Source organism: Dermochelys coriacea, chromosome 4 (genome assembly GCF_009764565.3).
Source record: "Dermochelys coriacea isolate rDerCor1 chromosome 4, rDerCor1.pri.v4, whole genome shotgun sequence".
NCBI lineage: Eukaryota > Metazoa > Chordata > Testudines > Dermochelyidae > Dermochelys > Dermochelys coriacea.
Window position 1 is genome coordinate 132536534 of NC_050071.1, and position 128813 is coordinate 132665346.

The 128813-nt window shown below is 42.8% G+C and overlaps 2 protein-coding genes across 4 annotated transcripts; one reads left to right on the forward strand and one right to left on the reverse strand.

Moving 5' to 3' along the window:
* The first annotated feature begins 23329 nt into the window (after positions 1-23329).
* On the forward strand, positions 23330-43563 carry LOC119855100 (octopamine receptor-like). Its single transcript, XM_038400546.2, has 4 exons — positions 23330-23604; positions 27958-28254; positions 38715-38891; positions 41413-43563. Exons 2-4 carry the CDS (start codon positions 27977-27979, stop codon positions 42089-42091), a joined length of 1134 nt encoding a protein of 377 aa, XP_038256474.2. The 5' UTR covers positions 23330-23604; positions 27958-27976; the 3' UTR covers positions 42092-43563.
* Positions 43564-44425: 862 nt separating this feature from the next.
* On the reverse strand, positions 44426-121387 carry EIF2AK3 (eukaryotic translation initiation factor 2 alpha kinase 3). Of its 3 annotated transcripts, XM_043512725.1 has the most exons (18): positions 121006-121387; positions 110516-110645; positions 80135-80329; positions 78020-78150; positions 72994-73228; positions 72546-72708; positions 66861-66998; positions 66161-66283; positions 65349-65569; positions 64864-64976; positions 62723-62845; positions 58268-58417; positions 56705-57482; positions 50960-51127; positions 50011-50112; positions 46798-46860; positions 46120-46221; positions 45480-45612 (listed from the first exon to the last, which is right to left on the reverse strand). In XM_043512725.1, exons 1-17 carry the CDS (start codon positions 121281-121283, stop codon positions 46138-46140), a joined length of 3195 nt encoding a protein of 1064 aa, XP_043368660.1. In that variant the 5' UTR covers positions 121284-121387; the 3' UTR covers positions 45480-45612; positions 46120-46137. The 3 variants fall into 3 exon arrangements, with proteins under 3 accessions (XP_038256046.1, XP_043368660.1, XP_043368661.1); XM_038400118.2 differs by lacking the exon at positions 46120-46221 and having other exon boundaries at positions 44426-45612; positions 121006-121386; XM_043512726.1 differs by lacking the exon at positions 45480-45612 and having other exon boundaries at positions 46156-46242.
* Positions 121388-128813: the final 7426 nt, after the last annotated feature.

Here is a 128813-nt window from a genome sequence, read left to right on the forward strand (position 1 = left end):
ACCTGATGATCTGACCCTTAGAAGGCAAAATTCTACTGTTAGATATATGCAGCAATCCATCCTAAACAACCTTAAATGCTTTATAATAATGTTACTGAGGTAATTAATAAGACACTATAGAAAACAACTGTCAATCTAATAGCCGGTTAGTTTGCCTGGTTAGTGGTTTCTTCCAGCCACAGTAATAGCCTTAGGGTATGTCTACACTACGAAATTAGGTCGAATTTATAGAAGTCGGTTTTGTAGAAAGCGTTTTTATACAGTCGAGTGTGTGTGTCCCCACACAAATGCTCTAAGTGCATGTAGTCAGCGGACTGTGTCCACAGTACCGAGGCAACAGTCGACTTCTGGAGCTTTGCAATGTGGGTAGCTATCCCACAGTTCCTGCAGTCTCTACCGCCCATTTGAATTCTGGGTAGAAATCACAGTGCCTGATGGGGCTAAACAGACAGCTGCAGCGGCACAGGAGCTAGCAAACAAAGCTGTAAACAGGGGAGTTTGAGTGGGAGTTTGTATTGTGGTGCTTGTTTGGGGTTTGCTTTTGCTGGGGGGGTGGTCTTCTTGGTGTCACTTGTGTATCCCAGATTAACAGCACTTAGGTGGGAAGGCAATGACAGATACAGAGGCAGCTGTGGGAGTGACTCCTGTAGTGGAAGACACATTGAGGATGACTGGATGTGGAAGCTGTGGTATGTACATGATCCTGGAGGGGGGACCCGGTAAGAGTTTTTTCTGCATGAAATGCCGTCTGATAGAGCTGATGGAGGAAAAGATCCGAGGTTTGGAGATGCAGGTGGAAAGTCTGGTTGAGTTTAGGAAGGGGTTTGAGCAGATGATGGAGCAAAGATATGAGGTATCTGAAGGGAAAAGCTCAGACTCACAGATGGAAGCAGGGCTGGGGAATTTTGAGGGGAGACTGGGTGAGGGAAGTGGTCAGTGGAAGCATGTGACTAAAAGAACCAGGCAGAGGAAAAGACGGGCTAGTGAAGGAGAAATAGAGCTTAGGAACAGGTTTGCAGAGTTGGAAAACGAAGAAGGGGCTCAGCAGGTACTTGTTGAAGGTGGAAGGGTAAGGAAGAAGAGAAGAGAGGCTAATCCTATAGGAAAAGCGGAAGAGTCAAGGGAGACTACACCAAATATGAGCCCCAGGAGGATACAGGATGGGTTGAAGAGGATTATAAGGGAGAATAGGAATGGAAAGAACTTGCAGCCAGAGGGAATAGGGGAGAGACTGGAGAATAGCACTGTCACCAGGAAAAGGCAGGTCTATGTGATCGGGGACTCTTTATTGAGAAGAATAGACAGGCCTGTAACTAGAGCTGATCCAGAGAAAAGAAGGGTGTGCTGTCTTCAGGGTGCTAAGATATGGGATGTCGACCTGAGGTTGAAAAGGATCCTAAAGGGAGCGGGAAAGAATCCCCTAATTATCCTTCATGTTGGGACAAATGATACGGCTAGATTCTTGCTGGAAAGTATTAAGGGAGACTATACTAGGCTGGGGAAGACGCTTAAGGAAATTGAGGCTCAGGTGATCTTTAGTGGGATCCTTCCTGTTCCTAGAGAAGGGCAACAAAGGTGTGACAAGATTATGACTGTCAACAGATGGCTTAGGCAGTGGTGCTATAAGGAGGGCTTTGGGATGTATGGCCACTGGGAGGCATTCATGGACAGAGGACAGTTCTCTCGGGATGGGCTTCATCTGAGTAGGGAAGGAAATAGACTTCTAGGATCAAGGCTGGCACAACTGATAAAGAGAGCTTTAAACTAGGAATTAGGGGGAGATGGTTGGGAGATGTCCAGGTAATCTCCACGCCAGATTTTAGCATTGAGAGGGAAGAAGACGAAGTAAGAAAGGATACAGCCGTGGGTAGGAGAATGTATATAAGGAGCGAGGGCGGTGTGGATACTAGTCTAATAGGTTATACTGGCTGTAGAATGACTACAAATGTAGAATGACTGTAGAAACGGTACAAAATGTGAGCGAGGCCAAACAGCAAAAATTAAGATGTTTGTTCACCAATGCGAGGAGCCTAGGTAACAAAATGGAGGAACTAGAGCTACTGGTGCAGGAAGTGAAACCAGATATTATAAGGATAACAGAAACATGGTGGAATAGTAGTCATGACTGGACTACAGGTATTGAAGGGTATGTGCTGTTTAGGAAAGACAGAAACAAAGGTAAAGGTGGTGGAGTAGCATTGTATATCAATGATGAGGTAGAATGTAAAGAAATAAGAAGCGATGCAATGGATAAGACAGAGTCCGTCTGGGCAAAAATTACATTGGGGAAGATAACTAGTAAAGCCTCTCCTACGATAGTGCTTGGGGTGTGCTATAGACCTCCAGGATCTAATTTGGATATGGATAGAGCCCTTTTTAGTGTTTTTAATAAAGTAAATACCAATGGAACTTCGTGATCATGGGAGACTTTAACTTCCCAGATATAGACTGGAGGACCAGTGCTAGTAATAATAATAGGGCTCAGATTTTCCTAGATGCGATAGCTGATGGATTCCTTCATCAAGTAGTTGCTGAACTGACTAGAGGGGATGCCATTTGAGATTTAATTTAGGAGAGTAGCGAGGACCTCATAGAAGAAATGGTTGTAGGGGACAATCTTGGCTCAAGTGATCATGAGCTAATTCAGTTCAAACTAAATGGAAGGATTAACAAAAATAAATCTGCAACTAGGGTTTTTGATTTCAAAAGGGCTGACTTTCAAAAATTAAGGAAATTAGTTAGGGAGGTGGATTGGACTGAAGAACTTATGGATCTAAAGGTAGAGGAGGCCTGGGATTACTTTAAATCAAAGCTGCAGAAGCTATCGGAAGCCTGTATCCCAAGAAAGGGGAAAAAATTCATAGGACGGAGTTGTAGACCAAGCTGGATGAGCAAGCATCTTAGAGAGGTGATTAAGAAGAAGCAGAAAGCATACAGGGAGTGGAAGATGGGAGGGATCAGCAAGGAAAGCTACCTAATTGAGGTCAGAACATATAGGGATAAAGTGAGACAGGCTAAAAGTCGAGTAGAGTTGGACCTTGCAAAGGGAATTAAAACCAATAGTAAAAGGTTCTATAGCCATATAAATAAGAAGAAAACTAAGAAAGAAGAAGTGGGGCCGCTTAACACTGAGGATGGAGTGGAGGTTAAAGATAATCTAGGCATGGCCCAATACAACAAATACTAAACAAATACTTTGCCTCAGTCTTTAATAAGGCTAAAGAGGATATTAGGGATAATGGTAGCATGACAAATGGGAATGAGGATATGGAGGCAGATATTACCATATCTGAGGTAGAAGCAAAACTGAAACAGCTTAATGGGACTAAATCGGGGGGCCCAGATAATCTTCATCCAAGAATATTAAAGGAATTGGCATCTGAAATTGCCCATTAGCAAGAATTTTTAATGAATCTGTAAACTCAGGAGTAGTACCGAATGATTGGAGAATTGCTAATATAGTTCCTATTTTTAAGAAAGGAAAAAAAAGTGATCCGGGTAACTACAGGCCAGTTAGTTTGACATCTGTAGTATGCAAGGTCCTGGAAAAAATTTTGAAGGAGAAATTAGTTAAGGACATTGAAGTCAATGGTAAATGGGACAAAATACAACATGGTTTTATGAAAGGTAGATCGTGCCAAACCAACCTAATCTCCTTTTTTGAAAAAGTAACAGATTTTTTAGATAAAGGAAATGCAGTGAATCTAATTTACCTAGATTTCAGTAAGGCATTTGATACTGTGCCACATGGGGAATTATTGGTTAAATTGGAGAAGATAGGGATCAATATGAACATCAAAAGGTGGATAAGGAATTGGTTAAAGGGGAGACTGCAACGGGTCCTACTGAAAGGTGAACTGTCAGGTTGGAGGGAGGTTACCAGTGGAGTTCCTCAGGGATCGGTTTTGGGACCAATCTTATTTAATCTTTTTATTACTGACCTTGGCACAAAAAGTGGGAGTGTGCTAATAAAGTTTGCAGATGATACAAAGCTGGGAGGTATTGCCAATTCAGAGAAGGATCGGGATATTATACAAGAGGATCTGGATGACCTTGTAAATTGCAGTAAAAGTAATAGGATGAAATTTAATAGTGAGAAGTGTAAGGCTATGCATATAGGGATTAATAACAAGAATTTTAGTTATAAGTTGGGGACGCATCAATTAGAAGTAACGGAAGAGGAGAAGGACCTTGGAGTATTGGTTGATCATAGGTTGACTATGAGCTGCCAATGTGATATGGCTGTGAAAAAAGCTAATGCGGTTTTGGGATGCATCAGGAGAGGCATTTCCAGTAGGGATAAGGAGGTTTTAGTACCATTATACAAGGCACTGGTGAGACCTCACCTAGAATACTGTGTGCAGTTCTGGTCTCCCATGTTTAAAAAGGATGAATTCAAACTGGAGCTGGTACGGAGAAGGGCTACTAGGATGATCCGAGGAATGGAAAACTTGTCTTATGAAAGGAGACTTAAGGAGCTTGGCTTGTTTAGCCTAACTAAAAGAAGGTTGAGGGGAGATATGATTGCTCTCTATAAATATATCAGAGGGATAAATACAGGAGAGGGAGAGGAATTATTTCAGCTCAGCACCAATGTGGACACAAGAACAAATGGGTATAAACTGGCCACCAGGAAGTTTAGACTTGAAATCAGACGAAGGTTTTTAACCATCAGAGGAGTGAAGTTTTGGAATAGCCTTCCAAGGGAAGCAGTGGGGGCAAAAGATCTATCTGGTTTTAAGATTCTACTTGATAAGTTTATGGAGGAGATGGTATGATGGGATAATGGGATTTTGGTAAGTAATTGATCTTTAAATATTCAGGGTAAATAGGACTAATCCCCTGAGATGGGATATTAGATGGATGGGATCTGAGTTACCCAGGAAAGAATTTTCTGTAGTATCTGGCTGGTGAATCTTCTGTAGTATCTGGCTGGTGATAGACAGCCCCCCAATCTGAAGCAAATACTCAGCAGCAACCACACACCACACAACAGAACCACCAACCCAGGAACCTATCCTTGCAACAAAGCCCGTTGCCAACTCTGTCCACATATCTATTCAGGGGACACCATCATAGGGCCTAATCGCATCAGCCACACTATCAGAAGCTTGTTCACCTGCGCATCTACCAATGTGATATATGCCATCATGTGCCAGCAATGCCCCTCTGCCATGTACATTGGTCAAACTGGACAGTCTCTACGTAAAGATGAATGTACACAAATCAAACGTCAAGAATTATAACATTCAAAAACCAGTTGGAGAACACATCAATCTTTCTGGTCACTCGATTACAGACCTAAGAGTGGCTATCCTTCAACAAAAAAGCTTCAAAAACAGACTCCAACGAGAGACTGCTGAATTGGAATTAATTTGCAAACTGGATACAATTAACTTAGGCTTGAATAGAGACTGGGAATGGATGAGTCATTACACAAAGTAAAACTATTTCCCCATGTTATTTCTCCCCCCCACCCCCCCACCCCCCACTGTTCCTCAGATATTCTTGTTAACTGCTGGAAATAGCCTACCTTGCTTGTCACCATGACAGGTTTTCCTCCTTTCCCCCCCTGCTGCTGGTGATGGCTTATCTTAAGTGATCACTCTCCTTACAGTGTGTATGATAAACCCATTGTTTCATGTTCTCTGTGTGTGTATATCAATCTCCCCTCTGTTTTTTCCACCAAATGCATCCGATGAAGTGAGCTGTAGCTCACGAAAGCTTATGCTCTAATAAATTTGTTAGTCTCTAAGGTGCCACAAGTACTCCTTTTCTTTTTGCGAATACAGACTGACACAGCTGCTACTCTGAAACCTGTCATTATACAGAGAGATAAAGAACGGATGTTGTTTGAACGCCAGCAAACATACACTGCAATGCTTTGTTCTACAATGATTCCCGAGTACATGCTACTAGCCTGGAGTGGTAAAGTGTCCTACCATGGTGGATGGAATAAGGCTGCCCTCCCCAGAAACCTTTTGCAAAGGCTTTGGGAGTACATCCAGGAGAGCCACGAATGCCAGGGCAAATTAATCATTAAACATGCTGGCTTTTAAACCTTGTATAGTATTTTAAAAGGTACACTCACCAGAGGTCCCTTCTCCGCCTGGTGGGTCCGGGAGGCAGGCTTGGGTGGGTTCGGGGGGTACTGGCTCCAGGTCCAGGTTGAGAAACAGTTCCTGGCTGTCAGGAAAACCGATTTCTCTGCTTGTTTGCTGTGAGCTATCTACAGTCTCCTCATCATCGTCTTCCTCGTCCCCAAAACCTGCTTCCAAGTTGCTTCCATCTCCATTGAAGGAGTCAAACAACACAGCTGGGGTAGTGGTGGCTGAACCCCCTAAAATGGCATGCAGCTCATCATAGAAGCGGCATGTTTGGGGCTCTGACCCAGAGCGGCTGTTCACCTCTCTGGTTTTCTGGCAGGCTTGCCTCAGCTCCTCAAGTTTCAGACGTCACTGCTTTGGGTCCCTGTTATGGCCTCTGTCCTTCATGCCCTGGGAGATTTTCACAAATGTTTTGGCATTTCAAAAACTGGAACGTAGTTCTGATAGCACGGATTCCTCTCCCCATACAGCGAACAGATCCCGTACCTCCCGTTCGGTCCATGCTGGAGCTCTTTTGCGATTCTGGGACTTATCATGGTCACCTCTGCTGATGAGCTCTGCATGGTCACCTCTGCTGATGAGCTCTGCATGGTCACCTGCAGCTTGCCACACTGGCCAAACAGGAAATTGAAATTCAAAAGTTCGCGGGCCTTTTCCTGCCTACCTGGTCAGTGCCTCTGAGTTGAGAGTGCTGTCCAGAGCGGTCACAATGGAGCACTCTGGGATAGCTTCCGGAGGCCAATACCATCTAATTGCAGCCACAGTACCCCAAATTCGACCCAGCAAAACCAATTTCAGCGCTAATCCCCTTGTCAGGAGTGGAGTAAGGAAATTGATTTTAAGAGCCCTTTAAGTCGAAAAAAAGGGCTTCGTCATGTGGATGGGTGCAGGGTTACATCAATTTAACACTGCTAAATTCAACTTCAACGCCCAGTGTAGACCAGGGCTTAGTTATAATCTGTTGCTTTTTTTCCTCCCTATGCTTTCAGGCTATGAAAGCATATTCAGTAGTTCTGTTTTAGCTAGTAATGCCACCAGCCTTGTTGTATGTTTAATTCTTTCAAGAATGACCGTGTCAACCATTTTTTCTATGATGCTTATATCTGGATACTGCTCAACACACACATCAAATGACAGCTACTTGTATGGTTTTTGTATATATATAGGAACACCACTGTGTCTGTAGGAGTTCCCTAAGATGTGCCAAGAGTACTGGTTACTATCTTACATCAACATTTTCCTCTCCCAGCTGCACGGAGTTTCTTAATTTGCACAAAACTCATGTATGCTGTACCTGTTTCACGGGTGGCATTCCCTCTGATATCAGATGTTTTGTTTGTGGAACAAATGCAGAATAAGGCATAAAAATGCACAGAGCACTAAACAGATGAGGATTTTGCTCTTTTTCTGAATGTCAATAAAACGTTAAATTTGGGGGCAGCCGTGTTGTACTGTGATCCTTTGAGATTCCCCACACTAAGCAAAGTTAGGCCAGGGTAGCACATAGGAGATCTTGAATGTGCTAGAGAATTTGGATGTGGCTTGACAGTGGCACTCCCCCCTCTAAATCAACATTGAACCTATTATCAGGATCCCAGCCAGGGCAGTCATGGCCAAGGGTGAGAGCAGGGGCAAACCTGAGGCTAGGAGTAGCCAAAGTGTTCATAGCCAGGGTCAATATCAAGGGTCCAAATCAGAGTCAGGTTTCAGGGTCTGAATCAGGAGGAGAAGTCCAGGAATTCAAATGCAAGGAGTAGGACGGGTTGTAACAGCTACAGAAAATCCACACTTTCCCAAACACTTCTTGGCATGCCCCTTGGTTTCATGTAGGGCAGGGTGCCAATTAGGAGCCATGGCACTGCTGTCTGTCCAACCCTTGAGGTGGAATGTCCCCGGGGCTGTGTCCACAGCAGGTTATGGGAGGTGGAGTGGAAGCTAGCTGCAACTGCTGCTGTGTGGCAGCCTGGTGACATCAGCTGCCTGGGAACTCTAAGGTCTGGGTTTTAGACCTGCGGAGCCTTATCCCAATGCCTTGATATGATGCCAGGGGACACTGAGGTTCTGACTGCTAATCTTCCATAAACGTCTCATGACACTTATTGTATGAATCCTGGTGTTAACTCGAGTGCCCTGAGCGAATTTCAGATTAGGGTTTTTCTCCCTGCAGTTCTGATTGTATATGGTATTTCCCTGCATATCCTGAAGTAAACTGTTGTAGGTGATGTTAAACATCGGATGCACTTACCCAAAATGTAGCTCCACTAATCTCTGTGGTCTTCTCCTACTTCAGAGCAGGACACTGAGGAGCCTGATTTTCATCTGAGTCTCAGTCTGGCTTCTATTTTGTTTTCCACCTGCAAATAGTTGTGCTTCTATTTGTGTGCTGGCATTGAGTTGCCTGTGCAAATAGGTGGTTAGATGGCTAACGACCATTACTGTCAGTACCCTGAGAGTATGCATATGTAGGTGCAGTTATTTGGAGGTTCAAAATTGCTCCCACAAAAACAGAGGTCATTACTGAAAATCAGACCCTAAGTGTGCACAGTCAGTTAAACATGTCATTGCAGAATGCAGAGGGAAAACATCTGACAGGGAAAATATACTCTGGTGACTGAAGGTGGAGGAGAAAATAGTGTTAATCACAAATACTAAAGGCGTCATAACACAGATATCACTTCATTATAAGTGGAGTTGGTCGCACCACCTACCATTAAGGTTTCTCAACACTTCCCATTGTAAGACCCTGTTTTCAGTTGCTTATAACTTTGGTAAACTTCAATCCTCTGGGCTGAAGTTTTCCAAGCTGGGTGTCTGTCTGAGATTAAATTTTTTGGAAAATTTCAGCCAAAATAGTCCACCCATTTCTGAAAATGATGCAAAGGAAAAATGTTCTAAAATGTTTTTCAATATTAAAAAAATTGGCAACTTTTTCTTTGGCATTTCCTAACTGTTGAGTACTTGACTTTGCCAACTTCAGATAGTTATTTTAAGCTTAGTGTTTTTGTGTGTGTATAATGTTGTATATATTTAAACAGAATACTAAGTATGTCAAATCTCAGCAGGTTTCACATCTCAAAGAAATCTAATTTTTAGTCCTGATGAATAACATTACATTGTTTGAACAGAAACTGAGTGATGTTGCAAATAGACATGAGCTGACAGGATACAGCATCTTAGAACAAAATATGTTTCTTCCTTTTGTAACAGAGCAAAAAATAATGTAATCAGTAAGTGTATCTTTTGTGGATTCCAGTCAGAAGCTCTGCTTACTACCCAGCTCTCCTCAGATTTTAATAGGCCTCTATCTCAGGACAGGTATGAGTGGAACTGCTGTCTCTCATTTCTTCCCTCTTATTCTTCTTCTGCTGCCACCCTGTGAATAGCTTAGTGTTAAGAGATGGGATAGTAACGTCAGAGGCAATTCACCACCTGAGGAATAAAAGAGAAAAGCTGGGAGAAACTTATTGGAAACACAAAACAGCCGCTGGCCAGGGGATGAGTGGGCTCTGCTGCAAAATGACCACCTAAGGCCTGCAGCTACTTGTCTCTCCTGGATTTAATGGATCAGTTTAGTAGAAGAGCACACTGGAAAAGGCTCCTATAAGAAGGTTAATACGCAGTAAAGAGTCCATTAGTAATCAGGCAGTTCCAGAGAAAGTATTACCCAGGGAATGACATTCACTGGCAAATTAGACATTGTAGTGAGGGGAGGGGAGTATTTCTTTTTCTTTTAAATTTGTTGCTTTTCAATTTCATTCTTCTTACCTCATGAGACTGAGTCAATGGGAGCACCCAATTTACTATCACTGTGCTATTCATTATTCTGTATACCTCAGCCAGATCCCTGTGGTGAATGGTGATGCAGAACTACGAAGCACTGTTATTACTCTAAGCATTGTGCACGTCAGTGTGAGAGTCTGTCTAGATTATGCTAGTCCAGAGCAAATCACAGCTATAGCACAACCATCATACTATCCTGAAACCAGACTGAAAAGTCTCCACATAGGTGCCACAAGTACTCTTCTTTTTTCGGATACGGACTAACATGGCTGCTACTCTGAAACCACACAGGACTGTATGTTGCCATTAAGACTTCAGTACCATGGACAGGTAATTGAGCACGTTACCAGACAGAATAAAGTTCGAAGGGTGTTATAGCCTTGATCCAGCAAAGCACTTAATCATAGATCTCAATGGGACTACTCACATGGTTAAAATTAAGCCTGAGTGCTATGTTGGATATGAGCCTATATTATTAGCAGCAACAATCTGAATGGTAATGTATTGGTACTAATAGAATTTAATTGCCTGGTTTTTAACTGTCCCTGTGTCATATAGGTCTTGGAAATGAGACCGGGGAGGAAAAAGATATAAAATATAGAAAGGCTCTGATAGTTATATGAGGCAAACTAGCTATTATTTAAATATCAAGTATTTGTTGCTTCTGTACCTTGATTTGAGTTTCTGTTTTATTGATGGCTCCATGTTTAGAGTTAAGAGCTTGTTTTAGGCCATTTTAAGAAGTTAATTCCTTAAATGAATTTCAGTACAATGGGCTAAAGTTTGTTTGCCTTAGTCACACATTTAGTCTCATTTCATTCAGTGGGACTACCTGCATGAGTATGGAGGTCAAGATTTGGCCAGATGAAGTCAACTAAAGGAGAGGGAAGTATGATCTACTGGCCAGAGCACAGAACTGGGAGCCAGGAACTTCTGAGTACTAATTCTGGATCTGACAAATGATCTCCAATATTCTACTGTTGTCTAGGAAATAGTTTGTAACCTTCTGCAAAAGTGGGTGTTTTAGTGTCCTTCTAGTAGCTGGTCCACACTGACAATAACAAATACTCTTGTAGCTCAAGTGGTAGAGGTCTATGCTGGGGGTGGTAAGGTCTGCAGATAAGCCATGCGAGAGGACCTTATGGTTGGATGTGAACCTGTTTTTCCAGTTTTCTTTTTTCAAAAAACATACAGTTATTTCATTCACGCAATGAGAAAGCATCCTTAAAAACAGATTTCTGGTTCAACGCATTATAACCTTCACTTATGGGGCAATAAGCAACCAGTTACAAGTATTCCATATTTTGGTCATTTGTCACACATTTTAATTACTGGTGTCAAATGCAGGTTTGAAGACTGAGAGAGGCACTGGGTCCAACAAACAGTTAAGCAATAGCAAAGATGGTATAGTAAGTCTGGCGTCCTTTATTTTCTGGCAGTACGCAAAGCTGCTGCTTCCTGAGACTGAGTATAAAGGTTGCCACGCAGTCCAGCAAACAAATTATTATAGCAGCTGATTCTCTAGGGGTGAGAAAAGCATGAGTCAGATGGAGTGCAATCTGCTAAGATTATGAGATGCTTTACCGCTCAGTGTTATGCAAGCAGCAAAAGGGAACATTAAATATTTCAAACAATGGGCTTGCAGAGACAGGCAGGATCAAAAAGGACATTGAGATTTCTGATTTCAGATGAGGGTTTTATCTAATGGCCAAAGGGCTCTCCCTAGCAGGAGCCTTCTGGGAAATCTCTTTTGAGAGCCCAGTGACAGATTGCGTGTGTTTAGCTTTTTAATGGAAATAACAACGTAGTGCTTGAGAATGGTGCTGAATTTTTACAGGTCAGTCACGGGACAGGCAGCCACAGGGTAAACTGTGCCACAGGAGCCCACTGTGGTGCCTCAGTCCTGACTTGCCTCTAGCTGTATGTCTACACAAGAGGTAGGGGTGTGATTCCCAGCTCCCATACATATACTTGGACTAGCTGTCATCAAGCTAGCACAAGTATAAACTGCAGTGTAGCCTCATTAGCACAGGTGGCAGCAAGCAACAGCACAGACTAACCGCCCTGAGTATAAACCTGTCTGAAACTGGTGGGTATATTGACACTTCCTCAGGGTGCCCAGGACTGTGAGTCACCTGGTTACCCACCTGCCTTCGTCAAGAGAGAGATTTGCTGGTGCTAAACTGAGTGTCGGCTCCCTGACACCTCCAGTCTGCTACCCACCCAAACGATCTCCTCAGGGCTATACTAGCCCTTATTTTACCTTGTAGGTCTAATAATAGCTGACCTCCCTGCCCCAAACCCCCTTTGAAGTGTTCTGCTTTAGTGTCCAGCCCCTTCTCTTCTGGACACTCACAGAAGCACCAGGTTTTCTGTCCCTCCCCCCTCGTCCTCCCCGCCCCCCGCCAGGGACAGCGTACACACCATTTTGAATGGTTCAACCCAAGATCAACTCTTTGTATAATACCACAGCACTGAGTTACATTTATAGTGAAAACAATCATATGTTTATTATCAAAGGTTATGATTTAAGAGCTAACGAGTAAGGATAATGGAAACAGAAAGGTTACATATAAAATATTTCATAACATGCTGTCTAGAGATTAAATTTAACAGGCTAATCTCCTGTCTGAGGAAGTTTATCTCATCCCAATGTGCTTTTCAGTGTTTCCAACCAGGGAAAGTTGGGATCCCTTTTTCACGAATTTAATCGCATTGTTCAATTTCATCCTCAGGTGCAGAATAAAGGGGTGTCTTTTTGCCTTCCCCTTTTATTTCCCAAAGTTCATTGTTTTCCCCCAGAGAAAGGGCAACCTTCTGTGGTTTGTTCTCAGATGTGCTCCTTTCCTGTTGATTCAGGGGCTATGTAAATGGGGCTTCCACTATGTTGGCTTACAATACTACATTTACATTTCAGCAGAGCTAGACCTCTTACCACTTGTCTGAAAGAAACCTGTTTTTTTCTTTGGTGCCAGACTTTAAAAACATATTTTCAGTACCTATACACAACTACTTAAATGTCATCCATACCTACAGTTCTGAGGATGAGTATGACACAAGTTTTCATTAGACACCTCACAAGACATCATTTATGGATGAATACCATGCAAGTGGTGTGTTAGATGTAGTGAGTTTGTCAGGCCTGTTTGGAGTTACTGTTACACAACAGTGAACCCTTTGACAGCTGGCACTAAGGGGCTCTTCGCATCACAGTATGTAGTTGGCACGGCTAAGCTGGGCCTCCACTGGCACCACTCATGGCTACTTATACTCATGCTAGCTTGATGTGTACGCAAGCTGGGAGTCCTGCCCCTGGCTCATAGTGCAGATAGATCCTAAGGGTATGGGTCACTGTCATTGTGTGGTTTAGTGCATTGCCCATCCCCTATTGTCCACAATAAAACCCCTGAAGCATGTTTCTCACATTGAGTAGAGGATGAGCAGCCCTAAATGTCTGAGTGGGGGGGTAACTAAACACCTAAGGCCTCTGTAACCATGCCGGTTTGCAGCGTGGACAGTGTTAAGGAGCTTGGATCTGGACTCGATTCTCAGTAGTTCTCTACTTCCGTTCCAGCAAAGCACTGAACTCTTTTCTTCCTGACCCCAACTTGATCTTTAAAGGTCCCTGTCCCCCATATGCATCCGGAGTAGCATGCTGCACTGACCACCTCCAAACAGCTTCCTGCTACACACTTTTTTTTTCACAGCAATACCCGCTTGCCATGGAGGAATTTCTGAGAGCAGCCAATTGGCCCACAGACCATATCTGGGTGTTTATCAACATCTGGGCAGAGAACACTGGGACGTGTCATTCCACATTCTTTATGAAAATATGCTTATGATATGAATATGACATAACTGAGATATACATTATGCAAGATGGCTCATGTGAGATATCATGGGAAAAGTTATGATTTACTGAATGCAATTATCCAATGTGTATGCCTGTATCATTTCTGTATCTGAAGTTAGGAATATTGACTATGTATCTGTATTTCAACTATGCTACTTTGAGTGACGCCCACTGCTAACACAACAGGTACAACAATGGAAAAGCCAGACAGGGTGGATGGCCCATCAGCGAGGACAATAGACTGAAAAGCTTGGCCTTCCTGTGGATGCTCCATACTGCCACTGACTTATGGTCGCTGTAATCCTACAGAGTCAGGTGGTCTTGTCACATGATACTAATTAGCTGGGACTTCTTGTAACTTTCCACTGTAAGGGGAGCGGGGTCAAGTTTGGAAAACAAAGGATTCCTGCCTTATGTAAATCCTATTTAAGGATGGGGAGTAAGGCAAACAGCACTCCTCCTCTCCATGGCCTGTCTGCCCAAGAAGAAGGAGTGCAAAAGGGAAGGCAAGGGGGGAGTCCAGACTGAGACAGGGGTCCAGTCTGAAAAGGAATATAACTGGAACTCTGAACCACAGAAACTTTGCAAACTGCCTGCAACAATATCTAGGGTGAGAAATACTATTTGTAACCAAATTCTTTAGAGAAACTAGCTTAGTTTGCATGTTTGATTTCATTTGCTTAGTAATCTGCTTTGTTCTCTTTGTTACCCCTTTTACCACTTAAAATCTGCCTTTTATAGTTAATACAATTTGTTTTGTTTATTATTAGACCCAGTTTCTGTAATTTTAAACTAGGGGAAGGGGTAAGAAGTGTGCAAACCTCCCTCCACATTGAGGGAGGGGGAAAATTTCATAATATATCTTTGGGTCTGCACTCTGAGGGAGGTGGACATTTGACAGCTGGAGCAAGTCCCTGAAGCTGAGTCTTCCCAGAGCTGATCTGCAGCTGGGTGTGGCCCTGCCTGTGTGTGTGTTAGAGGAGGTTTTAAGAGCCTGGCTCAGCAAGACAGGTTAAAGGGGGCCCATGCTGGCAGAACAGGTAGACTCAGTGGTATCTCAGCACATCAGGTGGCTTCCCAATGGGTCCAACCCCTTACAAACACCACTGTGATGACTCTGGGCAATGGAAGTAAGAGGAAAATCTGACACTTTCCTACTTCCATCTCCCAGAGTCATCACCATACTCCATTATTGGAGCAGTAGGAATATTCATATTTCCAGTGATATTTCAGAGAGGCTGATGTGGGCGGGCAACCACCATGCAGCGAAGCAGTTCAGGGAATGAAGGAAGCATCTGAAGTTCCTACACAGGAGGTCCAGGGCTCCAGCAATCGGTCTGGCAGGGGATATTGTATGTCACCCTTCTATAAGGAACTGGATCAGGTGCTGTCCAACACCCTTGTATTGAACCTGAAGTGGTTCATGATGTCCTTGTAAAAGCAACAGTATTTGCAGTATTTTCACTCCTCTCTGCACTGTCATAGAATCATAGAATCATAGAATATCAGGGTTGGAAGGGACCCCAGAAGGTCATCTAGTCCAACCCCCTGCTCAAAGCAGGACCAAGTCCCAGTTAAATCATCCCAGCCAGGGCTTTGTCAAGCCTGACCTTAAAAACCTCTAAGGAAGGAGATTCTACCACCTCCCTAGGTAACGCATTCCAGTGTTTCACCACCCTCTTAGTGAAAAAGTTTTTCCTAATATCCAATCTAAACCTCCCCCATTGCAACTTGAGACCATTACTCCTCGTTCTGTCATCTGCTACCATTGAGAACAGTCTAGAGCCATCCTCTTTGAAACCCCCTTTCAGGTAGTTGAAAGCAGCTATCAAATCCCCCCTCATTCTTCTCTTCTGCAGACTAAACAATCCCAGCTCCCTCAGCCTCTCCTCATAAGTCATGTGCTCTAGACCCCTAATCATTTTTGTTGCCCTTCGTTGTACTCTTTCCAATTTATCCACATCCTTCCTGTAGTGTGGGGCCCAAAACTGGACACAGTACTCCAGATGAGGCCTCACCAGTGTCGAATAGAGGGGAACGATCACGTCCCTCGATCTGCTCGCTATGCCCCTACTTATACATCCCAAAATGCCATTGGCCTTCTTGGCAACAAGGGCACACTGCTGACTCATATCCAGCTTCTCGTCCACTGTCACCCCTAGGTCCTTTTCCGCAGAACTGCTGCCGAGCCATTCGGTCCCTAGTCTGTAGCGGTGCATTGGATTCTTCCATCCTAAGTGCAGGACCCTGCATTTATCCTTATTGAACCTCATTAGATTTCTTTTGGCCCAATCCTCCAATTTGTCTAGGTCCTTCTGTATCCTATCCCTCCCCTCCAGCGTATCTACCACTCCTCCCAGTTTAGTATCATCCGCAAATTTGCTGAGAGTGCAATCCACACCATCCTCCAGATCATTTATGAAGATATTGAACAAAACGGGCCCCAGGACCGACCCCTGGGGCACTCCACTTGACACCGGCTGCCAACTAGACATGGAGCCATTGATCACTACCCGTTGAGCCCGACAATCTAGCCAGCTTTCTACCCACCTTATAGTGCATTCATCCAGCCCATACTTCCTTAACTTGCTGACAAGAATGCTGTGGGAGACCGTGTCAAAAGCTTTGCTAAAGTCAAGAAACAATACATCCACTGCTTTCCCTTCATCCACAGAACCAGTAATCTCATCATAAAAGGCGATTAGATTAGTCAGGCATGACCTTCCCTTGGTGAATCCATGCTGACTGTTCCTGATCACTTTCCTCTCCTCTAAGTGCTTCAGGATTGATTCTTTGAGGACCTGCTCCATGATTTTTCCAGGGACTGAGGTGAGGCTGACCGGCCTGTAGTTCCCAGGATCCTCCTTCTTCCCTTTTTTAAAGATGGGCACTACATTAGCCTTTTTCCAGTCATCCGGGACTTCCCCCGTTCGCCACGAGTTTTCAAAGATAATGGCCAAGGGCTCTGCAATCACAGCCGCCAATTCCTTCAGCACTCTCGGATGCAATTCGTCCCTGTAGAGATCCATGCAGCAAACCCTGGCCGGAGCAGGGGAGTGAAACAGTCCCTTCCCCCTGACTTAGAACAGCAGTCCAGAGTCTCTTTGAAGTTGCCTGAACTAAAAGCTTCAGGTGCTGAGCTTTCTCCCTGTAACTTTCCCAAAGAAAGACTATCTCCACACTTTGCTCTGTCCCAGCTGAGACCCCTGCTGGCTGAGCCTGGTGTGTGGTGAGGTTCAGTGTCCAGTTTTGTGGACACTGAAAATCAAAAGCATGGGTTGCTGCATGGGGGATTTTCAAGGAAAGCTAACGCTGTGTCTTTCTCCATCCCTCTCCTGAAGTTTGGCAGGCACAGGGGGTGCAGGGCATTCTGGATCAGCCAGGGTGTTGTGTGTGCTGGAGTCACAGTTTGGGATTCCTTTCCCCATCATAGCAGGGAATATAGGCTATTTCCATGTTTGTGTGATCCCAGTCCTCCAAGCATATTTCAGCAAATGTATCATGCAGTAGAAACTCCAGCTAGTTCTTGAGATTCACCAACAGTAGAAATCTACTTGGGCTACCATCATAGCTTACCAAACCCCCATTTGGAAATATGTAGAGGGGTGATCATTAGCAGAAACATCTCTCTGGATCCCAGCACAGTACTGGAAAGCCACCTGCCTTTTCCATTTTGGTACTTTGAAAACTGCAATGTTCTCTAGATGTTGGCCAGGCTTTAAAGGAACAAAATAGAAAGTGGCAACGTGGCCCTTAGAACTAATTTCCCTACTTCACTACAAACCCTTCAGAAGTTACTAACATTGAAAATTCATAAAATCCCTTGATACAGTAGTAAGATTTTTAATAGTTAAAAACAGTAATAATTTTCTCTCACCATTATTTGTGTCTGCTGCTTCCTTGTGGGAATGTAAAAGGTGGTTGAGAACAAAGACTGTGGAAACAAATTATATACCTGGAATGCTCAACAGAATCAACATTATGGCCTTCTCCAGCAAAATCATGTTATGCGGGAGGATTTCTCAGCTATTTCCCAAGGACTAAAATATAATAATTTTTCTCTTTGAATTAGCAGGACCTACAGCTCCCAACAGCAAGCCCATTCCAACAGGAGGGCTGAAGCAGAACCCCAGAGAGGTGGGCATGGGCAGGAATTGGAGCAGGACTATAGAAGACCTGCCTGCTGAGACCAGAGAAGAGGAGCCAGAAGCACTTGGATTTCTTCTGGGCAAGACAGGACCATTTCCTTGTCCAGGAGAAGACTGGCTGGCTGATTTTTGGAGGAGGAAAGGCATAATAAGTAACGGGCGCATTCTCTTAATGGAGTGATTAGTAAGGCTGGTGGCTAACAGAGTACAGCATCCATCTGTTGCCAAAGCCCCAGTTCCAAGCTATCAAGTGCCTTCTCATGCTCCTCTACCACTGGCTGCCACTATGGAACAAGTACGTCCTCCTACAGAAACCCCTCTGACTGGAAAGGAGGACAATGCTGTGTCTGGAATCCAGGAACAGCAGCTTGTACCAGTCCCCAAAACTCCTTGGAGGAGATGTACCTGCATTTCCCCAAGAGACTTTTTCACCCAGTTTTCACCCCTTCTGAGGAAGAAGAGAAGGGGAAGGGGACCAAAGGCAATAAATGGTGGGTGGTGTTCATTGTGCTCAAGTCATTTTTACAAAATACATTGTTCTGTTTTGCACGATATTGCAATGAATATGTTTTCTAATAATTTTACTTTTGCAGTTTTGTTACTGCTTTATACATTGCCCCTATTTACTGTAATTCAAAGGTGTTTTCCTCTGACAATAAAGAACAATCTGCTATCTCTTAGTATTAAAGTTTACAATTTGTCTGTTTCCCCTCTCATGAGTATGACCTTCCTTGTTGTTTGGGCCCAGCATATGGACAGTAAAAGGTGGAATCAATGTCTTTCTTTGTTAATGTGTTTATTGACCATCTAGACAAAACAAGAGAGCGAGCGAGCAGTGAGCGTATAAACAATACAGCTGCTAGCATCAACAGCAGCTAACCAACACCAACCCAATAACACAAAGTGGTTGCCCAGCAATAATTGCCTTATTTAATGTGTGCACTCTGACACGTGGGGATGGTTAGCAAACATCATTAACAGCAACTCAAAATGGAACAAAACAATCATAATGCTACGTAGGTCCCTAAATATTTCCTCTCATTTAGACGTACAGCAGGCACAAGAAAAGGATGGTAGGGCATCCCATGGCATAAGCAAAAGGCTGCTATCATCTTCTCTCTTCCTGCTGTGCCATGATGCGTGCACATATGGTGTCCCTAATTTCCTTTGCCTACTGAGACCCAAGACCTGTATGCATATATTTTGGATCTGGCTGCCTGGTAAACAGTTCTCAAACCAGATCTGTCCTGAGCTCACTCGGGACAGAAACACTCTGCTCTGTGCTCACAAATGTTGTGGAGCATGCAGCATGGCACTATTATTATAACTGATCTTTTCACATTAGCATCGAAACATATCTGTAAGCATCTCCAATGAGCTTTCAGCTTACCAAAGGCTCATTCCATGACCATTCTGCGGCTACTTAGTTTGAACATGAAATTCCTTTTCAACAGGGTCATTATCGCATGGCAGAGGTGTAAAACCTTTGAGTGCCCTGCTAAAGAGCCGGCTCCCCGCTGTTTCCACGTAGGGTGGCCGGGTGTATGGGCCCGGACCCTTAGCAGGGAGCCCAGCTGCAGGCTCTAATGAGGGCAGGCTCAGGGTGATCTGCTGAGCCTAGTGGAACCAGCTGGGTTGATGGCTGGGAAGGCATATAAACCCAGGGAAGATCTCAGGAAGGGGGCGAGTGAGGCAGGAAGATAGGAGGGTTGAGGCTCTGTCTCTGCAGGCTGACACAAGCCTCAAAGACCAGAGGACTCAGTGAGGGGTCGGAGCAGGGACAGGCATTGGGGGAATTTGGACTGTACAGCCACTGTAAATAAAAGAACACAGGTGAAGCACCTGCAAGAGGCTTCTGAGACCCTTTGTTTGGCCAGCCCAAGCACAGGGCACAGCGACAAGGAGAAGGAAACTTGTGCCACCCTGTGACAGTCATAGACAACAGGGTATGGTTTCATAAGCCAAGTCATGAACAGGTATGCAAGGTCCCCCAAAATAACAGTTGGTGCAGATACACTATACAGGACAATTTTGTTTTTGGGGAATAAAGTCCCCATTTCCATTTTAATTTACAATCCTGATCTCCTCAGCACACTTGTGTCATGAACCTTACCAGTGCACCCCAATTCAGTGTTCATAAATCTGCCTCTGTGGTCCACAAGACCTTTCGGAACAATGGAATACAGTAGAACCTCAGAGTTATGAACACCTCAGGAATGGAGGTTGTTCATAACACTGAAATATTCATCACTCTGAATGAAATGTTATGGTTGTTCTTTCAGATGTTTACAACTGAACATTGACCTAATACAGCTTTGCAACTTTACTGTGCAGAAGAAAAATGCTACTTTTAACCATCTTAATTTAAATTAAATAAGCACAGAAACAGTTTCCTTACTTTGTCAAATCTTTTTTTAAACTTTCCCTGTACTTTTTTAGCCATTTATATTTAACACAGTTCTGTACTGTATTTTTTATTTTTATTTTTTTTGTCTCTGCTGTTGTCTGATTGCATACTTCCAGTTCCAAATGCGGTGTTTGGTTGACCGGTCAGTTCATAACTCTGGTGTTCGTAACTCTGAGGTTCTACTGTAGTACCCTTTTCTGTTCACATATTCACTTGCCCCTTATGGTGGGGCAAACTACTGGGACATGAGTTCCATCAATGGCCCTGAGCAGTTTGGAAACCCATGTCTCTCAAAACTAGCTATTTTTCTGGAAATGTTACTTACACCACCCACCCATAGGTTAACCGCAATGTTATTTGCCTCTCAAACCATGACTACTACAGTGGACATTCCACCCCCAGATTGGTTGGACATGGACCTATAGCTGTCCGAGATAGCTAATGCCACAGGGCAATACCAACCCACTTCTCAAAAGGTCTGGCTCCCTTGAATCGAGTGTTCTGGTGCTCAAGGGTTAGTGCAAGCTCCTCACACACCTCCTGGAAGGTCCTGTTTCTCATGAGTAAGGCTATGATTCAGTCATGGGTATTTTTAGTAAAAGTCATAGACAGGTTATGGACAATAAACAAAAATTCATGAACTGTGACCTGTCTGTTACTTATACAAAAAATACCTGTGATTAAATCTTGGGAGATAGGTGCTGGGGAAACGGGGGGATGAAGGGGGCTGCTGCTGGGGTGGGGGAACCCAGGGCCAATGGCACCAGTTGCTTGGGGCTGTGGACTGTGGCTGCTCTGGCTGGCCACCCAGGGACCACTGCCAGGGCCAGCGGACCGTGGTTACTCCAGCCAGTCGGCCGGGAACTGCTGCATGGAGCCACAGACTGTGGCTGCTCTGGCTGGCTCAGTACTGCTGCCGGGCGTCACCAGATCAGTGGCTGGTCTGGCTGTCCCTGGGGCCACTCCAACAGTGGAGATTGTGGAATCTCCATCACTGAAGATCTTTAAGAGCAGGTTAGATAAACACCTGTCAGGGAGGGTTTAGATAATACTTAGTCCTGCCATGAGAGCAGGGGACTGGAGTAGATGACCTCTCGAAGTGCCTTCCAGTCCTATGATTCTATGATTCCCTGGGGCTGGCCAGTGACTGACAGGGGCCAGGGAATGGATGGGGGAAGGAGGATTCCCTGGGGCTGGCCAGTGACTGACAGGGGCCAGGGAATGGATGGGGGCAGGGGGATTCCCTGGGGCTGATCAGTTACTGACAGGGGCCAGGGAATGGATGGGGGCAGGGGGATTCCCTGGGGCTGCTCAGTGACTGACAGGGGCCAGGGAATGGATGGGGGCAGGAGGATTCCCTGGGGCTGCTCAGTGTCTGGCCTGGGGGCAGGGAATGGATGGGGGCAGGGGGATTCCCTGGGGCTGCTCAGTGTCTGGCCTGGGGGCAGGGAATGGATGGGGGCAGGGGGATTCCCTGGGGGTGCTCAGTGACTGACAGGGGCCAGGGAATGGATGGGGGAAGTGGGATTCCCTGGGGCTGGTCAGTGACTGACAGGGGCCAAGGAATGGATGGGGGCAGGGGGATTCCCTGGGGCTGCTCAGTGACTGACAGGGGCCAGGGAATGGATGGGGGCAGGGGGATTCCCTGGGGCTGCTCAGTGTCTGGCCTGGGGGCAGGGAATGGATGAGGGCAGGGGGTTTCCCTGGGGCTGCTCAGTGTCTGGCCTGGGGGCAGGGAATGGATAGGGGCAGGGGGATTCCCTGGGGCTGCTCAGTGTCTGGCCTGGGGGCAGGGAATGGATGGGGGCAGGGGGATTCCCTGGGGCTGCTCAGTGTCTGGCCTGGGGGCAGGGAATGGATGGGGGCAGGGGGATTCCCTGGGGCTGCTCAGTGTCTGGCCTGGGAGCAGGGAATGGATGGGGGCAGGGGGATTCCCTGGGGCTGCTCAGTGTCTGGCCTGGGGGCAGGGAATGGATGGGTGTAGGGGGATTCCCTGGGGCTGCTCAGTGACTGACAGGGGCCAGGGAATGGATGGGGGCAGGGGGATTCCCTGGGGCTTCTCAGTGACTGAGGGGGCCAGGGAATGGATGGGGGCAGGGGGATTCCCTGGGGCTGCTCAGTGTCTGGCCTGGGGGCAGGGAATGGATGGGGGCAGGGGGATTCCCTGGGGGTGCTCAGTGACTGACAGGGGCCAGGGAATGGATGGGGGAAGTGGGATTCCCTGGGGCTGGTCAGTGACTGACAGGGGCCAAGGAATGGATGGGGGCAGGGGGATTCCCTGGGGCTGCTCAGTGTCTGGCCTGGGGGCAGGGAATGGATGAGGGCAGGGGGATTCCCTGGGGCTGCTCAGTGTCTGGCCTGGGGGCAGGGAATGGATGGGGGTAGGGGGATTCCCTGGGGCTGCTCAGTGTCTGGCCTGGGGGCAGGGAATGGATGGGGGCAGGGGGATTCCCTGGGGCTGCTCAGTGCCTGGCCTGGGGGCAGGGAATGGATGGGGGCAGGGGGATTCCCTGGGGCTGCTCAGTGTCTGGCCTGGGGGCAGGGAATGGATGGGGGCAGGGGGATTCCCTGGGGCTGCTCAGTGCCTGGCCTGGGGGCAGGGAATGGATGGGGGCAGGGGGATTCCCTGGGGCTGCTCAGTGCCTGGCCTGGGGGCAGAGAATGGATGGGGGCAGGGGGATTCCCTGGGGCTGCTCTGTGACTGACAGGGGCCGGGGAATGGGGGCGGGGGGGGGAATTCCCTGGGGCTGGCCAGTGAGTAACTGCAAGGGGCTGAGAGCTATTGCTGGGGACACTGACGGGGACCAGGGTACTACAGACTGGATGGGGCTGGGGAGAGAATTCCCTGGCTTCCCGGCCACGAAGCAATCCCTGTTTATTGCAAGCACAGAAGCCAGTTGCAGTGGCCTCCCCCACGGGAGCACACTGAGCAGCGAAGGGCAAGAAGCCCCAGCCCAGCCGGCGGCCGGAGACCGAAGCGTTTGGTGCTTTGGAGAAGAGGCGCCCCCGGGTGGCCTTAGATGTTAATGCTGCTACTTGGAGCAGGTGGGTGGGCGAGTCTCGCATCCTCTCCGTTTCTGCAGCCAGCCCGGGATGTGTAGGCAGAGCAGGTGCATTTTTAAAAGTAGGGTCTGCTGAATCGGAGCCTAAGAGCTGTCCAGGACTGTGTGTGCCCCTGTGCTGCAGAAGGGAGGCACCCCCTGGACGCACACTCACTGATGGAGAAGGAGATGCTGCTGTTCCACCGGGCACACTCTCTTGGAAACCACACTGAAATAACTTCAAGCCAGGAGACTTAGGGAAGGAAAGGTGAGTGCACATGCACTGACTCCCTTCATTGCCCGCTGTGTTTCACCAGTCACTGGCATTGCATTTCCTCTGTGTCTCGTGTTCTGATATATGTCTATCCATCCATTCATTCACTGAACCATTTTTTCCCCCCAAATCCAATTGCATCAACTGGGATAACACATTTTACATTAACCTAAACACTTTATTTGGCGTGACATGAGGAGGAACAAGGAATTTATCATCTAGCAGTGTCAATACTGCCTGGTTATTTGTGGTTTTAATTATATAGCATCTAGAAGCTGGATTACTACTGTTATTTTTGAAAACTTGGAAGGTGAAATGGGGGTGGGGGAGAAAGGATGTTAGAAAAGGGCAAAGTAGATTTTTTTCTCCAGTCTAAAAGGTACCCTAGTTACCAAAAGCCAGCTACACATGGTTAGTTCCACTGTGTTTTATGTAGCAGAGGTATTAATTAGCAGCCAATTTACAGTTAGTACAAAGTTCAGTATGGAGAGAATACAGAATGTGATATACACATAGATGTGTGTGTGTGTGTGTGTGTGTGTGTGTGTAGTACATATGTACCCAAGCACACATATTGAAAATGCATATAGAAGTGCCTGTTTCTTATGCATTTATTTTAACTACACAGATGTGTTCACCCAGATAAAACATATGTGCACACTGTGCAACTACAGTCATCCAAGCAAAAATATAACATGGACACAGCAGTATAGTTAACAATAAATGTCTGAAATTTAGCCTCTTGCATTTGAAGGTGTACATTAGAATATGCATATTTCTACCTTAGGCTCTGGATTTGTAACCCATTTTATTGGCACAGACATATTTCAGTGAATGAGATGTCCTGGGAGCTGGTTCTGTCTGAACATATTAAGTATAAAATGCCCCATGCTTCATGGACATGAAAAGTGTGCTGCTGATAGAAGATTGTCAGTTTTTTTCCCCACAAAAGAAAAAATATGGATTATGTGGGAAGCAAGCAAGCGAACAAGAGCTGGGAGTTGTGCTAAGTACTGATAGCAAGGAAGGCACTGATAATGGGGAGAATGTAAGGGGGGGCGTTGTGGGAAACCAGCTCCCAGGAAGTTTCACGTGCTGAAATACATCTGTGTCAATAAAGTGGATTCTAAATCAAGAGCCAAAAGCAGGACTATGCATATGCTAATTTACACCTTCACGTTCCAGTTGCTAAATTTCAGAGCTTAACCTGCCCGGGGTATTGTATGAAGGATGTTTGAATGCCTGTGTGAACAGGGAATGTTTGGCTGTGTGTGTGAAGAGTCACACATGACCCCCTGCTAGACTAGAAGCTGAAGGCTGTGCTATCTATGGAAAAGTAATTTTCCCATGAGGTCTTGGATTTTGACGTACGAGTTCAGTTAACCTTCAGCTCCTCCTAGACTATTAAGAACTGAAGAGCATGAAACTGGAAAGAACATCCACTCTTATAGTTGCCATAAGAACTGAAAAATTGACTTAAATCTCAACGCTACGGTTATTTGAAGGTTCTTAATTCCTCAGAGAGACTCTTCCAGTAGCTATCAGTACATACACTGGCACAAGTTCCTTGTGACTTGCACTGACTGTCACTTGATTTGCAGGTGAGCTTTAAAGCATTGGCTTGAAATGAAAAAAGCCATAAATGGATGGAGTCTTGGCTATCCAAGGGACTGTCTTGCTTGCCTGGCATGTGATACTGTGACAGCAGTAATCGCATGAGGCAGTCAAGCTAACAGCCTCCTAGATTGATAGAGAGAGTGCTTGGGACAGGGCATTCTTAGTGTAGGAGCCTAGGTTTTCAAGAGTAATTAGTGATTGTGGGTGCAAAATTTGAGACATCTTAAAAGAGGCTCATTTTCACAAAGTGCCCTTCATTTGCCCTTTTAAAAATCAAGCCCCTTTGAAGTGTCTCAAACTGGACACCTACAGTCAATAATCACTTTAGAAAATATGGCTCCAGGATCTGGAAGTTGCTTTCCTGTGTGGGTTTGCCAGAGCATCAAAAGACCTAGACTTTGGAGTGTTTGATGGGAGGTATCCTGGGGCGGGCGTCAGGAAGGAATTGACTTTGCTTTGTGGCTGGAGAGTTGTTCTGGCAGGTGGGTGAGGAAGCATTTCTGAGGCTAACCTTGATATTTTGCAGATGGGTTACTACCTTGGCTGGTGTTAGGAGGGCTTCATTTTGATTTAATGTATCACATTTTAGCATGTGTCTAGTGTGACATGCCAGGGTATAATCCAGACTAATGAGCAGCTGTGTCACCCCTGCCCTGCAACTTGGGTGCCTTACTATGCCTTGCTACAGTAGCTCCCAGCTGTGCCACTCACAAACAACCTCCAGTGTGCAAGTCACACCCTGAGTGTCTGTGTGTAACTGCAGCCTGCCAGCCACACCTAGTCACAGTCTGGCTCTCACCAGCCTCGGTTATACTTCAGGGTGATCCCAAAACACCCTCAGCACTGAACTTCCCTCCAGAAATGTCTGTCTTGTACTGCTCAGCCCTCTCTTAGACAATACAAAATATTGTAAATCAATTTATTCCTTAAACGGAATAATATGCCATCTTATTATCTCAAATAGTTATTCGGGCACTTCAGTATAAATAGACCAGATTAGAAAAAAACAGTAAAACAGGTTTGTTAACTACAAAAAGAGATTTTGAGTACAAATAATGAGGCATAAAAGTCAGAAATGGTTATAAGAAAAATAAAGATAAGATGTTTACTATTACCTAACTTAACAAACTATCAGATTCAAGCAAAGTTTCTCATCACATGATTTCAGCATCTTACTGAGCAAACCCTGTAAGTCAGGACCTGTACACCAGAGTCCAACGAATGCTTCCTTGGTCACTTCAGGTGCAGTGAATGTGATGGGAAGGAGGGGGGACTTTGGGTATTTGTCGCTCTTTTTTATAGTTTCAGCCCCCCTCTTGAAAAACATTTCCAGCTGGGCACTAGGACATAAAGTGTCTATGTGGAAGGATGTTCCCTGATGGCTTTTTCCTCACCTGATTGAGCTTTCTTTTTTTCCCTTCCTGCTTGATGACTCTCTTTACTGGTTATATGCAAATTAAGCAGAGCACACATTCCTTTATTTAGAAGAGACCTGTTTGCCAACCTCAGTTTGATCAGGGCTGTGGGGTTTGGAACATGTATTAATAACTTCATGCAGTGAAATCTTATTATGTCACATGGAATGTTGCCTCATTTATTTTATCAGGACAATATTGACCAGCAAATTATGAGTTTTCAAATGATACTTACAAGACACGCCTTGTACAAAAATTATTACAATAGTGTGGAGGGGGTGAACCCAGGGGTGTAGTCTGTCACACCTAGAGATTCTCCAATAGCTTGGGAGGTTGGGTTTGGCTAGTTGGGTTTATGGAACTGAATTCTAGCTGCTGTAACATATGTATGCTATTAGCTTGTGACTTCAGTGTCAGCTATGGATCAGCAGTACGTTTCTACTCTTCAAATTTGTGTGCACTAACACTTCAACATGGAAATGGAGCAATTCAACATTATCAAACTGAAAAAATTTGATGTCTCCAAAATCAAAATTTGTGGGAATTTCCATTCTGTGGTAAATTTCAAAATTTCAGTTTTTCATTCTGATTCAGAATAAAAATAAATGCCAAAATGTCAGAAATTTCCCCCAAATGGAAATTCCATTTTCCAACTCTCTAGCCATGAATATATATTACACCACCATTCTGATCACTACTGGGAGTCAAACTAGGGAACCTCTAGAGATAAGAGCATAAGCCTCTCTAGCTTGACCTCAAGGACCAAATTCCATGACTAGGAGCTGTAACAGACCCATATCATCAGAGGATCGGGCACAGAGGGGGCACATAGAACATACTGAACAATGCGTTACGTATGTATCCAGCCTAAGCAAAAAAATCTTCTCATCCACCTTGACAATGACCAAGATGATAATGAGAAAATATTTTACTTGCCCATCAAATCAGATTACTCACCCCAGGTGAGTGGGATTTAGCAAGGCTGCTTTAATTCTAGATTCCCATTGCTTCTTTTTCCAGTGCTCAGTGCTTTTTCCCTGTATCAAGCTTCACCTAATTTTGTTCTTTTCATTCACAGGAAGGCTTTTAATTTTCATGATGCCTTTCAGCCAGTGTGGCACATATATAATAGTATCATTGGGATTACAAGCTCCCCCCAGTGAATCAGTAACAATGACACAGCGAGGGCAGATTGCTCAGGAGGGTGTGTAGGACTTTTTAAGTGAATGAGACATAATTATAGTTTTCATCTTTTTTTCCATAGACCTGGAATTAATTTGCTTCAAAGCCTGTGTTTTTTTCTTCTCTGCTTCAGGTCTGAACACAGGGGGAAGATGCTGATGGACAAAAATACATCGTCGCTCTCCAACATCTCCTCCACTGCCCTGTCCTGGGTAAGAGGAGATGGCAACTGGACAGGGGCAGGAATGGGTCCCCGGGAGGTGGCTGTTGGACTGATACTAACCTTCATAGACTTGATCACTCTGTTTGGGAATACAGTGGTTTTTATCTGCCCTGTGGTGGAGAAGAGGCTGCGTACCGCAACTTACATGTTTATTATGTCCTTAGCCATGGCAGATCTCCTCGTTGCTTGTCTGGTCATGCCATTTAGGTAAGAACCGCTTGTAAGGTAAGACCTGCTAGTAAGACACTTGTTTGATGGCATTCAGTAGCGCTTAGCTCAGTGGCTACTATGTAGAAGGCAAGTCTAATAGTCTAGTAGATGGTGCATAGGAAACAGGACGCCTGGGCTCAAGTCCCAGCACTGCTACAAACTCACCATAGGTCAATCACTTCACCTCCCTGTATCTCAGTTTCTCTACCTGTAAAAGGGGAATAATGATGCATATACTCAGGGTATGTCTACACTGCAGCTAGAAGCCTGCTTCCCAGCCTGAGTAGATAGACCTATGCTAACTCTGCTTGAGGTAGTGCACTAAAACCAACAGTGTAGCTGTGGGTAGCACTAGCAGCAACTTGAGCCAGCTGCCTGAATATATACCCACAGGGTCCAGACAGGTTTGCTCTCAGCTAGCTTGTAGTGTAGATGTGCTCTCCCTCCCTCAGAGACTAGTCTGGCATTCCTTGTGAGCCTACGAAAACCACTGGAGGCAATGGGAGTTTTGTGGGCTCAAGGAATACAAGATCAGGCCCTCGGTTAGTTCCAGTCTTCAATTTAATAATTATGTTTCCATTAAGATAATATCTTGGATCAGATTGTTCTCTCATTTACACTTATGGAAACCAGGGGCAACTCCACTGAAGTCAATGGAGTTAAACCAGAATAAAACCAGAATGAGAAAAAATCTGAGCTCATATATTCAGAAAAATGTCCTACCTGTGTAGCACATAACACTTGTATTATTAACCTGACATATTTTTAAAGATTAGATTATTCATCCTATTTTTATCCTAGTAATACCCTCTTTAATATTTCTTCTAGCCCAGTCCAAACACGAGTGGAGGAGGGGAGTGGTGTTCTTGCAAAATAAATGTTTTACCTACATAAACAGGACAGAACAATTGCTATCATTTTCAGCTGTCTGGATCTGCTTGTGTTTTATAAATTGAAGCCTAAAAAATTTGTTTTGTTTAAAGCTGTCTGCATTGAGAAGGAAAAAATGACCAGGATGGTTTTCCTTTATTATTGTACTCTGACTGCACTTTCACTGGTGAAAACAAATTCACGGCTCTAATGATTGACATGAGGCTAAAAAGACTAAGGAGGGATTAGACCAATCGCTTTAGACCCTTTAGGCCAGATTCACCACTATGCTCTGACTGCATTGCTCTCGTCTGGTGATGCAAAATGGCCATAAACCCAGTTTAACCAGCTGGTTAAACAGAGTTGCATCTGCTTTCAGACATCAGCAATGCAAAGCATCCAAAGTCTACAAATGAATTTGGCCCTTTTATTTAAATTTAAACCCTGATGTGTAAGAATTAAGACAAAAATGTTAAAATAACGTGGGGAATGGATTTCCCAGCAAGGAGAGAGTTAACAGTTTGAGCGGAAACCTATTAAATAGTCTCAGAGGAAAACAAAAATGGTGTTAGAAGAGAGTTAAAGTTATCCTTTCCAACCACTTTAATAGACTGTCATAGTTTCAAACTCAGGAAAATCTCAGTTCAGTTCCCAACTAGAGCTGCTTGAAATATTTTCTATATACTGTTTAATCATAGCTGAGATGTTTAACAGAGATGCATCAGTTGGTACAAAACTTTCATCAGGAAGATTTTTGGGCACGGGTGAAGAGTGAGTGTGATTCTATACCTGGGAAGGTTTCAGAGTAGCAGCCGTGTTAGTTTGTATTCGCAAAAAGAAAAGGAGTACTTGTGGCACCTTAGAGACTAACAAATTTATTTGAGCATAAGCTTTCATGAGCTACAGCTCACTTCATCGGATGCATTTGGTGGGAAAAAAAAGCAAAAAAAAAAAAAGAAATTTTTTTTTTCCACCAAATGCATCCGATGAAGTGAGCTGTAGCTCATGAAAGCTTATGCTCTAATAAATTTGTTAGTCTCTAAGGTGCCACAAGTACTCCTTTTCTTTATACCTGGGAAGTTAGCATACCTGAAATGGGAGATGGGAGACCAATGGTCAACTTCCTGCTCTAACTGTTGTAGCGTGCTCTAGGCTGAAAACCTGTGCTCTCAATCAGGCAGAAGAGAGACATGAACCCGTGGTTCCCGCATCCCAGGCAAATAACAGGATCCACAGGCTTCTGTTTTCATGCAAATGTTCAACAGTTTGGGTTTCCTTCCAAAGCAGAACATAATCAAATTTCAAACCCTTGAATATTGCCACAAAATGCAACGGTCATCCTCCGGTCAGCTGTTATTCCAGCCTCATCGTTGACGCCACCCTTCTATCTCCTCCCACTCTCACCTGTTGCTACACAAACTTACATTTTCTTTGTTGGGTGTATGAATTCCAACAGCTCCAGCTTTGGGTGCATGATGAAATAACCCACTCCCTTCCTTCAGGCCCATGGGAAGTCATTGGGAATGTTGGCAGTGACTTCACTGGGAGTAAGGTTAGAGACTCTGCATCATTTACATTGGGGACCTCATTATGTGCTGTGGCGGGGGTAGGGGGAGCGTGTCAGAGCCCATGTTTGGTATACAGGCTCTGTACTGAAAAGGGCCCCCCAGATTTGTCAGCAGGCAGTTCCTCGTAGGTGGAGGCTGGCCAGGTGCACATGGCTAGTACATGACTCAGGATCAAGCCAAAATGGAACAAGAACAGGAGGTGAGGGGAAAGTGGGATCATGATTTGCTGCCCGGCCTGAGAGGCAGGTTGGGTGGTGTCAGGCCGTAGCTGGCAGTTACATACTTGCTGCAGTGCGAGGAGGCTGCCAAGCTGGGCCTACACACCTGATGGCTCCCTCCACAGCAGGGACTGGCTGTGATGAGTGCTCTGCTGTTGCAAGCTCCTCCTAGCAGTGGGAACACAAGTTAACTGAGGAACCCCTATGGGCAGAGCTGAGCTGGTGCTTTCCTCAAGGTGACCATGACAAAAGGAGCCATGTTAACGCCAGCTGGCTGGAGCAGGGAAAGCAGTGTCACAAATAAAGGATAACTAATAACCGTAACCAACAGGGGTGTGCTTCCAGCAGTCTGTCTGCCAACCCCCATTTCCTCAGGCTTGTTGGTACCTCCATGTCCCTGTTGAAGCCTAGAGTGGAGAATCTGCTACCTCTGCCAGTTTAGTCTCCCTCTCTCAAGACTCCGCACTGGAAGTGGAGGGCACTGCCTCCCCCTATCTTCTGCTTGTGCTGAGGGCCTTTCTCCAGCAAGTCTTCCTGCCAGTTTGCCGTAGGGACAAGTCACCAGGGCTGGAAGTGGAACCTGGGTCTCCCATGGTGGCGGGTTAACAAGCCCCACCTCCCCCCACAGATACCTGAGGCTCCTTGCTCCCACCCAACTGACATGTTCTTCCTCTTAATCTAGCCCTTCCTCTCCAGCGGATTTTCTTCCTCTCATTCTAGGCATGACCCTTAAACACACTGTGGTTCTCTGGAGTTCCCACGTTCTTCCTGTGGCCACGGAGATCCCCTCCTGGACCTTCAGAGAACTAAGAGCTCTCCCTGCAAGAGCTTCCCACTTACCCAACTACCCACATGTCCCCTCTGCCATCCACCTACTGACACAGCCTTCCTGGTTAGGGTGAGAGGAAGTGCTAGAGCCAGCACTGCGGACTGGGGGAGCATTTCCCAAGCAAAATGCTCACCTCCCCGAACTGGGAGGGAGCATCCCTCAGCAGCAGTGGGAGAGGCTTTCTTCCCAGTAAAGGAGGAGTGGAGAATTTGATGCCACATTTCCTTGTGGGTCAGCAGCAGAGCTGAGGGGATGGGGTGATTCTTACCTCCAAGGAAATGGAGGTAACAAAAAAGGCTGAGGAAACTGGTGCTCAGCAAAGAGTAATCTGTCTATGCTTATGTCTTGTAGGGAAGAGGAGCAGAGCTTGTAGGCTGAGAAAACAACAAAGAAAAAACGGGAGGTGGGGGTTGTTGGTAGATGGCATTTCAAGAGGGGAAGTATTTCCATGACAACCAATGACTTAATTATACAGTTAGAGAGAAAATAACCCATTAAGGAGAGAGACACCATATTTATCAGAAAAACTATGAGGGGACCCACATGTAGCCTGCTAAGCAAGGGTGCCATTTTAAGCACCGCAGGGGTCCAGCAGTAAGATCTTTATGTCATGGGACCACAGAATTACTGCGAGCCTCGGGGAGCTGCAAGTACTCTGACATAGCACATCAAAGTGCTGCAGATAATAGGCATCACTGTTGTCAGTTAGCACAGAATCCAGCAGCTTTTGCCTCCAAAATCCCATTTCAGCTAATAGAAAAGGAGTACTTGTGGCACCTTAGAGACTAACAAATTTATTAGAGCATAAGCTTTCGTGAGCTACAGCTCACTTCATCGGATGCATTCGATGAAGTGAGCTGTAGCTCACGAAAGCTTATGCTCTAATAAATTTGTTAGTCTCTAACGTGCCACAAGTACTCCTTTTCTTTTTGCGAATACAGACTAACACGGCTGCTACTCTGAAACATTTCAGCTAATAGAGACTCTCCATTAGCTCTCCGCAGTAGAAGGGCTCTTGTACTATGCAAGCCAGCCACTAGAGGGAGAAGGAGTCAGCGCAACACTTCTACCTGGAAAAGGAGAAGATGAAAACAAACATCAGGCCGAAAAATGTGCTTCTGAGTGGAGGAGCTGATACATGACCGGAGGGTTCAAATCTGTTGTTTTAGCATTGAGCAATATTACCCCTGTATTGTTAGCTGATGCTTTACGGTGCTCAAATACCACGGTGAGTTGAGTCATAGATGGAGCTTGATGGACATTTTGATTAAAGGCAACGAGCACTCCAAGCATGGTAAAATAAAATGCTCCAGTTTATCATTCTAAATGTGGTGCAGTCTGGAGGGTTTCAGTTGTTTGCCACTGACCCTGATGGGTTCCCATTGAAAGTCTTAGTATTGTGCAAGGCTAAACAATTGAGCCTGGTCTTGTATCACCAGCCAAGCAGGGTGGGGTGATGACTCCCCCTTGCCCACATGGGCCGTCACCACAGCATGTTACCTCCTGGCAGTTAATTTCTACACCAAGTTCATAGAGCATATGTTCAATATAAATACATTATTCCTCAAATATTACCTGTACATTCATCTCACAATGATTGTGAAGCTTGACAGGTTGTGAGCTTTCTTGTAGATCCTCACATGCTACTCTTTATGGATAAATATCCTGTAAGACATGTGTTTTGTGTAGTGACTTTGTCAGGTCTGAGGTGAGAGTAGCTTGCAAAGAACAGGGGAACCTTTGCCAAAGAGTCTCTGTGTCACAGACTCCCAGATTGGGGAAGTTCTCAGTATGCACTTAGCTCAGGTACTATGGACATCACATATGGGGACTTAAAGGTTATAGAGACCCCCTATTAAGCTGCATGACATCTTTAGGGCAGAACCAAGACAGCCATAGACTAGCTAGCTGGCTAGCATATGCCACAAGTACAATAGGAGTGGATTTAGGTTCACAACTTCCCAGCACGGCTGTTTCAGCTTTTACGCTGAATTGCAGCAGATCAGATGTGCTGCACTGTTTTGTTCATTAACACATGCCAAAAAGAACAAGCCTATGTGATTCAATGGAAGGAACATTCAGTCCTTCCTTTGCCAGTTTTAGTGAAAGAAAAGTTATAGTTTAGTTATAGAGACAAAGGGACCCTCATACAATGCTTCACTTGATTTCAGATTAGTAATGCAGCAAGAAGGTAAAAAAAAGTATGGTTCTTATGTTGAAATTTCTCTGATTTTTTCAGGATCTATATTTTCCAAGCATTACAAAATAGTACTAAATATCTCCACTAAGAAGGTATCAGGTCAGCTGGCAGTGTGTTCTCAGATTGGCATCTATACTATGCCTCAAACTCTTTGGCCTTCCCACTGTGCTCTGCTAACTAAGACCCCCGTTGCTCCAAAGACTTACACAGGTGATTAATTGTACACACTCTGAGTAGTTGCATCAGCTTCAGTGGTTGACTAGAGCTGCTCGCAGTGCCTAGAGTTAAGTATGTGCATAAGTCTTTGCCGTATTGGGGCTTAAAAGACAGGTTCTGCCATCTAGTACCTTGTTTCACAAATTCTCCTACTGAAATCAATGAAGCTACTTGTGAAGTAAGGTACTACTCTGTGAGCAAAGTTGGCAATCAGCCCCTAATTCCTCTCTCCACATCCACTAGTGCCTACTAGGACTGACTAGAAAGTGGAATTTCTATTCTGTGGGAAATTCTGAGATTTCAACATTTGTTTTTGTTTCAAATCAGATTGAAAAGACCAAATTTCTCAGGGAATGAAAATTCCAAAATATTCCAATTTAAAATAATCAAAATGTTCTGTTTTAATAAGGTAAAATCTTTCATTCTGATAATGTGGAAACATTATAATAAATATAGATAAATATATAAAATGTACAAGTTAAACAAAATGAATTCAAATGATAGTAAAAATGAAGCATTTTATCTTAATGGAGCGAAACGTTTCAACATTATCAAAAGGATTCGTTTTGACTTTTTTCCCGATCAGAAATGTTGTCAAAATTGACATGTTCCAGTAAAACATTTCAATTTCAACAAAATTGCATTTTTAGGAGGGAAAATTGTTATGTTGAAAAATGTTCAACCAGCACTAGCATCTACCCGTCTGGATGCTTCTCCTCTTGTTAATCGGAACATTTCAGGGAATGTTAACAACATATGTGTAGTATAGAGACTGGATACTCTCAATCTCATATTATTCCTTCATTAATGGCACCTAAGATTTGGTGCTCAGTAGTGAATAGACAGGCTGTGCTCATGTCACTGAGGATATCATCATAACACCCTTTATTCTTTAGAAAAAAGTGAAATTAGAGAGAAACAATAATTGGGTCAGCTAATCCATCACCCTGCCAGTACAGGATTGTTCCTGAGACCCTGAGCTCTTTGTCCAGTTTAAGCATCTCAAGAGAGGGGGCTTTATAGCACTTCTCATAAGCTTGGGGTTTGTCACGGTGTCTTTAGCCAAAATGTCATCTCCCCAACTCTTGTGTGGTTTGTATGGCGCTTGTCTGCTGTCCTCCTTCCCAGACGTGGCTAGATCTCAGGGGTGATGTATAGGTGTACTTTGGCATGAAGCACACTTGATTTCTTTTAAAAACTCCGTCTTGCCACGTCACTTAATTTTAAGCCCATTGTATGAGCCTAAATGCACCTATTTTAAATCAGAATGGTTCTTCCTGTGTAAAAAGCTAGAGGAGATTATTGGTGTCTAGAGAATGTGCACATTATCCAGTCTGCTGAAAGGACAGCCGACTGGTTGGGGCACTCTGTTTGCCTGTGGGAGCTGCAGGTTCTAATCCCTACTCCGATACAAAGTAGAACATATCCAGCAGGAAAGACCTGAGGTTGAGAGCACACCCTCAGGAGTTGGGCCCCTGGGGCAAGGTAGGCAGGGGAAGGCCTAGTTCAAAAATCCTGCTTCAGGGCCACCAGGGAACTGGCTTGCACTAGGGTTCTGAGCAGGTCATTAGTGGTGGGGAGGCACCAGCACGCAAGCAGCTTTGCGAATACTGATTGGCAGCAGCTCAGAGAATCAGGAGCTAAGTGGCAGCTGACTAGTGATTTTGAGAATGTCACCAGAACAATGGATTCAGGCCCCCAATACCTTTGTGAATCCATCCCATCATCTGTAAAAAGGGGATAACAGCCCTTCCCTACCTCGCAGGGATGTTGTGAGGATAAATGTTATACCCTGTGAGATGCTCAAATACTACTGTAATGGGGCCATATAAGACAACACACAGAGCTCCTCCTAACTCCTCAGATAAATGTTTGTACAACATCCCCTATAACAAGGCTTTCGTACTGACTGGGGCCTCTAGCTTGTACCGTAGCACAGATGCTAATACATTGAGTGCCATTACCATTCTGAAGAGGCAGAACAATTGTAACCTGTAAAAGTAGTTTTAATTAATACTAATTAAATTAATTAAACCAAACCCAAGCATTTAAAAAGAGCATTCTATATAGATTGTATTCCTTTCCTCTTTCTAGCCAGCAGAGCTGAAAGAACTCCAATAGGGTTAGAGCAACTGCTGTGGTTTCAGTGGTAAGAGACTACGAAGCTATATAGTTGCAGGGAAGGAGACGGGAATTAATTCTCACAAAGGCAGTGAATTGTTCACTGTGTCACATAACATAAGTCCAATAGAAAGTTATTGCAGGAGAAGTCAAGGACTTATATAAAGCTGGTAAAAGTAGGAAGAAACAAATTGCAGCCAGGTAAATGCTATAGCAACGCAGACTATGCAGCCCGTTGTACTCCTGCCTCAAGCTTCCTGACTGGTTACTCATTTGTTACGGGTTTCAGAGTGGGAGCCGTGTTAGTCTGTATCAGCAAAAAGAACGAAGAATACTTGTGGCACCGTAGAGACTAACAAATTTATTTGAGCATAAGCTTTCGTGGGCTAAAACCCACTTCATCGGATGCATGCAGTGGAAAATACAGTAGGAAGATATATATATGTACTGTGATGGGTCAAGGCCAGATGGCTATAGAAAAGTAGTGGGAGATAGATATATTAGCTCCAGGCTAAACAAATCCCTGGTACCAGGATAATTGAAATGGCAGCTGCTCCAGGTCAATTAAGACACCTGGGGCCAATTAAGAACTTTCCAGAAGGCAGGGAGAAGGCTAGGTTGATTGGGACACCTGAAGCCAATCAGGGGCTGGCTGAAACTAGTTAAAAGCCTCCCAGTTAGTCAGGTGGGTGTGCATGTCAGGAGCTGTGGGAAGAAGTTGCGTGGTTGGAGAGGCTGAGTAGTACACACCATATCAGGCACAAGGAAGGAGGCCCTGAGGTAAGGGTGAAGCGGACTTGAGGAAGTGAGGGCTGCTGTGGGGGAAGTAGCCCATGTCATGTTTCTAAAAGGTCAGCTACCATAGCTAATACTATTAGGGTCCCTGGGCTGGAGCCCAGAGTAGAGGGTGGGCCCAGGCTCCCCCCGCCCTTTGCCCCCTGATTAATCACTGAGACTGGGAGACAACAGAGACTGTGCAAGGAAGGATAACTTCTCACCTCCCTCGCTGGCTTATGATGAAAATGGCTCAGTAGACTGTGATCCTTGTCTCTAGAGAAAGAAGGGTTATGTGGAGGGTCACAGTGAGCCTCTGAGGCTAGCGAAATCCACCAGGAAACACGGGACCCACGGAGGCAAGGACAGAGCTTTGTCACAATACACACACACAACATGAAAAAATGGGTGTTGCCATACACAGTATAATGAGAGTGATCAGTTAAGGTGATCACTCTCCTTTATAGTGTGTATGGCAACACCCATTTTTTCATGTTCTCTCTCTCTCTCTCTCTCTATCTCTCTCTCTCTCTGTATGTGTATATCTTCCTACTGTATGTTTCTCTGCATGCATCTGATAAAGTGGGTTTTAGCCCACGGAAGCTTATGCTCAAATAAATGTTAGTTTCTAAGGTGCCACAAGTACTCCTCGTTCATTTGTTATGGTTTCTCTGACTTTGTTGGTAATATTTTGGTGCAGGTGAGTGATTTTCACTGGCTTACTTGCCTCAGTGAGGCATTTATAGGCTAAACAACATGAGAACTGGAGTTCTCATATGAATCCCATTATCCAGAAGCTAAAATGTATGAATCTGAAGTAGCAGACCAGATGGGAAGTACCAAAGCTGGTTGAACACTGGAGGAGGGAAGCTATTCCAAGCCCAGGAATTGAAATATCATGAGATGACTATGCAGTTCAATTTTATTAAATCACATATGACATTTGTCTTTGTCAAATACAAAAAGAAAAACAGTCTAAAACAGCACCATCCAGCTAATACATCAAAATGTCAATTAGAACCTAATATAAACTCTCTTCTTCAGCACAGTGCAAAAAGGGCAAATAATTGCCACCAAATTGATTACTGATGGTGGCTGAGAAAAAACTTAAGACTTTATCTTTTGGGATGGTGATAATTTTTTTTAAATACAAAATAGGCAAAATCCAGCATGCTGAAAAATTCTACAATGCAAAAGATGAGGTTGATCTTCCAGTGCTCCAATATGAGCTGTTGTGAAGATTAGCTCTCTTGTTTTGGTTCCGTAAGTGTCTTCTTGTGGCACGGAAAAAGCCTGTGACAAACATAACCATACATGAAAATAAAAATAAATTAGAGATGATCTGCACTAAAACTGCATCCATGCCAAGGGATTCCATTAAAACAGTGTTCCAGCTTGTAGCATAAGTGGGACCTTAACTATGTCCCATATCAGGCTAAAGTCTTGGGCATCAAACTTGGGGATTACTCCAATTTGCCTCCTAACAAAATTTCAATGCATCTCAATAGCAGTCACTATATTTTCACTAATCTTGCCAACAGGGTATGGCATAAACTTGGGTCTTGGGTAAATAGGCTTCTACATAGCAGAAAAATAATCACTCTTCAATTGTAACAATATACTGTGCTCTCTCTCTCTCTCTCTCTCTCACCATCCCACAGCATAATTTATGAGGTGACAGGGATGTGGCTTTTTGGGAAGCTGTTCTGTAAAGTGTGGATTTCTTTTGATGTCATGTTCTGCACGGCGTCCATTGTCACATTGTGCTTTATCAGTCTGGATAGATATTGCTCCGTGGTGACCCCCTATCATTATTCAATGAGGATGTCACGTCAAAGGCGAGTATACTTCTCAAAAGATTGTGGAGATGGAGGGAGATTTTAGGATCTGTCAGATGTTCCAGCATCAGTTCCAATTCCAGGGTTTAACAACTATCATAAAAGATCCCCGGAGGGCTAATTTGGACAGATTGCCATCTCTGCTTTTATACCTCAAATTCAAATGGGAGCTAAGAACTGCACCCATTAAAAAAGAATAATTTAAAATCAAGAATTGAGAGGAAGAATTATCCAGTGGGCTAGCAAGGGATTTGGAAAAGCCTGACTTCATTTCCTGCTCTGCCACAGACTTCCTGCGTGACCTTGGGCAAGTCACTTAGTCTCTGTGTTGCAGTTCCCCCATCTATAAAATGGAGATCATAGCATTGCCCTGCCTCACAGATGTGTGTTGTGATGCTAAATAGAGAGTGTGAGGCAGTAAAATTCTCTAGTAATGGAGATCATACACGTACCTAGACAGAGGTAATCAAGTCTCATATTCTAAAATAGTATCTATGTAATAAGATCCCAGGATTGTCACTCTGAAGCCTAAAATGTCTGTACAGTGTGAAGTGATGGAAACAGCTACAAGCATGGCTGAGAGCTCTTTTTGTTTAGAATAGCACCAGGTTCAGTCACACTGGGGGGTCACTGTCCATCGCTGTCCAATTTTTAAGTTCTCAGCCATTTTGATTTTATGAAGTACACCCAGTGGTACTTTATGAACTGGATTAGTTGGCCCAAATGCCACACCTGTGTGACAGGACAGGCTTTTGGCTACTAGTTTATTTATATTTAACTCCCCATAGTGCTAATTTTTGAGTCCCCCAAATCCTTCAGAGTTTTTACTCCGATGTGGAACACACCCTTACTATGGGCCATGACAGTTCCAGGTGAGCCATTTGCAGCCACCACCCAAAATCTGATCTATATTTGATAAGCAGCCCTTTGCACCATTTAAAGAACCCCATGGCTGACCTGGCCTGCATGCACTTCTATGAATGCCCCTTTTGAATTAGGAACATGTTGCAAAATTATTTGGCTAGTAATGAGTTTTAGGCAGAGCTACAGATTTGATACATACCTGAAGGCACAAGGGAGTCAGTGTGCCCACCTACATGTTACAGGAAGTAGTGATGCCCGGGAAAATGTAGGTAGTGGAACCCTCCAAAAAAAACAACATAAGAAGGGCCATAATGGACCATTGGGCTGACCCAGTAAGCCCAATGTCCGGTCTTCTGACAGTGGCCAGTGCCAGACATTTCAGAGGGAATGAACAGAACAGGGCAATTTAGAGTGATCCATCCCCCATCATGCAGTCCCTGTGTCTGGCAATCACAGGTTTAGGGACACCTGGAGCATGAAGTTCCCATCCCTGACATCTTGGAGGATAGGTCCATCAATGGCTATTAGGCATGAAATTATCTAAGTCTTCTTTGAACTCAGTTATACTTTTGGTCTTCACAACATCCCCTGACAATGAGTTCCACAGGTTAACTGTGCATTTTGTGAGGAAGTACTTCCTTATGTATGTTGTAGACCTACTATCTATAAATTTCATTGGGTGACCCCTGGTTCTGGTGTTATGTGAGAGTAAATAATACTACTTTATTCACTTTCTCCAATTCAGTCACAATTTTGTAGGCCTCTGTCATATCCCCCTTTTAATCATCTTTTCCAAATTAAACTGTCCAATCTTTTTAAATCTCTCCTCATATGGAAGCTGTTCCATTCCTCTAATCATTTTCATGGCCCTGCTCCGTACCTTTTGCAATTCTAACATGTCTTTTCTGAGATGGGATGGATGAGAACTGGATGCAGTATTCAAGGTGTGGGCAGGGCATGTCATGGATTTATCCTCACCATCCTAACCCAGGAGTTCCAGTGGTGAGGGCAGGTTTAAGCTCCTACCAGTGTTCCATAGGAAACCTACAGGAGAGGGCTGCTGAGTGCTGGGACACTTTAGGTAAGTGTGACTTTCCGCATGTCCTAGCCTTGCCCTCTGCAGCCAGCAATCTAGTTGCATCACTCTCTAGCAGGATAAGAACTCTAATAGCATGGCTGCATGTGTCCATTTTTAAAAAATCATAAATCTAGATGGGAAATTAGGGAGTTGCCCTGAGGGTCCTGCTAAACTGGGTGTCTAAGCGTTGCAAAGTTTGGGCACCATGTCTTAGAAGCGTAAAATGATGATCACCTCCTGACCCTACAACTGGTTGGAAAATTTCAAATGTGTCAATATTCTAACAGAAAAGAAAATATTCCCTGAAACGTTTCCCGCTATTTTTCCAACCAGTTCTACGGGTCCCTGACACACAGACTGGCCTAAATCTAAGCCTAATCCAAATAACCCAGACTTTGGAAATGTTCAAATTTGGACCCAAACAGTGCATCTCAGTCTATTCTGTACTTACCTCTTCAGAAGCATTGACTAATCTCCACAACACACCTGTGGAGTATCATTAGTGTCAGCTGTTTTCAAGAAAGATCTCAGAATAACTTGTACTCCCAAGTTTTTACCCTCCTGATCTTCTATTTGCAGGTGCATCATAATGACCTGTATGGTCTGGGTATACTCCTCCCTCATTTCCTTCCTACCAGTCATGCAAGGCTGGAATGAGATACCTGGTGTAGATTTTGATGCTGGCAAAGAGTGTATCTTTGTCACCAACTGGACTTTTGCCATCGTAGCTTCTGCCCTGGCATTTTTTGTCCCCTTCATGATTATGTGCAGCATGTATTTCTTCATCTACCGAGCATCGCGACTCAAGGCCACTCGCATCATGTCTCAGTCCCTTGAAATTCACTACCATCCCAACAGCAAGAGGCAGAATAACCTGCAGCTGGAAAACAAAGCCACTCGGACAATTAGCATCATCATCTCAGTCTTCATATTGTGCTGGTTACCATACTTTGTTCTGAATATATGGCTAGCTGCCAAAGGTACCAATTCCACCAGCGCAGTCCTGGTTGATGCCTTCAAGATCATAACTTGGTTAGGTTATTGCAATTCTACTATCAATCCCATGCTCTACGCCTTTCTGAATCGGGACTTCCAACGGGCTCTGAAGAAGCTGTTCACGTGCAGGCGCAGGTCTCAGGTGGGTATTGGAGAAGATATGGTTTCAATAGCGACCTTTTCCAAGACTGCTCAAGACCCAGAATACAGCATTAAAGCCCCAATGCCTACTGGAGCACTGAAGAGCAAGCACAAACAATAAAGTTCTGGGTTACTTGCAGGATGTGACAGATGCAGAGTGTATAGGGACTGGTGTGTATTTTTTGGGGGGGGGTGTCTATTAATTGAATTTTTTTGGGAAGAGATTGGATGCAAGATTACAAAGGCATTTTTATTTTGGCTGTAATCTGTGTGAAACGTGAGCAACAGGATGATGCCATATTGTCCTTTCATCTTCCTTTGTGCTGTGAACAAAATTAGTAGCACTTTCTGAAAGAACAGCAAAGGACCTTGATCTTGCAGCTGAGTTGTCATAACCAATTGACTAAAAAAAATTATGCTATATATAAATAGCAGAAAAGTTTCATGTGAATGATTCAGTCTTTACGTTGAAAAAGTAGCCATGAAAAATGAATTGTGCTCACTAAGCGTCTTTTAGCCTGGGTGTTATCTACAACTGAGTATATGTGTGCTCTCTCAGGGCAATTCAATACAGCCCTGGTCCTGCAAAGGCTCATGTTACAAGCTCAACATTACTTGCACATTTTCAATCGGACTACTTGTGAATAAAGTTCATCATGCACAGAGATGTTGGTAGGCTCTAGCCTATGAATGAAATTCACTCATGTGCAGAGAGCCAGCACAAGACCCAGCCACCAACGACCTCAGCGGTGTCTAGGGCTTGTGCTGGCTCTCTGCACCATGGTAGATCCCACCCCAATTTGCTTCAGAAATAAGTGTATAGTTGCAAAGCTTATAAACTTTCCAAACCAAGTCTGAGAGATTGAAAATAAGTGATTCATCAACAGCAAGTGCAGACAGATAGGAGAGGTGTTCATGTACATAAATTGTGTGTCCCAGACCTTTGGAAGGCTGCCCAACCAAATATGACTGTTGGCTGAAACAAATATGGAGACCTTTATCATTCTATAGAACTTATAGAGCCCCTGTTGTCCAAGATGTTATAAGTGATTTACAATGGTCTAAAAAAACTGCACAGGACACTGGATTGGCAGGTAAGAGATGCAAGAATCACTTATCCTACCACTACAATGCCACAGAAACCTCTGGCATGGAGTTCAGCAGCTGCTTAACAGTACAACATTAACAGCTGTAGAAGGAAGTGTGGGGGGGGATTCATCCAAGTTTTGAATGTGACCAGACATTGTATAACAAAACCTCCCTGCTGATGAGGTGAAGCATACTGGGGCTCAGGGGTGGCTGAGAGAAACTTTCCCTGTGCCCAGTCAGTCTGACAGTGAAGCTGGGAAAAATCTTTCAAGGAAGGCGGCACATGTGATCCCTCCTGTTTTGATTCTGCTATAGTCTGGCTCCAGAATACCCTGAATCTGATTGAATTTTTCTGCACAGCAGCCTCTTCAAGGCAATCTGGCAACCCGCCATTCAGAACATTTCCACTGCCTGGAAGCCACAAAGAAGGATCTTTTATGGTACGACTACACTGCAATTAAACACCCACAGCTGGCTTTGTCAGCTGACTCAGGCTCCCGGGGCTTGGACAACGGGGCTGTTTAACTGTGGGGTAGATGCTCAGGCTGGAGCCTAGGCTCTGAGACCCTCCCTGCTTGTGAGGTCCCAGAGCCTGGGCTCCAGCCCAAGCCCGAATGTCTATACCATAATTTTACAGTCCTGCAGCCCAAGCCCAACGAGACCGAGTCAGTTGGCGTGGGCCAGTTGCAAATGTTTAATTGCAGTGAAGACATATCCTTAGAGCCTTCTCTTACCATGACATAAAATTTCACTTCAGTCAGATGCTGCGGTCAATTGGATTCAGTGACAGACCTTTGACACTCCTCTGGTCTATAGTACACCAACCTGACTCACTCATAGGTCCTAACTAGAGGCGCATTTTGTGGAATAGGGAGGGGGTTAGAGAGACGGAAAAAGTCCTCATCAAGGACTAAGACTTCAAAAGATATCAGACAAATCTGTGAGTTACTGGAGTGCAGAACAAAAGCATTAACACAAAAAAAAATTATTAAAATTATTTCTCTCCCCCAACAAGAAAGCTAAAAACATTTTCTTCAAACTTCCCCAATACACTCATCTCTAGACTAACACCAGTCTTCAGAAATTTCAGGACAAAGGTTAATTCTCCTAAGAGAAAGTCTCAGCATCCGTCTCCTTCTCATGTGGCCCCTCCATCAACTGGCATTTTAGCACAGCTGAAAGTCCCACCTCAGTCTTATAAGTTAGTAAGAATCAAACTTGTCACAGTGCAAACAATAAAACTGAACTTGGCACAAAAGTAAAGTAAGTTGGAGGACTGGCTTTTCTATCCCCTTCAGCCCATGTAAACCTGCCATCTGGGTTGCTTATTGTGTATAGTTTTTGTTTTAAAAGAAAAGCAACTATAAAGCTTTAAATAAAAAACTTTATTAAATCATTTAGACTTGAAAGAAGTCACAATAATTAATGCACTCCACAACTGTAGTAAGTGCATTCTGTACACCACCAACCCAAACGGATTGATTCTGCATTTTATAAATAAAAATGAACATATTTACAATGAACAATAAAAGCTTTGTATTAGGCAGTTAAATTAGCAGATTACACAAATGTCTACAGTTGATTTAGAAAAGTACAAATCTACAGTATTACATAACATACTTATGACTTAATTAGGTTTAAAAATTCCAGAATTTCAAAATTTTGATATATGCTTAATTTCTTACCATGGCTCTTCATATCAGTATCTATAACCCTTTTTTTGGGGGGGAGGGGACGGGACAAAAACCTCCTTTTGCTCTCTACAGGCTTGTTAGTACAAAGCACATCCCCTAAAATCTAGTATGGTGTGGAAATACAATCCACCAGTTCTTCTAAAGATAGGCTATGAATAGTGACCATATGTACACCTGTGATACTTTTACTTTAAAAATAGTGCAGATTCCCAGTTTACCCACCAGGGACAAAAATGGAGTCATGATTTTTCAAAGTTTCGAGATCACCTTCATTTCTCCAGAGAGCAAGTGATCAGGGAATATAGTCATCAGGTTTAGAGACTAATTTATTCTATAAAAATACAGTATTTTAATTCTATTTACATATTACAGATCTCTCCAGTTTCCCCAGACAGCTAACATTTACAGTATCCAAACAAATGGAAGCAGTGTGCTGGACCAATCAACCTATGAGGATCAAGGCAGAAAGAGTAATGGAATGCAAAAAGTTTAGTTATTGGCTTGCATCGGGTCATCTAACAATAGTGAACAAGATTAACGGAGCTCCATCCAACCTGTTTTCTACATAACATGAGAAATAGAGAACAACTGTTTCAGAGATCAACATTATGTGCCAGAGGTTCCGGCCTGCTGAATAATCACTTTGAGATATGTTGAGTGTACTCAGGATAATTGTGCCCAATTATTTGCTTGGTTGTCTTGAATGCTTAATTCCAGAGGAACTCATTGTCCGTGACCTCTGCCTAAGCAGTGATTTTGCTGGGAGTTCTAAGTCTTCAAATAAAGGGTTTTCTATGATGTCTTCTGCCTCTGGTCTTTCAGTGGGACTTGGAGAGAGCATGTGCTTTACCATAGTGTACTAGAAGAAAACAAATGATGTGCTATGTGACATTTCAGACAGCAAAACTATTTTCAAATGGCTTTGGTATTTAATGTTCGATCTTTACTTTTAGATGAATGAACAACTAGAAGACACCCCAAAATATTTTTCTAGCAATTTATTCATTAATCTTTTGGCACAGTGGTTGGGAGTATATAAAAGGCCTGAAATCTGGATGCACAGTGGCATCAGATTGACCCTTATGTCTAAAGGATTAAAGGCCCACTTGTCTAGTCAAATCTGGCCCAAGATCTTTTAATAAAGCAAACGGGGAAGACTAATAATTGCACATTTACAAACTCTACAAATCTTGGGCCAAGTTTCTCTTAAGCATGCACTCAATCCTTAGATTTAAAGAACTACTGATAGCTAGTCTTAAAGGGAAACTCCAATGTGTCAAAGCATAATATAAGTAGATACACATTAAATACATATTTTAAATAGTTAAAACTAAATATTTACTGTACCTTCAGAGAAATAACGCACCTTTAATCTCACTTCAGCTCAGTACTCACAGCAGACCACACCTGTACAAGTCAGGCTGAAGAGGTAGCCTGAGAAGGAGGCTGATCTAGTCTGAGTACAGGGCTAAAGCAGCCAGAAAAAAAACTGGAAATGAGAGAGACTCAATTTCTCATGAAGGGTTTTTTCAAATTAGGACCCTCCTCCTCTGAAGTTATCCTACTACTTTAGAGGGACAGATTTGACAACCCAAAATATGGCATGTCATGCCCCATGATATATTTTTGCTTACACAATTTTCCCCTTAACAAGATTCAACTCTTATAGTTGGTTCCCAAGGGTGTGTGAGAGAATTCATCTGCAGCCCCAGTTTCACTTATCTAGGACTGTTTCCTGCATTATGAATATGGATTTAAAACAGGAGGATGGAATGGATGAGAAAAGAGATTACGTAATGCTCCTACATTAGCAAAACCAGATATTTTCAACTCATAGCAATTAGACTAGGTGGGGCAAAAGGTATCAGTGTACAGGTTATAGCAGTGTGATTTAAAAATGACTATTCCTTATTTCAGAGGCACAGTAAAGTACCTGAAATAGGAATTTGGTTTAAAAACAGAACAGCTAAGACTACTTCTCTTGTCTTTGCCACCTGGCATTCCAGTTACTTTGTAATATAGAACCAAGATCAAACATATTTACCTCCTGTGCATATTTTTGAGTAAACAATGGTGGAAACTTTAAACTTCGTACTTCAGTCAACGTCTGTAACAATGTTAAAAAGGGTCATTAAACATCTTGCCCATTTAATTATTGTTCTCAAACTTAAGATACTAACTTACAAATACTAACGAAATGCACTACACAAACAAATCATTCCTGAACAATACTTTTAATACTGCTGATGAACAAGAGAAAAATGGTAGTGTTTATTAAGACTTATGTGATTGGTTAGAATTACTATGCACTTAAATAAACATGCAAGTCATTGCTTCCCATGGGACAGAGTTTGCACTCAGAGACATGACAGATGAGTTCTGGGTTTCTAACGCTAAGAAACCCAGCCACTTCCCCATAGTAATACTTTTCTGGTCCAGCCGAGTACTCTCAACAGAGCAGTATTATAGACAGTGTACTGCTAGGGACACTTGGAATTGTCTGCATTACACCTAGGACAACCAAGGTTAAGGTCACTGGCTACAGATCTTAGAAAGCCACATGGATATTCATATCTACTTCATACTTCGGGACTAATGAACAGATTGATTACAAGTTTTATAATTCATTAGAAACTTTAGTTGCCTTTGTACAACATAACCTATCTCCATTACAGTCCCTGTTCACTTCATACCAAAGGCGTCGGCTCCTTCTAGTGGAAACATTTTCTCCAGTCAACTATAGTTACAAATTACTATGCTGCTGTCACTAATAACGAATTTAAATGCCCTAATTTCCAGTACTAACCCATGACCCATTTGAGCTTGCCTCAGAAACAGGAGATGCTTTGCATTTGACTTTGTTAAAAAAGGGCCCCTTTTGCAGCAATCTGAACACAAAATCTGAAGCTTAACGTCAGTCAAATATTATTATGCAGGAACTGAGAAGTCTAAATCCCTGATGAGTCATAGTGCTGGGTGGCGACGGCCGTTCTAACACGGCCAGGAAAAATAGTTTCATGGGAAAAGGGCACTGAAATCTGGGGATTAAGCAGGATGTCATCTGAAGAATCCTGCTCTCTTTGTAGGACTAAACAGATCAGCATTTGATGTTCTAATTTAGCAGTAATTTGCACTGCCACAGCCCCACATCTGCCTGAGCCCTGCGGCTTTGGTCTGAGGAAGGGGCAGAAGTGACTCTCATGCTCTGAGTCCTAAGTGCTCCGTTCCTTGTCTGTTGCCCAGGTTTTATTGGGGGTAAGGCACTACTGTCTAGCTAACAGGTCAGGGAGAGGGCTCTTATTTTTAGCTACTAGTGCTCAATCATGGGTAGTTCAAAGAGCCAATTGAACAGCCCTTTCTTACCAGCATGACAGGCGAGTGGGAGACAGCTAATGGGGGAGGAAGTGAGCACAGGATTAGCTAAAATGCCACCTTGAGTAGGATTAGCTAAAGTCAAGGGTCTCTCTCTCTCTCTCTCTCTCTCACACACACACACACACACAAGGGTCTCTCTCACACACACACACACGGGTCTCTCTCTCTCTCTCACACACACACACACACACACACACACACACACACACACACAAATAAAACACTAAAGAAAATACAGTGAAAACAAAAACAAGGGAGAGTTCGCTTCTGGTTAGCCATAGAATCATGGGGCTTGTCCATACAGCCACTCATTGCATGTCAAGTCGGGGTGTAAATCTACAGCACCCCAGCCTGCTGTGCACTCAGTATACATGTGAATTCTGCTACCACGCACTAACAGTTCTTTGATCTACTCCTGATGCACTGCAGATTTACACCCTGGCTTTCCATGAATGAAATCGCTGTACAGACAAGCTCCTGGAGGTAGTACTCTGGATGCAGTGCAATTTAAAGTCCTGTTCCCTTGACTGACAGGTTTGCTTCTGCATCCATGGCAAAAAGTGAAGAGACAATGATCTTACTCATTTTATGGGCTTCTTGCCTGAAAATGAGAAGGAAAAGTGTTTTTGGGGGAATGTGTCCCAGTAAATTTAATGTTACAATTTTCTGTTTCTGGAAAAGCAGAATTAGAAATGGTTTTGGCAACAAGTGACTCAAGTTAAGCAATTACCCTTGCTCTCCTGGGGGCATGTTCATATAGATTATAAAACTCCACAGGTATTAGGACTCCTTACCCAGTGGAGTGCTATACTGCAATAGGAGACAGGTTTCAGAGTGATAGGCATGTTAGTCTGTATCAGAAAAAAGAACGATGAGTACTTGTGGCACCGTAGAGACTAACAAATTTATTTCAGCATAAACTTTCGTGGGTTAAAACCCACTTTATCAGATGTATGCAGTGGAAAATACAGCAGGAAGATACGTGCGCGCGCGCTTTCAGGTCAGACTTATGTTCAGTGGCAGGCCTGTGAGACAAAATTTGAACTATGTCAAAACAGTCCACTTCACAAAGAATTTAAATCCACCATTCATGTCAATAACTAACCTTGGTGGAAACAACCACTTGTTCTCTCCTACACAGACCATTATTCACCAAGGGCAGGCAAGGCTCCTTCCCTGGCCCTCATTCCTCTGCTGTGAATGAATTCTCAAAGAGCAAGGAAGGAGCTATATGCATTTTTCTAAATCAGATTTTCCTAACAGGACACTGTTAAGTGGGAATTATGATACAACAGACTGTAGCAGGAATAACAAGTAACCTCTCCCCAATTCATGGCTAATGTAACACGTGAATAATGTAAGTCACCCAATTGCTAGAGAAGTAGGCAAGGCTGCTTTAAGGTCAGAAGTCTGTTCTGACTGGATGGACTTCAAAAGCAGGGAAAAGCAGCAGAAACCTTCCCTGGGTGTTGGGGAGGAGAAGAAAGGAGAGAGAGTGGGCGGGGTGAAAGGAAGAAGGTGACATAGAAAATGGATCCAAGAATTGGGGTTCAACCCAAAAGCTGTAATGTGAACTCTGGTTTCTGGTAAATTCTAGTTCTATAGCTTCCCTTAGATGGCTTTAGAAATGAAGAAATTATAGCCTCATAATTAAGTTGCCCATATTTGCTCTACTGTACAAGTTCTGCATACTGCTCCACGTCACTCTGCGTGGAGGTTGACACAGAAACACTTCTTTATTACACTGCAGCCAATTCTGTCATGTCTTACTGCTATATCATAATAACCTCATACAAATATTTGGTAAGCCACTTTCATACAGTACATTATACACAGAAATGTTGGAATTGAGAATAGTATTTTTGCACAAGAGCATACCTACCCTAACCCGCTCCATCTGAGTATTAAAGGGGTAAAGCAGCTCAAACAGAATCAGTCCCAAAGAGAAGATATCCACTTTGTGTGAATACGTGTTCCCATAAATCTGGAAAATGCAAAATCAGGTTCATGTTACTTGCAGTGTTTTGATGGTATTAGTGCATCTGAAATCACTATGGAACACACAAAACCCCGTTTAGTTCAACACACACAATCAGTTCTGTACAGGGCTGAAGAGGGTGATTCATCAGGCACTCTATTCAAGTATTCAGATTTTATCTGAATAGAGGAGAACAGTAATGGTCTCTCCTTAGGAGAATAATTGAACAAGTTTTACAAGTAATGTTTTAAAAGTAACACTGAAAATGACAATATCAGATTTCAGCTCATACTGAAATTTTACTTTTATGGGCACAGCATAAGAACCTGAACAGAACTCTGATCATATCAAGTTACAATCCTCCAAACTAAAAAACAGATCAAGGTCCTGCTTCCTGGGAATCTGCTATATATTACCAGGAATAAGGTCATTATTCCTTCAATTCCTAGGATGGATTTTCAGTGGGGCCTCAACATGGCTTCCATGTGCACTCACCCAATTTTGCATATGCACTTTTCCAGCACCAACACCTGCATGTGCAGTTGGACTTAAGCTTTTTTTTTTTTTTTTTTGTGTGAACTCCATCACATGGGTTCACATAAGTCAGTGCTGGAAAGATGTGTGTACAGGCATGTATGTACACAAGTGGATGTCGAACTCCAGTTCTTGATAACCCCAATATCCGAATATACACAATCACAGCATGAAGTTGATCCTGATCACTTAATACTTGTCTGGTAGGCAGAAATAAATTAAATAAACTTTAAAAAGACATTGCATCTTTTCACATCTTTTTTCAAGAAGAGAATTAAATTCATTCATGACACTGCATCGTGCAAGAGAAAAACCTCACCTGTTCTGGACTCATGTAAAGTTTGGTCCCAACTTGTCCCGTGTGTCTGGCATAAGCTGGCATTGGAGTAAGAACAGATTCTTCCTCCTCATCTTGGTCCATAGCAGTTACCAGGCCAAAGTCCCCAACCTTTACTATGTCATCCATTGTGAAAAATATATTGGAAGGCTGGAAAAACAATCAGATGAGAGATAAAAAGAATTACGAACATGAAACAAAAGCCTTTACCTCCCTATCTACAGCAATTCATTCAGGCAGACTATATTAAAGGTCAACTGCAAAATAAAGATCAATTTACTTAACTGAGAATCCCAGTTACTCTGGCAAAGAGCATTCAACATTAACTGAAATCTCACTTTCTTTAAAACCCTTTAACTGACAGTGGTTTGCTACTGCCTCCCTATAGAGGATTGAACACACTTTACAAATATCTATCGTCAACATCTCTGAGGGAAACACTCCTGGAATAAGAGTGGGGGCAACTAAAGGTGCATCTACATGGCACACTTCTTTCAGCAGCACGTAATATGCCTACATAGGACGCCCCCAGCAGGGGTATAAACAGCAGTGTAGACGGTGAAGCACTGCTTAGACGAGTAAAGACACGCCTGAAGTCTGTGGGTACGTACCTGGGATTATACCAAATATGGTCTCTACTCGCCCAAGCAGTGTCTCCCTGTCTATATTGCTCTTTTTAGCAGTGCAGTCTCCTTCTGCCTCCCTGCTGCTGGAGCCTTTCCCCGCCACAGGGAAATATTCTGGAAGTGGGGAAAAGGCTCCGGCAGGAGCAAGGCAGCAGGGAACTGCCAGAGACTTTTCCTGCTGCCTCCTCCCTGCCAGAGCCTTTCACTGACATGTAGCTACATGCCACAGTGTGGACACAGCCTGTTTTTCACAGCAGCATGTAGCTTGACATACCCTAAACACTGTCTACATTGGTATGCAGTGTAGACATAGCCTGAGTCACAGAGAGGTTCCTGATTCCCCTTTGATCACCTGGCTGGGTTGGGAATTAAGTCACAAATCAGTGGCTGGGTCAGGAATGGACATCTGTAGTGCTGACTCCCAATCCCCTGATCTGACCTGTAGACCACACTCCCTTCTGAGTAGTTTTGACCCAGACTGCAACAACACTCTTAATTACAACATTACAAACATAATGGAAAGCTGAGAATTAAGTCCTACTTTCCTACAGATATTATGCTGATTTAACTGCTGGAAAGCCAGACAAGCATATCCACAATGGAACAAAAAGATAATTCCTGATTTAAAATCTAATATTTTTATGGTTTATGAACGTAGTAGTGAACTAGTCTCAGCTTTGCCTCAGTCCCAGCTTACTAACTGCCAGAAAACACAAATCACTAGCAATAGCTACTTCAGAATTATATAGAAATGGAATGATCTACAAAGATCAGCTCAGGAGTGCTTTACAGCTTCTGACCCATAACGGTGTGTGTATATACACACAATGCTGCACACAGAGAAGATCATCTATATAACAATGGTTATTTCTAAATAATGTACTGCGAGTCTCTATTCTGTTTGGTCAGTGCCCTCAGAACTTCCTACTGACATGCCCACAACAGACATGGTTGCCTACCCTCCCACTACCCCAGGTACTAAACACATGAAAGGAGTTATTTTAGTGGAGAAAGGGTGGACTTTAAGAAGGGGCCAGAAGAAGCAGGGATGGACAAGACATTAGGAATGGAGCTAGGTGAAGAGATGGCTAGAGGGAGTTGAGGAAGTCTACTCCCCTCAGAATTCATCACCAGAGCACAGGGAGGTGCACGGCTGAGAGGACACAGGACACGTTGATTGTCCATTAACTGTGGAGCAGGGAACAAAACTTCCTTGGCAGAGCTGGCGCTGTGGAATGCTTTTCCACAAGAGTAAACAATGGTTACAAACCTGACCACCATCATCTCCAAAGCACACCTCACTACCTTGGCTTTTCCACCATTGCCACCTGCCCATGGTGTGGGGGAGAGGGATGAGTGAGCAAAAAAAAAAAAAAAAAAAAAAAAAAAAAAAGTCTGTTGACTTGTGTGTCAAAAGCGTAGATAGCTCTGAGATGAACAAGGTATAAATCTACGGACAGGGAGTGCCTTGTTAATTCAGTAATAATCACTCCCGGGGCTGGTGAACTCAGCTTCAGGGTTTGTTTCCTACAATAATTTCCTAAAACGAATACCTTGGCCTTGAGAGTTTTAGTGAAGGATAATTACCACTTTGTAAATGCAGAACATCCTCAAATTATCTGTAAAGGTATTTATATGGCCCTCATCACCAGTGTATGAACACCTCTCAACTGAAATGAATAAAAACTCTCCCTTCCCCAACCTTCTCTTCCTGTAGGTGAGTTATCAAAATATGTATTTCAAACTGTAGCATGGAACTAGTTTTCTGGGAACAGATTCCTCCACTAGTGATTTAGATACCATAGCCTCAGGTAGTCTCCAGTTTACTGACATGTAGGTAGTTGAAGACAAGATTACACTTCCTCCTCCAAGACAATAAAAAGGAAGAAAGTGTTATGGATAGGGAGGGATTCTAAAAAGAAGGGGAATTGGACCCTTAAGAACAGTTTTTTTTCCCCCAATCCTCTCTCCCTTTACCTAGCCTTGCCTATAGCTTCAAGCAATCAAGGAGATCTGGAACTATCAAATATTGCAAATGGCAGCAAAAACAAGCCAATGAGTAAACAAGGAAGAATGACTTCCTGAGAGGAAAAAAATCAAGCAGTAGACTCTCTGATGTAAGGTAACAGGTCAAAGGGAAACTTTAGAGGGATGTGGCAATCACTCAGACTCTCAGAAAACTTTTCTAGAGCATTTTTTGAACAAGATGAAGTTCTCAGTAGTATGATTTTTTTCATGTCAGCAATGGAGCAAACTGCCTTTCTGGAAAACTACTGCCTGGTTAGGGAACTCTGCCTGCAATGTTTCCCAGCCACTGAGACCTTTTGTCTTTTGGTGTCATTCTGGGATTATGATGTTTTTCAAGCTCATTCTGGCATTATAATGAAAACGACAGTTTTATTTTCACGTGGCTCATTCCCTTCCAATGAAATCGAAGTGTGACATTTCTCATTGGTTGAGGGAATAGCATACATTCCTTTTACCTTGAAATGAGGCCAGCTCTGATCAGTGAGAGCCTTTAATACCTGTATTTATAATGAACAATCCTGGAACTACACAGTTAACCAAGTGTGGTTACTTACTAAAATGGTATGAACAACCTCTTATTATGTTGGACAAACCACAGAATTAGGTAAAGATTTGTTCCAGTAAATTTCAAGAACCACAGAAAGGTGAATAAACTAGCTTGTTGATTCTAGCAAGAAAACTCATAAGCTTCTCTCGTAAAACAGCATCCAAGTATCGTAGCGGCAAGATACAGATTTTAGACACTTTTTTGGGACACTGAATAAAGAATGTTGTTAATTCAAGGGAATACCCTGAATGCAGCTTATACTAAGCAAGAATTTAGAAATGGGAGAGATTTAGAATATCTTATCCACCTCCTTGCCAGTGTCTATAAAACTTTTAGGAGGCCCCGGCAAGATTCTAACTCACAACTGCTGGTTTAGAAGAGCAGAGCTCTAACTCAAGATCTACAGGAAAGACAGTTACCTGTTCTATAACTGGTGTTCTTTGAGATGTGTTGCTCATATCCATTCAATGACCTGCCCTCCTTCCCCACTGTCGGAGTTTCTGGCAAGAAGGAACTGAGGGTGGGGGGAGCCGGCAGTGCCCCTTATACTGTGTCATACGTGTGCCACTCCAGAGGGCACCAGAGCCAATCCCCTATGGATATCTCTGAGGGAAAAACTTCCGGCACCAGTGCATGTGGTGAGCACACACACCTACAATGAAATGGACATGAGCAAGCATGCAAAGAAGAACCTCAGTACCCTTGTATTGGAGAACCAGTTTAAGCCACTGAGCCCAATGAAAGGCTCTAAGAAAGCTATAAGATACCTATAGTAGTATTATTACTATTGTGTTTTAATAACTCCCCCCCCCACGTGGGGCAAGGTACCAATATGTTTACAATTAAAGTATCTGAAAATTATCCTTCTGTTCTGTTTCTCGGGGATTAAAATTTCTGATTCTGGCTTCAAAAATCAATAGTAAAAAGTTTGCTGGTCCCAAAAATATTTGGGCTGGTTCCAAATGTTTCTAACTCTGGCATATGTTTGCTGTTGTAACTGATTTTGAACTCTGTAAATGTTGGTAGTTGCACAAACCTTAAAATTCTTTGTACCTGTGATGGCTGCCTTCCCCAGCACAGTCTGACTGTGTGTTGCAGTCAATGTCAAACAGTTACTGTTTCCACATTTGAGGAGTTATAACATTTCACATAAGTGGGGAAAAACTGTGGACTTTATTTTGTTCTTCCAAGTTCAATATTTACTCCAATTAATTGGGCAATGACAGCTCCTCAACCAAACAGGACCTACCTCTGATGTCAGCAACAGCATGGAACTCAGTTTCTCAGAATTCATTGGGAGAAGCAGCAACAGTGAAGTACAAATAGTATATAAGTTTTGATATTCATCAGTAAATACTGATGGTGCACAACAGTGATTCTAATGCTAGAAGTTCTAGAGCTAGCAGCCACTAAAGTCAGGTCAGAATTTAAGTAAAGGGGGAAAAAGGTACAATGACAATCAGAATGATACTATTTTAATTTAAGACCTCAATATCTCAAACCATCAGAATTAGAAACAAACACTACAACAGCTTCCCCACGGCGAACAGCATTCACTTCTAGTCCTGATGTTTTAATAGATATCTGACATTAAAAAGACATTACAACCCTCAGATCAGTTGTACTGGGGTTTTGGCATTGGTCCAAGAATTCAACTGCGAGTAGTTTAATTTTCAATTCTGGAGTTACAGTACTTTTTACCTTTTAACTTTGAATTGTAGAACTGATTTCAAAATGGAAACTAACTATGCCCTCTAGCTCAACAACCACCTAAGGTGCATGCTACCAAAAAGTAACTCCACTGGAAACAGAGTGAACTAAAGGATGTCATAATGAATACAGCTTAACTGTGCCTGGTAGGAATAATCCTATAGTTGGGAAATCTTCATAGGCATAATTAATGGTAATATTTACCGCACCTGGACAAGTATATTTCCAAAGCACTGTACAAACATTAACTAACCCTCATAACACCCTGTCGAGGTAGGAAATGCTATCTACTACCTCAACAGGGAAAAAAACACAGGGCTTGGCTTTACTGAAGGCTTAGTCTGAGGTATAACTCATGTGCTACCCCTAACTATCCCATACACACACAAAAACTCAAGCTAGATTAAAGTGGTGCTTTAAACTTGAGCTAATTGGCCCATCTGGGGGTGTGGGTTGAAGCTCAAGAGGTGCTGAAGCTCAAGCTAATAATGCAGTGGGGACTCAGCTACTCCATGCTGTTAATACACTCTGTGCTACCCACGCATTGTTTTGCAGTGTGACTGTTCTCACTTGAGCCAGGTTAAGTCAAGAGGATGTAACTGGAATGCACATAACTTGTGCTAACACTGTGGCAAAGACAAGGCTACAGAAGGGGAGAGAGAAAGGACACCTGCCCAAGAACACACAGTGAGTTAGAGACACAACTCGGTTTACAATTCAGGAGCTCCAGTCTTCTAGTGATGCACACTGTTCACTAGATCATGCTGGACAGTCAAAGGGCTAAGATCTGGATAGTGTTCCTTTATCAATACAAACCTTGAGGTCCCTATGCATTAGTCCTTTACTATGAAGAAACTGAACTGCCTCAGCTATCTGCAGGAATATCTGCAGACACTCTGCTCTTTCCCTCTCCTCTATCATGCATCTTCTGTTCATCCAGTCTTTGAGGTTTTCCTTCCTGCACAGCTGCATCTGGATATAGAGGTATACTTTTGGCGAGGTGGGTTTGACTTTTTCTGCAGTATTTTTAGAAAGGTCCAGACTTAAACTTGTTGGTCTTGGTGGAGAAACAGACAGAGAGCTTCCTGAAGGAGATTTCCTATTCTCAAATCCTTTTGCACTTGTTGCTTTTTCCTTACAATGGCAGTAGTCATGTGAAGCATCACTTCTGTTACCTTCCTTACTGGAAGTGTTATCACAGCCAGAATCCTCAAATACAATGGAGGAAGAGGTCCTCTCCCTCAGCCGTACACCAGGCACAGCTGGAGGACAAAGTTCAATGGAGTGGCCTGGATCAGTCTCATCAACAGTACTGTCCTCTATATCACAGTCTGTAAGGACACTGTCCTGCAGGTTTAACATCAGATCTGCTGACTGGTTCAAGTCCCGGTTGTCAGTGGCAGAGAACTCCACTGGAGAAAGTTGGCTCTCTGATGAATCGGACTGGCCACAAGCTATCCCCACAGAGAAAGACTTAATGTTCTGTGGTGATGTAGCAATAATTTCAATGTGCTCCTTTGTAGAGAATGGCTCTGTTCTAATTTTGAATGATGGAACTTCCATTGGACTGGGAGAACTGAGTGGCCAATCAGTACTAAAAAAAAGGAAAGTCAGATTAATACTACGGAATTGGGTTTAATCCTAAATGCATTGTCTGCAGATAATACGGATCATTTAAGGGGATCTAGTAAGATCTCTATTAGCTTTGCTAGTGGAAAGTAAATGTCAGTTATAAATTAGAAAACACAAGCAGAGTTATTAACAATCAGGATCCTTCATTATTTATATTTCTTACTGACAGCATTGTTTTTCCCTCTATACTCGTAATACACTATGAAGTCCCTATTAATCAAAAATCCTGAAACGCACTAAATGAAAATATAGAGGTCATATAATGAAACAGAAAAGTTTAGCAGGCAGTATCTCAGTGTTCATTGTGCGTAATTATGCTTTTATTGTAGCACAGAAGGGGTTAAATTGGTAGAATACCCCTTGAAATGGTGATTAAAAGATGCTTTTGTATGCAGTTTGGAAACTGAAGCCATGGTTGTAAAGTTTAAAATTATATTGTAGCAAAAGAAGAAACTTCTAATCACAAAAAGGCCCAAGTGCAAAAGTCAAGTGAAGTGCTTTAGGATCTCCCATATGCACAAAACAGAATTTGATTAAAAGGCTAGAGGACACAGGCTAAGAAAAACATTTTAAATGAGACGCAACATATTTGTACATTGCTAATTAAGTCCATCAACTTTAGTTTAAAAGTTTATAACCTTGTCTATACTGGCTGGTCTCTGTATATTTCTTGAATAGATCATCAGCCTTCCCATCCCATCACTAAACACAGTATCGCTTTCAAAAGATTCAGAAATGGTATATTACCTTTCGTCTTTTATCCACAGTTCATCCATTTTTTCCTGCCATCTCTCAGGTGGTGCTTCCAGCCATGCATTGAAATATCGAACAATACCTGGGTGCTCAAGTTTAGCTAATGCTTTAACTTCACGCATCACCTTTTCACGAGCCAATTCCCTAGGATTAAACAAAAAATATCACATAAAGCAGCAGTCTTACTCAGGCATTTCTGAAGAGGATTTAAGCACTGAAATTTAGCCAAAGGTAGACTAGTATGAGTTGGTCTATTGGTATTACTCTGCACAGATCTGAGGAAGATCCATCTTAAATTCCTCAGCCTCTCTCCCTGCAGTTAAGAGTGCTAAAGATACCGCAAGTTCAGTAGTTATGAGCACACCCACTCAGAGATCTCTTTTTCAATTAAGAAGGAGCAACATAAAAGGAGAGACTTTTCATCTCATTCTAGTCTCAGTCATTCTCTAGAGGTGGGGAAAGGGTTAGAAGGAATATGACTCAGGTATGTAGAGGATCCTTAGATACACAAAAGCAAAAAACTAAACAAAGCAAATTAAGGTTTTGCAGGATAAAATTAAATTCATTTTATGTCAAACTACTCCAGCACCAAGGACTTTAAACTGTAACATACAGAAGTGTTTGCGTTTAGAGTCATTGTCCCACTTAACTCCCACAGGAACAGCAGAAAAATACAACCTTTAATTACAGTAAAGAATCTAGAAAATTAGTTATGATGCATAATACTTTAAGTAGCATTTATAGAGCATCATTCACGGAAAGAGCTTTACACGAGAGTAAAGTTTATCCAGGTTTTACAGATGGGGAAAACACTGCAAATAGGGAATAGAACTCAGGCCTATGATTCCCTGATCAGTGTTCTAGTTACTGGGCCAAATGCAAAATCTCTTTAGAAGACTAACTAAATAAAGTCAAATCACAATTGTTTCATTCAACAGCTAGCTGTAGGACAGGGTAAAATTCAGATACAGTACTTGCACAGTTTTCTGAACAAAACCTTAAGTGAGTTATTTTCACTCGTAGGTTAACATATTTATGAAGAAAACAGATTTAATTGCTTAGCCCGCTCTCCCTTCCAGTGGGGCTGCTTCTGTTCTAGGCCTGGTATAGACTGCAATGTTAGCTGATGTAAATTGACTTATTTGAGCATGCATCTTACTTTCAAATTGGTCTCCCACCAATGTAAGTGACCTGTTATAGTAGATGCAGTAAAACCACTTCCCTGAATGGCATGGAGCCATGGCCAACCTGCCTATGTCGACACAGTGCAAGTGTATACACCGCATGACCTGTGTTGAGCCTAACAGTTCTCCAGTTGCTGTCCCATAATGCCCTGAAAGAGCAACTGCTAAGATCACAATGGTAAACGTGACTGCCCAGGGATCAGATATCGGAAGCCCCCTTTAAAACTCCCCACATATATTTGAAATGACTTTTCTGATAGCCCACTTTGGCAAGCACACTCTGAAGCTCTCCCCTGTTGTGTGCAACTGCCCAACCAACCATGCCAACTACACACACTAGACGTGCTCCTGCCTGGAGTAACAAGAGGTACTGGATCTCCTGAGCCTGTGGGGAGAAGAGGCTGTATCTACCAAAAGCTTCCACAGGGGATGCAGCCAAAGGCTTACAACAGGGATCAGCAGCAGTGCTGCAGGAAAGCAAAGGACCGTGCCAGGCGTCCTACAAAGCCAGGGAGTACAATGATCAATGTGCGCTGAGCTGCAGACCTGCCATTTTTACAGTGAGCTGCATGCCATACTCATCAGAATCCTCACCTTGCAGACCACCACGGATACCTCAGAGGAACCTGAGACGGATACCCTGGCCATGAATAGTAAGGAGGAAGAGTGCAGGGGGATGGGAGAGACTGGGCAGGGGGCTCCAGCTATGCCACGAGTCAGGACCTATTTGAGACTCCACCACAGTCTAGCCAGTCCATCAGGCGAGTGCAGATGAGCATGACAATGGGGAAGAGAACGCAGGTAAATATGTGCATGCGTTTTTCCTTATAACGTTTACATTAAAGATAGTACCTGGCCCTTCCCCAAGTTAAGACACAGACATCGACTTGTCATTGGTTTTACTCGTATGAGAGGAGGTAGAGGTACAACAAAGAGTTTGAGTTGGCACCCGCTTTTCATTCCCCTGTTGGGTTAGACAGGGGTGGGGAGGCCAGGCAGAGCACTCTGTTTATGTACACAGGGATGTCTCTAATTCATAGGTTCAGGAAAACACCCATATTTATAAATGTACAGAAAGCACTATGTAATTCTTAGCAGCACCCAAAGCTCCAGGTTGAGAACAGTCCAGCAGAGAATACAACTGTGTCTGACCATTAAAGTGCTCTTTCAAAGCCTCCCTCAACCGCACAGCTCCAGTCAGGTTCTTTTAGTGGCCTTTCGTCTGGCTGCTCAAAATCAGTGCACAGCCACTCCATCTCAACTCTCCACCTTGGAAACAGTTTTCCTCCCTTTTCCTCACAAATATTATGCAGGACACAGCAGGCAGCTATAAAATCATAACCAGCGGGATATTTTTCTCACCGAGATCCAAACTAGCAAGTAAACACTGCCAGCGTCTCTTCCATCTACCAAAAAGGACATTGAGTGATTCTATACCTGCTGAGCCAGTAGTTAAATCTTTCCTTGGTGCTGGTGAGCTGGCCAGCGTACGGCTTCTTGAGCCAGGTGAGCAAGGTGTTGGTTGGGTTCCCCAGGATCACTACTGGCACTTCAAAATCTCTAAAGGTCTTAAAGCATCCCTTGTGATCCACCAACAGAAAACCACAGAACCACCACAGAAAAGCAACCCTTTGTGTTGATGTACTCTGGGGGAAGGTGGGCTGGCGCCCAACTAGGGATATATGTGCTATCACCCCACCACAGTTTGTGAACCCCACTGCTGCAAATCCATCCACTAGGTCCTGCACATTGCTCAGAGTCACAGTGATGCGCAGTAGGAGACGATTAATGACCCTGCACACTTGCATAACAACCCCACTCATTGTGAGTTTTCCCAACTCCAAGATGGTAGCACTGACTGGTAGCAATCCAGTATTGCAAGTGTTCAGTGTGTGACTGCCACCTGCTTCTCCATGGTCAACGCAGCTCTCATTCTGGTGTCCGTGTTCTCAAGGGTGGAGGCCTGCTCAGCACACAGATCCAGGAATGTGGCCTTTTGCATCCAGAAGTTTTGCAGCCACTGCTCATTGTGCCAACCCTAGATTTTGATGCAATCCCCTCAGTCTGTGCTTGTTTCTCAGGCCCAGAAGTGGAACTTCAATATCTGCAGCTGCTCCATGAACTCTATCAACAACCTTGAGTTGTTTTTCACTATTTCCCATAGCAAATCATCCTTGAAGAAATCCTCACATCCCCCATTGTTGCAAAACTTCCTGAAGATGTGCAAATACAGGAGAACTGTGTCTCCTGTATTTGAAAGTTTCAAGAGAATAATACAGAGCTCTGCAGGCTCCAGGCTTCTGTTAGAGATTACAGACCCCAAACAGTGCTGCAGGGAATATTTTTTTTAAAAGGCATGAAAATTATGATAAGGATGACATTATGGGATGCAGAAAGCTGCATGCTGGGAACTTGACTGTTTCCTCCAGAGATCCCTGGGTGAGTCATCACTATCTCACAAAACAATGCAAAAATGTCTCAAAAGGCATTGCGCCAGATTGCAGAGCATGGCACATGGGGATACCTACCCGTGATGCATAGCACGTTACATCGACACAAGCACTCCTGGTGAGCATGAGCAGCACCGCTGCGAGCAGCCAAGTATGCATGCGCCTGAGTGACATACAAACTTTGGCAGCTGTACGCCAAACATAAGTTGCATCGATCACAGTTTGTAGTGTAGACATAAGCCCTAATTCGAGATTTCCAGAAGCAGAGTCTCTCATCTCACACTAAAAGGAAGTGCTGCAAGCTCTGGGTAAGGCAAATTCAGAAGCTTGGCTTGACCACCTAAGGCTGAAAGAAAGGCAAGGGTTGTGGAACTAGAAAATGGAAAGGTTGGATAGAACAAAGTGGGAGAGTGAGGAAGAAAAGAGAAGGAAAAGGTGAAGCAAAAGAGGTAGGAATGGAGAGGGAAAAGCAAATTAATAGTGCTGCAAATAATAAGAGGTCCAGTTTCCATTCCTCGTGGAACCTAAGAGAATTCCTACTCAGCACTGGCATCTTTTTGAGCATCCCATTGCAAAATTATGCCCTGTCAGCGCTTCACACAAGGTGTTTAAAAGGGGCCACCACTGTGCTGTGGTTAAGTTTGTCAACCGTCAGACACCAGGAAAACCTCAAAATTATAAAAAAAAAAGTGTATCACTCATCCTAACCTACTGACGCTAGGGTATCAGTTCAATAGCAAATAATTAACTGCAAGACTGCACCCCAATAAGGCAATAAATTGTCTTTTCTAAATATAAATAAGCTCATTCAGTACCTATTAGGTAGACGGATCCTTTTGATAGCATAGTTGCAGTCATCTACTTTGTTTCTGGCTTCAAAAACAACTCCAAATCCTCCTCGACCCATACACTGAATTGGTTCAAAATCTGTTAAATACCTGGACAAAAAATTTTACAAATTATTAACATTTTGAATCTCAATTATTTCTGTCTACACTACGACCTGCTGTGGGCTCTTGGGCAAGTCATTTCACCTCTCTGTTTCTCCATTTCCCCGTCACATTTCACCTTATCTATTTAGATTGTAAATACTTTAGGGATAGGGGACTATTTTATTATGTGCTTGTACAGTGCCTAGCACAATCCTAATGTCACCTGCAGCCTGTAGGTGAGACTGTAATATAAATTATACAAACTTTACACAATAAGGCATGTATGCTTAATATAAAGATTATGGACATTTAAAGGTGTGTCTTCACAATAAAAAAAAAATAAAAAAAACCAAAAACAACAAGGTGTTCTTAATCCATGTTCGCTAACCCAGGTTACAACAGCAGTCAAGAAACGTAAACTCATCTTTTAACCTGGGGTAGCCGCTCAAATTCAATTCTAAGATCTCCTATAACGGGGTGGGAAAAATTTTGGCCCGAGGCCCACATCTGGGTATGGAAGTTGTATGGCGGGCCATGAATGCTCACGAAATAGGGGGTTGGAGTGCATGGGGGGGGTGAGGGTTCTGGGCTGTGGATGATCGGTTGGGGGTGCAGGAGAGTGCTTCGGGCTGGGACCGAGGGGTTCGGAGGGCAGGAGGGGGATCAGGGCCTGGGCAGGGGGTTGGGACACAGGAGGGGGTTAGGGGTGCAGACTCTGGTTGGCGCTTACCTCAAGCAGCTCCCAGAAGTTGCATGTCCTCCCTCCAGTTCCTACGAGGAGGTGCGGACAGGCAGCTCTGCGTGCTGCCCCGTCCACAGCCACTGCCCCTGCAGCGCCCACTGGCTGTGGCTGCCGGCCAATGGGAGCTGCAGGGACAGTGTGTGGAGCCCCCAGCTGCCCCTATGCATAGGAGGAGGAGGGGGCACATGCCGCTGCTTCTGGGAGCTGCGTGAAGCCTCGGCATGCGCAAAGCGGGGCAAGCCCTGGACCCCGCCCGCTGGCTGGAGCTCAAGGGCCGGATTAAAAATGTCTGAACGGCCGGATGCGGCCCCCAGGCTGTAGTTTGCCCACCTCTGCCTTATAAGCTTTAACTTGAGCTGCTAACCCAAGTTAAAAGCCCCATTGTTGTCTTCTCTGATACTTTAATCCAAGTTAGCAACACTTTTTTAGTTTTGGAGTGAAGACTTATCCTTAGTTTAAGTTTTCATCCCAATAAACATAGCTTCACCACCCTGTCATATAACCAAGGTGGTATTTTTCATTTTTAACTCCTACAGACTAGTCTTCTCAAGGGCAGCCCATTTCCTCAAAACCTCATTTGCTGCAGGTCCTCCTCAAACTATCCATTTTTTTATGCCATTTTTCCTAAAAGCATCTCCTTTTAGATACAATCAATCCTTTTACTCACATTCCCTCCTTTCCTCCATGCCTCATATTCTTTTAAACACTTCAATTCCTACCTTTACTAAGTTATGACTGAACTGGAAGTATTCCAGTAATATAATCTCTTATTTCCCTTTCTCTATATTTTCTCCAATCTGCAGATGACATGATCCCATATGCATCCCCTTTCCAAAAACCCCTCCTCATGTCAACAGCAGAATTGCTTATAGCATTAAATACTCTCTCCCCTTCTTCCACATATGAAGTGTCATCTTCAGTTCTCCCCCAACTTTATACACAAACATAGCAATAAACACTGAGGATCAAGGGTTATTTTATCACTCCACATGACAACAGATAACATTAGTTCAACTAACACATGCAACTGGTCATATGATCTCCCAAAGATTATTTAGAGTGATCTTATCTGCAGTCTGACTGATAATGTAGCGATAAGGCCTTAGAGTAGTAGTTGTATTAGTTATCAATTTTCATGTGTAACAGAAAAATTAAAGTAGTTAAGAATAACCAAGCTTTTAAAGTAGTTAAGAATCACTAGCCTGCTTTTCTAGATAGAACTAGTTCTCAAACTAAGACACATTATGTATTTTGTTCAATTGAGGATACTTTGATCTCTCACCTTGACACATATCCAGAGCACTTAATGTCATTCCAGCTGTTATCTTTAACCTCTCCACTAACCGACTCATATTTACTGTCAGTCGGACACTGTGTTTCAGATTCCTTCCGCTGCTGACAAGGATCACAGAAAACACAAAAAAAATCCTTTACAACACTAAATAAAGTTGAAACTAGTTGATATTGTCAAATTAGGAGATGAAATCATTTCAATATAAAGATTTCCAAAGATTACCAAAACAGGTAAAGCAATGTAATTTACTTTCTGCAGCTGCTAAGTAAATCCCACATAGCAGCCAACCGCTTTCAAAATCATTCAAAATCAAAACATGTTTTCATTCCCACAATTTCTTTAATAATTTAAGATCTGTCAACTACTTAAACTTGCACATGTAAGTCTGGAAACCAACAGAAAAAACCTTGAATAGGATTTTAACACTTTTTGAACTGATTTGATTAAGCAACAGGATCACACAAGATACTTACTCTGTTGTGAGGATGGGGATGGAAGAGTTTGCGGACGATGTAAGTTGTTGCTACAATGCAGAATAAGATGGTGCCAACTATTTCTTTCCACCAATGCAAAAGCAGAACTGGATCCTTTTTGCGGATATTCTTGTAGTTCATATTGTCAACAAACCTAACAGTGATTTGGGTGCTGCGTTTGTTCCTCTCTCTTTTATAGTATGGTAAATAGTAACCATTGTCTTTGTTTAAAAAATAAATAAATAAAAAAAATTTAAAAAATGTAAGTTTGTTTATTCCAACTTATCAAGCAGTTCTATTTTGGACAAATGTGTCTGTCCTTACAGATGTGAAATACTACACCAGAAGTTGATCTTTCAAGAGATGTGGCTACTTACAAAAACCAGCACTGTTTGCTTCCTAAACAATGGCTAAACTGTAAGAGATTTTTGTAATACTGATCAAATTTAAGCTATCAGACTTCTATACAAGTTCAATTATCCAAGGTCAAATTCCACAGCAAGCAGGGTCTCTCCCACAGAGTTAATAAACTTCAGAAGCATACGTGCTTAAAGACTTCAGTGCATGACATTTTTCACATACAAAACTTTATACTCCAACATCAAACCTCCAAAGACATAACCAACATTTAGACAAGAGAGTTTTCTGGTTTACATAGTAAATCAAGTTGCTATCATACTTAACATTTAAGAGTAATCTAATGCATTTACTGAGCTTTACTGGTAAACACTGTCCCAAGTTCTGAACAGTGTGCTTCAAGTGGCAATAGTTACCAGTTAATGAACAAAAAACCCATCACTGTTACCACATACCATATGGATACTGCAGAACTGAAAGGGCTCCGTTACTGTACTCTTCATGAGAAAACTTGTCATTGCTGAGACATTTATCAAATTCATCAGACCCCACCAACACAGGAGTCCTGGACGGAGAATCTAGGCAGAGACAGGAAATTCTTTTTTAAAAGCTAAGAGTGTTATAACAACCCACTACACTCCCACCATTTCCTGACTAAACCTCATTCCATGACAATTCCCATTGTTCAGCAATAGAAAAGATAAATACTTTAAAGAACTGACTGATTTTCATGCAAGTAAAATGTTAAGGATGAAATCAATCTTTAAAAAAGCCACCACTTCACACAAAAAACCCAACCAAACACCCCCACCAAACCCACCATCAGTTCTTAAACAAGTCAAGTAAGTGCCATTCATGTCACTATAATCATTTATTTCTTTTCTGATAGGACCAGAACGCCTATTTGATTTACAGGCAGTGGAAGGTTTGATTATTAAAAGGAGTCTGTCAATCACTATGAGAAATCAAAGGCAGTTCACCTTCAACACAAAGATTAAAAATTAAAGCACAGAACGGAATCAGTTTCCAAAGGAGAATACAATCTTCCACTTAGAGACATCAGACTAATTCTGCAGCTAATGGAAGTCACAAGAATTATCTTGTCACATTCTGCTTTGAAAAAGACAATTTGCAAAACTCTGGATCGTCACTTACGAATTAAAGGTTTCCACTTGATTGTGGGCAGTGGGATAATTGCATTGTCGTTTCTGGATTCCAGAGCCTTTGGGTTGGTTGGGAACTTCTCAGAAATTCTGACCGACGACTGAAGGTAAAGCTGGCCTCTGTACATTCCTGAGTAATAAACCAGAGAGCATATTTGACTTCAGATTTAGTTCTCTCCCACCCCCCAGCACAAAATTGCACAACTAGGAACACGGTTGCAAGACTCCTAGTGTTTCAAGAGAAAATGAAGGATTTAAGATGAACTTTTTACATACTGCACAATTGACTCTTCTCTTCAGAATCAGAGAGGAATGTTTTAGCCATTTACTGCTCATTCCTTACTCTCCACACCAAGAGAGGCTGGGAGTCATGCAGAGCCAATGACCAGAGTGCCAGTGGGGATGAGGGTTCCTTTTAAATATACTCCTGGGAGAATTCTGTACCAAAAAATTAAAAATGCTGCAAAATTTATTTGTCAAAACAACATAATGTAATCATGCCAGTTTCAATTATTTTGGTAATTTATTTCAAAAGTATCTGTCAGCAAGTTTGTCTGTAACAATACAGACCAAAAAAAGATTCTGGTAATTCTTTTTGACAAATAAATTCCTTACTAGGCATATTAGTACAGAACTTTGAGTAATTAATTTAAATGACAATACAGAACTGTATTGCCTGAACCCATCAGAAGCTGTGCAAAGGCTTGGGGGAGTCGGGGTAACAGAGGAGCTGAGGGAGAGGGAAGGAGCCTGGAGTGAACCTGGAGGGTTGTTAGGTGTGGGTGGGAGAAGCATGGAACGTTTTTTTTTTTATTTTTTTTTTTGTATTTTTGGGGAGTGGAGGGAGATTGTTAGGGAGTTCAGAAGCCTCCCCCATGCAGACCCTTGCTGACCCCAAGCCTCTCCCATTCAGTCAGGCACATCTGCCCCTCTCCCAGCATCCCACATCCTCATGTGTCTACGCAGCCTCCTTCCCCATCCTCGTGTTCCTGCAGCCTTCCTCCTCGTCCCCCATGTGGCTTTGCATCCCCACTCTCATTCAGCTCCGGGCTCAATGCTGTCACCCCACCAGCTTCTGAGCCCGCCCCCAGTCTGTCCCCCTCCCACCCTCACTAGCCATTCTGAACCCCAGTCTGTAACCCCCCACAGCAGCCCTGTGTGCCCCACTCTGTCTGTCCTAACCTGGCTTTGCAGGCAGGGTGCTGTAATGAACTTCTACTCCTGCGGGAATTCAACACTAATGTGAATGCACAGAATCCGCCCCCCAGAAGATACGTTCTGCTCCACAAGTGCTGTAGTCTGCCTTTTGCCCACCAGAGGCCGCTGTGACACCAGAACAGCCAACAGCATGAACACAGCTGACTGTTCCGGTGCCACAGCAGCATCTGGTGGGCAAAACGTGGAACTGCAGCACTTCTTGGGCAGAATGTATTTTATGCAGAAAAAATAAAATTCTTTGTGACACATGAAGTCTGTGCCTGCGCAGTGGCGCAGAATTCCCCTGGGAGTACAAGTAGATGAAAAATTTCAGAGGGTCCCCACCCACACTAAAAACAAATATCATACACTTAACCCCTCAGAGAGGGTGCAATCAACACTGTATTGTCAGGAGCATGCTGACTTTTGTTTTTGCAGAGGTGTGTGTGTTTGAGAGGGTACTCTGCCAGTTTTTGGGGAGGAGGCTATTTTCAGCATATTTATACACTTCTTTCATATTCTAGACTAACAAATTCATTGGAGCATAAGCTTTCGTGAGTTACAGCTCACTTCAACGAAAGCTTATGCTCTAATAAATCTGTTAGTCTCTAAGGTGCCACAAGTACTCCTTTTCTTTTTGCGAATACAGACTAACACGGCTGCTACTCTGAAACCTTTCATATTCTAGTTATTGAATGTGTTTCTATCATTCATCTCCTTACTATTTTAATAATGATTCAATTGTTATGAACTACATAATTACATTCTCCTGAATTACAGTTGTGACAAAGTTCCTCCTCTACCTTGGTGGGTCTTGCGCTTATTGGCAGATTTGCTCGCCTCGGAGATTCACGGCAGCCCTCAGTTTGGCCGTTTTTGTGAACCCACAGTCCAGGTCAACTTCTCCTGTGTCTGACCAGGAGTTGGGAGGTTTGGGGGGAACCCGGGCCCGCCCTCTACTCCGGGTTCCAGCCCAGGGCCCTGTGAAATGCAGCTATCTAGAATGCCTCCTGGAACAGTTGTGCGACAGCTACAACTCCCTGGGCTACTTCCCCATGGCCTCCTCCCAACACCTTCTTTATCCTCACCCTAGGACCTTCTTCCTGGTGTCTGATAATGCTTGTACTCCTCAGTCCTCCAACAGTCCGCAATCTCACTCTCAGCTCCTAGTGCCTCTTGCTCCCAGCTCCTTACACGCATCACAAACTGAAGTGAGCTCCTTTTTAAAGCCAGGTGACCTGATTACCCTGCCTTAATTGATTCTAGCAGCTTCTTGATTAGCTGCAGGTGTTCTAATCAGCCTGTGTCTTGTTTCCAGAAGGTTCCTGATTGTTCTGGAACCTTCCCTGTTACCTTACCCAGGGAAAAGGGACCTACTTAACCTGGGGCTAACATATCTGCCTTCTATCACTCTCCTGTAGCCATCTGGTTCGACCCTGTCACACAGTATATTAAAATCATTGCAGTCATCTAAAAGCTGTCTTCACTAATGTCCCAGTTTAAAAATGATACGTCTCATTGTAGCTTTCTGAATGAAACTGTCAGCAATCTTATTTACATGTAGGTTCCCTGGTATTGTTTTGATGCATGTTAAAGACAGCTACATTATTCAGTTGCATCTGTCCCATTGATGACTGGAGATAATTTTAAAGTCTTCTGAAGCTGGAGAATGAATTCAGGATGATTTAGGCACAGTGAGAAGGATTCTTATGAATTTGGAGTCCTCTGCAAACATAGTGCTTCTAAAGTACTGCAAATGACTCCAGGATCTCTTTCTTGATGGGTAACAGCTAATTTAGGCACCATCATTTTGTATGTATAGTTGGGATTATATTTTGCTAAATGTATTACTTTATGTTTAACATTGCATTTCATCTGCCATTTTGTTGCCAAGTCACCCAGTTCTGTGAGACCCCTTTGTAATTCTTTGCGGTCTGTTTGGGACTTAACTATCTTGAGTAATTTTTGTATCATTTGCAAACTTTGCCACCTCAGTGTTTATCTGTTTTTGCAGATAATTTGTTAATATGCTGAACAGCACTCGTCCCAGACCAGTACAAGCCCCTCAGGGGACACCACTGTTTACTTCTTTCCGTTCTGAAAATGGACTATTTATTCCTACCTTTTGTTTCCTAACTTAACTGGAGTGCCTGGCAACACTTTCACGATCATCTAACAATCCTTAATTCAATTTAATTACAAGCCTTCTATCTTAATCACCCTGCCTCTGATTATAAACTAACTCCCTACCCCAGGGGCAGAAGTTATTCGCAGCACAGAAATCAGATTCTATGCTCAAGCTCTGACTCCTGGGTGCTAAACACCCTCTATTTTTTTTCCCCGTGGGTGCTTGGGCCCCGGAGCACCCACCGAGTCGGAGCCTATCCTTGGGAGAAAAATTTGTATCTACAGATGGGGAGTCAGGCCATCATTACAACTAAGCATTATTTAATGTGGAACAGCATAGCGTCCATCGCCGCAGCACCATTATTAATCTAACAGGTGCAGAAGAAGGGTGGGTATCCCCGCCATTTCCTATTCCCCACCCAGAAGAACTTTGGTAGAGCTACTCAAATGAAGAGCATAAGCAGCAATTGGTAGAATGATGAAAAGGACTCCTTACCCTAAATCAAGGGACAGTGCAAAATTCCAGACCCTGGAAGTAGTCCAAGAAGTTTGAGGAATTTTTTGGTATTTGTGAATCAAGCAGCTTGATGAAGGAACCAGAAATCCATACTAGCAAGTGTTAAGTAACAGAATATAGACTTTACAGTTTGTGCTGTTTTGAAGAGAAAGTGTTTGAAAATAGGTTTCTTCATATGCATGGTAACTAGCCTAGATGAATTTTAAAAATATGTTCACTGTTCTCTTCATTCTAAAACTCAGGCCATCAGAACTGCCCTTTAATTGTTCTGGACTCTCTGAGTTACTAATCAACTACACATACTTTCCCTTTTAGAAATATTCATCATGCTATTCACTTTTTGTCCAAGAGCCAGCAACACAAGCTGACAAAGCCCTAGCAATAACACTAATAAGAACATTGCTGTTACCTGTTAAAATGGGGGGGAGGGGCTGGGGGTGGGAAGAATGCAAAATCATAGTCCTCCTCAGATTTATATTTGTCTTTTTTGTAGATATTGCAAGATGACATGGTAGTTAAAATGCCATTGGCTTGTCTATGGAAATGTTCTCACTATAGACTACCATTAGAACAGTAATACTGGTGTTATCCCTTCTGAGAAAAGAGAAGGAAAATAAAAGGTCTAACATGAACAGCCTCAGGAGGCCACACTTCATTTACCTAGAGTGAAATCAGTGGTAAGAAATGTAATAGTGCTAAGGAGAAGGAAAGCTCATGGCACAATACTCAAGGCTATTACAAATCATATCAAATAAATTCTGACCACTGGATGCGACTTAATTTACAGAAATTTCAGCTAAAATTTCATATATGGTAACTAAGTCTCAGCAGTCAGTGCAGAAAAAAAATCTTAACGTGATAAAACCAATGGTCTGAAAGAAGAGAAGTCTGTATCAGGCAATAAAACTGTCTCCCATTAACTAAATCCCAGTTTAAAAAAGCTTTAGAACTCTATTAGTCCAAAAATACCAAGACTATACATAAGCCCACATTTCAGAGTCAAAATGCATTTTATAGGTGAATAGATTTAAATAAATGAATAAATAAATAAAAACAACTACCCTGTAGTCATTTGGTCAAAATGATCAGATGAGTTATTCATGTGACCACTGGGGGCATAATGCAGCTTGTAGTTAGAACAGGGTGAATACAGCAACTCCTTCAACCACAAGTTTTTCTCAAAGTTTTAACCACGTTTGATATGATTGTGTTCATGCCCTTTGGTGTTCAGTTTCCATGAATGTGCTAGCCAAAGGGATTATTGACAAGGATGTTGTGCTGAAGCTGCATCAAGTTTTACACAAAAAGCACAGAATATTCATGGAATACACATTTCAGATTTGTAACAGTATTTTTGCCCTGGAAACCAAATTAATCCAGTCAGGGTAAAAAAGGTAGCTTCTTGGAAAGTTCATAGGGCAGGGATTCAATTATCCAATCAAAATAAGGGGGCAGGTGACAAGAAAGGCATAACAAGAATCAACAGCTGGAAGTTAAATGCAGAAAATTTGAACTTTGAAATAAGGCACACATTTACAACAATGATGGTAATGAACCACTGGAACAAACTACCAGTCTCCTGAAGTCTTCAGATCAAGACTGGATGCCTTTCTGGACAATATTCTTTAGTCAAACACAAGCTATTGGGCTCAACACAGAAATAACTGGGTGAAGTTATCTGGCCTGTATTATACAGTGGGTCAGACTTGATGATCTAATAGTCCGTTCTGGCCTTGAACTTTGAACCTATAACTTGAAACCACTTGGTTTACTGAGGTTTTTAGAAGGCTGAGAGAAAGATAATGCTCAACAGAAGTCATCTTCTAAACATCTCACCTAAATAGACACTAGACTCTGTGGCTCCTCTGGCAGCTTCCACAAGATCCTCTTCATCTTCTAGGACCTCACTGTTAGCGGTGTAACTTGTATCATCAAAAAGACTGATAGGAAAGACTTTCCCATCTCTAACCAGCCAAGCAGAAGCAATTGGAGTGCAAAACTGAAGAGTAAGGAAGGAAAGGGCAATTTAAAATAACTTCATAGATTTACCAGAGATTTGTTCTAAATAACTCTTTTGCTTGAAAATCCCTGGTTCAGTTCATAGCAGCTCAATAGCTCAAAATATAGAATTTCTATACAAAATACACAGGGAGATATACATTTTTTTCACCTCAGCAGATGTGCACTAAATCAAAATGCATGACATTCTCCTGTAATGCTGCAGAACTTCAGTTTCCATAACATTTAATACTTTCGCATTTCCAGTACCTGATATTCCCATTACCTGATATTCCCATTCCAGATGTCCTCCCTGCTTATTAAAAGCCATAACCTTCCAGTCAGCTACTGAGACCTTTATCACCATATCCTTCATCACAGCCTCCTGCTCCTCCACATCCGAAATGATTTTAGACTCTTCTTTGTTTATACTTGATTTAAAATTGCTCTCAATAAATCCCACACTAGTTTCGACGTCTGGGACATAGCGCAGTTCAAAGTGACCAACACTAAAATTCCACCTTGAAATTAAAAAGAAAAAAGGTTTCTAGAAAAGAGGTTTAAAAGAAAACCCCAGCCACCCATCTTAGAAATCTGTAAATTAAACTTGATATGACATTTCACTAGCATCTCTGCAGTAAATTCAGTAATCATCTAACTAGCTTAACTAAACTGCACCTCTAGAGGGAGTGTTAACACACTTAATTGTGCTATTTCCAGAATGCAAGACACAAAACAAGCGTACAGTTTTTTCAACCAAAGATGACTTATTATGAGTTGAGAAGTTGAAGTAATTAAAGAGACATCAAAGTCTGATGGGGGAGGGAGGAAGGGGAGGCAAGCATTAAGGACTATATCAGTCAGTTAAATAACAGTGTAGCTGTTTACCCAGGAAGACCTTAACAAATACATTAGAATTTAAGAAACGGTACTTTAAAATAAACTCTTTAAGCATATAGCAGCTTTTCTTAAATATTAAGCAATTTACAACTTGTGAAATTTTATGCTGGTTGTAGAGATGAAATTCTGGGGACAAAGAAAGCTACGACTGCAATTTATTGATAAGGACATCAGTATAACTAGAATTGCTCATCCCCTAATCTAACCTATCTAGAAATTAGGCTGATTTTTTTGTAGACAGACTATATCAGCAATGTGGATTGAAATAGTTCTGTATCCTGGATGCCAGAGATCCATTAGCTTTATGGTACATATAAACAAAAAGCAGAAATATTGAGAACTATTATCATGAACGGAAAGACTGTGCAGAACAATGCTAGAACTGTCAAGACACTCATAGTTTGGATAACAGTTCACATTGAACGACAAAGGGGCGAAATATTTATTCATAAGTAACAATTGGTTTGGGTGCCCAAAGATATATAGGACCATATTGTAAACTTACCAGGACCCACAGACTGCAAATTTAAAATGCATATATTTATCTATGAAATATGTTCAACTTTTATTTTTTTCTGCTGAAATTTATACAATAAAAGCTGCTATTCTGGGCCAAAATCAAAGCTACCATATAAAATGCTCCCTACAATGTTGCCAGGGAAAGAACTGCTTTTGATCCCTCACTTACACATAGAGGGACCTAGATGAATCAGATGTCACAATGACTCCGGGGAGCAATGAAAGAGAAAATGTGGCAGCTGCCTTACACTTTAGCACTATCCCTATTCTGGTCAATGCTAATCACAAAAAAGCCAGAAAATCCCGCTTCCAAATCAGAGTTATGGGGTTGCAAAACTGCTCAGATTCAGAATGGGGTCTCTATTGCCAGAGCCTAGAACTGCTAATTGTCTGAGCACGCTGCAAAGTCCATTCCCCACTTCAGGCTTTTGAGGTAGAGTTGGACTTTGGGCATAGAGGGGGTGTTATTATCCTCAAATTAGCTGGTGGATATTTACTGTCTCGACAGTATAAAGAACTGGTCATCTCCTATATTTTGTACTGTGTATTTTAACTGTATGGAATAGGTGACTATAGAAGTTTTTTTAAGTTTAAATATAGAAAGTGTAGGTGAGGAGGGTGGACAGCCATTTTTGACTTGATTCTGATCAACGGGGAGGAATTGGTAGAGAATCTGAAGGTGTAAGTGATCAAGAAGTGATGGATTTCATGATTCTAAGGAAAGGAAGGAGAGAAAGTACCAGAATAAGGACAATGGACTTCAAAGAAAGCAGTCCTGAACAAAGAGAACTGGTACATAAGGTCCGATGGGAAGGAAACCTAAGGGAAAGAGAGGTTTCAGAGTAGCAGCCATGTTAGTCTGTATTCGCAAAAAGAAAAGGAGTACTTGTGGCACCTTAGAGACTAACAAATTTATTAGAGCATAAGCTTTCGTGAGCTACAGCTCACTTCATCGGATGAAAGAGAGTTCATGAGAGCTCACAGTTTCTGAAAGCAACAGTATTAGAGGCACAACTACAAACTATACTGAAGTGAAGGAAAGATAGGAACAATATTAAGAGGCCAAGATGGCTCCATCAGGAACTCTTTAATGACCTGAAAAATCAAAGAATCCTATAAAATGTGAAAATATGGACAAATTGCTCAGAGGAGTACAAAAGAATAGCACAAGTAAGTAGGGACAAAATCAGAAAGGCTAAGGCATAAAATGAGTTACATCTAGCAAGGGACATAAAAGATAACAAGAGGGTCAATAAATATATTAGGAGCAAGAGAAAGATGAAGGAAAGTGTAGGTTCTCTACTTAATGAGGAAGAAAAACTAATGAATGATGACATCAAGAAAGCTAAGGTGTTTAATGCCTGTTGGCTTCATTCTTCACTAAAAATGTTAATTGTGACCAGATGCTTAATGCAATATTAACAAAAAGGGAGAAGGAACACAAGCCAAAATAGGGAAAGAACAGGTTAAAAAATATTTAGATAATTTAGATGTACTCAAGAAGGTGGGACCTGATGAAAGTCATTCTAGGGCAGTGGTTTTCAAACTGTGGGTCGCGACGCAGTAATGTAAGCACTAAGTCGTGGAAGCTCCGGTCAGCACCACCAACCGGGCCATTAAAAGTCCGTTGGTGGTGCTGCCCGGTTACAGCAGGCTAGTCCCTACCTGTTCTGACATGTGCTGCACCCTGGAAGCGGCCAGCAGCAGGTCCGGCTCCTAGGTGTGGGGACGGGGCAGGGCTCTGTGCACTGCCCCCACCTCAAGTACCAACTCCGCATTCCCATTGGCCGGGAAGGGTTCCTGCGGGCGAGAGCCGTGCTGAGCCACTTGCACACCTCCACCTAGGAGCCAGACCTGCTGCTGGCCGCTTCAGTGGAGCAGCGCAGTCTGCAGTGCCAGTACAGGCAGGAAGCCTGCCTTAGCACTCCTGCCGCACCGCTGCCCCATTCACTGCCCCAGCCCTGAGCACCCCCAAAACCCGGAGCCCCCTCCTGCACCCCAAACCCCTCATCCCCAGAGCCTGCACCCCCAGACCGGAGCCCTGACCTGCTCCTGCACCACAAGCTCCTGCCCCAGACCTGAGCCCCCCGCAACCCAGAGCCCACTCCTGTACCCCAAACCCTTCACCACCAGCCCTACCTCAGAGCCTGCACCCTCAGCCCAGAGCCCTGACTCCCTCCTGCATCCCAAGCCCCTGCCTCAGCCCTGAGTCCCTCCAAATCCAGAGCCCCCTCCCACACCCCAAACCCCTCATCCCCAGCTCCGTCGGGTGCACAACTAGTTGAAATATCATTCTCAAAAAGTTATTGATGGTTTGCTTTCCAACTGGGAGGGCATATCAAGTGGGGTGCTGCACTATTCAGTTTTTCATTATTAACGTGGATAATTGAGTAAAGAGTAAGCTTATAAAATCTGTAGATAACACCAAACTAGGAGGGGTTGCAAGCACTTTGGAGGACAAGATCAGAATTCAGTGTGATCTCGACAAATTGGTGAACTGATCTGAATTCAACAAGATGATATTCAATGAAGCAACATGCAAAGTACTTCACTTACGAAGTTAAAAATCTACGCGTCTATGACACATGATTCCATATAAAATAATTTTATGATCCCATATAAAATAAGTGTATTGGCATGGCTGCATTAACAATTATTGTGCACTATTCTGGTCTCCATGGCTTTGTAAGAAGTACAGAGAAGCTGTAATAGGCTGTAAGTGATCAGCCAAAATAAAGGGATTTAAGAACAGGGTTTAAAGGACTAAAGGAATAACTGTTATTTTAAAAAGAGTTACATTGAAAATGACAAATGTAAACATTGAGTATAAAAATATACAAAAGGTTATTAAGATAAAGAGTTGGGTAAAAGAACACTGAAAAATAGCAATAAAACAAGAAGCGACTTGCTTACGTTGGAAAAGGACACATTTCAATACGTATACTCAGAAATACTTGTAATAGTTAGGATGAGCAGAGTGGCAATGTTTCCATAGTGTGGCATCTTTCGCAAACTCATTAGATGTATTCAAGTCCAAGGCAAAGTCATTCCCATTTGATATAGGAAGAGTAGACTAAATGTCCAGCTCCTTTCTTACTTCATCATCTATGACACAACTGGAGACTAAGGTTAGAGAAACGAGTACTTGTGGCACCTTAGAGACTAACAAATTTATTAGAGCATAAGCTTTCGTGAGTAATCTAGCTAGAAATGCGTTAGATTTCCTTTTGCTTAATGGCTGGTAAAATAAGCTGTGCTGAATGGAATGTATATTCCTGTTTTTGTGTCTTTTGTAACTTAAGATTTTGCCTAGAGGGATTCTCTATGTTTTGAATCTGGATTACCCAGTAAGGTATTTACCATCCTGATTTTACAGAGGTGATTCTTTTACCTTTTCTTTAATTAAAATTCTTCTTTTAAGAATCTGATTGCTTTTTCATTGTTCTTAAGATCCAAGCGTTTGGGTCTGTGGTCACCTGTACAAATTGTTGAGGATTTTTATCAAGCCTTCCCCAGGAAAGGGGGTGTAGGGCTGGGGGGATATTTTGGGGGAAGATGTCTCCAAGTGGGCTCTCCCCCTGTTCTTTGTTTAACATGCTTGGTGGTGGCAGCATACGGTTCAAAGACAAGGCAAAGTTTGTACCTTGGGGAAGTTTTTAACCTAAGCTGGTAAAAATAAGTTTAGGGGGTCTTTCATGCAGGTCCCCATATCTGTACCCTAGAGTTCAGAGTGGAGAAGGAACCTTGATACCCATAAATTCCCAATTCAATAGGGGTAAAAGCATGTCAAATCCTGAAGCAGTAAGAATTAAAAGATGCATGTTTGTTCCCACTAACTACTGTCACACTGTCTTAAGAATAGCTCTAAGACTACAAACTGTACTCATACATACTTCTCATTACCGCTACGTGGCCCAACAGCACGGACTGTTTTCTGGGTTCGATGCAGGAGAAGAATATCTTCTTGTTCTGTTTCATCATCATCCCAGCGGCGACAGCCTATAGCTGAACATATGTACTTCACCTAAGGGAGAAGAAAAGAAATTCACGTAAGCTTGGAACATGTAACACTAATTCAAACTAGGTAGCTCAATGACGACATTCAAGTCAACAAATCTTTGGAGAATTTTTCAGCTCCTTACGAGCAAAATGATTTAGAGACATAGGCCAACATTTAAAAAAAGTACTAGTCATTTTGGGATTCTTAGTTTTTGGGTGGCCAATCTGATTCAGCCTGAGACACCTTAAAAAGGCCTTGTTTTTAGATGATGGGTACTCAGAGAGCTGCGATTTTCAGAAAGTGCTAATAAGTCTCTGACTGGGGACCTAAGAATCACTAGTTGCTTTTGGAAGTCTTGGTCTTAAATTCTTAGCAAATTCTTATGTAACTTATACAGAAGTCACAACTCCACCATGATCAATACTTCTCCATTTCTCCCATCATACCATGACATAAATAGAAAGATTCAGAAAACCCCTTCCATAAGACTCCAGAGCCCAATTCTGATGTCACACCACTTTCACATTAAATGTAGCTCCAATGACTTCAAACCAGCTACTCCTGATTTATACCAGTGTAACGGATCAAGTGTTGAGACAACAATTTTCTGTCTACAGAATAGGTAACACTCCTTCAGTACCGCCTAGTCAGCCTGGAGAGTGATTAAGAGTATCACAATCTACCTGCTGCAGTAGTGCACTGACTTCAGCATTCCTAATCCTAGGGGAGCTAGACTGGAATTATTTTCCTAATTCAGATCTTCCAAGTGGGCAATTTTATTTAGGACAGTGGGTGGAAATCTCCCCTCTAGGAAACCTTAATCCCTTCTTCAGTACCATCCTGCAAAATGCTATAAGTCACTCTAACTCTGTGGCCAAGGAAGGCTGGGCACTGTTTCCTGTTCAGAGCAACTCCGCTGCTCTGAATTCTAGCTAGAAGTCAAAGTAGAACCCGAAAAGCTCCTTCCTCTCCGAGGAGGCGGCAAACATCATCTTCAGCATATACAGTCTAACTGTCAACCAGAAATTCAAAGAGAACCCATGCACTCCTCTATTGCTGCAGTCCCGGGTCTTCAATATCACTATCTTTAGCGACTGCTGTATACCATTCTCCGAAGGTGAACTACATTCAGCCTGCTGCACTAAAGCACCTGGTGGATTCAAAGAGAGCTGGCCAAAAAAGGGGAAAAAAAACAAAACCTAGTTTATTGAAAACTTTTCACAAAATGTAGAAGGTTCAGTTCAAAATAGAACCACTATTTTTTTCAATTCTCCATCCAGCTTTTTCACCTCACAAGAAGACACTCTCAAGATTGCTTTTAGCTAAAATTTGGTTTTTGCTAAGCAAACTTTAGGTAATCATTTGACCAATATTTAATCAAAATTCTGAAGACATAGAAAGGCACACCTTTTTTCCATAAAAAAATATTTCAACAATGCGGACAATTTTCTGTGCATTTTTTTAAAAAGTTGCTTTTTGATAAATAAAATAAAATATCTTCTGTAGCAGCCAGTGGGTAGTTCTACTAGTTATCTTATATGACTTTAGAAAATGTAAATAATAGTTCTTACAACAAGTACTAAAATAAACTTGCCAGAAATAAGCACATCTGGCCAGATATTGACGTGTCTCTCTCTCTCACACCCCACTACACCCCCACACACCCTTGTTTTTCAGCTTGCTCTAAATTGTTTAGATTTTCTATTCGGTAATCGAAAAAAACAGACTAAAATTCATGTACCATCTAATTCTTTCTTGAAAATTTGGGAGGCTGAATGACAGAGTATCCATCAAGGATAAGTTTATTCCAAACCCAGCCACCAGCTGGACTTGTTGACCAAAGAAGTTGCAAAGCTAATCAAATCTTGTGTGTGCCACGCAGTTTTACACTAGAATTAGATCTCAAATTCTAAACCCTCTTGTCCCCGCACCTCCAATTCCATTTTTAGAAACAGTTCTCAAAAATACATACACAAACACACCAACTTTCCCACTGTCAAATGTTTACCTTCCCCGAGTGTGAGCTCAGCCCATATGTGGTCAGGGACTTTCCCCCAACCAAAACCACGTCATCTCCAAATTTGTAGGACGACTCTAGCAGCGATTCAACTGTGAAAGGAACAGCTTCCATGCTCTCTCGATCACGATCCCACTGGAAAAGATCTCCATCCAAGGAAGGAATGATCATCTTATTCCCAAATACCTAAAAGCAATAAATAAAATTGAGTACAGAACACACACACATACACACACACACACCCACACACGCAATGCCAGAGAGCCAGAAATATTTTTTGGAGAGTCAAGTATGGTGTTAGATGATAGCATACCTTAAATTTTTTTCAAACTATCAAAAAGGCAATCAAGCAGTCAGAAATAAATTTAACTGAGCGTTTGCTTGTACATTTAGACCAAAACCAAAAACTGTTAAACTTGCCCTGTTCAGTTTCTAACAGGAAAAAAAAATGGTTAGTGCTTTGTGCCAGGTTTTAAGTGATTGCTAAATGTATAATAATAAAGTTCAGTTAGTTGATGGGATAGCGTTCATCTAGTTTGTGTAATATATGATGCTAAGGGAAAGCAATGATGATATTTCTATCAGAGGGTGAACAGCCATTACTACATGCATTTTGTGATGCTTTCAAAACAGAGTGATGTTATATTATAGGTTTCAGAGTAGAAACCGTATTAGTCTGTATTCGCAAAAAAGAAAAGGAGTACCTTAGAGACTAACAAATTTATTTGAGCGTAAGCTTTCATGAGCTACAGCTCACTTCATTGGATGCATTTGGTGGAAAAAACAGAGGAGAGATTTATATACACACACAGAGAGAACATGAAACAATGGGTTTATCATACACACTGTAAGGAGAGTGATCACTTAAGATGAGCTATTACCAGCAGGAAGGGGGGGGGAGGAGGAGGAAAACCTTTTGTGGTGATAATCAAGGTGGGCCATTTCCAGCAGTTAACAAGAACGTCTGAGGAACAGTGGGGGGTGGGGTGGGGGGAGAAATAACATGGGGAAATAGTTTTACTTTATGTAATGACTCATCCACTCCCACTCTATTCAAGCCTAAGTTAATTGTATCCAGTTTGCAAATTAATTCCAATTCAGCAGTCTCTCGTTGGAGTCTGTTTTTGAAGCTTTTTTGTTGAAGTATAGCCACTCTTAGGTCTGTGATCGAGTGACCAGAGAGATTGAAGTGTTCTCCAACTGGTTTTTGAATGTTATAATTCTTGACGTCTGATTTGTGTCCATTCATTCTTTTACGTAGAGACTGTCCAGTTTGGCCAATGTACATGGCAGAGGGGCATTGCTGGCACATGATGGCATATATCACATTGGTAGATGCGCAGGTGAACGAGCCTCTGATAGTGTGGCTGATGTGATTAGGCCCTATGATGGTATCCCCTGAATAGATATGTGGACAGAGTTGGCAACGGGCTTTGTTGCAAGGATAGGTTCCTGGGTTAGTGGTTCTGTTGTGTGGTGTGTGGTTGCTGGTGAGTATTTGCTTCAGGTTGGGGGGCTGTCTGTAAGCAAGACCTCCCTCCTGTAAGCCTTTCTCCCAAGGTCTGTGAGACTGATGGGTCGTCCTTCAGGAGAGGTTGTAGATCCTTGATGATGCATTGGAGAGGTTTTAGATGGGGGCTGAAGGTGATGGCTAGTGGCGTTCTGTTATTTTCTTTGTTGGACCTGTCTTGTAGTAGGTGACTTTTGGGTACTCTTCTGGCTCTGTCAATCTGTTTCTTCACTTCAGCAGGTGGGTATTGTAGTTGTAGTAATGCGTGATAGAGATCTTGTAGGTGTTTGTCTCTGTCTGAGGGGTTGGAGCAAATGTGGTTATATTGTAGAGCTTGGCTGTAGACAATGGATCATGTGGTGTGATCTGGATGAAAGCTAGAGGCATGTAGGTAGGAATAGCGGTCAGTAGGTTTCCGATATAGGGTGGTGTTTATGTGTCCATCGCTTATTAGCACTGTAGTGTACAGGAAGTGGATCTCTTGTGTGGACTGGTCCAGGCTGAGATTGATGGTGGGATGGAAATTGTTGAAATCATGGTGGAATTCCTCAAGGGCTTCTTTTCCATGGGTCCAGATGATGAAGATGTCATCAATGTAGTGCAAGTAGAGTAGGGGCATTAGAGGACGAGAGCTGAGGAAGCGTTGTTCTAAGGCAGCCATAAAAATGTTGGCATACTGTGGGGTCATGTGGGTACCCATCGCAGTGCCGCTGATTTGAAGGTATACATTGTCCCCAGATGTGAAATAGTTATGGGTAAGGACAAAGCCACAAAGTTCAGCCACCAGGTTAGCTGTGACATTATTGGGGATACTGTTCCTGATGGCTTGCAGTCCATCTTTGTGTGGAATGTTGGTATAGAGGGCTTCTACATCCATAGTGGCCAGGATGGTGTTTTTAGTAAGATCACCGATGGACTGTAGTTTCCTCAGGAAGTCAGTGGTGTCTCGAAGATAGCTGGGAGTGCTGGTAACACAGGGCCTGAGGAGGGAGTCTACATAGCTTACAGTGTCCTTACAGAGACCTTACAGTGTGTATGATAAAACCCATTGTTTCATGTTCTCTCTGTGTGTATATAAATCTCCCGAATGCAACCGATGAAGTGAGCTGTAGCTCACGAAAGCTTATGCTCAAATAAATTTGTTAGTCTCTAAGGTGCCACAAGTACTCCTTTTCTTTTTTGTTATATTATAGATATCACATTGCCTTTGCCCTCTGGTCTTTTAAGAGCCAATTGGCAGATACCTATGAACCCCACCTTTCCTTGCAGTATGGTTAGGAGACTGAATCCCATGAAAGGGAAAATTGTGAAGTAATATGGGAACCCTCTCTAATTTACACCATTGTGCCTTCATATTTATTGAGCTCCAGAAAGTACATTATCCTATACACCAGTCACAGCAATGTTTAGGCTCAGCAGGGTTAAATTCAGAGTTTGGGGTTTATTTCTGAATTTCTTGCTTCCTACACCTGTAGGTCTAACCCCTCCCCCTGGAAACACACCACCATCACACACAATACATACTTTTACAAATATTGAACATTGTTCAACTAAATTTAAAGTATTTCATTTTCAGCATACAGCAGATCAAATAATCCTCAAAGGAGTAGAGAATTCAGTTTCCAGTACATTTAGATTTTCATGGAGATCATAGGTCAGAAGTATGAGTCATTATCAATGAGTACTTGGGGACTTATTAACAATCTTAACATCCTAATAGATCTCAACTAATTCTATGGAGCCGCAATGGCTCTGCTGTGCCAAGAATAGCTGGAAACTAATCTGCAAATTTTAACTCTTCAGTATGTGGATTAACGTGACAAACCTTAATGCTATTTCAGAATCAATGTCTCTTTTGTCAATGCCCAACAACATAATCTCATTGAATTCACATACTATGAAGTGCAAGTGCAAGGAAAACATCTGGCATACTAGATTAGTGATCTTCCAACAGAGCCAAGGAAGACCATACTTTACATTCCATATTTCCAAGCAGATAAAACATTTTACAGAATAAATCTAACAAACCCAGCATTTTCTATAGTCTCACTGTGCTTTAATTATTTTTCTTCATTTATATCTGGGTCCACAGTTAAAATTCTAGCATGACCAGAACTTACGAAATTTAACCAAAGTGAAATTCACAGTAGGTTTTCCCGTTCATGAGCAGCACAGCAATTAAGTGATCACACTGATAAAGCAAGTCCTAAACAAAAAACACCTCATTTGAGAGTTTAGGTCTTTAGAACTGAGCAAACCAGCGAAGCTTTACTTTGTGTCTCAACCCCCATGCATCTAGAGACCCTCCAGTTAGGAAAACAATATTTAAAAAAAAAAAAAAAAAAAAAAAAGCAGAACTTTGCCCAAACCTAGACGCTGTAGTTCATGAGATCTTTCCTGGGCATAGTTATTTACTAAAAACATTTAATTAGCAGAGGTAATTAAAATAAAGTCCTGCTACTATACGAGATACACTACAAAGCAGAGTAAGACATGTTCCCAAATTCAAGAGTTTATAATATAAAACAGAAAAGACAAACATGGGATATCCAGTCAAGTATGGAGGAGCGAGATGCATGAAAAATATTGCATTTTGATTTGCTGCTGGTAAATAATTAAAAAACCCAATATGGTAACTAAAGCAAGAAAACAAGTACTTATACAATATAAATCTATAGCAACATGTGGTTAAGTAAAGTAATCAGAGAATTCACAGTTGAAAGTTGCTATTTAAAATCATTAAAGAAGATTGCTCTCATGAAATACAGACAAAGATTTTGCAAGGTATCTTTCTCAAAATAAGACTAACAGAAGATCACATGCTTTCAGGAATCAAAGTTGTATCTTGAACAAAATTTGAGCAAATTTTAAAAGTTAGATTTTTGCGTAGTATTGAAGAGTAGTAGTATTGAAGAGTTAAGAATTACATACAACATCTGCAGATAGCTGCAGCGGCACAGGAGCTAGCAAACAGAGCTGTAAACAGGGGAGTTGAGTGGGAGTTCTGTTGGAGGAGAAGGTATTTGTACTTGGTTTTGTATTTTTAGTATGTGTGTGTAGAGGCTTGTAGGGGCTTTGTGCTGGGAGAGAAGCTGAGCCCTGACTAGGGGGTGGGGCTTCTGACTAGAGGTCCTATAAAGGTAGCCAGCCAGTCAGACAGTGGCACAGGAGCTAGCAAACAGAGCTGTAAACAGGGGAGTTTGAGTGGGAGTTTCTATTGTAGTGCTTGTTTGGGGTTTGCTTTTGCTGGGGGGGGGGTCTTTTTGGTGTGACTTGTGTTTCCCAGATTAACAGGATGTAGGTGGGAAGGCGATGACAGATATGGAGGCAGCTGTGGGAGTGACTCCTGTAGTGGAAGACACATTGAGGATGACTGGATGTGGAAGCTGCGGTATGTACATGATCCTGGAGGGGGGACCCGGTAAGAGTTTTTTCTGCATGAAATGCCGTCTGAAAGAGCTGATGGAGGAAAAGATCTGAGGTTTGGAGATGCAGGTGGAAAGTCTGGTTGAGTTTAGGAAGGGGTTTGAGCAGATGATGGAGCAAAGACATGAGGTATCTGACGGGAAAAGCTCAGACTCACAGATGGAAGCAGGGCTAGGGAATTTTGACGGGAGACTGGGTGAGGAAAGTGGTCAGTGGAAGCATGTGACTAAAAGGACCAGGCAGAGGAAAAGACAGGCTAGTGAAGGAGAAATAGAGCTTAGGAACAGGTTTGCAGAGTTGGAAAATGAAGAAGGGGCTCAGCAGGTACTTGTTGAAGGTGGAAGGGTAAAGGAAGAAGAGAAGAGAGGCTAGTCCTATAGGAAAAGTGGAAGAGTCAAGGGAGACTACACCAAATATGAGCCCCAGGAGGATACAGGATGGGTTGAAGAGGATTATAAGGGAAAATAGGAATGGAAAGAACTTGCAGTCAGAGAGAACAGGGGAGAGACTGGAGAATAGCACCGTCACCAGGAAAAGGCAGGTCTATGTGATAGGGGACTCTTTATTGAGAAGAATAGACAGGCCTGTAACTAGAGCTGATCCAGAGAATAGAAGGGTGTGCTGTCTTCCGGGTGATAAGATACGGGATGTCGACCTGAGGTTGAAAAGGATCCTAAAGGGAGCGGGAAAGAATCCCCTAATTATCCTTCATGTTGGGACAAATGATACGGCTAGATTCTTGCTGGAAAGTATTAAGGGAGACTATGCTAGGCTGGGGAAGACGCTTAAGGAAATTGAGGCTCAGGTGATCTTTAGTGGGATCCTTCCTGTTCCTAGAGAAGGGCAACAAAGGTGTGACAAGATTATGACTGTCAACAGATGGCTTAGGCAGTGGTGCTATAAGGAGGGCTTTGGGATGTATGGCAACTGGGAGGCATTCACAGACAGAGGACAGTTCTCTCGGGATGGACTTCATCTGAGTAGGGAAGGAAATAGACTTCTAGGATCAAGGCTGGCACAACTGATAAAGAGAGCTTTAAACTAGGAATTAGGAGGAGATGGTTGGGAGATGTCCAGGTAATCTCCACGCCAGATTTTAGCATTGAGACGGAAGAAGACGAAGTAAGAAAGGATACAGCCGTGGGTAGGAGAATGTATATAAGGAGTGAGGGCGGTGTGGATACTAGTCTAATAGGTTATACTGGCTGTAGAATGACTGTGCCTAATAGGGTACAAAATGTGAGCGAGGCCAAACAGCAAAAATTAAGATGTTTGTTCACCAATGTGAGGAGCCTAGGTAACAAAATGGAGGAACTAGAGCTACTGGTGCAGGAAGTGAAACCAGATATTATAAGGATAACAGAAACATGGTGGAATAGTAGTCATGACTGGACTACAGGTATTGAAGGGTATGTGCTGTTTAGGAAAGACAGAAACAAAGGTAAAGGTGGTGGAGTAGCATTGTATATCAATGATGAGATAGAATGTAAAGAAATAAGAAGAGATGCAATGGATAAGACAGAGTCCATCTGGGCAAAAATTACACTGGGGAAGATAACTAGTAAAGCCTCTCCTACAATAGTGCTTGGGGTGTGCTATAGACCTCCGGGATCTAATTTGGATATGGATAGAGCCCTTTTTAATGTTTTTAATAAAGTAAATACTAATGGAAACTGCGTGTTCATGGGAGACTTTAACTTCCCAGATATAGACTGGAGGACTAGTGCTAGTAATAATAATAGCGCTCAGATTTTCCTAGATGCGATAGCTGATGGATTCCTTCATCAAGTAGTTGCTGAACCGACTAGAGGGGATGCCATTTTAGATTTAATATTGGTGAGTAGTGAGGACCTCAGAAGAAATGGTTGTAGGGAACAATCTTGGCTCAAGTGATCATGAGCTAATTCAGTTCAAACTGAACGGAAGGATTAACAAAAATCTGCTACTAGAGTTTTTGATTTCAAAAGGGCTGATTTTCAAAAAATTAAGGAAATTAGTTAGGGAAGTGCATTGGACTGAAGAACTTATGGATCTAAAGGTAGAGGAGGCCTGGAATTACTTTAAATCAAATCCGCAGAAGCTATCGGAAGCCTGTATCCCAAGAAAGGGGAAAAAATTCATAGGACGGAGTTGTAGACCAAGCTGGATGAGCAAGCATCTTAGAGAGGTGATTAAGAAGAAGCAGAAAGCATACAGGGAGTGGAAGATGGGAGGGATCAGCAAGGAAAGCTATCTAATTGAGGTCAGAATATGTAGAGATAAAGTGAGACAGGCTAAAAGTCGAGTAGAGTTGGACCTTGCAAAGGGAATTAAAACCAATAGTAAAAGGTTCGATAGCCATATAAATAAGAAGAAAACTAAGAAAAAAGAAGTGGGGCCGCTAAACACTGAGGATGGAGTGGAGGTTAAAGATAATCTAGGCATGGCCCAATATCTAAACAAAAACTTTGCCTCAGTCTTTAATAAGGCTAAAGAGGATCTTAGGGATAATGGTAGCATGACAAATGGGAATGAGGATATGGAGGTAGATATTACTATATCTGAGGTAGAAGCAAAACTGAAACAGCTTAATGGGACTAAATCGGGGGGCCCAGATAATCTTCATCCAAGAATATTAAAGGAATTGGCACCTGAAATTGCAAGCCCATTAGCAAGAATTTTTAATGAATCTGTAAACTCAGGAGTAGTACCGAATGATTGGAGACTTGCTAATATAGTTCCTATTTTTAAGAAAGGAAAAAAAAGTGATCCAGGTAACTACAGGCCAGTTAGTTTGACATCTGTAGTATGCAAGGTCCTGGAAAAAATTTAAAAGGAGAAATTAGTTAAGGACATTGAAGTCAATGGTAAATGGGACAAAATACAACATGGTTTTACAAAAGGTAGATCGTGCCAAACCAACCTAATCTCCTTTTTTGAAAAAGTAACAGATTTTTTAGATAAAGGAAATGCAGTGGATCTAATTTACCTAGATTTCAGTAAGGCATTTGATACCGTGCCACATGGGGAATTATTAGTTAAATTGGAGAAGATGGGGATCAATATGAACATCAAAAGGTGGATAAGGAATTGGTTAAAGGGGAGACTGCAACGGGTCCTTCTGAAAGGCGAATTGTCAGGCTGGAGGGAGGTTACCAGTGGAGTTCCTCAGGGATCGGTTTTGGGACCAATCTTATTTAATCTTTTTATTACTGACCTTGGCACAAAAAGTGGGAGTGTGCTAATAAAGTTTGCAGATGATACAAAGCTGGGAGGTATTGCCAATTCGGAGAAGGATCGGGATATTATACAGGAAGATCTGGATTACCTTGTAAACTGGAGTAATAGCAATAGGATGAAATTTAATAGTGAGAAGTGTAAGGTTATGCATTTAGGGATTAATAACAAGAATTTTAGTTACAAGTTGGGGACGCATCAATTAGAAGTAACGGAAGAGGAGAAGGACCTTGGAGTATTGGTTGATCATAGGATGACTATGAGCTGCCAATGTGATATGGCTGTGAAAAAAGCTAATGCGGTTTTGGGATGCATCAGGAGAGGCATTTCCAGTAGGGATAAGGAGGTTTTAGTACCATTATACAAGGCACTGGTGAGACCTCACCGAGAATACTGTGTGCAGTTCTGGTCTCCCATGTTTAAAAAGGATGAATTCAGACTGGAGCTGGTACAGAGAAGGGCTACTAGGATGATCCGAGGAATGGAAAACTTGTCTTATGAAAGGAGACTTAACGAGCTTGGCTTGTTTAGCCTAACTAAAAGAAGGTTGAGGGGAGATATGATTGCTCTCTATAAATATATCAGAGGGATAAATACAGGAGAGGGAGAGGAATTATTTCAACTCAGCACCAATGTGGACACAAGAACAAATGGGTATAAACTGGCCACCAGGAAGTTTAGACTTGAAATTAGACGAAGGTTTCTAACCATTAGAGTGGTGAAGTTTTGGAATAGCCTTCCAAGGGAAGCAGTGGGGGCAAAAGATCTATCTGGTTTTAAGATTCTACTCGGTAAGTTTATGGAGGAGATGGTATGATGGGATAATGTGATTTTTGGTAAGTAATTGATCTTTAAATATTCAGGGTAAATTGGACTAATCCCCTGAGATGGGATATTAGATGGATGGGATCTGAGTTACCCAGGAAAGAATTTTCTGTAGTATCTGGCTGATGAATCTTGCCCATATGCTCAGGGTTTAGCTGATCGCCATATTTGGGGTCGGGAAGGAATTTTCCTCCAGGGCAGATTGGAGAGGCCCTGGAGGTTTTTCGCCTTCCACTGTAGTATGGGTGACTTGAGGGAGGCTTCTCTGCTCCTTGAAGTCTTTAAACCATGATTTGAGGACTTCAATAGCTCAGACATAGGTGAGGTTTTTCGTAGGAGAGGGTAGGTGAGATTCTGTGGCCTGCGCTGTGCAGGAGGTCTGACTAGATGATCAGAATGGTCCTTTCTGACCTTAGTATCTATGAATCTATCTGTTTCATAGCATAAGTTTGTTCATTGATATTTACAATGTGGTAATTTTTTGGTGAAGGAGTCTGAACTATTATTTGATGGCATAAAGCCTTCCAAATGTACAGTTTATAAGAATGGAGTAAATCACGTGGCCCATCACTACTTGAGAATTTATGACATTGTACTTTCATCCATCCAACTAATTACAGTACTGAAGAGTTCTCTTGGGTTGGTGTTACTCTCTCTTTTGCACATGTAGACTTGAATATTAAGGCATTTAAACCACTTTTTCCCAGAAAGTACAAGTCTCGGGACATTGATAAAGAGCAGGTGTGAGACTGTAAGGTCTGGTCAGCAGGTGCCTGAAAAAAAAAAAAAAATCAGTTGGCCAGACTGTGGAGCAATTATGCTGGTGAGATCTTACTCATGCACTTACAGTCAGTGGGACTGCTCATCTGAGTAAGTGCTCAACAGCACGTTTGTCCTTATGTATATTTACATCGGTATGAAATAGTTCATGATATAACAAATATGAAGACTGAATGACAGATACTATGTTATGTTGCAAGCTCTCCTTTTTAATCAGTTATTCAACAGAACTAATGCTGAAATAGCTTCTGTACTACCATTTCAACTAACCTGAGAGACCAAAACAGATTTACAGTACTACACCATCTGTTTAACAGAAGTAAATTGCAATATAGAAGGACACTTGTCTTGTTTGTTTTTTTCAGTGTATTTATACTCAGGAGTTCTGAACCAGGTTTGAAAGAAAGCTTTCAAATTTCTCTCAGTTTATAATACCTTCAGTTTAGTAAAATATACATATATGAGAGAGAGAAGAAAGAAAATTTAAGCCATTTTACTTGCAAGGTCTCTACAAAGACAAAGAATTAGTACCAGAACTCATAAGAGTTATCTGAATTGTTACCCAGTATAACTGAGGAAACAGAAAGGGACTATTCCTTGAGAGCAACAAAAATCAGCATCGGCATGCAACTCAGGTAAAGAAATGACATCACCCTCTATCTCAAAAGCATTACCTCACCTCCTAATCCAAGGAGTGAGTCACATAAGCAGTCAGCTGCAAATCTCTTGGCAAAGCAAATGTAGGTTACCATGATGCACTTACGCATTCCTCTGATCTGTCAATGTAAATAGCTATTTGTTCAGCTCCACTGGCCAGCAATATGGCACATAATTGTTAAGTGGCATGTCTTTCAGAAGTAACACTTTAAATACACACACTTCTGACTACAGAGTTCAAATGAGAGTTTTTAAGTTGAAATTCATACATTGGCTGGCAGTATCATACCAAGCAGCCAATTGGAATCAGACTCTGAACAATCACCAAGCAGGCTGGTGAGGTAATGCAATTTCTAAAAGCCTTAACAAAAGCAAAAAGGCGTAACAAGAAATGGCACATGCTACCACGGAATTCATTGTCTAGACTGTTGACTGGAAAGGAAGGCATCACATGTGAGATTCCAGTACAGGTTGGAACAGGAAAGGGGTAAAGCTACCATTTCATTTTAGAAAGGGGCTCAAATGAATAGACTTAAAAGGAATTTAAAGTGCTAAAGCTTCCATAAATTATTTAATAGAAAAAATAATGCTACATTTCATTCTATGACGAAAGTCCTGTTGTAGAAAGCAAGTATTAGGACATGTTCATGTGCAAACACTAGAGCTGTGTGAAATCTGGTGCCAGAAAAATGTCAAGTTTTCCTGTTTCAGAGTTGCTGAACTTCCATAGGATACCAAAAATATGGAAGACATTTAAAGTAAAATGTCTTAATTAGGGTAATTTTGACTATTGCACACCAATTTTTTTTAAATTTCAGCATACTTTGTTGTGATCAGTAACAACTCCTAGGAGTTCCAGCTCCTGATTGGCTGAGCTTAACCCCCTATGGTCAATAATGTTAAAAATGCTGTATGATTCTCTATGGTTGTTAGAGACAAGGTGGATGAGGTAATATCCTTCATTGGACCAACTTCTGCTAGTGAAAGAGACAAGGAACAGGTCTACACTACAGATTTATACTGGCATAACTACATCGCTCAGGGATGTGAAAAATCCACACCCTGATGTAGTTATACTGACCTAACCCCCAGAGTACACAGCGCTATGTCGGCAGGAGAGTTTACCTGTCAACATAGCTACTGCCTCTCACAGAGGTGGATGAACTACTCTCCTGTCAATGTAGGAGCATCTTCACTTAAGACAATGGTCCCCAAACTTCTCATGTCATTTACCTCTCTCTGCGCCCCACCCCTCCTGGAGCCGGGGCTACAAGCCAGGGGGTGGGGGTGTGGACAGAGGTCTAGGGGCCGAGGTTGGGGCCACAGCTGGGGGCAGATCTGGGGCTGGGAGAAGAGCTGCGGCCAGGGACTGAGGCTCGGAGCGGGGCCAGGAGTGGAGCTGCAGCTGGGGGCCGAGAATGGAGCTGTGGTTGGGAGCCAGGGCAGGGGGAAGCTTCGGCTGGGTGGCACTCCCTCCTCACCCCCCGCAGGGGCTGGCCTGGGCTCTGCCACACCCCCTGAATGTTCCTCCCTGCCCCCTAGTAGGGTGTGTCCCACAGTTTGGGGACCCCGACAAGTGCTGTGGCTGTGCTAATGCAGCATTTTAAGGGTAGATTTTGAGCTTACACAGAGCTCTTCTTCAGGTCTGGGAAAGGTAAAGCAGAGTGTCACAGCTATATACAAGATGGAACACAAGGAGTTAACACATGCTGTAAGAGACCATTCAAAGTGAAGTGGGCAAACACTTAGATTCATAGATACTAAGGTCAGAAGGGACCATTCTGATCATCTAGTCCGACCTCCTGCACAGCGCAGGCCACAGAATCTCACCCACCCACTCCTATGAAAAACCTCACCCATGTCTGAGCTATTGAAGTCCTTAAATCATGGTTCAAAGACTTCAAGGAGCAGAGAAGCCTCCCTCAAGTCAACCATGCCCCATGCTACAGAGGAAGGCGAAAAACCTCCAGAGCCTCTCCAATCTGCCCTGGAGGAAAATTCCTTCCCGACCCCAAATATGGCAATCAGCTAAACCCTGAGCATATGGGCAAGATTCACCAGCCAGATACCCAGGAAAGAATTTTCTATAGTAACTCAGATCCCATCCATCTAATATCCCATCTCAGGGGATGTGGCCTATTTACCCTGAATATTTAAAGATCAATTACTTACCAAAATCCCATTATCCCATCATACCATCTCCTCCATAAACTTATCGAGTAGAATCTTAAAATCAGATAGATCTTTTGCCCCCACTGCTTCCCTTGGAAGGCTATTCCAAAACTTCACTCCTCTGATGGTTAAAAACCTTCATCTGATTTCAAGTCTAAACTTCCTGGTGGCCAATTTATACCCATTTGTTCTTGTGTCCACATTGGTGCTGAGCTGAAATAATTCCTCTCCCTCTCCTGTATTTATCCCTCTGATATATTTATAGAGAGCAATCATATCTCCCCTCAACCTTCTTTTAGTTGGGCTAAACAAGCCAAGCTCCTTAAGTCTCCTTTCATAAGACAAGTTTTCCATTCCTCGGATCATCCTAGTAGCCCTTCTCTGTACCTGCTCCAGTTTGAATTCATCCTTTTTAAACATGGGAGACCAGAACTGCACACAGTATTCTAGGTGAGGTCTCACCAGTGCCTTGTATAACGGTACTAAAACCTCCTTATCCCTACTGGAAATGCCTCTCCTGATGCATCCCAAAACCGCATTAGCTTTTTTCACAGCCATATCACATTGGCAGCTCATAGTCATCCTATGATCAACCAATACTCCAAGGTCCTTCTCCTCTTCCGTTACTTCTAATTGATGCGTCCCCAACTTATAGCTAAAATTCTTGTTATTAATCCCTAAATGCATAACCTTACACTTCTCACTATTAAATTTCATCCTATTACTATTACTCCAGTTTACAAGGTCATCCAGATCCTCCTGTATAATATCCCGATCCTGCTCCGAATTGGCAATACCTCCCAGCTTTGTATCATCTGCAAACTTTATTAGCACACTCCCACTTTTTGTGCCAAGGTCAGTAATAAAAAGATTAAATAAGATTGGTCCCAAAACCGATCCCTGAGGAACTCCACTGGTAACCTCCCTCCAACCTGACAGTTCGCCTTTCAGTAGGACCCGTTGCAGTCTCCCCTTTAACCAATTCCTTATGCACCTTTTGATGTTCATATTGATCCCCATCTTCTCCAATTTAACTAATAATTCCCCATGTGGCACGGTATCAAATGCCTTACTGAAATCTAGGTAAATTAGATCCACTGCATTTCCTTTATCTAAAAAATCTGTTACTTTTTCAAAAAAGGAGATTAGGTTGGTTTGGCACGATCTACCTTTTGTAAAACCATGTTGTATTTTGTCCCATTTACCATTGACTTCAATGTCCTTAACTAATTTCTCCTTCAAAATTTTTTCCAGGACCTTGCATACTAAAGATGTCAAACTAACTGGCCTGTAGTTACCTGGATCACTTTTTTTTCCTTTCTTAAAAATAGGAACTATATTAGCAATTCTCCAATCATTCGGTACTATTCCTGAGTTTACAGATTCATTAAAAATTCTTGCTAATGGGCTTGCAATTTCAGGTGCCAATTCCTTTAATATTCTTGGATGAAGATTATCTGGGCCTCCGATTTAGTCCCATTAAGCTGTTTCAGTTTCGCTTCTACCTCTGATATGGTAATATCTACCTCTATATCCTCCTTCCCATTTGTCATGCTACCATTATCTCCAAGATCCTCTTTAGCCTTATTAAAGACTGAGGCAAAGTATTTGTTTAGATATTGGGCCATGCCTAGATTATCTTTAACCTCCACTCCATCCTCAGTGTTAAGCGGCCCCACTTCTTCTTTCTTAGTTTTTTAGTTTTCTAGGAAAATCTGAGCCCTATTATTATCACTAGCACTGGTCCTCCAGTCTATATCTGGGAAGTTAAAGTCTCCCATGATCATGCAGTTTCCATTAGTATTTACTTTATTAAAAACATTAAAAAGGGCTTTATCCATATCCAAATTAGATCCCGGAGGTCTATAGCATACCCCAAGCACTATCATAGGAGAGGCTTTACTAGTTTTCTTCCCCAATGTAATTTTTGCCCAGACAGACTCTCTTATCCATTGCATCGCTTCTTATTTCTTTACATTCTACCTCATCATTGATATACAATGCTACTCCACCCCCTTTACCTTTGTTTCTGTCTTTCCTAAAGAGCACATACCCTTCAATACCTGTAGTCCAGTCATGACTACTATTCCACCATGTTTTTGTTATCCCTATAATATCTGGTTTCACTTCCTGCACCAGTAGCTCTAGTTCCTCCATTTTGTTACCTAGACTCCTCGCATTGGTGTATAAACATCTTAATTTTTGCTGTTTGGCCTCGCTCACATTTTGTACCCTATTAGGCACAGTCATTCTACATCCAGTATAACCTATTAGACTAGTATCCACACCGCCCTCACTCCTTATATACATTCTCCTACCCACGGCTGTATCCATTCTTACTTCATCTTCTTCCCTCTCAATGCTAAAATCTGGCGTGGAGATTTTCTGGACATCTCCCATCCATCTCCCCCCAATTCCTAGTTTAAAGCTCTCTTTATCAGTTGTGCCAGCCTCGATCCTAGAAGTCTATTTCCTTCCCTACTCAGATGAAGTCCATCCCGAGAGAATTATACTTCTGCACTCACTTCTGCAGTCATAGGAAAAAGGAGGGTTAGTGGGTTATCACTTTCCTTACAGTGTGTATGATAACACCCACTGTTTCACGTTCTCTATGTATATAAATCTCCCCACTGTATTTCTCACTGAATGCATCCGATGAAGTGAGCTGTAGCTCACGAAAGCTTATGCTCAAATAAATTTGTTAGTCTCTAAGATGCCACAAGTCCTCCTTTTCTTTTTGCGAATACAGACTAAGAGAGCTGCTACTCTGAAACCAGATTGTTATAATGAGCCATATATTCAGCATCTTTATTCAATCCATGATTTTTAGTGCCAAGCAAAGCTATGAATTTAAGATCCCAGGCTCATGTTGTGCAGGTTTCTTTTGAAATCAAGGACTGAGAGGTCAGATATGGAGTGACTGCTTTGTGAAAAATATTCACCCATAGGTGACAGGACGTTTTTGGCTTATCATTTCTCAGAGATTTCATTCAGGCACAAACAATGGAAGATATCAAATTTTCTCTATGGCTGAGTCTACAGTAGGGTTTTCTAGCAAAAAGTTTCCCACATTTACTAACAATGGATCAGTTTCACTAGTGACAGAACTAGCATCGATAAAAACTCCATTGGCTACAGAAGCCTTATTACCATGTCTCAACTAGTTCAGAACAGTTCCAAATATCATTTGAGCCATGAACAGTAGCCACCATTTTCTACATTAGCATTAACCCTGCTGTCTACATGGGACTTTTGTTGAAAAAAGCCCATAAGGAAGGTAGTGTAGCTACACCTTCCACAGAATTATCATCATCAGAACACTCATTCTAAGTGGTCTGCCTTTTTATTTACATTCATATAGTGTACTGACACTCTCTTCAGTGAAACCAGAACCGTAAAACACTGCATTACCCCTCTGCCTCAGCAAGAAGCAGCTTTGCTGCTGCTAAACTGCTCTCTGACTCTTGAGGCTGTCTGCCTTTCCAACAAACTCTTTGAGACTACCAGTCAAAACCTTGCCTTGCAGGTAATTATCAGCAAACCAGTTTCTGAACTCCCCAGAGATGTCTCTCTGCAGCGTCCAATCCCACTCACTGGACACACACAGAAGTTTGCCCCCTCCAGAGAGATAGCGTACACACCAGCTAGTTAGGACAGTGAACAAGTCACTCTATACTTCAATAGGACAGCACAGATTATTCTTAGAGTTACTATAAACTAAGTATATTGATAAAGAACAGATTTAAACAAGAGTGATATTAAACAAGAGAAAAAGAAGGTATGGTTACAAACAAAAACAATACATACTTTCTAGTGACTAAAATTTAACGTTAGCAAGCTACAATCTTTTCCTAAGCAGCTTTCTCACATCAGGGTACCAAAATCCTAGCCCTCCGGGCCAGAGTATCCACCATTCACAGGCTCAGAGGTTGCTGTTCCTTATGGCCCCTAAGCAACAGATAACCAGAATGTGTTTTTTACTCCCCCTTATATTTTCATAACTTCGTTGTCTTTGTCTCAAGAGCCAGGAAGACTTTCTTGTGGTGCAGATTCTCGCCCTCAGCTGTTAGCTGGATTGCTTTGTTTACCTTATATGTAAATGTACTTTCATTGTCCTCTGCCTGCAATCAAGCCAGACAGACAGGTAATTCCACATTCCTTTGCCTAGGGCAGACTTGGTTTGTGCATTGCCTTCAAAATAAATTTCCAGCACACCTACATAATTCTTTATACACAACACGTACATACATCATCCAATGACCAATGCATCACCAGATTACATAGGATACCTGACAAGATACTTTTGGGATATCTATTTTGATAACAGTGTGTTGGGGTTAGTGAGTGTGATATGGCCTGATATGAGTTACAGTATAGTGGGCATTGAGGGCTCTTCCTGTACCACTACTATATACCTTCTAGCGTTTTGAGGCCTACTTCATAATGGGCCCGACACTGCAAAGTGTTGAGCAAGTCCTGGAAGTGCTCAGCACTTTGCAGGACTAAGTCCAATCAGAAGTTCAGGTCTATCCTGACATTCATTTGCTGCATGCTATTTTCTGCACATGTGCCAAGTGCATTCTCTGTGAATGTATCTGTACTAGGGACAAATTTCCCACTGAGTGGAGTTGATTACACCACAATTGTTTCATATTTTCACACATTAAGAACGTTGCATCAAATATCTTCCTGCCTCCTATAAAATGTACAAGGCCAATCAGGAAATAGGGATCAAGGTATTCTCAGTACACTTTGCCTTCTTTATTATCAAACCATTAGGTCACCTTGCACCTGATAGATTCTATTTATTTTTAAAAAGAGGACAACTGGCTGACAACAGACAAGACAAAGGTTATGCTAATGAGGCAGAACAAATATTTTAAAGATGTTTTCAGGCAGACTTTGTACATACAACATGCATAGCTGATTGACAGGCAGATATGGAATTTAGGTGTCACTGTGCCAGTGGTTCTCAAACTTTTATACTGGTGACCCCTTTCACATACCAAGCCTATGAGTGCGACCCCCTTTGTAAATGGAAAAACACTTTTTAATATATTTAACACCATTATAAAATGCTAGAGGCAAAGCAGGGTTTGGGTTGGAGGCTGACTGCTCGCAACCCCCCATGTAATAACCTTGCAACCCCCTCAGGGGTCCCAACCCCCAGTTTGAGAATCCGTGCACTATGCACTGCTCTTGACGCTGAAGGTACAATGTTTTAGATTGTTATATGCCCCATATTATCTAGGAAGTCTCCCCTTTCCTGTCAGAAGCAGGTTTTGTGATACAAGTTCCTTAGCATCATAGGAGTCTTCATTATACACGTTTTCCATCAGAAATGCCTCCAAAACCCCCAAGATAAGTTGTAATCAATTCCCAGTATTTCCCTAGAAATTGACTCAAAAGCAGCAATGCGAAATGGATGTGCTTCTTAATACAGCACAGGTACATGTACAAGAATCTGCAGAAGCCATCAATAAGATGACTTGCACTTTAAGATCTTAATGCGGTATAAAGTACCAACATAAGTACTGGATCAGCTTTCAGCCCATCTGGTTATTTCTCAATTTCAAGTTGATTCAGGGCAGGTGCAGGGACTTAAGTTGTAGTACCTAAACGTGTAGTTTTCCTTCTCCAACTGTCAAAACACCCTGTAGTTATTTTCAAAAATGTTTATTTCCTCTCTGTTTGGAGCCATTAATGTCTATTTCCATGCACCCTCTAGTATGGGAGAGATCAGTGCCCAGGATTTTTTTATTTTAAACTGCTATTTTATGTACAGTGTCCTTGGATGATGTATGTTTTAGAAAGAAAAATAAGATATAGGACCCGTTCTGACGACCCAGATCTTTACTTTGCAAACAACCCTGCAAAATAATAATAATAATAATCAAATCAAGCAACAATATAACCAGAACTCAACATTTCTGTGCTCCCAAATACAGATCTGCATGTGACATCAGTAGAACAAAACACCGAGGTAGTGATATTTTGGTTTTATAGACCAGCTTCTTTTGTGCCAAAGAGAGGTGGTTGATTGGCTGCTTCTGTTTTTCCCCTTAGCCAGATTGTATTTTTAATTATCTGTCAATAATGCTTAGAACCTAACACAGGCATTCTTATGCTTATGGGCTGAAAGCAAAATAAATGATAAGTGTGCAAAAACCAAGCTGATTTGTTGTGTTTTGAGTGTCTGAGCTCCAACAACTATGACAGAGACTACTGTTCTAATTTCAGAGCTCTCATAATGCTAATAAAGGATATTTAACAACAAATATGAAGGGATCTTTCTGTGTGGAATGGTGAGAGTTGATCAAATGTAGTATCTGTAAAACTTGACAACATCTCTTCACATACAAGGTGAAGCACAGGTTCTGTCATACACAAATTATGAGACATTATATACCAACTAAGGCTAGAAGTCTGTAAATAGAGAACAAACATTCTTCTCTAGAAAAAAAGAATTTTTGAAACATTCCTATACAGAGTTTATTGGATTCAGCCTCCCAATAGGAGTTGTGGGGGGCAAACAATTTTAAGAGAGCTCGACAAATCTGAGTGCAGTTGTATGACAGGGTTGCTTGTGATGGTAGGGCAGGGTTTGGCAGGCTTGGGTTTCACCTCCAGTTTATGTCTTATATTTTTAAAAACACATATTTCAGGGTCTGTCCCACCCTTCCCAATGTATTCTTTGGTGTGTATGGGGGGGAAGGAGTTTGGTCTCCTTTCTCTGATGCTGCAGAGATGGCCATGACTGGAGATGGGACACTGAATGGGGTGGGCCAGTGTTCTCTGGTGGCACTGAGCGTTCTCTCTCAGGTGGTTGGCTAGCTGGATCTTGCTCACATGTTCAGGATCTAACTGATCACGATATGCAGAGTCAGGAAGGAATTTTCCCCAGATCAGATTAGCAATGACTGGGAGCAGGTTTCAACTTGCTCTGCAGCATAGGCTTCAGGCCACCTACCAGGATTAGCTGGAGATATATGTAAATATATATATATATATATAAATATATATCACTTGATCTTTTCCCTGCCATTGCAGGGGCCTCGAGCACTGGTGCAAATTGGTCTCTCCTATTCTCTGCCTGTGGGACATAGTAGTATAGACTCCTGGGGACTGTAATAATTTTGATTGTTGGGTTTAGGGTGCAGGTGCTGGATGGTGTTAGTGGCCTGTGACATACAGGAAGTAAGACTGGATGATCTGGCCTTAAACTCTATGACTCTAATCATTAAACTGGAAAAACTAGCTGACTCCACTTCTCTTAAGTTATGTATTTTGATGTAGGAATAAAATACACTTCTGCCTTGGGCTTAGTGACAAAAAATGACTGATTCTGAAGCATAGTAACCTATGTTCTAATTCTCCAAGGCTGTATCACCAATTATTCTACTACCTACAGTGATGGTACACTAAGAGCTAACCTTTGCCAAACATATGGAACAAAATGGAACCTTGATTATCCAAAATGAAACTTTTAATTGGATAGAGATCAGATAATATGGACAAAGATCAATTTAAGACAACTCCTTAAATGCTCACTCGTAGAGAGCTTAAACAGTAGTTCTACCCCCAAAATAGGCTTATCAAAAAAATAACATTAAGGGTTTCCATATTCTTCAAGATCCATTGGTTTCCATAACTAGTTTGGAAGAAGAGAGGGTCCCTACCCAACTGTTAACCCCAAAAAATGGACTCCATGCATCTTGCTCCGTTCTTTTCATGCATCACCAGTAAGAGGTTCCACAGTCCATCTCTACATTATACCCATGGAATCCAACTTTCTTCAGATTACTCTCTGTGACACCTGGGCAAACCCAATGGCTTTCTCCCTCCTCTAACTCCAACTTCTCAGTTTCAGTAGTCTTAGGCACGATCCCCAACCACAGCGTGTAAACAGAAGAAGTCAGAAAACGGCAAGAATTCAAGTTGTCAGGGACGTCACATTAAGCTCTGCAGACTGCGTATGGCAATGTTATCACCTCTACCACTACCACCTCATGCATCAATTGTTAATAACTGCCACTTAGGGTGCAAAACCAATACACTAAATTAGGTATGCCCAAATATAATTACCCAGAAAGTTCTTCTTAATCCACCTATATTTTAAGGCAACTGATCTCCCCTTCCTAAGACCTGAATGCAAAAACAGGATTTATGGTTGTAATAATATTATTCCACAAAATTCCAGGACATCTGTTTACAATATAATTTTTTCAGGGTTATTCTTCATTTGTTGGGGTATACGGTCTCTATACGCCGTTGGACAACACATACCTGAGACCAGAGGAAGTAACCCTTGCCTCTCTATCTGGCAAAATCAGAACCAAGATCACAGCACGCCCTTCTGCAACAAGGCCTCCAGAGTGCAAGCAGATTCCACAGTGTCAAGTAAAAAGAAAAGGAGTACTTATGGCACCTTAGAGACTAACAAATTTATTTGAGCATAAGCTTTCGTGAGCTACAGCTCATCCATCGGATGCATTCGGTGGAGAATACAGTGGAGAGATTTATGTAAATTTATATAAATAAATGTGCGTATATAAATCTCCCCACTATATTTTCCACCGAATGCATCCGATGAAGTGAGCTGTAGCTCACAAAAGCTTATGCTCAAATAAATTTGTTAGTCTCTAAGGTGCCACAAGTACTCCTTCTCTTTTTGCGAATACAGACTAATTTATATAATCTCCCCACTGTATTTTCCACCAAATGCATCCGATGAAGTGAGCTGTAGCTCACGAAAGCTTATGCTCAGATAAATTTGTTAGTCTCCCCACTGTATTTTCCACCAAATGCATCCGATGAAGTGAGCTGTAGCTCACAAAAGCTTATGCTCAAATAAATTTGTTAGTCTCTAAGGTGCCACAAGTACTCCTTTTCTTTTTTACAAGTGTATCACCTCACTGGGTCATATTCAATTTGTCAATTGTTATACACTCCACCAGGTCCTTTTCCGCAGAACTACTGCTTAATCCATCAGTTATTCCCCATTTTGTAGCTGTGCTTTTGATTTTTCCTTCCCAAAAATGTCGCACTTTGCACTTATCTTTATTGAATTTCATCCGTTGATTTCAGATCAATTCTCCAATTTGTCAAGGTCATTTTGAATTATAATCCTGTCTCCAAAGTGCTTGCAACCTCTTCCAGCTTGGTTTCATCAGCAAATTTTATAAGCAAAGACTCCAGTCCATTATCCAAGTTGTTAATGAAAATATTGAATGGTATCGGATCCAGACCTGACCCATGCAGGAACCTCTTCAAGTATGGTCTTTCAACCAGTTACACACCCATCTTTTAGTAATTTCATCTAGGCATGATTTCCCTAGTTTGCTTATGAGAATGTCACATGGGATTGTGTCAAAAGGCTTACTAAAATCAGTATATCACGTCTACTGTTTTCCCCCATCTACTAGACTAGTAACCATGTCAAACAGGGAAATTAGGTTGGTTTATATTATTTAATCTTGATATATCTTTGTTGACTATTCCTTATTACCCTATTATCCTCTAGGTCAGTGGTTTTCAGACTGGGGTTCTTGAGAAAAATCCTGTAATGGTGGACAATGCATTTTGTTTAGTAAGACTTGGCAATCGTAGATCTATTATGACCCTATCTCAGATGCGGGTATGCAGTAGACTACATTTGGAAAGGGGTACACAGCCCAAAAAGTTTGAAAACCACTGTTCTAGGTGCTTACACACTGTTTAATAATTTGTTGCAGTACCTTTTCAGGTATTAAAGTTGATGTTTTAAGTTTAAGGATCTACACTGGGACGAAATTAAACAATTTATTAAGGCAATTTAGTTTTCCTTTGTCCAGAATGCTTTAAAAAAAACAAACTTCCTCACTCAGGGGGCTGCAGAACTATGTTAGTTTCAGACTTTTGCACCAGATACTAGTAACTGCTCCTCTCCGTACTCTACCTTGACATAGTAAACATGAGAATCAGCCAGGCAAAAGTCACATTTGAAAGTGATCTATCAAATAAGCACAAAGAGCAGTTCCTTATTTTTAATACACAACAGTTTTATAAGGTTCATATAATCCTTTCAAGGGCAGTTTCACACCTGACATTTCATGCAAGAAGTTTTAGATTAATATAGTATATAGCTTGCTTAGCTATTGGCACGCATACTATTGCAAAGTGTAATACACATACAGTATTATCTTCTAGATTAAGCTACTCTAATCATCTTCTATCAAAGGAGTCTCAGAAGAGAAACAATGAAAAAACCAAGAACTAACTGTGAAAAGATGATCAGAAAGTGTTTATTTAAAAGTAACAGTTTATTAGGAGATTACCTTCTTTGGGGACAGAGAGAGAAAAAACTTTCAGAGTGAAATCTCAGTCCCATTAAAGTCAATGGAAGTTTTAACAACATCTTCATTGGGACCAGCATTTTACCCAAGGAATTTTTAGAATCAAAGTAATTGATTGAAAAGGAGAGGCTTATATTAATTTCAGTGGGAACTACACAAGTCTTTAAATCACTGGTGTCCTTAAATGTCTCGCTGTGTTACCTATTTGGGGCATTTAGCACTAACTGCCATTCTCTGAAACTAGAAATTAAAGTTTTGGTTTAAAAAAAAAATGTTACGTACCACCTTTAAACTCTGAAAGTCCTATATTTGCAAGGTATATGTCACAACCTTAAAGGTCTCTAAAAAGTAAAATGAAGAGTTTTACCCACCAAGACCCCATTTAGGATTTTCTATTTCTTCAGCAGTTGTTGACATTACTGATATTTTGGGGAGAGATTTATGATCCTCCCTGTATCGTAGCTGTCAGTAAATGTTCTTAATTCAGCAAAAGAAATACAAAAGTCTGATAATCTATTCTGGCAGGTAAGCAACAGAATTAAATCATTTTTAAGTAGGATATTTTGAAGTACCCGATGGTATACTGAATTAATTTCTAGTTCTGGAAAGGAATTAAATGTTGGACCTTAAAAATCATGACACCTATCATCATGTCTTCCAAGCACAAACTTTGTGCTATTTTAGCTGTTAAAATCATATCAGGATTGGAAAGGGGACAAGATACAAGATGGTAAGTAAGCCAATTTTTAAGGCCTGGGGCATCTTAACTCATTAGTTGTTTTGTTGTGGAATACTGATTTCATAAAAACTTCAGGTTTCAGAGTAGCAGCCATGTTAGTCTGTATTCGCAAAAAGAAAAGGAGTACTTGTGGCACCTTAGAGACTAACAAATTTATTTGAGCATAAGCTTTCGTGAGTGAGCTGTAGCTCACGAAAGCTTATGCTCAAATAAATTTGTTAGTCTCTAAGGTGCCACAAGTACTCCTTTTCTTTTTTCATAAAACTTCAGAAGTTCCACAGATGCAATTAAAGTGCAGCAGCTCTGTTGACAGTAGTCAGCACATACAGCTCATCTGGAGCAATAAAATTCAGATAGACAATTAATACTTTAGGTATCTGGCATTTGAAGTCAATAAGAACCCGTCACAGTTTCAAGGTTAACTGCACCTTTGACCCCCTGCCCCCACCTCCTACCACTTGGTCTTCCTTAAGGGTACACATATCTCTCTACCTCCAGATTGGGGGTTTAGGCTTTCAGTCCCTCTGCATCTCACAGTGATTTCCCTAGCGTGCGGGGGGGGGGAAGGGGGGGAGCCTAGCACCTGCGATTAACCTGTCTCCAGGCGCTACAACAGCATATACCAGTTACCAGCCAGCCTTCACATAGCAAAATACATTTATTCTTAAGGTAAAAACTTTACAGAGAAAACAATACAAAACAAAATTTAAACACTAACCATACCAGAAGTCATGCATCAGTCTTACGAGGCCCTAGTAGGCCAAAAGTCTTTGCAACCCTTCCATGAGGGTTGGGTGGCTCTTTTGGACAGAACGTACTGTACATTTGATGGATCAGAAAAAAGGCCCCGTGTCAACTCAAACCTAGCCTCTTTATGCCAGAAGTCCTCACTTTGTCTGCTGGTCTCTGGAAAACCCAGTTTGAACTAGTATATGCAAACCTCCCTGGGGGTGATACCTCTCTGGAGGCGTTAACAACCTGAGTGATTCACCTTAAACACCCTCTACTGTTTTTAATTCCTGGAGAAGCTGTGGTGACCTTCCCACCCAGAGCTGCTTACAATCCCTGGCACACAGTGATATATCACCTTTCATAAATTTAATACAATATGGTCCCCAAAGATATTGCACATGGCAGAAATATCTGTCATGCAATCAACCTACAAGATTTACCAGCCAGATACCCAGGAAAGAATTATCTGAGTTACTACAGAAAATTCTTTCCTGGGTATCTGGCTGGTGAATCTTGCCCATATGCTCAGGGTTTAGCTAATCGCCATATTTGGGGTTGGGAACGAATTTTCCTCCAGGGCAGATTGGAAGAGGCCCTGGAGGTTTTTCGCCTTTCTCTGTAGCATGGGGCACAGGTCACTTGCTGGAGGATTCTCTGCTCCTTGCAGTCTTTAAATCACGATTTGAGGACTTGAATAGATTATAATGGTCCCTTCTGATCTTAATATCTATGAAACATCTGGATTTACCGGCAAAACAGGCTAAAGAATGAATATTAGTAGATCACTTCTTCAAAGGACCACCTAGAAACAAAACATTTTACTGGATAGCAGTAAAAAATGAGAGAGAACCTATCTTACTCATAAGTAGAATGAGTGTTTAGTGCTCTCTGAAATCTCGCTGCTCCTTCCACTCTGATCTGAAACGATTTACAATAAGAATCCCACTTATGCCTTCTTTTTTTTTTTTTTTGAGAACTTCTTTAAAATGTAGAGAGACCTAAAAAAGACTGTTTCTCTTTAAAATTAAATGGTTTGGTTCTGTTTTTTTATCATAGAAATATCAAGAATATCAACGCTTGTGTTCCTTTATTTTGCTGGGAGACTTGAGGTATATCTCAGAGGATGCATATTGCTAGCTCTCACAGCTTAACTAGAAAGGCAGAGCTGAGTTTTAACAAAGACTATCTTGCTCCAAAGTGTTCACCATTTAAATCAAACAGCAAAAACACAAATTCAAGTTCAAAAAGTCTGAACAACAATGATTTGCCCTCTTAGGCTATCTGTACCCTACATCACTTACACCAGTGCAGCTGCTCTGATGCAGCCACACCACTGTAGCACTTCTGGTGAAGATGCTCTAAGCCAGAGGTGGGCAAACACGGCTGGGCTCCTGGCCGGGGAGGCTAGCCTGTGGTCCCTCCCCTGATGTTCCCCCTCCCCCACAGTCATGCCACCACGTGGGCAGCACTCTGGGCAGTGAGGCTGCCAGACATGCTGCTCTGAGCAGCATGGTAAAGGGGCCGGGGGGTTGGATAAGGGGCAGGGGGTGCTGGGGGGCGGTCAGGGGATGGGGAACAGGGGACAGTTGGATAGGGCAGAGGTTTGGGGTGGGGGGCAGGGGACGGGAGGTTTAGATGGGGGTTGGGTCCCAGGGGGCAGTTAGGGGCAGGGGTCCCGGGAGGGAGCAGGCAGGGGACAGGGAGCCAGGGGGCAGTCAGGGGGTGGGAGGTTCTGGGGGGGTGGATAGGTGTCGGGGGCCAGGCTGTTTGGGAACATGTGCACAGCCTTCCCCACCTGGCCCTCCATACAGTTTTGCACCCCAATGTGGCCCTTGGGCCAAAAAGTTTGCCCAACCCTGCTCTAAGCCAATGGGAGAAAGCTCCCCTGTCAACTTAGCTACTGCCTCTTGCAGAGTAAGGGAAGTTATGTCGGCCAGAGAAGCTCTCCCACCAACACAGCACCATCTACAACTGGTGCTGAGGTTGGTATAACTTATGTCGCTCAGAGGCATGGATTGTTCACCCCAAGTGACGCAAGTCATACTGAAGTGATTTATAATGTAGTCATAGCCTTAGCTGCTCAACTTTCATTCCTTGACTCTTGCGATATCAAAATTGCATTAATCATCTAGTTTCTAAGAGTATGACAAGTGACGAAGCCCTGAACTTGCGTAAAAACAAGGAGAATTTCCCCCCCCTAAACCCTTTAAGCCTCCTTTATTATAGTGGTATGACAGCACTATTACAGTTCAGATTACGTCACAGCTTCTACTTAAACCTTTACTTAGTTGGATTCATATGAAATTTGGTGTGCCTTGGATGGTGCTGTATAGAGTTAGCTACTCAAATCTGAAGTCAGTTGAGCTAGGGAACATGGAGATACAAGTCCTGAAAAACAGCCATTTCTTAAAAGGTTTCTGGGAGTGTTGCACAGAGCTAGAAGTAAGTCTACTGATGCAATGCAAGTCAAAATGGTCTCAAGGTAGTGTATGGCACCCACTAAATCTTTGGGGGACCCAAACTGATAATGGTAAAGAAAACGTACATTTTTTACAGTGTGCATGGCCAATACAGAAAAACAGCTAAAGGAGTTCCATTCCCACCATTTTATATGCTTTAAAGCTCAATTCTTGCAAGTGTTCTAAAATAAAAACAATTACTCCTACTGCTTTGAAATTTGATGTGCCTCATGGATGATCCAGATTTGGGGTCATTTGGCCAAGGGAATCCTGAGTTATAGGACCCCCGATAAAAATCAGTTTCCTTCTGCTGCCTTGTACTGCTATACTGAGAGATACTAATGACTGGATGACTCATATACCTTGTTGGGACTGATGGCTGTGAACTCACCCTTCAGTTGACCTACACCATGGTAAAGTTAATCACAAGTCCTACGTAAGTTAAAAAGGGTTTTGACTGTGTGGCCTGAGGTTGCAACAATTTGAGAGTCATAAGTGGTAATTTATTTGGGGGAAGGAGGAGATGTAATCAAAACTCTTTGGGGGAAAAAATAGACATGTGAATGCTTCCTGGAAGGGGTTTCGGGCCACAGAGAGGGGAATAAATGGGGATGGAGGTTGGGGAGGAGCAAGGGGTTGGGGGCTCAGGTGAGGGAGGCTTGGGGGAGTGGAGGGGTGGGACAGTAGGAAGGGGAAGGGGGATGTGGGGATGAGTTGCAGGGGGAACTGGGGAGAATAGAAGGGCAGGGACATCTTTCAGTCCCACATTCTCCCTTCCCGTGTGTATGCACAGATCTGGGAGGACTCTTGCCCCTCTAGGTGGATCTAAGCCCCCCTTACTGCCCTCTCATGATCTACGATATGGAGGGCCTTGCCTTTTTGGATGGTGTCTGAGCCACTCTCGCTGCTCCCATCTACAGGGGTTAGATCCCCCACCTATCCCCCTCATGAAAACCAGGTTCTGGGACAGCTTGCCCTTTTGGGACAGTCTGACATCCTTGTCCCTGCCTTCCACGTGAGTCAGAATCTGGGCAAGTCCTGCCTCTCTGGGTGACTAGTTAAGAATGGGTATACTTCATGTATACCACAGTCTCCAAAGCACTCTGAGGGGGATGAGAACACCCCCTGAGATGAATGGAGCAGTTCACATATCTCAGGGCTATTGTTTCCAGTTGTATTTCTCCTTGAGGTGGTCTTATTAAGAGCTTGTCTACATTTACAATGCTGCGACACTTCAGTGAAGACACTACCTATGCCAACAGGAGATCTTCTCCTGTCGTCGTAGGTAATCCAACTCCCCAAGAGGCGATAGCTAGGTCGACAGGAGAATTCTCCCGAATGCTGTCTACACCGGGGGTTAGGTTGGCTTAACTGCGTTGTTCAGAAATGAGGATTTGTCACTAATTTGCTAGCGTAGACCAAGGCCTCAGTTGAGAGGAGCCCTTTTCCCTCCATCATATCTCTATGCTTCCTCTTTAAAAGGAAGGTGCTTCTAAGTATTCTAAGATCTGCATGCTTGCATAGATTTTCTTGAAATTTGCAATACCTCATGGGAGTGCAGAGTAGGGTTAATAACCCAAATTTGGGTCACTGAATCAGGGTTCTGGAGATATAAGCCCTGAAAAAAAAATAGCCTTTTAGCAAAAAGCTTTTAAATGTGGTGGCATTGTTTTTTTCCCCTTGCAGAGTTAGAGATGAAATTCTTGCTGTGGATCAAAATGATCCTAATTAGTCAATGTTCACCCAAGGTAGCACAGGGCACCTACTCAGTCTTTGGGGGATCCAAACTGTGAATAGCATTTAAGAACATATTCACATTGTGCAGATATGCAGTCTGGAAAGATTACAGTGCACATGCACCAAAACAGAAAAGCCCATTTTATCCTTGCCTGGGCAATTTAAGGGAATGTGTCAACGCCATTGCCCCAGCGAATACTCTGCCATGGTCATTTCTAGGTTGAACCTTTGTACACCTATGCAATAAAATTTAATAACTCCTGTTGCTTGCTACAAGTTGTCTCTATTACAACATGTTTTTATTTTATGGAGAGATTTCTGTAAGCATAGCAGAATAGACATCAGCCAGTCTGACAAAAAAAAAAATTGTTATACCAGATGGGGAGGAGCAGGAGACAGAGGAATTTTGTTGAGGGGGGAAGGAGTGAGGGGTTGGGAAAATGAAGGTGGGTGGTAGGTTGTTTGAGAAAAATCTGTATTTTACTAGCTCCTGGGAGAATAGTGGGGAGAGGGTTGTGGGGGGCAAGTGTCTACTTCTTGATGTCATGGCAGATTAATGTGGTATTTACAAAGAGACATGCCACAGAGGTTTGGAACTGACAGCACAGGTACCTTGACCACTGAGGGAAAAGACATGTGCGCTTGCCAGGGTTGCCAGTGTATGGATTCTGGGCAAATCCTGGATCACAAGGTTACAGAAGTTTGTGGGAGAGCAAGGAATACACCATGACATGGGAACTGCTGACTATGGACTGATTTGGCTCAGTATGCAAATTGCTGAACATGAAAAGTACAACTGCCTAAAGGACTACTAACATGTACCACATCTTTTCCTGTTCTAAAAGGAAATTCCACGGCAAGAAATTCCATTAATGTACAGTTAAGATTGGTTGGTGGTATGTTGTCCCCTTGCAGAACGCTGAGTTGAGCCAAACTCAAATTTCTGAAAACCAAGAAATACACAATTCATGCTGCCTGTGCACCATTAACTCTGCCTTCTTTAGCAATATCCCAATACCCACCAATAACATACTTTTACTCTGCCAACACCACAGTTCCTGAACGTACAAGTTCTTCACCTCCTTCTACAGCCCATTCACTCTCACTCACCAGATTCCATTTAACACTATTAAAGAACAATAAGAAACAGAAGATTGCCCACATCACCTTCCCTCTGCCCTCTACAAGCAAAGCCTCAATATGCATATAGAACAAACTCATACTGACCGTGTTGGTATTAGATATTGTCTACAAGGGGATAACATAGCACCAAGAAATCTTAACTGTGTGTTACTATAGTTTTTGCCAATTAATCAATATTAAAACAGCGAGAGAGGGTAAAAGCCCTGTCCTCCATCTGCTGGTCACCTTTAATGCTCCACTTTATTGCTAGGTCAGCCTGCTGACAGAATAGACTGTGTTATGTAGCACGTGCACAAAAGATCACATGGTATCTTAGAGAAAAAAGGACTTCCTCTGCTGCTCCCAACAGAAAAGGATACATCATTTGTTACAATGAGCAAAATTATTTTTTTTCTTTTTACGTAGATCCATGGACCACTTTGAACTATACATAACTGAAAACTGCATACAATTCCTATAGATATCATGCCATACAATATATCTGAAAGGCTATGATTATACTAATTTTCTCCCTCCTTTAAAAATTCCCACTATTGCCATGGTGCTACCTCTGTGGTAGCAAACAGTGGGCAATCTTAAGAAAAAAAAAAAGTTTAGTGCAGACAAAGCCTAAGAAACAAACAAACAGATATAAAGTCTTACCTCTGGTTTACTGAGGCTGGATGACACAAGAGAACCAGATCCCACATCCAGATCCCATTGCTTTCTGCCACTGTTCTCAGGGTCTAGAGCAGCAATTCGTCCATCCAAAGTGCTGATAATTACTAAGGATCTGCCAATCACAGAAACATTCAAAGTCAGAAATAAAGCTGCTACAGATATGCCTAACTATATTTTCTGACTTCAGATTACATTATCTTCAATAAATCATAGTCTTTACATTTTGCATTGTGTCATTTAACAGGGCAGCTCTAGAAGAACTGTAAGTTTGTAGTTGGATCTCAGAAACTTGTTTTATATGCCATGATGCAACTTCTAATCATTTCAAGAGGTCACTTGGAAGCAAAATAAGTTACAGTCACTGTTAAGATTGATTTATGTTTTCACCAATCTTTCTATTTGAAGTTCATATGATTTGTATACTCTAACCAAAAAAAACCCAACAACCCTCATATGGTTTTCAAAAACAAATAACCCACTAGGTCAGCATGCAAGTAATACTACAGCACAGACTGAGTAAATCTGCAAATAACTTGAGCAAAGCATGGAAACAAATTTGGATGTCAGGAAACGTCTCATAAGAAAGCAATTGTTAAAAGACAACATAGCAGAGCAAAAGCATTCATTCATCTGGAAACAAAGGATATGCCTATACAGAAAACGGGCTAGCCTGTTCTAGCTCGCCTAAATCCAACAATAGCTGTAAAGATGGCACAGCATTGGTATCTTTGCAAGAAATACAATTTAGCAGGTTTAAAACAAACAAGGAGACTCAACAAAAGGAAGCATTTCTTCACACAATGCACAGTCAACCTGTAGAACTCTTTGCCAGAGAATGTTGTGAAGGGCAAGACTATAAAAGGGTTCAAAAAAGAACTAGATTAGTTCATGGAGGATAGGTCCATCAATGGTTATCAGCCAGGATGAGTAGGAGTGTTGTCCCTAGCCTCTGTTTGCCAGAAGCTGGGAATGGGCAACAGGGGATGGATCACTTGATGATTACCTGTTCTGTTCATTCCCTCTGGGGCATCTGGCATTGGCCTCTGTCGGAAGACAGGATACTGGGCTAGATGGACCTTTGGTCTGACCCAGTATGGCCGTTCTTAGGCTATATCTACACTACGAAATTAGGTTGAATTTATAGAAGTTGGTTTTGTAGAAAGCGTTTTTATACAGTCGATTGTGTGTGTCCTCACACAAATGCTCTAAGTGCATTTAGTCAGTAGAGTGCGTCCACAATACTGAGGCAACCATCGACTTCCGGAGCGATGCACTGTGGGTAGCTATCCCACAGTTCTTACAGTCTTCACCGCCCATTTGAATTCTGGGTAGAAATCCCAATGCCTGATGGGGCAAAAACATTGTCGCGGGTGGTTCTGGGTACATATTGTCAGGCACCCCCTTCCCTCCCTCCCTCCATGAAAGCAACAACACACAATCGTTTCATGCCTTTTATCCTGGGTTACCCATGCAGACGCCATACCATGGCAAGTATGGAGCCCGCTCAGTGTCACCGTATGTCTCCTGCGTGCCGGCAGATGCGGTACACTGTATTGCTACACAGCAGCAGCTCATTGCCTTTTGGCAGCAGACAGTGCAGTATGACTGGTAGCCATCGTCGCCGTACTCCAGGGTGCTCTTTTAGCCAACCTCGGTGAGGTCGGTCGGGGCGCCTGGGCAAACATGGGAGTGACTTAGCCAGCTCATTTCCCTTTTAAGTTTAGTCTCATGGCGATTCAGTCCTGCCAGCAGCCCTACTGCACCGTCTTCTAATGAGCACCCAGGAGACGACAATGGTCAGCAGTCATACTGCACCATTCGTGGCGTGGAACACCGATTCTGGGCTCGGGAAACTAGCACAGAGTGGTGGGAACGCATAGTGTTGTGGGTCTGGGATGATTCCCAGTGGCTGTGAAACTTTCGCATGCGTAAGGGCACTTTCATGGAACTTTGTGACTTGTTTTCTCCTGCCCTGAAGCGCAAGAATACCAAGTTAAGAGCAACCCTCACAGTTGAGAAGCAAGTGGAGACAGCCCTGTGGAAGCTTGCAATGCCAGACAGCTACCGGTCAGTCAGGAATCAATTTGGAGTGGGCAAATCTACTGTGGGGGCTGCTGTGATGCAAGTAGCCAATGCAATCAAAGATCTGCTGATATCAAGGGTAGTGACCCTGGGAAATATGCAGGTCATAGTGGATGGCTTTGCTGCAATGGGATTCCGTAACTGTGGTGGGGCCATAGACGGAATCCATATCCCTATCTTGGCACCGGAGCACCAAGGCAGCAAGTACATAAACCAAAAGGGGTACTTTTCAATGGTGCTGCAGGCACTGGTGGATCATAAGGGACATTTCACCAACATCAACGTGGGATGGCCAGGAAAGGTACATGACACTCGCATCTTCAGGGACTTTCTTCCCAGACCAGAAAATAACCGTTGGGGATGTTGAAATGCCTATAGTTATCCTTGGGGACCCAGCCTACCCCTCAATGCCATGGCTCATGAAGCCATACACAGGCACTATGGACAGTAGTCGGGAACTGTTCACCTATAGGCTGAGCAAGTACAGAATGGTGGTAGAATGTGCATTTGGGCATTTAAAAGTGCGCTGGTGCAGTTTACTGACTAGGTTAGACCTCAGCAAAACCAATATTCCCATTGTTATTGCTGCTTGCTGTGCGCTCCACAGTATCTGTGAGAGTAAGGGGAGACGTTTATGGCCGGGTGGGAGGTTGAGGCAAATTGCCTGGCAGCTGATTATGCGCAGCCAGACACCAGGGCGGTTAGAAGAGTACGGGATTGTGCGGTGCGCATCAGAGAAGCTTCAAAAACCAGTTTCATGACTGGCCAGGGTACTGTGTGATACTTCTGTTGGTTTCTCCTTAACGGAACCCCCCAGTTTCACTCTACTTTCCTGTAAGCAAAGCACCCTCCCCTCCCTCCTTTGATCACTGCTTGCAGAGGCAATAAAGTCATTGTTGCTTCACATTCATGCATTCTTTATTTATTCATCACACAAATAGGGGGATAACTGCCAAGGTAGCCCGGGAGGGGTGGTGGAGGAGGGAAGCACCAGGTGGGGTGCTGGAGAAGGGAAGGACAAAGCCACACAGCACTTTAAAAGTTTAAAACTTTAAAACTTATTGAATGCCAGCCTTCCGTTGCTTGGGCGTGGAGTGGCTGGGTGGCCAGAAGCCCCCCCCCACCGCATTCTTGGACGTCTGGGTGAGGAGGCTTTGGAACTTGGGGAGGAGGGCGGTTGGTTACACAGGGGCTATAGTCTGTGCTCCTGCTGCCTTTCCTGCAGCTCAATCATACGCTGGAGCATATGAGCTTGATCCTCCAGCAGCCTGAAGCATTGACTCCTGCCTTCTTTCAGCAAGCTAACGCCACCTTTCATCTCCAGTCCATCACCTTTCCTCGCAGTCATATTGTGTTTTCCTGTACTCTGAGATTGTCTGCCTCCACATATTTTGCTGTGCTCTGTCAGTGTGGGAGGACAGCATGAGGTCAGAGAACATTTCATGACAAGTGCATTTTTTTCGCCTTCTAATCTTCACTAGCCTCTGGGAAAGAGAAACATATGCAGCTAGTGGAGGGGAAAAAAAAAGGAGAGTGATAGTTAAAAAGACATTTTACAGAACAATGGGTACACTCTTTCACACTAAACCTTGCTGTTAACATCACATAGCACATAGGTCGCATTTTGCCTCTTATTGAGAGTATGTCGGTTTGGTGTGAGAGATCACTCACACAGGGCCGGGCAGCAGAATTTGGCTTGCAGGCAGCCATGGTAAACCAGTGTCTTTTGGCTTCTTTAACCTTCATAATGATGTGAGAATGGTTTCAAACAGCAGCACCCTTATTTCCCATACGAAGTAGCCATTGGGTTGGCCATTAAAAATAGGCTGGCAATTTAAAAGGTGGGGCTGCAGCTTCCAGGTTCAGTGCAGCAGAAACCCAACACCCCCCCCCCCCACACACACACATCCAATTCTCTGGGATGATGGCTTCACCTCTCCCCCAACCGCGTGGCTAACAGCAGGGAAGATTTCTGTTTAGCCACAGGCAAACAGCCCAACAGGAACGGGCACTTCTGAATGTCCGCTTACTAAAACCACCCTATTTCAACCAGGTGACCATAACTTATATCACTCTCCTGAGGGTAATACAGAGAGATAAAGAACGGATGTTGTTTGAATGCCAGCAAACACCGGGACCATACGCTGCAATGCTTTGTTCTGCAATGATTCCCGACTACGTGCTACTGGCCTGGCGTGGTAAAATGTCCTACCATGGAAGACTGAATAAGGCTGCCCTCCCCAGAAACCTTTTGCAAAGGCTTTGGGATTACATCCAGGAGAGCTTTATGGAGATGCCCCTGGAGGATTTCCATCCATCCCCAGACACGTTAACAGACTTTTCCAGTAGCTGTACTGGCCGTGTATGCCAGGGCAAATTAAATACACTTGCTTTTAAACCATGTATAATATTTGCAAAGGTACACTCACCAGAGGTCCCTTCTCTGCCTTCAGGGTCCGGGAGCCCGCCTTGGGTAGGTTTAGGGGGTACTGGGTCCAGGTCCAGGGTGATAAACAGATCCTAGCTGTTGGGAAAACCAGTTTCTCCGCTTCCTTGCTGTGAGCTATCTTCCTCACCCCCCCAAACCTTCTTCCGTGTTGCCTCCCACTCCTTGGATGTAGTCAAAGCACAGGGTTGGAGTAGTGGTGGCTGCACCCCCTAGAATGGCATGCAGCTCATCATAGAAGCGGCATGTCTGGGGCTCTGAACCGGTGCGGCTGTTTTCCTCTGTTTTTTTGGTAGGCTTGCCTGAGCTCCTTAATTTTCACGCGGCACTGCTGCAGGTCCGTTATAGACTCTGTCCTTCATGTCATTGGAGATTTTTTTCAAATATTTTGGCATTTTGCCTTTTCGAACGGAGCTCTGCCAGCACAGATTAATCTCCCCATACAGCGATCAGATCCCGTACCTCCCGTTTGGTCCATGCTGGAGCTCTTCGACGATTCTGGGACTGCATGGTCTCCTGTGATGATGAGCTCTGCATGGTGACCTGTGCAGGTGAGCTCTCCACGCTGGCCAAACAGGAAATGAGATTCAAAAGTTTGTGGGCCTTTTCCTGTATACCTAGCCAGTGCATCTGAGTTGAGAGCACTGTCCAGAGCGGTCACAACTGAGCACTCTGGCATAGCTCCCGGAGGCCAATACCATCGAATTGCGTCCACGGTACCCCAAATTCGATTCGGCAAGGCCGATTTCAGCGCTAATCCCCTCGTCAGGGGTGGAGTAAAGAAATCGATGTTAAGTGCCCTTTAAGTCCAAAAAAAGGACTTCATTGTGTGAACGGGTGCAGGGTTAAATCGAGATAATGCTGCTAAATTCGACCTAAACTCATAGTGTAGACCAGGCCTTAGACACTGACCCTGGGTATGCGCTCTGTTCACTAGCCCTCTCTGAAGTCCACATTGTGATGTATTTACTGCTACTGATACCAGTGTTATTGGGATTCAAGATAGCTTGAATTTAAGCACTGGTCATAGATTCACAGATTATCAACCACTCTGATCAGCTAGTCTGACCTCCTGAATTAATTCCTTGTATAGTAGCCAAGGCACCGACCTGGGACACCGGGAAAATCTGGTTCAATTCTCTTCTGCGCTACAGAACTCCTCTGTGACTTTAGCCTACATTTGAGAATGTGAGCAAAGGCCGTGCATAACTTCTGCTGTGTATACATACTCTAAAGCTAAGGGAGAAGGCAGCATGTGAGTTAACTGCAATTAATCAACATCCCTAACTTAAATTTCACCTTGATCAAATCAACACCAAAGAAAGAAGATTAAACAATAATTGGCATCTAGTCAGTGCCAAACACTGCCTTCCCACCTAAACCATTGCTTTTGTTAATCATTTCCTTGCCTAACTTGCTTTGTTCCTATATAAGCAGCTATTTATCTTTCTGCATTTTACATACCCACACTACCTTCCTCCCCAGATACAAACTTCAGCCTTCCCAAAATTATCTGGCTATGAAGCATTTTTACCAGCTTTATTGGTTTCACATGTCTTCCTATATCGTGAACTCAAGCCTCTTCACTAGAAAGACATAATGACAGCTGAGAAGATGCACCATGATGAGTTTTCTGTTTGTTAAAGGAGAGAATTCATTTAAGTCTTCATTGAAAACAAACAAATATACTCTGCACCAGTTACATGTGCTTGTTTTAAAACTGGGGTTTTTACCACCTATTAGCTGCCCCAAAACTCTTTTGAATGCCATTATACGTAATCAAAATGTTTCCCACTAAATAGCTACAATATAGTGGACTTTACATCACAAGACTCACCTACTAAGCAAATATTTCCTTCCAAAATCATGATTACTTTGTTTGAACAGACCATAGTCACAAGACAAGACCAGCTCAGCCATATCCAAGCCTTACAGCTAGCTACATTTAGAGCTGGAATCAAAGGATTAGCTACAGGAGAAGTGAATGTTAGTCTAGTACCGGGTAATCAACAGGCATACCATGGGCCAAATCCAGACCGCCAGATGCTTTTGAATGGACAGCAAAAATCTTTTTATTTCTTATTATTGTCATTGTTGTTATTTTTTCTGAAATCTGGACTTTGACCAAGAAATTTGTACCTTGACAAAAATAACTGATTACCCCTGGTAGTCTTTGGGGGATTGTTTCACTTTGAACTAAAATGCTGCCTTGTAAATTCACAAGCCTTGTAAATTATTTGAGATACTTCTGGACCAAATCTTTAGCTTGCTGTCAAACAGTATTCCTGGGACTTCACAGGTTTTAAATTCATGACCAGTAGAAATTTGCTAGAATGTTTTCCTAGTTCTGATATCAAGATTAGTTTTAAAATTTACCATTTCAAATATTTTATATGTTATACAATCTTACTATATTTTGCCCACCCTTTGGTGGTTGTCAGGTTGAAGTGACACCATCAACTTAACATCTAATCAGTTTTTGAAAAGCTTTGAGGTACTACCCATCTGCCCTAAGAACCATCATTTTTTATAGTTTTGGAATCACATTTTCTTATTTTAAAAATATTTTTCTCTCCTTTTTCTGTGTGAAAGACCCAAACAGAGTAAACTGACTATACGCAGGAAACAGTGAAACTGATTATAAATAAAGTGCGGACAACTTCATAAACTAAACTAAAAAAAAATGAAAGTTTTCCTCTAACCTTTCTAGTAATCTTAGTCTTACCGATAGCATTAGGTTAAAACATTCTGACACGTGATTTTTAAATTGACAGTGTCCCTTTCAAAAGGACACTAGTTGCTTTTCTCAAGAGGATTTACAAACTGGGTAGATTATTTAGTTTTTCAGAGCTTCTCTGAAAATTTTTCTTTAGTCACACTTATAATTGGTATTATATCAGATTGTCACAGCATACTATGCCAAATTCTTAAAGCAATGATCACACTTAAAAGTAGAACATGCTTAGTGAAAAGCAGAATTGTTAATGAATAAGATGACTGTATTTAGCCATCTCTCTTCACAAGTCTTGTGTTGACTGAAGACTCTTCAAATAAAACTGCTACTCAGCTACATGAGCACACTTGAGAGGATGTGGGTATCCTCCGTGCATCACTTGATTCAGAGATCTGATCAAACTTGTTAAATGAATGGAGGATCCACGGTGCCTGCATTCTCCCTTTAGTTTGTATTTTAGTTAAGTCTGAGAACTTTAGAAATAAATGTGTTCTAGAAACACCAGACCCTATCACTTGCAACATCAGCAGCACAAAGTGACATGTCAATACCACCTTCCACCTGCTTGATACAGTAGAGTACCCTAAAAAACAGCTAAGGACTGCACTTATGAGAAATATTATACAAGTACATTTGAAATTTAATAAACTATGTCCACATGTTTCTCATAATGTTAAACTCTTTCCATCCAGCTGTTTGTAATAATCCTTTTGGAATTACTAATTTTCTGTCCTTCATTCACAGATACTTAAGTGCATCGATTTCTCCTTTTAAATTAATATAGAAAAATCCACAGATAGATTTTTCACACAGATGAAAAAGCTCGTCAAATCTGGAGCCTAACATCTCTAGCAGTATCTATTTATGGACAGAGTGCACTACATCTACTACCATGCTTTCAGGTAACCCCATTAAAACTCTATTCCATTAGCAAAATACATAGGACCTCACCTGCCCAGTTACAGAAACTGAATTGAGGTTCTGACTACAACACAAGATAGACCCATGCAAGGAGACATGTAACCAGAACAGGGAACAACTGCATTGTCCCTGGGTCCACAGCAGTTGTATCTGCAGTATAGACAAGCTTCAATGTTTTTGTTTAAGGAAACTCAAAACAAAAACAACCAATCTCTACACTGAACAGTCAGGTCAGCCCAACACTTGAGAATTAGCATCCCTTCTACTGCTCTTTAAACAAATAAATCAAGCCATATTTGGAATTACTAAAAGTATCTTCTCAGGCACAATATATAAAAGATACTGCAAGCTGACTTTGGAATACAAAGTCAGCAAATAGCAAAGTGCTCCTCCAGTTTTATAACCTATGCAACTAAACATCTATGTATAACAACATTTTTCAGCCCTTGTGTCATTGAACTTTACAATTTAATAACCCTCTGAATATTTACTGTATCTTGGAGCAGAGGAAAAACCCCTCACAAGCTACAATATAGAATGCTCATTGTATTGATTTAACAGTTACTGCAACACCAATTTATTTTGACAACTAATGGCCTGAGTTCAGCTACCCTCAGCAGTGCCATACTACATTCTATCGATCAAGAGCAACTGAACAAGTGTGAATCCAGATAAGAGTCTGCATCTTTCAAGTACAGGCAGCTAACACAAATAATTAACATTTATTCATCTTAAGTGACCACTCTCCTTACAGTGTGTATGATAAAACCCATTGTTTCATGTTCTCTCTGTGTGTATATAAATCTCCCCACTGTATTTTCCACCGAATGCATCCGATGAAGTGAGCTGTAGCTCACGAAAGCTTATGCTCTAATAAATTTGTTAGTCTCTAAGGTGCCACAAGTCCTCCTTTTCTTTTAACATTTATGGTAATTCCTCACTCCTACTACAGCTACATAGCAATTCTACCAGTCATCCTGTAATAGCCTATTCTAGTGCACTAATCAGAGAATGGCTGTCTTTAGTCTTCGGCTTCAAATTATTAGGTTAAATATTTTAATACAGACAGATAACCCAAGATTACTTCTAGTAGTTCAATGTAAAATGTATTTTGAAAATTTTAAATTGAAGAACAGAAGGCTGCTTTTTTCCCTAGCCAGAATGAGAAGTGCAGCAAACCAGGTTATAATTTTTAATGAGCCAACACACAAAAGAATGACTCTTCACTGTTTATGAGGGAGGAAAATCTTTAACTGGCACAGGATGTGGGTTAACCAGACAGTTACTTGTAGAAACTGAATTATTCTAGAGTCTATGAACTCAAGGCTTCAAATTTCTCACTTCAAAACAAACTCTGGAAGTGTACTTTGCTTCATTAGAAGAAAAAAGTGATACTTGATCATATTCTTCCCCTTTAGCTCCTGCAATGACATAATTCCTGATCTTTCTTCAGCCAGATCAGAGATGTACTGGAGACTGCTCAGTGTTACTTTTGTATTTTAATCACCTCTTTATTAGAATCATCTGTTCACCAATGATTTTTATTAGAATCATCTGTTCACCAATGATTTTTTATCCAAGTTTGCCCCAATAAATTGCAGAATGGGAGGAAACAAACCAATGGAAAACGTAGTTTGTTTTTCCATCTTTTTCTCTGTTCCAGTGCACACCAATGTGTATATTATTACACAGGAAAGGAAAAGACAAATTAAACTTTAATTAGAATCCTTTTCTTCTCCAATATATAGCAGGATGACAAAGGTGCAGAATACACTTTAACAACCTACTATAGGCAGGTGTTTGGGAGAGGATATAGGATAAAGAAAGACTTAGTAAACTACAGATCCAGAAGCCCAGGCACTTTAAACAAGGCACAAGGTGGAACTGCTTCCCAGTAATAAACTGGGGAAGGAGCCAGACCCACAGCTATCACTTTCCCACCCGCAATGACAAGCCAGAGCAGACAAACAACAGGGACGACTCCTCTCAGGTAATGAAAACAAGGCTAGGGCAACACCACCCTTCACCCCTACAGAGCGTAAGAGGGGAACACGCTAAACCGACTTGTGGGTTCTTACCAAGAAACTTCCCCACGGCACCATGTCTGCACCCCCAGTCCCCCCTGCATCCTCCCACCTAGTCCCCCTGCCCATCACTTTCACCTCCCTTGCGCTCTCATCTCCCTCCTGTAGTCCCTTCCCTTACAACCCACTGGGAGAATCCCCTCCGCTTCGCCACCCCCCCCCCCCACGTAGCCCCCTCGGTGCCCCCGCCCCGCCACCCGCTCACCTGCCGCCGGGCCGGGTCGTCTCCTCCTCCTCCTCCTCCTCCTCCTCGGGCTCCTGCTCCCCGGGCCCCGCAGCCGCCACCCCGGCCTCATCGTCCTCCACGATCACGTCGGGCCCAGCGGGGAGGGCGGCGGGAGCCGCGGCCGCCCCGAGCCCGAACCCGACCTCGCCTCCACGGGCATCGCCGCGAGCCGGCTCGGGGGCCGCCGCCGCCGCCGCCCCCAGCAGCACCAGCACCGCCAGGGCAGCCAGAGCGCTCCGGCACCGCGGCGCCCGCATGGAGCGGCCCCCTCAGCCCGGCCCGGCCCCGCCGCGCCGGCCGCTAGGACATGAACACTCGCTCCCGCCACCAGGAGAACGGGCCACCGCCGCGCCGCAACCAACCCTGCTCACCCCGCCCCCTCCCGCCTGCCCACGGCCACGTACCGGCGTCCTGCGCACAACCGCTCTTGCTGCTTCCCCCCCCCTTTTCGAGGGAGGAAGCCCATTTGACAGACTTGGTGTCATTCGAACCAGTACCTGTTTCTGATTGGTCTATCTGGCTCGACTGGGCGGGCACAGTGACGATGTTTGTCAACACACCTACTGACCAATGAGATTTATACGCAGTCTCGCATACTAAATCAGACTGGCCAATGCAAAGAAGTCACTTCCTTTCCTTCTCTGTGATTGGGCACTCCACCTTCAAACCTGTTCCTGATTGGAAAATTCGGAGGCGTCGGATGGAGCGCGATGATTGGGGTCGGCTATCTCCGCCTCTTCCTGATTGGGCAACGCTACTGTTTCATACGTGGCCGGTTTTGAGTGTCGAAAGGGGCTGTCTCAATGGAGGCACCTGGGACAAATCAAGAGGATGGGAAAATGGGGGGGGGGGGGGGAGTGTCTTAAAGGGACCGGGACGGAATGGACTCGCCCGCTCTCAGGGGGCGGGGGAGCTACAGAGACACAGTCAGGGCGGGGCTTGAGCTATGCCAGGGCTACGTGACCCAGGATCTCCTGATTCTGACAGGAGAGGCCCTAAAGGATCCTGGGATATGGGTGACACCTAGGCCGGGAGCCTGGTATATGGTCTAGAGAGGGGGAGCTGCTGCTTCTGTTCTCCCTGCTTCTTGACATCTCCCCTGGGGATGGTCCGGGACATGGAGAGGCAGCAAATTCAGAACTGAGACAGGGAATTACTGTTTTCACCCAGCATGTAATTAGGCTGTGGAACTCACTGCCACAGGAGACTGTGGAGGCCAAGAACTTAGGAAGATTCAAAAAAGGATTGGGTGTTTATCTAGTTAAGAAGACTATCCAGATTTATCATAATTAATAATGTTTGTACTTCATGGTCCAAGAGACACAGACAAGGTTTTCATCTCGGGGCCAAAAGACCAAAAACATCAAGACACGTGATCACAGCCTTTGGTAGACTGTGGGACTACTTACACTTGATCTTAGCTCCAAGGAGCCGAAAAGCGATAAAATAATGTCGTGGATGGGATCTTTAAACTTCATGCTTTGCAACTTTGACCAATCTCTGATTATTAGATGGTAGGATAAGCATTCTGTGGTGGGCAGATTACCCGACCTCTGCCTGCTCTAGCGTTTTTACACCTTCTTTCTTCTGGTTGCTGTCAGAGACATCATAGAATCTCAGGGTTGGAAGGGACCTCAAGAGGTCATCTAGTCTAACCCCCTGCTCAAAGCAGGACCAATCCCCAATTTTTGCCCCAAATCCCTAAATGGCCCCCTCAAGAATTGAACTCATAACCCTGGGCTTAGCAGGCCAATGCTCAAACCACTGAGCTATCCCTCCCCCCCCAGGTGTTACCAGATTTGCCCGTTACTTTGGGGTACGTTAACTTATTAGGGTTACTCTTCTGGGGTGGAGATTCTGTAATTCTATCAATGTACTGCATGTGTCACTTGTGTTCTCATACAGAGCTCTACTTCTCCCTTCTGCATGCCCCTCCCAGTGGAGCTATCCTGCAGGACCTAGGTTCCCCAGGGGTGGGTTCCTCCAGCCCCAGAATCAGATGAACACATGCATACATTAACAGAGCGCGTCTGAGAGGACTGGGTCAATCAGCACTCCCAAGCTGACCCCTTATATGTCCCTGGACTCAGCAGGCTGGGTTGAGGAACACTTTCAAGCTGTCACCCTCATATGTCATGGGCACTGCACTGGAATAGAGTACACCTGAGCAGGCTGGGTCGAGCAGCACTTTTGAGCTGCCATCTTCCTATGCTACAAGTTCAGCACAGATCTATCCCCACTTTCACGTTACAATTGTTCTAGTAGTAACCCACTTGATGAGCAAACCCTACAGGATTTTTGGGCGCTGCAGGGATCTTTATCTTAGGTAAGAGGAGCGTTACTGCAGAGCGAATGGGGAAGCCAAAAACACAAAAGAGAGAGAGGGAGGGAAGCAACCGGCGTAACCATAAAAGTTATTTATTGTCAGGTAATAACCATATAACAAGGAGAGCCAAACAAACAAAACTGTTACAATATTAAATCTATCTTAAATCTGATTACAAAATTCAGGTTTAGAAAACTATTCCAAGAGTAGAAAAAAAAAACGGAGAGAGAGAGTTGGGTTCTCACCACTCAATGAAGCTTGAACCAGTTGGGGTTCCCAGGTGGTGGCGGTAGCTGAGTGCTGGAGACAGGCAGAGCTCCCAGCATGACCAGTCAGGAGAAGATGAAATCCCAGTGGAACTGATGCAGATTTTGGATCCAGGCATCAGAGCACTTACTTGAGCATGGGTAGGATTTTTTTTGTAGGGAAACAACAGTGGTTCAAGGGAGAACACTAGATTTGTTTATGGGTAAACTGATAGCTCAAGGGACTATACCAAAGTTGTTTTGTTCAGGCTAGACAATAGGAACTGCTCATTCCTGGCTATGGGTGGTGTTCCTTTGCGGGAGCTCACAATGCAATTAGGCAGCTATTTTGGATACCAATAAAGGATTTTTTACTAGAATTGGTCTGATAAATACTGAGCTGAGTGTGTGCAGGCGTGGGTTCATGAACATCTGGAGCAGAGATCCCCCATCATGCAGTGCTTCCCTGCTTTTGTGGTCCCAGAGTTCAGTGTGGTTCTTGTCTTGGAATCTTTGTTCTCCATTCTGTATGCTAACGGAGATGCCCTGTCCCATCTTCGATACAAATGAGGCTAGGGGAGTTGCCTTAATCCTATCACCCTTGTCCGGAGGGATTTAGGTGTCTCCCACTGTCTTTTCATTGCTTTTTATAAGTCTTTCTTCTGATCAGTTTTGGTTCAAGCAGAGGCTGCGGGGTGGGAGGGAATGGGTGTCCTTCGTGAGTCAGACAGGCTGGATACTGTGGCCTGGTTCCCCAAGAACCAGGTAACAAAGGCCTTAGACATAGGGTAAGATGACATTTACACACACTGGTGCAGCACAGCCTTGTAGCATGAAAATATTTAGACACAACAGTGAGCACAAGGTATTAAATAGAACACGATGCTAAAGGGCAACGCTATGAACTGTCATATCCAAAGTTAACTCCGTTACACTTAAAAATTAGTACTGTCCCAGAGAAAATATAGTGCTCTCCCACCTGAATTCCAGTAACATATCTCTTGCCAGTTTGAAATAACAGCCCAGGGTGTTTATAGCTACTAGTAACCAGAAAAAGTAATAAATATCAGATTATAACTGAACTTCAAATCATTTTACTTGTTCTCAAGAGTTTGTTCTGGTTCATAAAAACTTTTATTATACCTAGAATATGGCATTGTGCAACTTAAAATTGATTGATTTCCTCTTCTGGGAGGTTAATTCAGTAGGAGATATGGCAATGATATATGCAAGTCCTTAAAACAAACACCTATATTATGTACAGGAAAGTATGTTATACAATATAAAAAAACTTCTAAACAAAACTTCTAAACAAAAAAAAGGAAAACAAAACTTCCTTCTGTGTGATGGGAACTGCATTCAGTCCTGATAGCATTTATTAGATTAATTTTGATCCAATACAGTATCAACTTAATATCTGACCAGTCATTTATCTGGAAACTATAACCTGCAATTGCAGGAAGCTGTAGTCAGTCTAAAAGGTATTTTCCATCTAAATACCATCTTCTTCTTAGGGTACGTGCAACGTGCCTCAGATGGCATGTGACCAGGATTCATCACCGAATTTGGTCCACTGGTTGGAAACCTATCATGATGTTTCAGGACTATATTTAGGTAGATGCTTTCTATAATTAACAGGGCTGGGCAGGGAAAGAAATAATGTGCCATCTTGTGGCCTGTCCATGTTGCAACAAGTGAAAAATACATTAATGTACCTTGAGACTCTCACTCCAAGGGTGATGTAAATTAATACTGATCAGAGTGATAATAATTAGCAGAGTGCTTTCCATCCAGAAGAATTCAAACATAATCTATAGACTACACAGATAGGAATCACTTTACCCACAACCACCACTGAGAGCCTGTCATGTGCATAGTGAAATGCAGCAACTTTTCAAACAGTACAACAGATCAAAACACAGTATAACAGAGACAAAAACTAAAGAAAGTTGTATCCAGCTGATATATTTCTGAACCTGAGATTGCAGGGTAAAATTTTAAGTAGGAAGAATGAAATCACCTACACTGGGATATGGCAACACCACCAACGTTACAGGGATACTAACAATTTGAAAAGTAGTCAATTTTAAAAAAATAGTTAGAAGTATTTTCAGATAGTAAGCCTGCCCTTGAATCTCCCTTGTCCATTTGTGTAGAAATACAGCCACATTAGTTTGGTTTTTTAAAATGTTTTTCTCATCCCAGTTGTCATGTGAAAGATCAATATGATTAATCATTAATTTGACCTGCTAAGTTGTGTGAAAACCACAAACTGCCTTGTCTTTGCTAGGATTTTACTTTGCATTATTTATCACATGTAAGATAACTCAAGGTAAGAACACACCTTTTTTTTGTAACACACCAGGCCAAAGGGGGAAGCAATGCTAGGACTAGGGACACAGTGAAACTGACTATACACAAAGTTGCATGCATGAAGTAAGCATGAGGATCAAACAGAAAAATAATTCTTTTGGTTAAAGGAATCATAGGTGTCACTTGAAATGCCACTCAGAAATAAAAATATTCAGACATAGAAGTGTGATTTTTCAGTTGACAGGGTCCCTTTATGCACCCTACTCTTGCAAAGTGGTGAGTGGTCAAGAACTTCATTCGAATCTCTTCTAAGCTCTTTGGGGGCAGGGATTACCTTAATGTTGTGTTTGTACAACATTTAGCAAAATGGGGATCTGGTACATGACTGGAGCTCCTTCGTATGCCTATAATACAATCCAAATAAATAAGTAGTATACAGAACAATCCTGATAAACTGAACCTTAGGCCTGGTCTACACTTAAAAGTAACACTGATATAACTATTTTGTTTAGGGGTGTGATTTTCATACCAAAATGATTACACCAATAAAAGCCCTAGTGGGGATGCAGTTATACCAGTATAAAGGTGATTCATAACAGTATTATTCCCGTTCCCATATGGGAATAGTTCTACACATGCAAGCACCTTTATACCAATATATGTCTTCACTTGGGGGGGAGAGGGGGTTGCACTGCTTTGATTATATCACTGTAGCTAAAGTGGTATAACTTTCTAATGTCAATAAGTCCTTACTTAACCAGCATTGGGCCATGTCCCTTTGGCTTGTAATTTGTCTCTTGAACTGGGGCTCCCTCTCTTCACTGTGCCCTGGGTTGCCCCATCCTGGACCACATCTGTCGGTATCTTCTGCTGAACTAGTTAGGGCTCCTGTACCCTTTCCAACCCCATCACACACATTTATAGGCTTGGCCTGGGGAATGAGCACAGCTTGACTAGTGGAGTCAACCAGCCTTGGGGAAGCCCTCTGGAAGTTTCTGTAATATGGAGAGTAGGCTTTGGAGCTGGTGCTCCTTGATAGAGAAAACCTACATGCAGACTTCAAAGCCTGCATCTGAATCCCTGTACTATACTGATGCGGAGCCATTCCTGGCTACAGATCATACGGTTTCGGCTTCTCAGGTCTTTCTTAAGGCACTTTCCCTAGTGAAAATGGTCGAGCGTTGCCACATTGTCTTAAGAAATTCTGTTCAAATGTAATAGGCTCAGATACCTCCCATTTTGTTAAAGCAGCGGAAAGCAGGGTTGGTGCTGGGTGTAGTCATTTTCTGAGTGTCAGCCAAGCACATGATCTTACAAAAGGGACTTTAGCCACTTTCAAGTAGAGATGGTTTTGGCTGGAACTCAAGGGGGGGGGGAAAGTTTGAAAACAACAAGCCTTCCCTTGTGCTTGTGTCGTGCATTGGTTTGGGTCCTGTCCCATACAATGTATAATTTGTACATTGGTATAAATGAATCTAACCAGAGCTAATCAAATACAATTAAGCTATATCTGCACAGTAGCTTTTCTTTCACACCACCACCACATTTATGCATCCATGCCCTCCTTGCTGCATTACGATATTGATATTACTGCATTGTGATGTCTGGACAACTACTCCATAATGCCTCCGCAAGGGGTAGAGTTGGTATGCTCCTACAACATGTGGGTCAAGGCACTCTGAGATGCCCTACCGCACAAACAGCTCGGAGGAAGGGGTGCCACTTAGATGGTTACACAAACATGGTCAAACAGGTCTGTCCACACTGAAAAAACAAAGTGCACCTACTAATCACAGAAGGATAAACCATGTCCCAGCTTAACTGCTAGCAAGAGTGACACATGGATACTAACTGAGTATAATACTGCCAACCCTAAGATCAAAAATCATGCGTCTGGCCTCCAACAATCCTGAGACTGGTTTAAAAATCATGAGATTAAAAAAAAACCGCACAATACATAAGACATAAGAACATAAAACTGACATAATGGGTAAGACCAATGGTCCATCTAGCCCAGTGTCCTGTCTCTGATGATGGCCAGTGCCAGATGCTTCAGAGGGAATGAACAGGACAGTTCTGAGTGATCCACCCTCTGTCGCAGCTTCTAGCAGTTGGAGGTTTACGAACACCCAGAGCACGGGGTTGTGTCCCTGACCATTTTAGCTAATAGTCATTGATTAATTTATTCTCTGTGAACTTATCTAATTCTTTTTTTGAACCCAGTTATACTTTTGGCCTTCACAACCCTATGGCAATTAGTTTCACAGGCTGACTGACATAGTGTAAAAAAAAGTACTTCTTTTTATTTATTTTAATCCTCCTAGACAAATTGGAGGATTGGGCCAAAAGAAATCTAATGAGGTTCAATAAGGATAAGTGCAGGGTCCTGCACTTAGGATGGAAGAATCCAATGCACCGCTACAGACTAGGGACCGAATGGCTCGGCAGCAGTTCTGCGGAAAAGGACCTAGGGGTGACAGTGGACGAGAAGCTGGATATGAGTCAGCAGTGTGCCCTTGTTGCCAAGAAGGCCAATGGCATTTTGGGATGTATAAGTAGGGGCATAGCGAGCAGATCGAGGGACGTGATCGTTCCCCTCTATTCGACACTGGTGAGGCCTCATCTGGAGTACTGTGTCCAGTTTTGGGCCCCACACTACAGGAAGGATGTGGATAAATTGGAAAGAGTACAACGAAGGGCAACGAAAATGATTAGGGGTCTAGAGCACATGACTTATGAGGAGAGGCTGAGGGAGCTGGGATTGTTTAGTCTGCAGAAGAGAAGAATGAGGGGGGATTTGATAGCTGCTTTCAACTACCTGAAAGGGGGTTTCAAAGAGGATGGCTCTAGACTGTTCTCAATGGTAGCAGATGACAGAACGAGGAGTAATGGTCTCAAGTTGC

What these genes read in the sequence shown, in the direction of transcription:
- LOC119855100 (XM_038400546.2), top strand. Translation starts at nt 27,977, where the DNA reads ATGCTGATGGACAAAAATACATCGTCGCTCTCCAACATCTCCTCCACT. An exon ending in TGTCTGGTCATGCCATTTAG is followed by an intron (nt 28,255 to 38,714) that starts GTAAGAACCGCT and finishes ACCATCCCACAG; the next exon opens with CATAATTTATGAGGTGACAG. An exon ending in ATGAGGATGTCACGTCAAAG is followed by an intron (nt 38,892 to 41,412) that starts GCGAGTATACTT and finishes TTCTATTTGCAG; the next exon opens with GTGCATCATAATGACCTGTA.
- EIF2AK3 (XM_038400118.2), bottom strand. Translation starts at nt 121,283, where the DNA reads ATGCGGGCGCCGCGGTGCCGGAGCGCTCTGGCTGCCCTGGCGGTGCTG. An exon ending in CCACGTAGCGGTAATGAGAA is followed by an intron (nt 73,229 to 78,019) that starts GTATGTATGAGT and finishes TTTAATTTCAAG; the next exon opens with GTGGAATTTTAGTGTTGGTC. An exon ending in TAATGCATAGGGACCTCAAG is followed by an intron (nt 51,128 to 56,704) that starts GTTTGTATTGAT and finishes TTGTTTTTCCAG; the next exon opens with CCTTCCAATATATTTTTCAC.